The sequence below is a fragment of the Dinoponera quadriceps genome, unplaced genomic scaffold (genome assembly GCF_001313825.1).
Source record: "Dinoponera quadriceps isolate SergipeBrazil2010 unplaced genomic scaffold, ASM131382v1 scaffold2088, whole genome shotgun sequence".
NCBI classification, from domain to species: domain Eukaryota; kingdom Metazoa; phylum Arthropoda; class Insecta; order Hymenoptera; family Formicidae; genus Dinoponera; species Dinoponera quadriceps.
Window position 1 is genome coordinate 999,489 of NW_014556152.1, and position 144,179 is coordinate 1,143,667.

Sequence of the window (144,179 nt, forward strand, 5' to 3'; positions counted from 1 at the left end):
TTTTTCCGCGGAACGCGACAAAATATGTAATATATGTATGTCTCATGGGTTTTAGCGCAACGTTTAGGAATATAAATTTTATGCAGATTGTCGCGGGCGTTTGTTATTCCACCAACATTTTTCTGTTCGATGTTAAAAAAAAAAAAAATACAACTTTAAATTCAAACAACATAATCCGCGACGCTTGTTTGATTTCTCTCGCTCGATGAATAAATTCAAAATGTGATAAATACGATAAATTTTCTTCTCAGAGAAAATGTATAAGTGAAACAACAGTCGCACAGGACACACCTCACTGTACGAGCGCGCGGCGATGTACGACGATATCGCACTTAATAAATTTCGAATCTGACATGGCGATTTTCGCGCGGCACTTCCTGAATAAATTTCACATAATCGCATTCTTCAGCGGCCGATATCCCATCAAAATGCAAGACGGCCGCATCTATCGCTTTATATCCTGAACTTCAGTTTTCCGCGAACTGAAAGAAGATTAAAGTTCCGAAACGGAGTTAAAGCGATTTTCATGAAAGTTGGGAAGTGTGACGCGACGCTTTCTTTCGTAATTCTCTAAATCCTCTTATATTAATCTGGAAATAGCCTTTAATTATATGCCACGGGCAGTTATTTAAATATCTCCGAACGTTGCCGTGCTCGCGAAGGGAAGGCTCTCTCTCGTTCTGTCGACAAATTTTCAATATGGGCTTATTACGCAACACTTGCGACGATTGAATAATGTTTAGAGAAAGTATCCTTTCAGCACAGTGAAAACATTTAGTATTTGCGTTAAAATCGGTCCTTGTTCAAATTTGTGTATTAAATTTTTAGCATACTCGTGTGTTAATTTGACATATTGCGTTTATGTTATCTCAAATATTATCACATTTTGTATTGTGTCGACATTCAACATGTGTAAGTAAATTAAAATAACACATTTTATACTTAAGTGTCGATTGACGTTGATTAATTTTATGTTAATTTTCTACGTAATATTTGTGTTTACTTTTCAATACACTCATCTCGTGTTAAATTCATATTTGTTAAGTAAAAATCTGAACGGACCATTTGGGACCTGTGAAATATGTTAAATTTAACATAAAATTTTCTACTATGCGTGAAGCGCTTCGACTAAGTGAGTCATATTCGCGAGGCTGCAAAAGCGATTGTCGAGTGTCCCGGCAATGTCCTGCGGATAAAATGAAAGTTAAATAATCTGTTTGAAACTTTCCGGTGTCGATTATACAATTAATATTTTATCGGATATGTTGTTTTAATTTTCGCAGGATTATCAGAATGTTTGAGCACGCGATTCCATTTAAAATCGATGATTCGTTCTCGCGTGCATTGCGCTTTTGAAAGATGCCGCATATACGCGGGCGAACGTTCTCCGGCGATCCGCGCAGGCGCGCGCGAATTTCTATAAATTCATTACGGCCGCCATTGTGCCGGCGCTTTTAATCGGAAATTTGTTATTAATAGTCCGCCCGCCCGTGGACTATCGATCGATGCTCGCTCACATCGACATTTATTCGCGGAATTATCGTTTCTTTTAATTCGCCGCATAACGAAGTATCGTGTTTAGCATTCTTCAAACTAAATACGTTAAATTGTGAAAAGCGGCGCGGCGAGCCGGGCGTTTTAATTAAATAAATGAACGATGGCCGATTTTAAAGGGATTTAATGCGTCTCAATGTTAAAACCGGGGCCGCGCGCGCGTCCGCGTTTTATTAATTCCGATGGCCCCCGCGTATTATTACGCCGGATCAAATAAATAATTAAATTTTCGTACGGACACATTCGCCGCGCCTGCATTAAATTGAGACTCTCTCGCGCGCTGTCGATTATTACCGGGAAAGATTTATTGCGAAGTATCGCGCACGGTAATCATTTTCGACGTCGAATTTATATCGCGATCGCGTCCGAACGATGGCGCGGAATTGTTTTTCCGTGCGCGCGCGCCCTTCTCCGTTTGCATTAATTATTTATCGCAGTGTCGTTATGCGTCTCATCCTCCACACCACATCACAGCTGTACTGATCGGAAGAGTGACAGAAATGCGGAGAAATAAACATGTCGTAAATTCGAATCCGCTGCTTTACCCAGGTGAAACTCGGAACGCTCCTGCGGAAGGCAATCGACGATTCCGCCACACGATGTTAAACGGAACGCAAATATCCTTTCGTTAATTATTCGCCGTTCATTATGACGCAACGGCGGAATTGATGGAAAAACGATCGGTCCGCAAAGATCGCGGCTGACGCGATAACAGCGATGACGATGAAATGATTTATTTACCGGAGGACAGAAGCGGGTCTGTAAGATTAATTATCAAATCGACAACAGGCGGGATAACGGGGGCGGCGGATCGTCTTGTTTTTCCGTACTTCTTATTTGCGTACACACACGTCGTCCCTCATATCGTCGCCGTTAAACCGTGCGGCGGCCCCCGCGGCCAATCCTGCTCTATGAATCGCACGCGGGCGCTACCGTGCGTACCGAGCGAGCGACGCGCCGCTATGAATTATGTAACGGACAATTAATTAAAGTACTCGCTGATTAAAGTGGCGATAAAGCGCGCCGAGAGGTGTTTGCGCGCCGGCGCACCAAGCTAGAATAATTTCCATTACTAACGAACAGGCGGAATTAATAGAACACTCGACGAGAGGAGACGTATGCGAGGGAAGAGAGAAAAGTAGAATAGGACACAGAGAGGATCGTCCCTCTTGCACTTCCGGCCCGCCTCCGCTTCCTCGATCGATGCGATCTGTTTTAATCCAATCGTACCCGTAACCCTCGGGAGCCCCGAGGACGGGCCTTTCTCCCGCTTACCGTCTAACTCGTCGCGTGACAAACGTCCGGCACCTTGCGCGCACTTGTTTAGGAGGGATTAAGAAGTCCTTTCTCGGCGCCGCCGACAAAGGCCAGCGGAGGCGCCTTTCCGCCGATCGTGTCTCGAGCTAAACGCCGGCTTAATGGAATCGACTGGGTGAGCGGGGATTTACCGGATGGACGACGCGCCCTTGTCGAAATTTTCGATCGAGCAAAAGGAGGAGAGAGAGAGGAAGGATCGTTCACTTCGTGTTTCGAAATAAAACGAATGTCGCAATTAGTGGCAGTGTCCCAATTTTCTAGCTATTTTCCAAGCTGAAGCGATGGAAATTGTACTGTCAAAGTCGAGGGAAGATTAAAGAATATTTTACAGGCGAAAAATGTAACAACGTACGTATCTTTTGTAGTTAATACAGATATGTTACTAATCGGTGTTGGAATATTTCTTTGTTTCTATCATTGACTACTTAAATAAATGTTTTATAGAGAACATATCAGTTGTGAATTTTATTAATTACAGGAATAGTATCAAAACTATAACTTATTCCTCCCAAATTGAGCAAATAACACAAATATGAGTTCTTTTGATTTATAAACCGTCATGATTAAGTCAACAATAGGAACATTCATGATTCTAGACCAATTTGTGACGAATAATAATTATTGTTTGTCAGTAATAGGGCTGTCCGGGCGTTCATTACCTCTCAGTAATGTAGGCATGCATGCGTCACAAATTGGGACAAAATCGAAATTACATGTCACGATCGTTTTAAAAATCGAATAGAATGCACTGAATGTTGGTATAAAATGTTACTGAAATTCGTTACCAGGATTCTTGGATATTTTTTTCCTTCACTTTCTTGTGCTTTTTTCGAGACACATTGCGAATACATATGTAATTTGCGTTATCAAACGCTCGACGGAGCGGAGGTAATGTTGATGCTGTTAAAAAAGAACGATTCCATCGGAAGGGGAGGAAAATAGGCGAAGGAAGGAAACGGAGGAAGAAGCGACGAGGGGTGCTCGTAAAATTAGCGTATTCTTCGCTAGTCGTCGGTTGTCGGTGTTCGTTGTAGCGACGGAAGCAATCGCTATTCCATGAATAACAAAAATTTACGGCAACGGCCGCGCGCCTATCTACCACCCTCTTCGTCGTCGTTGCTCGCTCTCGATCTCCGCCCCCTTTCTCGTGGAGGAAAATCGTGCAGGACGAGGAGACGGCGGAGGAGAAGCGAAAAAGCATACTCCGCATATCCCCTTCGAGACACGGCAAATCGCCGAGCAGAAGAGATTTCCGACTAACAAATGCATCTCAAATGCATTAAAATGCACTCCTGTCATGCATGATTGCAGCGCGCTCGAGCTGTGATTTATTTGCGTGGGGCGAATGATGGCGAGAAAATTTCCGCGTCGTAATTTCCGAGAATACGAGAGCACGCGACATATAGGATACATATTTGTTTAAGTGGTATGAATAAGAAAACTTCTCAAACGAGAAACATGACAAACGTGATATCTACCGGAATAACTTACTTGGATATAATGAGAGTGTCACAGGTGTAATAAATACAATCATTGTGTGATACAATCTTTAATTCTGAAGACCGCCTCACATTTACGAAGAAGTGATCTTGATAGAGATCGAAAATATTAAATAATGAAAAAATAAAGAAAAAAGCGTTTTCATTGGCGATTGGAAACCTGTAATTTTTTTTCGTGATCTCCGTGAGGGACACATCATGAAACAGTTTAGATATTCATCATAAAATATTAAACAAAAGTCCAACTGTCTCGATCTTGTCATTTGCGGAAAGTTCGCGGAATCTTCGGGGGAGCACGAGAGGCCGAGAGAGAATTCCACGCGCGATCGAGGAAGCCGCGTTATTTTTAATCGCCGCGCAGTAAGCAGCAGCGCGTTCGCTCTGCCGCGCACGAGGCCGGCGAAACGCGCACGAGAGGGCCAATTATTTACCGAACGGCCGCTAATTCCGTCAAGCCTTTATTCCGCCGTCCCGCAATTCCTTATAATTAGCATTGCGAGTAATCTTGATCGGCGAGGCGGCATACCGGCTCGCGCGCGGAGGGCCCTCCACGTCCGGTTAATGTTGGCACTCCGCATGGCTAATAACTTAACGTCGTCCGAGAGGTCCTCGTAAATGAAAATGGCACTGCGGTGGCGAGGAAAGGGAGGAAGCGCAAGAGAGAGAGAGAGAGAGAGAGTCGGCTTATGGAGCCAGAGTTAGATGCCGCCGCGACACGTCGCTTCGCGTCCCTACGGATAATGCGCGTTCGCGTACAGCGCTGGAAAGCCACGCTGGAAAGCCACGCTGGAAAGCTACGCTGGAAAGCTCTACGGGGAAACTTTCCCTCGATTCTCATTAAAAGCCCACGCGCATTCCGTTCCGCAAAGCGGCGCCCTTCCGAGAAGTCGGATTTTCCCAATCCACCAAGACCACCGGGATAATATCGGGCGAGAGAAATACGACCAGAAGCGTCGTGTAAATAAAGTGCCGGCGGTGGGATTCTGCGCGAGAGAGTGAGAGAGAAAAAGGGGGAGAAGAGTGTCGTTGCAAGCGCTTTTAGATGTAAACAATATGAAATGAGCGCACACGGCATCGCGTGATCGCGAGCAATTATCGCGAGTAGGAATCCGCCCGTTCTCCAAACGGATGTCGTCGAGCGTCTGTTGCTAATTCAACGTAATATCATCCGTGTTTAAACGGACATTTTCAGTAAGTTATTAATTAACGCGCGTTTGTCGAAATACACGAAATTCCTCGGATGTCACCGACAGTTTCTATCGCGCGGTAGAATGCGCGCGGCTGGCGCGTCGCACCTTTTTCCTTCCCCTCTCTCTCTCTCTCTTTTTCGCTTCTCCTCTCTTCCCTTGCTCTTCTCGTCTGTTTGGAACAATTAAAAATATTGCCGCAACGAAAATGTAAATTTCGGCGTGTCGATGACAGCTCTCGCGTGTGTTCAAGTACGGAAAATTTTGAATTTTGCCCCCTCCACCTTTTGACGATATTTCATCGCGAAAATGAGCAGCGCGATGTTGAAGCGTATTGTTCGTTAAACATACTTCGGCACTCGTGATTTATTTTATACGAACGGAAGTGTCATGACGGAAGTGCGATGCATATTTTATCGCGACAGTCCGATACAGTGTGTGTGTGTGTGTGTGTGCGCCAGGCGTTATAAAATGAAAATGAAATTCGACTGGCGCATCTATTGATCGAGGCATACATTGTGCATATAATAAAGTGTCGAAAAATTATTTTCTATCGCAAAATGCGCCTGACGCGAATTGAACTATTTGAGCATCCGTCATCTGTGTATGCTTTTGCTGCGTACGTTACTTCGTATCTTTCGTTCAATTTGCACAAGATGGTTCCGCAAATGTGACCGCAGTGTGTTTATGCGAAACAACACACAATTCGGGAAAAATAATATCAATTTTTACAATATAATCTAACATTATTATATAATCTATCTAATATATTCTAAACTAAAAATAAAATTTAATAGAAAATTACTGGTATTGAAGTTTAATATGTGAATTTTATATGCAAATTTCGAAATTATTGATCATTTTGTTTTGAAAATACAGCGGTGTAAAGTTCATAACTTATAATAATATTCGAAATACATGTACATACGCGCATAATTGAATACTTACTGAGCAATACATCCTTCAACGATTCGAATCATGCCGCGGAAAAGGCGCACCTCCGACGCGCATCGCTTTTATCCACAGAAACGCTGAACCGCGCGCGTAATCGCGCACTGAAATTCATAACGACTCATCGCGGCCGCACGAAACGCTGTTGTTCGCGCCGACGCTACGGCCGTTCTCCGGCCGAGAAATAACTCGAGAAAGAAGTTCCATTACGAGTCTGGCAAGGTTTGTAAACAGCACATCGGGGTTCGGTGGAAGGTATCGTCGAAGGTGATTCGAAGGGTGGAAACGGCGGTGTGACGGGAGCAGGGTGGCGAGGAGGGAGCAGACGCGGCGCCCCGGAGAGTCCCTTTGGTAGCTCAACTTTTGAAAACAGTGAAAGTCATTTAAAGTTTGCCCCGCGCGTTCGCCGCGTCACCTCGCCCTCTCTTTCTTTCTCTCTCCCTCATTTTCCGTACCCTCGAACCACCCTCCACCACCGCGACATCCTTTTTCCGGGCTGCCATTCCCCCTTTGCCATCAGGATCAAGCGTGTGCGACCCGACCCCGACGCGCTCGATCGCTAAATCCTGCCCTCGTCTCCAGCAGGGGAAGAGAAAAAGAGAGAGCGAGCGAGTGTACCCCCGAAATTTCACATTCGACTTGGCTTTTTGCTCGAACGGGCTCTCTCACGCGATAGATCGAGTCCTCGTGTCCGGTGGCGTGAGGCTTGCGAAATACGAGGACGCGCGCGTCCGTGTAAGGACTCGGCCCCTTACAATTCGAATACATTTGCCGGCTTTATAGAGAAGAGCTTTGGCGTCGTGGGCCAGATCTGTGGGACGAGCTTCGACGAGATCTCCCACTGCGCAACGTTGCGCCGAGTAATTAAACGCAGAAGCCAGTGTAATTTCGGCGAGTTAAAATTTGAATACCGCAGACTCTTGCGGAACTGATATATCCACGGGCAACGACGTGTGACGTATTTGCATAAGCTGTAAATTCTTCGAGCGGATCATGGCGCGGAGAAAAATATCAACGCATCAATAACGGACGCATGGATATCACGAATTTCGAGACTGTAATGACGCTCGTTATTGTGGATGGAAAGCGTTCTCGAAAATTACGAGAGAGAGAGAGAGAGAGAGAGAGAAGTGCAGAACGTGCAATGAGAATGAATTCTCTGCAGTCAGCAACATGCATTTGCGCTCGAAGCGCGCACGAAACGCGTCACCTCTGCACCGCGAATCGATGAATATTCCGAGGGTGTCGGGAAACAGGGGTTGAAGAGACTACAAGCAAGGCCGCTGTTACCCACCCGGTTGCACTATCCGTCCCTCTCTCTCTCTTTTACAGCTTATGTTTGCGTTTACGCATCACGCCGTTAACACCGGCTGCCGAAATGCTAACATAAGTGGGACGTGCAATCGTTGCGCCCTCCTCAGCGACGATTCCGATCCTAACAGTCACCTCTCGTTTCTCGTGTCTATGGTTGACGATACTAAGCGATGCTAAACTGTTTCATGTCGATGCAACTTCGCCAAAACTGAAGTCAAGTGTAAGAATCGCCTAATGTAACAAAATTCAAAAAATTAGCATAGATAGTAATTTCGTGACTAAATACCGAATACGAATACATCGATCTCTCTTTATTCAGGGGGATGTCAAAATTGATGACGAACTTGATAAGCGTCGGTAAGTCGGTAGAAGCAATACTCAAAATGTTACGTTACATAAACACTGACACGATCGTGCTATTCTTTCGGTATTTCTGCACATACCGGTGTTGAGACGGGATATCGGTACCTTGGCCCAACAACGGTCTTGCCTCCCTCATCTTTGTCTTCCCGTCGACGACCACCGTCCGGGAGACGCGCCATTTGAATACGAAATTCGAATACGCTGACGAACCGCGCATACATCAGTCTACGTCTGTTTGGACTGGCCCCTGTATGGTAATGGGCCCCGGCGCGGCGTGCTGGAAACGCATCGACTCGACTCGATGCGTAAGCCGGATCGAAGTGACTCCGGTCGGCCGTTTCGCCTCGGGATGCTTCCGCTCGAAGGGTTTTAATATTAAACCGCTCCCCCGGACTCTCGCAGCGCCCGAGTCCCGATTACGTCCGAGCGGGAGATGGGAACGCGGCTGCGTCGGCGCCTCGCGTATTTGCGGAGAGCATTTCGTCGGTCTGTATTCGCCCCCGATTTTTTCTCTTCTTTTTTGCCCCGGGAAATGTAGGCGGGGACGCGTTCAATCTTCATAATAGCATAATTCTACTCTCATTCGGCATATTATATTCGGAGGAAAGTACGGCGCGGGTCGTTGGAGTCTGTTTACGTGATAAGAATAGTTACATGTTTAATATGAGCGAGAAGGGGGAAAGCTATTGTGATTTACAGCGCGGTGTACCTTGTGCCTAAATTTTCCTCTCTAGTTTGTACTCGGGACAAATTTAGACACCCGGTATATGTAGTAAACAAGGAATTTATGTTCGTATCGTAAATAACTTTTGCGATTTGTGCTGAGATATTTAGTTAGGTTCACTTTCCTCGGAAAGAAACTGCGGGAAAGTGGGAAAAACGTTTTTATTCTAAGTTCATCCATTCTGCGGGAAGAAACCAAAGAAAGCACGGAAGGATAAAAGAGACTGGACTATTTCCGAGGCTTTAAAACTAGAAATTGATTGAATCGAATGTTAGAAATTAGAATAGGCAAACTTATGAAATGAGTGATTTTGTAATATACTTCAGTGGGGAATTCGCAATCAGGGGAGAACGCACCGATGCGTGGAACAGACCGTCCAAATATACTTTGATCCGAGCGAAATGTTCAATTTACGGGACACCCCGGGACATCGCGCGTAAACCTCCGATATTCCGTCGGCTCTTGTCCGTTGTGAAACCTCCTCCTCACCCTTCGGCTCGGCGAGCTCAGTGCGCGTGATGTTCGTCGGAGGACAATTTCGGTGCGCGTCGGGCCGCGGCGCGCGTAAACTCCGGAAGTTACTTTTCGGAAGTCGTTCCGGTCCACATAACGAACGCCCTGCCGAGGTCAGCCGCGGTAACTAACAGAAAACTATCCCGCTGTCTCCTTCCTCTCTTTCGCGCCCGGGGTCCGAAGGAAGCCCACCGAACTTAGTTGAGAACTTGCCACCGCGTTCTTCAATCCCCTTGCAACCCCCCTCGCCTTACACCGGAGGCGGCACGAGCGAACGGTGGCTCGCGTTAAACTTTATCTCCGTACGAGCGAGAGTCTTAAAGTTCACTTTATTAAAGACTTCCACGACTACTCGAGGAGCCGGAAGGTCGGTCGATCGGTCGGATAGGGTAGCAGGACTAAGGGGGAAGGGACGTTTCCCCCTGCGGTTCTGCTACGACTCTCCTGACATATACGTTTGCCGCGGAATTAAAAGCTCGCGGAGTTACCGCACGCGTCCGTCTCGGGCTTTATTAATGGGCTCGATGTCGGTTCCCGTAAACAGAGAGAAATAGAGAGAGGGTAAGGAAGGAGAGAGTGGAATCTGTTGAGGGGATGGTGGGACGAGAGGTAGGGGAGTCTCCGCGGAAATGGAGTAGGTGCCTGCGGTATATCCGGACCGAGCCAAGTTGGATGGGACGCGTGGAAAGCACGGGGATATTGATGGAGACTGTTGGGCGCCGCGTGGAATTTGAATGACAGTTGATTAAAGGCCCCCGCCTAGCTCGCACGTCAGTGAGGCGTCAGTGTCGTGTCGGTTGCGGCGGTCCACCTGGTCCCGCCGATAGTCCTATTAATGCACAGTCGGGCCGTTCGTTAGTGCACTCGAAATGCGACGCACTTCGGTTGTTGGAAATACTACGATAAGATCGCGAAGTTGTATTATTAGGTCCGTTCTTTTCCGAAGAACCAGTGTACACAGTTGATTGTTAAATCCACAGTTCCCTGTCACAAGTGAGTTCTCACTTCGTTCGGCGAGCAACGCGTCTGATCCTTCCCGCGCAATGTCCTCACGGTAACTTCCCACAGACGTCACACGATGTATTTCATCGAGACGGTCTCCGGCGTGTCATCCTCCAGCGCGTCATCGATTGTCCGGCGACGAGCGTCGAAATACCGGAACTTTTACCGGACGAGATAACTCCATTCGAGACACGCGGGGATCAATCCGCCGATAACAGGATGCGCCCGATGGATAGACGAGCGGGAGTGGAGGCAGTGGCGGCTAAAAATCAGAGAGAGAGGGAGATACGCCGCGGAGAAGGGTGTAGGCGAGAGAGAGAGAGAGAGTCGGTTATCCGTATTTCGAATCACCGGACCGTGCCCGAGGGCGTCGCTAGAGCTCATTACGGTAATCTGCCCTTCCTGAGTAACGCATCGATGAAAATGTATAATCGTATCTGGTTCCGGCCGGAGGATGCCCGGGATGAGGACGACACAACCGAGCCGAGATAATTATCGTCGTCAAGACGATCGAGACTGTCGCGCATCAATGGCCCCGTTCTCCCCCGAGCGCCACCGTTTAACCCTTCGTATCCTTCCGACAGCAGGATCGCCTTCTTCGGCTCGTCGGGAGGTGGTTTATTTGAACATCAAGCGTGAACACCGTAATTGGTGCCCGTTAAGAGCGTCGACACCTGAGAATCTTAATGATGGAAACACGAAGATTTCATCTAAAGGCTCGGAACAGGCTATTTCAAGTGTCGCCTCATCTTCCGCAAGTGACACTTCGATCGCACGGAGGAATTTATATCAATTAAAAAAGAGAGGAAGAGAAGCCGGTAATAAAATCGACAATGAGGAGGAGGCTCGGAGGAGTGTGACCATTTTTATGGCATCCACTTGTCGGCTATATAAGTCGTATATTACGTGTTAAGCCTGATCCGGGCGACGGAATTCCACATCGCCGGCGAGTCGAAGGATGCGCCGAACGCGGATATCCTTCGCCGTGGCGCAGGTAGAAAACGGGGTGCTAATGCACACCGATGAAATATCGATGCGCGGCTATAAAGTGAGCGCATCCGCGCGCGAGGAAATAGCGTGACGGTCAGTTCCTCCAGAGGCTCGGAGTACGTACGTACACGTGCAGAAGCGGTACGTGGGATCCGACCGGATGCGCGCGAGGGCTCGCACGTGTTTCAGGAAGAGGTATGATTCGGCGTGCATGTCTGAATTCCGCGATAAGCGAGCGGCGTCGGATATAATCAAAGAGAGAGTGATCCGCTTTCGGTTATTTAACCATTTACGGCGAGAAGATTCTCCTCGAAATAGAAATATTACCCTGCTGAGAAAACTGCAACGATGACAGAGGAATAAGGTCGGATAAAATAAAACGCGTAAGAAAATAAAATCGAAGATGGACGAAGAGGAACGAAGTATCGAGGGAGGGAGGGAGAGAGGGAGGGAGGGAGAGAGAGAGAGAGAGAGAGAGGGCGCAATTATGCAGAATCGAGAAAGCGAAAATATCGCGTCGGCAAAAATATTGAAATATTTTCAGGCCGGCGGCTTTCGTGGAGCTTTTTCGATCGTGAAATAATAACGGCAGTAATACAATATATCATGGCGCCGGTATGCATTGAAAATTTCGATAAAAATGTTACAGAAACAATGGAGTAACCGAGGAAGAAAAACTGTCGCAGTATGGTTAATTAAAAGTTAACATCTGAAGTCTAGTTCGGTTTCCGTCTATGCGTAGATCTATATTTCCCCCGTCTATATTTCTTATGCGCCTTCTAGCATGATCGGCCTTTGTCTGTGTAATGCGGAAACGCTACCGATGAAGAGAAACTAGCTCACGGAACACAGCGTAAAAACTCATCTAAATCAGCTATAAGAACGGCAAGTCAACGTCTTGACTCAAGTATTGAAAGAGTTAGAATTTAAAACGTATCGCTCGTTGTCTCGCATCGATTTCGAGTTGTTGCCATTTCGGAATACCGAACCACTAGTCGTCGTCCACACTGTGTTAATCACTGATCAATAAAGTCAAAAGTGATCGCGTGAAAAATGCTTAATCAAATTTCTTTTCCCGAATCCTTTCGAACGGCGCGATAACCTGAATTTCCTTGTAGATTTTCATAAAAAAGAATAATTTTCAAATGGCATGCGTGAATATGTCCGTCTCTGGTAAACGTGAAGTGGCTGTCTTTGTTAACTTTCGAAATATCTATTAATATCTTATTACCGTGTATTTTACAGCAATGGTAATCTATAACGGTGGAATTTTACACGAAATGTATATCAATCGAGAGACTAGGTGCATCGGTACGAGCGTACCACGTTGCCAGCAAATAATAGCACGTATATTGCTTCCGTCTACAAGACGGATATTGAGTCGATTTTCTTTTCCCCTTCTTTTCCTTTTTTCGGCGGGAGAAAGCTTATTGCGCTTACCTGTGTGATACAGAATACGGTTTTCCCCGTCACGCCGGTGCGAGAGTTGCCTCAAACAAAAATCCGTTCCTCCGGCCGATATTATTCCTCGCTACGCTAAGAGAGGCGACGCGCTCGGGTAGCCGCGCTTTATGTCGCCTCCCTTTCTATTTTTATACCGCGGCTGTAACACCGACCGCCCTTTTTCCACCCTTTCCACGAACTTATCCGACTTACTTCCGCGTAGGCGTACGCGCTTTTATGGCTATCCATTTAAGTTTCGCAGTGAATAGCGCGCGAGCGCACAACGACCGCGCACACAACGATCAGTATAAAACAGCTCTTTATTGCGGACTTAATAAAATATTCGTGTGATCCCGGCGCGCGAGTACGGCTGGTATTACCCTTCGTCAATTCCGTTGGCGTTGCGCATCAACGATGGATTCGGTAAGAGCGAGAAAATTGGCTTACAAAGTCAGATTGCGACGAAAAAACACAGATATAGTAAAGGAAGGAGCATGACGTCGGCGCGTTCAAAAGTCAAGTTATTTATTATTCCATGTTTTGCGCGAGATGTCTGAGATTTTCCGATAAAATAAAAATGATCTGAATAAGGTGAAGACTGAAATGCATAAAAAAGGGGAGAACATTTGCAAGACAGAAACGATAAAGTGCAAATGAATTATTTATGAATTCGAGAAACCGTTTTCATCAAAAGTTAACTTGACGTATACAGAAATGGATCTACGATTAAAGGACGGAACGATCACGTGTCTGCGTCGTCCTATTTCAGTCCGTCTAATGCCGCTGTAGGAAGTCGCGTGGCGAAATCGATCGAAAACGCTGTGAGAAATGCGCTCAGACGCTCCGGCAGTCCTTAAAGTATAACTTTAGGGTCGGGGAACAATACTACATGATCCGCGCGGGCGCGCAAACGCGTCCGGGAACGAGAGAGAGAGAGAGAGATCTATCGCACGTAAATCATCCGGAAGGCCGCGTTTTCCTGAATTGGCCCGCGTACACCCGGTAGATCCCATCGTTTGAATATGTGTTTAATGTTCCTGTCTATTGTTAGCACAAACGAGCGTTACGGACAACACAATGGCTGGAACTTCACCCTGCGAACTTCGCGTTCCTAAAAGCGCGTCTATATACTCACGGACGTTATAATAATCGCAGTTATGCACTTCGGAGGAAGAAGGGGGAGGGAGAATTAACGACGTCGGAATGCAGGGACGCGATTACGTGGTATACGGCGGGAAATTTGGTCGAAATTCCTTTTTCTCTTTCGCCGGATTTCACACACGTGCGAAAAATCGTCTCGGGCGGTCAACGTCGAGGTGAAATTCCGGCGGGCGATAATGCGCGCGTATGCTTATGAGGTCGCACATATTGATACGACGAAATAATAATAAAGCATGCCGAGTTGCAGTGCTCGGTGGAGCGCCGCGGTATTTGCGATTCGTGGCTACGAATTTTCGCTCGTGCGTCACCGCGCGACACCCGATGCTGGGTGTTTGCGAATTTTTCGCGGATTTTTGCACACACCGCTCACCGACACAATGTCGCCGACGATGTCGGCGGCACCGGTCGCTGACTTTTCATTGTAGCCACTTTAGTGAAAAGGCTGCGCTGTGTGTATAGCGTGCGCGCGTGCACTAATAGTTGTTCGACTCCCTCTCTCTCTCTCTCTGTTGTGTGTGCGTGCGGCGATCGCGCGAATTGCATTTACAAACTTTCGTTCGCACGCCAGGCGGCATTTACGAATCGCGCTTCACGAATTTGCAGCGACGCGCGGGACGCCAGGAAAAATAATAAAACATGCACGCGCGATTACGAAGCGTTCGTGTACTTTCCGCCGTGCTCGCGACTTTTCGAGCATCCGGCGGTTCCCACGGTGTCACCGAATGTATGCTCACTTGAATCTATTGTCGGAAGCGGGGAAACGTACGACGTGCCACAGGCGGAACTTCGCAAAGCCGAAAGGATCTATGTATACCGGGGCTAAATGATTACCTATATCCCATTGATCCTTCTCCCCCATTCGATCGATTGATTGCCACCTTGCGCGCATGGGATGCGTGTGTCTACGTCCGTTCAACGTCCGAAGACTGAGTAAGCAAATTTATGCATAATAAAATATCGCTTTTTCGAAAATTCAACTCTGGTAACAATCGACGGAAGGCCAAGATATCGAAGGTCGAACGGCAACGCGAACGAAATTTTCGCCTAAGCGAGCGAAAGGGACACAGAGGTATAACATTTCGTCGCGTTGCATAATAAAATCGAGCTATAACACTTGTGAAAAATCGTTATTTTGAAAGATTATATTTCGATTCGCATTATTTATATTTAGCCAGAGGGACACATTTTTCTCGCGTGCACCTCCGCGATCATAACTTTACCCGCTATCTTCGTATATTTCAAGCGCGAGCAACATCTCTCCCGCGCATTTCTCCGCAACGCGAAGAACCTATCTCTGTATAAAAACAGTATGATAAAACGTCTCGCGGACGAAGAAACAGCCGGAGAGAAAAGCGCCGCGGAATTGCGTCGAAATCTCGGGTCGTCGCGAGGAAATATGGTAAAGCCGATCGGCGAGGAAACAAAATACGGCGGAATGATAACGGACGCGCAGCATCGATCGGTCGCGATCGAGCCATTTCGGACCGTCGTCGTCGTCGCCGCTAGAAAAAGAGAAAATATAAGCCGCCGGGTAAATTATTTTCTCGTCTAAATCGCGCCGAAGCGGAACTCGCTCGACGAATATTTCGGCGAGTGCCAGCTGTGACGTAATAATCGCTATTACGCTCGTATATCAAAGCGGCTAGGAGCAACCATAAATATATTTATCGACAGTCTTGCGCGCTGTCCGGCTAATTACTTATACACCACCGCAGGATGATTAATCCGCGCCGATGAAAGAAGACGCGACGTTTCCGGCAACTTTCATCTCTCTCTCTCTCTCTCTTTCGCTTTTACTGTGCTTTTATCCGATTCGTTGAAAAAAAAAAAACCTACGATTTTCTCAAATTTGCGATAAGTCGCCGAAAGAAAGAAAGGTGATACGTGTTTGCGCGACGTGCGTTCTGTAACTTTGGAATACATATAGATTGCGAAACAAATAGAAATATGAATATTATACTTGGGACACAGGAAACAAAATAACGAATAGCGAGAAGTGACTGTGTTTTGTTTTTCGCAGAGGGTAAATGCTTTCTCTTATTCATACGTTTCTATAGCACTCGTGCTATAATGTTAGGTGTATATACCCACAGAAACAAACTTTAACTTTCAACTCTTGCCGCGAGTGTAAGTACATATTCTAACGGTTCAGTGGAAATTTCGTTTATGTTTAATGCATATATGTCATAGAGATACCGCGGAAATGAGAAATTCACGAATGTGTCTGGAATTATACCGGATGGCAGTGAAGATGACACACTTTTCTCTCTTTCTTTCTTTCCCTCTCTCTCTCTCTCTCTCTCTCTCTCTCTCTCTCTCTCTCTGCTTTTAAACAAAAACTTGATTTACTCGAGACGCGATCATTAAGAGTGAATCACGTAAATTTAGTTCAAATACCGACATTTATTTCGTGACTGCTCCTTTAGCGGGCCGTTGTTAACTCCAGCACGAGTCTACCCTCTTATTTTCCTCGCGCTATTTCCAGAAAGCGAAATTCGGGATTTAGTGCTCGCTTTACGTGCAGCTTAATCCTTCCTTACATCCTGCTGGGTACGCAAATTCGGTCGGAAAATGCAAGCCGACACGAATGCCTCGGCGCAGTAATGGTAATAAGAATGTTTACGAGTGCCACGGTTTCTTAATCCTTTGTGGTAGATATTATTATGCAAAACGCTTTGCCGTGTAACACAATGACGTTCTTTTAATTCTAACATACGTGAGATGTAATCGCAGATGAAAGAAGCGCGGCAAATTTTTAATTTTCAGCTTTGCTCGGATGAAGAATTATCTAAAATTACCATTAAAAATAAATACATTTTGAATATCATTGTAATATAAATTCTAATATAAATTATTCTTCAAGAAATTATCGAGTAGCGAAATACCGAAATAAACGAGAAAGCGATAACAAGCAATTTGAGACTTCTACTTCCAAAAATGATCGTGAAACTTCGTATCGTCACTCACTCGCAGCTTCTCAACCGTGGTTTCCCAAAATTCTCGAACCCTTGGTATCCTAATTCATCACTGCCGCTTCCGAAGATGGTCTCACAAAGCGGCTTGGCCAGAAACGGCCATCCCAGAGAGAGAGAGAGAGAGAGAGAAAGAGAGAGGGGGCCATCCCGATAAAAATCCCCGCGGACCAATAAAACGAAATTAGCGAGGCGACGCGCACCGTCGCGCCGTCGTCATTCGCGGCCGGGCTATATTTTAATTTATCTCCGTTGTCCACCGTGTAGATTACAAGCGCAGGAAACCTCGCGGGCCGGTTAATGGCCCGGCGGTCTCGTGGGGCAGCGCGAGAGCCCGGGCCCGCGAGAGGAGAGCGCGACGGGGGTGGGACGAGGGGGCGAGAGAGAGAGAGAGAGAGAGAGAGAAGGGTGGGCGACCCCCGCGTGTGTGTGAAAGTATGCCCGGCTTTAACGATCAACAACGGGGACGTGGGTGTATATTAGCCGCGGTAGAGAAGCGAAAGGAGCGTAGAAGAGGAGGAGGCGGCTAAGGTGGAGGAGGAGGAAGAAAAAAAAAGAGGAGCGAGACAGGCAAATAACGCCGGGCGCAAAAAGGCAAGAGGCAAGAGAACCGCGTCTCGAGTGATCTCTCGGAGGGCCCCCAGAGGGAGCGAGCCACGGGAACCACCCATGGTGTCCGTTATTGGAGGACATTAAGTCATTATTGATTACCCCTTCGCGTACGGGCATCCACCGGCGTCCACCGTACACGGAAAAGCGAAGAAAAGGAACGGGAAGGAGTGTGAGAGAGAGAGAGAGAGCGAGAAAGAGAGGGAGAGAAAGAGAGAGAAGTTACCGGTGCAAGGCGGCCGTCTGCTTCTCTCTCTCTCTCTCGCAACCGTGGGTCGCTTTTCTGTCCCTCTCGTTCTCATTCTCTCGCTCGCTCGTGCCCGAGTCCGCCGACTCACCTGAAGGATATTGCAATAATTTGTTATTTTTCACTACCGGCCGTGCCTCTTCCGTCATAAGTCACTCTCGGAGAGCGAGCCCGTAATGAATCACCGAAAGTAAACATTCCTTACGGCCCACCGTGCTCAACGTCGCGTTGCTCGTCTTAGAGCACCCGGATGAGGACTACTCCGCGCAACGAGAATAAGCACGTGGGAACACCGGTGAGCTCGTCGAGTCAGGTCGACGATTTGAATCGGCGTTGCGCCATACATCCGCGTCTGAAATCAAATTTGTCCATGGATCGGAAGGGATCACGGCGGAGAGAAAGTTGTGACGTTTTGTAAAGCTAATTATTCACCGATCGAGAGGTGTCTCACTCGTTCGAACGTGAAAATTGTTGTGCAACGGAAACTTCGAACTTTCATATTCGTAATCTTACGCGTCGTAAGCTTGATTTCGAGTCAAAGTTGGATTGGAAATTCTCATCTTTCTTTACGTTACATCTAAGGAAGAGCGGAAAATCTCACAGCGGTATTGTCGAGCGCGATTTTTCAGGTCGCAGAAACGCGCACCTTGCGGCCGGCCGCTCGAGAGATCGTACGAGGTCGCACGTGCGAGTATACGCGTGCGCCGATAGGCGTACACGAGACGGGGAGTCGAGAACCGTGGAAGTGACACACCCCGGCTAAAACCCTCGTAAACCCGGCATTACGAAGTCGGTGCCGCGGCACTGGGCCGGCCGTATTAATTAAAGCCTATCAATTTGAGGCGTATTGCCGGCGCGCTATCCCGACACGTGGAATATCTCGCTAAGCCCGGTACACGCCCGTGGTGCGACGTCGACGACGTCGCGCGCTTTCCCGCATGTTACGCCCGAACGACGATTACACACCACCGCGTAAACGCGCAGATTTCTACGCTAATCCCGGCCAACGGATTGAGCAACTTCGATATAGTCGGGGATATACTCGGTCGTCGTGCGTAAAATCCCGAAATCGTCCCTACGCGAAAAGCGCCTCGCCGACCTCTCCGCGCGCGCATTGCCGACCCAACTGCGAAACGCAATTTTCCCCAGTTAACATATGTATAATAAATGGATTCGTCCCCGAGTACCGCGGATTCGGATTATCCGTCTTTGTTACGCGGTCACAGCTTTGTTTTTTTTTTTTCCGAGAGACGCAGTGTTTTATTATTTCGGAGTAAACATCATCCGCGCGTGTTTTAGCTCTCGCTCTCTCTCTCTCTCTCTCCCTCGGTTTCGCTCGCGCGAGAGAAAGAAGCCGAATATATTCGAGACAAATTTTACACGCGATCTCTGAATGTGTGTATTCACCGCGGTCGTTGCGTAAGGCGTTCAGGTTGTTCCGTCGCTGTAGCTACAACCCTGAGAACGATATTCGCCCGACACGGCGCCGCTTGTTCTTCCTGTTCTACCGCTCCTCTCTCTCTCTCTGTCTTCGCGCCCGGTTCTCGAAGGGCCCCGTAACCTCGAGGCTATTAGGGCGGTCCAAGTATTTGAACCTCACACCTCGATCCCGCGGCCGGGAGAGAGGCACCTGCTCTTTTGGGACTGGGCGGTCCGTAATTACCTACCCTATGCTTCGGCCCCGCGCGCGTAGATGTAATCAAAACGAATGATTTGAAAACTCAATTACCCTCATTACGTCTATTAAAGTGTCTATCCGGCGCGGTCGTTCTTTCCTCCACTCTTCGTCCTCTTTCTCCCACTCGCTCCGAGACACGAAGGTTGCACGTTTACGGGACGGCTCGCCGCCGATCGGTTTCGTGAAACCCACGTTATTTTCTCACACACGTCCTCCTCGGCCGCGACCGCCCTCTTCGCGGCACTCGAGTTTTCCGGCCGTGCGAAAATCATTACGTGATCGGCCGATGATGAGCATTTCGTCACGAGTTAGTACCACTATGTGGTAAGAGAGAACGCGTAATATCTCTCGGCGCGCGAACCTTTTATTCACCACGATGTAATCTTGAATTCGCGTTGCCAAACGGCGCATAAAATCTGCCGACTTAATCTCGCTCTGTATGATAATAACCCGTTGGAAGAACTTAGTCGCAAACTGCGAGATAAATATTTCTCCCTCTTTTTCTCTTTCGGCTGTCTTATTCTCCGTTTTCTCTCGCGCGTGAGAAGTCTGTGTGGGAAGAAGGAAGGAAGCGAGCGCGCGCGCAAGGTGGGCGCAAGGGTGCATTCCGCCCCGCTGTGCACCGCTAATTGTCACGTGCACTTCGCTCGTCATCTGTATCTGTCTACCGAGAGAATCAAACGCACGCCCGTAAACACAGCTCTCGCTCTCGAGGGCACGATTTTGATTGATTCGCGCGTTGCGCCTCTCGCGCTGCCGAGCTCTTAATCGTTATTGTAATTCTCGCATTTGCATCTTCGGCGCGACCCGGCGCAGGTAACGGCGATTATAATCGAATTTGTCGCTCGTCGGATGGCCCAGGGAGGCTCGTTCGCAATTATTATTACGGCCCAGCCGGATTTCGTCGTTTCATTGGGGTGGGGGAGGCTCGGAAGCTACCAATATTAAAACATCGGATAAAAGGATAAAAATCGTTTTCTCGGAACAAACCCTCGCGCTGCGGATAAACTGCTGCTCCCGTAAATACGGAAGGGGGTACGGGAGAACCGTTTATTTTCGCGATTATCGTGGGAAATAACAGATTTCTTATTTAAATCCGGGACGAAAATATTTACGGAGGGATGACGGAGGTGAGATTGTTATTCATTCACGGCCTTTTAATTCGCGATATTTTCGGTGAGTTTTGGCCTCAGATTAGGTAAAGTATGCACGGCTGGTTGTGCCAAATTGCGCTGTACACACGTTGAAGGTATCGCGTCGTGCGACTCTTCTCACTCTATTGCCGGCAATAAGACAACGACCGCCACGGTTGTATTATGTTAATCCGAACTCGCTCTCGGCTGTTTCGGGAAATGCCGCGCGGGCACGCGTGCTTTTTACGACGAGTTAGGCGAGCCAAACGAGCCCGCCGCTTTTTTCCGCCTCCCTCGATTTCCTCCCAACACGACATTGTCGGCCCCGGCATTATGTGAGCACGCTGATATCTCTATTTGCGATTGCACGCGAGCCCCAGGCTCGAAGAATTAATAATATCGCCTAAAAAAGTTCTTTTTTCTCGTATCTTCCTACTTCCACGGTGTTCCTTTTGCTTTGGCTCGAGGGATCGCTTCGATCTTTGGGCCCCTTATGTTCGAGAGAGAGAGAGAGAGAGAGAACGGAAGGATTTCGTAATATAATTCACCTCGTCCATACAAAGAGTAAAAAATAAAGAAAGAGGAGGCTATTTCGAAGCCCTCCACTTCGACATTCAGTTAAACGCGGCCTCCATCAATGTGGAATCTGGCGAGCAACTCTGCGATGTAATTTCGCGCGAACTTGTCACTCGAGTCTCACGCCCCGGAGACGCGTTTATTCACGAACGGTCGTTGGATTTATAATGAGAGACCCGGTGCGATTGCAGTGAAGTGCATCCTCTCTCTCTATCGCTCTAGACGGCAGCCTTCGGCTAACAGATCCCGCAATCGACTTCAACTCGGCGCAAGAAACAGGAAATCGTAATTAGCCGTCTGGTTATTACGGCACGTCGCGGTAGATATTAAGACATTTCTATCGCGATTATCCCTCAGCGGCATTCCCGTCCGGAGCGATCTCTCGCGCGCCGGCATAGAACTAATTAGCCCCTCGCTAATTAGAGCCGACGTTTTTTTTGGCGTTTGTCCGGCTTTTTGCTGATGTCGCATCGCGGAAGGAGTTCGTGCAGCTTCGCGAGACAACAACGACAACGACAACGTGCCGCGTCGAGCTTGTGAAATTTTGTCATACATGTCCTTACGTGTCTCTTTCTCTCATTTTAAACACACTATTACTAACATCATCTCTCCCTTTATACACTTATTTACTCGTCACGTATTGTCGTTATTTTGAATCGGGCTTTCCGATAATTGGAATATATTCGAAACTTTGTAAATATCCTTGCAGCGTTTCATTTAAAAGCCGTTTGAATTATTGAAACATCGTCAGAAAAAATATCACATGTCATAAGTTTAAAATAGGACGTTACTTTTAACCGAGCTCGTTTTGACGCGCAAATTCGGATCGATATTTGTATAATTTCCTCCAATTCTGCATGTGCGAAGCTGTGCCAACAAAAGAGAAAGTAAAATAACGGAAGGAAAATAACGGAACTGTACACTTTGTAGAATTCTAACGAGTTATACGGAAATATAATTTGGCTGCAAGGGTTTCGAAAGAATTTCGCTGTGAGAGAATCGTCGGGACGCGCTTCGGAAACGCGTCTCGCGCGGATATTTGTACGCGGACGTACGTTGCTCTTCTTTCTTCTTCTTCTTTTCTTCTTTCTTTACGCGGGATTGCCGGCTGCCGCGGCTGTACGAGGATCGACCGGAGCCAGGCAGAAATATCGTTTAGTTTTTATTGTCCTCGTAAAATTCCTCATACGGAATATGCGCGCATGAGCGCGAGCGCGAATTTCCGCGTACCTATATACGCGCACGTGCGATGCTTTATGACGCTACACTGCGAAACTTGCAAAATCGCTTTCGGAACTGGGACGGATCGCGTAACCGCGATTCGCGCCATAGTCGTCTCCGGCGTTCCTTCCACACGGGTCGCGGTCGAATAAGATTCTTAAGTTCCTCGAGATTTGTACTGCCAATTTCTTCCGAGCGTTCCGAGGAGTCTCTCCCCCCCCCCCATTTCTCCTCTATTCCGGCGTCGCGAGTAAAAGTTAATCTTTCCTATGCAACTTCGCTCCCGGTCTTTCCGGCACTTTACTTTTTAATTCATTCGGTTTCTCAGTTCTTCCCGTAATTCCGATAAATTATGTATATATCACTCTCAGGTTTTCCAGTCAGATGAAAATATTCCAACGGAGACATTGTTCGCATCAACTGAGAATGTTCCTCTCGGGAAACAACAATTGAAAAGGGCATCCTTACACAGAGAGAAATATTACTTGCGAAGAAGTGCAGTGTATTCAGTGTAAAGAGAGAACAAATTCTCCTCTCGAGTAAATGATAGTGAACTTTTACACTAATATTTGTGATGAGAATACTTTAATACTATTATCTCAAGAGAAAGCGTTCTTCGTTCAAGATAACCGTTGCTTAAAAGAAGAAAAATAAATCGATTAATTATTTCGCAGCACAAGTAATATTTTTCTGTGTATACGATATATATCGGGGAACGTTTCCCAGAAGAAGGCGCTGAAGACACTCCTCCGCCATTCCGTCTGGCCGTCCGGAGTGACCTCTAAATTTCAGACCCGGCGTAATCAAGTTTTCAAGTTTCCGCATTTATCGCGGTGATAAAGAAGGTGTTCGCGCCGGAATTTCGGGCCGCCGCGACCATAGTGGAGGACTCCGTGATAAAGAAGCGAGCGGAAGGTGGAACGCGAAAATCGACAGCGCCCTTACTCACGCGAGCCCTTACGATCTCGCGATCTTTTACGCCGTCTCGATGCCTTTGCCCCTCGTAATTCGTTCGGCGCGCTCGTTCGGCCGTATCGCGCTCGCGCCCGCGCACTCGTTAAAACCCTCGAAAATGCTCTTAACACCTGCAGCACGTCACACATTACGGAGCCGCATTAAATCCAGCTTGCCGCGACGTTAATGCCTCGGCAGCCCCGAGGAGCCCGATCGAATCCAGAGGGATCGTTCAGGCGAGACGCGCGTGCATCGCCTCACGTGCATCGGGATATCCACGTCAGGTGAGACAATGAATTGTGGCCGTTTTTAATGCTCAGCTGAGCCGCGCTTTTTACGCGCGCCTAACCCCGCCGGTGGACGCGTGGCGCTGTCGCGTTTATCACTCTACGGCGTCACGCGCGGTTATGAGGGGTGGATTAAGAGCGAGCCGAACTCTCGACGGCCGGCTCGAATAATTCGATGGTAATCTCGAAGGCTGTAGCACCTTCCTGTTCTTTAGCCGATCATGACGTCGCAAATATCGCCGCGTCTTTTCTAAGATACACGGCAATTGTCTCCTGCATAATGCAGTGTGTGAAAGTTGAAGCGAATCAATGTTGTAACTATGGGTATAAATAGACAATATCACGGTGATATTCGGTTCCTCGGAGATTGAAGGAATGTTCAGGGCGCTTTGATGAAGATTGAGATACGCGTAATAAACGAGAACGTATTTCTGCAATTTCGTCGTAAACACGCGGTGGATGCTCAGTAGATACATTATAAACGCAGAACGCGGCTTATCGGTTATGCACTCGATTCTGAATGCAGACGCTTTGGCGGGCGCGCTCGTCGTTGCTTTTTTGATTCCGCCGTTGCGGCATCGGTATTTCATGAAGGGACTTGTTTCGGTCGTGGCCCCGCTTTTTCTCCGATTTCGCGTTTCGGCATTTATTCTCGGTTACCGGATGCGCGCGCGTTTTTGCCGCTCCCGGGATTTATCATTTCTCGCCGCGCGGGAATATATCTCGCGCGAGCGGAGGCGCGCGTGTTACGTCCGTGATTTGTGGCGTATTCGGCCGTTCCGGATGCGGGCTATCGCGGGGATATCTCCGTGTAATAATTATGAATTTTTCAAGCGAGCGCCTTCGCGCGCCGCCGGACCCGCTAAGGATAAAGTCGTTGTAGCCGCAAAAATCACACACACACATACGCGTTTGGGATTTATAGAGAATACATGAATGAATTATCGAGTGACAAATTTATTCTATATATACCGAGAGGGGAGGGGGAAAAAATTTCAGAAATACATCTCCCGTCGGGGGTGCGTTTACGTGTTAATACGGTGATTTAGAGCTGGGACGAAGTCGCGCTGGCATGCGTGAGCGACCGGACGCGAGATGCGTAGTAAGACAGCGGGGTGACAAAGCATTAATTAAGTCGTACACGTTTATCGGGTATACCAGCGACGGCTTATAGCCTGCCTGCCGGTGAGCAGGTATACCGACCGACCGGAGAAAATCGCCCGGTATAACGCGATGCCGACGATGAAATATGTCGGGCGTCCTAGCTCGGCGCTGTCTCGTAAACCTCGGCGAGATTAACCCGTGAGTGTTCGCGTGATATGAGCGAACCGCCGCCGCTCTCGGCTGAAAACCCCCGTCTTCTTCTCGCGACGTGCGCGATTATGCGAAATATCGTCTCGTACACTCTCGACGCGCGCGCACGAGAAAGCGTCTCTTTCTTCTTCCGGCCGTACACGCGCACACACGACGAAACGATTTCGCCTCGGCGGATTCAATTCGCCGCGCGGGGAGATCCAATTCTCCGTCCAAGAAAAAAATTCACTCGAAATTGGTCAAAGAATCCGTGGATGCAGTTTCCGGAGGAGGGGGGGGGGGGGGGGGAAAANACTATCCGGTTACGCGCGCGCGCGCGCGACGGTACGAATTAAGTTTCGAAGAAAAAGAGTTACGGGGGTGGGAAGGAAAGGGTGGCTCGGTAGGAAAACGCCCGCAGACGCAAGAGTGTAAAGGGTTTTCGATACGTGTGTGTGTGTGTGTGTGTGTGTGTGTGCGAGTGACTGCAGCAGCGGCGATATTACGTGGAGCCTTTCGGAAACTCGCGCCGCGGCCGGAGACGAGGGGAGGAGAGAAAGAGAGTTGGCGTCAGGCTTAGCGCGACAGAGATCCGAGTATATTAATGAACGCGCCTCTCAATTAACGACGAACTTCGTGGCTTTGTGTCCCCGTTCGCGTGATTGGCCGTTTCCTTCTTGGCATTTCGCAGCGTCGCTCCTCGCGCCGCGCTTTTGCCTCTCGTGTGAACTCATTTCGCAAAGGGTTCTCTTGTGCACGCACGCACGCATGCAACACGCACGCACACTTCGCTTCGAGAGGACGCACGCGGATGACGTTCGGCGAAACTGACGTGTACGCGAACGACCTCGCGACACCTCACTGATTCCGGGTAATTGCATTCTACAAGTTTGACATGTATGTGAGTAGCCACATCGAGATGCTTCCTTCTTGAATGCTCTTGCGCGCACAAATTTGCGGACATGTAATATCGATCAAATCCATCAATCACGTTTGTTACATTTCTCCATCGAGTTGTTATTTTCGTACTGTGATTGTCATCTTCTGACGGCGGATAAATGATACGTCACTCGCTACTATGCAGCGACCGAGCCAACGTTTCGGCGTGAAACCGCTGGCTTTTAAGAGAGAGAGAGAGGGGCGGAGGGTTTATTCGTTTACATCAAATTTGCATATTTCCTGAAACCGGTAGTTATTATTACAGTCGAAACGGCACCGTAATGACGTCGTTAAAACAAACACCGGGAGATCACGGAAGATAAATTCGACCGGGGCGCAGGTTCCATTCTTTTCCGAAATGGCTACCGGCTTTCCCAGTCTCGCCGTAATTCAATTCTTAAGGGTATCAAACACACAACCCTTTCATTAGGCGGACCCCTTCATCAACGTAAAGAGTCGCAAGGGGGGCTAGAAACGGGGAGGGGGTGAGACGGGTGGCAGCGGATGGAGGATGAAGCAACGGGAAGGGAGCTTGATGTCGGGCGGACAACGAAGTTACGTTGCAGAAGTACTTAAAGCGAAAATTCCACGGATCGATAGGGACGTCGTCGACGTTGTCCTTGAAAATGGACGCCGGCAGTTATTCGCAGCCCGCGGAGGATAAATTGTGTATCGCGTAGGAAAGTTGAAAGCGAGAGATGGGAGGTCGTCAAAAATTAATTCGACGTAGAGACGAGAAATCAAGTCAGAATTGCAGTGGAATGAAGAACTCACATTTTCGAGAAAGCAACGTCATTTCATACAAATATTAAAGATAGACAGATAGATGTCTATTCGTGGTGCGAAGACTTTCCCTCAAGCGTAATAATATTAATATAAAAAGTTATTAAGCGAAAACAATCGAGGCGCAAAAGTACAAAAAAATATGAAGTACGTGAATGAAAATGAATGTGAGTCAAAATGTAAAATAAAAATAACATGATAAGAGAAAGAAAAGTAAGAATTAGAATTGATTCGAAGCAAAAAGACAGTCATCAAGTTAACCCTGAAGAAACGGATTGAGAGCCACCTTCTTGGAAAACCCACCTTGCCATTAGAAGGTTAATCAAGTTCTCCGTCGTCAAGCAACATCATATCTCCGCTCTGCTCGCGCGATTTTTCCGCGTTTGAAATTTACGCGCAAACAAACGAGACCTTTCGCGCGGCGGCTCGCAAAAAGCCGCTCGTGTGAAACGAATGTAACAGCTACTACGGCGTCACTGCAGCAGACCGCGCAATAATACGTCTCCGCGGGCGCTCTTCGAACGAACAGGAGAAACAATCCGGCGTGTCCGAAAAACGGGCGTCCGGCCAATCGCGCGAATAATTCATTGTAATGTATTCCGCGCGCTCGATGGAGAATGAAGGAGAGGGAGAGTGTGTGTGTGTGTGTGTATCTCTCGCAGGCGTATCATTAATGCCTTTTCCCGGTGCAACAAAAAGGCGGCGGTCGTGACACGCCGCAATATTCAGGCGGAGCGATACTTCGCGACCGGCGCTCACTCGGAGAATCACGCGATCGACGACGGCGGCGGTGGCGGCGGTGGCGAGCTCGCTGCTCCACCACCGACTCGCAGATGCCGACGCGCGCTGGGTGGCGGCGGTAATTGCATGTAATTTTCACTATAGATTAAGAGAATCGGGCTTTTTTTCCCGCGGGCGCAAAAATTGAACACCGCGTTTACACGAAACGCAGGAAAGGCGTGAGCGCCGACACCTTCCTGCCCGTTGTTGTTTCGCCGCAGATCATGGGCGGTCTTTCTTTCCTAGGGGTAGCGAGACGCCCGTGCTGGAGTGAGTAAGTCGCGGATAGTCCCAACCGACAAGACCCCTTTCTTTTGTCGCCACCTTTCTCGAAACGCTCGAGAAGCCCGCAGGTAGTTTGCGAAGAAGGAAAGAAAGGGGAAAAGAACGATGGACATGCGGATCGGGAGAAAGAAAATAATTAGCTTACAGTTTACTCCCCGCAATAACGTTTCGCGTCGCTAAAGTCGAGTGTTCTCGGTAGCGGGAAGTATCATGGGATAAAAAGTATGATAATTTTTCAAACTATCCAATGCATTGTTAAATTACAGTTCCTTTTCTTGCTAACGCGTCCCCTAATTCCCGAGCTCCGATAAAAAGTTCGATAAGTACTAATGTTTTATCCTCGATCTTGAGAGAAAGTGAGCTCCAATAGCACGATGCAACAAGATGAGCGAAAAAAGGAACGAACGTATTTAGCTGTTCGTCACACGCGTTTGCCCACACTCTCGTTCATCGTTTACACCATAAGAAATATTTGCATATCGCGTCGGGATTTTATTACCGCGTGCGTAGCTGCACGCCACGCCGGTTTCGCGCGGCGGGCGCAACCGAAAGGCTAATTCCGCGAAATGAATATAAAATGTCCCAATGGTGTCCTCATTAGCGTTTCATGATATTGCACCGTTTTTATGATTTACGATGGCCGCGCGCACGCACGCGGCCGCTTGTTCCCGGCTCGTGTAGCCCCCGCAATTTTTTAAACCTGCGCTTCGCCGCGGCTTCGCCCGCGATGCGTACACGCTTATATCGCGGCCGTGAATATTTAAATATTCCGACGTGAGGAATAATTAATGCCGTGCTAATAAAGCGCGCGATGCGGCGACGCAAAGCGGCACGCAAAACGTCGCATGATCGCGCGCGAGAAGCGATTACGGCGCTGCGTGAGCGCTCATTTCCGGTTACGCCGATCGCCATTTTCGGAAATTCGCTTTGAAACTTACCGCTCGCATAGAGATTCCTGTGTAAATTGCAAAATGACAAAACGTTGCACATTCAGATGTTGAATATGCTTTCAAGTGAACCGAACTTTGATTTTCATTTAAATTTAGAAAAATCCACCGCGTTATTCGTCACTAATTACTTATAGAATAAGCGATACTTACATTTAAATCGACGCGAAACGCCCGGCATTTATATTATTTCAAGGGAGAAATCAAGAAAACATCGAGGAGAAATTTAAAATGTCGTTCCGCTTATTTTTTTAGATGAAGCGACTCACGGTGCCAATTCGCGTAGGAGCGGAAGGGAAAACAAGAAACGTTAAACAATCCATTCGAAAATTTCAGCGAGAAGACTCCTCTATATTTCCTCGTGCGAAATCTCACAACGTCCAATCATCAGAGCGGGCAGCCCGGTAATAGACCGTGTTTTGTAACAGCCGTGTTTGCGCGCTTCGGGAGGGGTGGAAAGTCGTGGAGGCGCCGCGACACCCGCACGGAAGTGAAAAAATTCACGGAATCGCGAAATTTCGTAGGCGTGTTTAGGGACCATCAAGTTGCACGCTCGCTCGTCGCTCGCGGAGAACCGGGCTCTCTCATTTGCTGGCGGATTGTGCCCGGGCGCGTTAATGCACCGCTCGCACGCCATCGCTGATGGAGGCCGTGAACGAGACATTGTGTGTCGAACTCGGCGCGAAAAGCACACGCTGATTGAATGTCGGATTCGCTTTTCGAGATCCGACGCTCGCATCAGCGTTGTTAACACTGTGCGTGTTCGTCGCGATTTTTTCTATTCTGATGTTCGATCGTCGCGAATACGCTCGAAACGATCGCCAAACTGGCGGCCATGAAATCACGTGTAAAGAAGTTACCAGTAAATATTCAGTGACTTTCGACAAAGTGTACATCTTTACGTAGTTTCAATACATCAATACTTCCAGTCCCACAAGTGCATACACAACACGTCTCTTCGAGAGATATTGCGTAAAATGAATTTCTGAAAGGACGAGTCCGAGAATCCAGATTTGTTCATTGAGAGAAAAATCTGGAATATTCGTGAAATGTCCATAAATGAAGTGATTATAGTCGAGAGAATCATTTTTCTAATAAGTAACATAATAACTTTACGTGGTATATTGTCACTACTATTTTCTGGGTCCAATTTGTAAAATTATTTTATATATTATAAGAGCCTAATACAATCTAATCTTCGAAGGAAGCGAGCGGGACATCATCCACGTGTTCTAAGCGTCGAAAGGAAGGAAGGAGGAGAGAAAAGAAGAAGCATGAAAAGTGCGGTTAACACCGTAGCAAAAGGGTTCTTACATGCTGATAGAACGGCGATCAGCGCCTCGAGTTCGTTCGGATTACAAACTCGAGGACGCACGTGACGGCCTCACGACCCGGACAGATTTAGACTTACAATGGATTTACACCGGTGACTTCGATGATTCCGGGCTGTGTAATCCTACGGCGAGTCACTGCGGTTCATCTAGGCGGCGGGCTCTTTCTTACGCGCTAGGTCGCCGCATGCCATAACCAGATTAATCCCGCGCACGCCCTTCGCCTAGCAATCAGCCGTCCTTTGCATCTGCCACTTTCAAACGACGTCTACGCGATCGCCACGAGCACTCGTCGGTCCCCTCCCATAGGGATTCCCGCGTTTACCCTCGGGAAGTTCTCCCGTGCGGATTGAACGAACACAACGTATTGCGAGGATCCACTGCGTTTTCGTGGTTTGTCCGCTCGGTAGAGACGAGTGAACGGATTAGAAAAAGTCGGATAATTCAAAGGAAGCCAATGCGATTAACGGCCGAGAGAGATAATTCCGTTAGCCGGCGCGAAGTTGGCACAGACGAAATATTTCGACGCACCTCCGTTTCGAGGAAAATATGCCACAAAGACACCACAAAGATGCCACCAAGCCGCGGTTTCGAGGCACTGTGAGAGAGCACGTCGTTCATATATTTTTGGTCCAGGAATTTCGCCCTGCGTACAAGGAATCCCTGCGTTAATCGCACGCGGCGAGAACGAAAAAACTCGAAAAAAGCAAGAGAGTAAAATTCCGGCAGACGTCCATCGAGCACGAACATCGATCGCGTCGCTGTCTTATTTCGCTGCAAATTTTATGAAGCTATTAGGGACGGAACTACAATCACAATTGATGGCCAGCCGACTTTTACGTAACGGCAATCAAATATAAATCTCACATTGTCCGAATTGCTAAAAGCATTTCTTGAAAATATTTTTGCCAAATTTACCAGACAACTACGTATCGCGTATTTCAATACTACGAGATAATCAAACGATTTATTATGAAGTGAGATAAAATCTGGGAACATAATTGAATGAACCAAAAAAGAAAAATTCACATTAACACGTATCATTCTTTCCTTTCGGGAAGTCTAAAGTTGATTAGGAAATATAGCTGTCTGCAAAAAGAAAAAAGGGAAGAAGAGAAGATCGTAAAATGAAGAGATAACATCGCGAATAAAAAGAATCGGGAGAGGATCCTTTCGTGTAAGCTGTCGGATCCGCGGGTCTCTTTGGTGCCACACGTACCACACGTTCGTAATTCTTCTTTTACATGGGCTATATTATTATTGTAAATGCAGCTTCACCGTGTGTCTTTATCAGTGCGCCGTGATCGCGATTGTTCTCTTCATCGGCCGCGCTCGCTCTCGCGCGCGCGCGCGCGGCCTTCGATTTTTCTTACAGCGGGCGTGTATTATTCTTCCTTTTTTCGCTCCGTCGCGAATAAAATACCGTTGGTACTACTTACAAAGTAAGTAATGGCCTGCCTTATAAATGAATACCTTCGGCGCGGGCAAAAGTCGCCGCTCGCGCCGAGAGGTACCGAGGAAATTAATGTGTATTTCGTCGAAGACGGTTATGCCGGAGATTAATACGCGAGGAAAGGATTAAATTATGTTTTAAGCGGGCGCGCGACTAATTTGCATAACGCTTAATAATTTTACGCGACCGCTCTCTCCCCCTCCCCTCTCTCCACCTTAACATTTGATGTCATTCTTAATCTCCGCCGTCCCTCGCGAACGTTTCGGTAATAATATGTAATTAAACTTTGCAACTACGTAATTTGCGCGCGATTCAAGTATTCGGATACTCGGCGATTACTATACCATGCGATCTCTGGTAGCCACTTTGTGCGTTGCTGTTCAACGGATATTCATAAGAAAAACCTATGAAACTGTGTTGTCCCTTCTTTTTAAAAATAATTGCAAGTCCATCGTTCTGAATTTATATTGTTTCGTACTTTCCTTGCAGAAGCAAGTGACAGCACACGAAATATTCGTCGGTTTCGTAAAAATTCATACTTTCCATTATTATTACTAATTGATATTAAATTACAAACTTGCGTCTTCCGATTCGCGACAATTTTTTCGGCGCTCTTCGTCGCCGAAACGACGTGTTTCCATTGCCCGCGCGCTGCGTTAACAACAAAGGCACACACGCGTCTAAATTGATTTACGCTCCGGCGTCACGGGAACTTCGCGCTTTCTCGCAATTAGTATCAGACACCGTTTGTGTGCCGTTTCACTAAGCCATGAATAATAAAGCGCGAAACTTTCGCGTCGCGACGGCGACAAAGGACGAAGCGCGAAATTAAAACACATTCGACGGCAATATGGGGGCCCAAACGGAGCATTCGTGCCGTTCACGGGCAACTTCGTGCGACCATAAAACGCTATCCTGCGATTTGCCCGACGTTGTTTGCTTTGTTCTCGGCGAAAAATCGACGTTTCTTTGATGTTTTCTGTTATCAAAGAAAATAATAAAGTTAGCTCATAATACTTTCGTGCTGCACTTCAATTTCGAGTAAATAATTTCTCTTAAAGAGAAGAACATTGATTATACTCGACTTCTCGAACGACACTGTGAAGGATTTCAGTGCTATCCATACTTTTTAAATCACGTGTCAAATGTTCACCATGTTTTTCGAAACGTACTCTATCCATGTAGGTTTGATCATTCTTGCAGAACTACGCTACTTGTATAAAAAAACAAAAATTCCAGACAAATGCCAGATGTCGGTGTATCTTCTCTTCGCTTTGTGCTCATCGCACCTGATTACTCTGTGATGATCTATTACCCGAACGATTCTGAATACCATTCAGAGAAATAGCACATTATTCACAGGCCGTCTTCGTCGAAATTCAAGCATCACCGACAATGCGCGTAACAAGTACGAACAATGCGGCGCTTGATAATTGTCGGAGGCTTGTTATCGATGCACACGAAAACCACGGCGCCGCGGATGATTTTTTACTCGCGACCTCCTCGAGTAAGGACAACGCGCAAACTCTCCTGTGTCCTCCGCTACTTTCATCGAAGCCTCTTTCTCAACAATAGTCGATAGATTGAAGCCGACCGAGTCGATATTAATATTTGGTCGTCGGCGTCGCGAGTTCTCTCAACACAGCCGAAAAATGAATCGCTATCGATCGCGTAATTTTTTCCATAGGGGCCATAATAACGGTGACAATTGTCAGACGAATTAATCGCGTGTGCATGCGACGTGTAACAATAGTGCGTTAGCGTGAATAATGTGGCGCGGAATCGAGTGACTTCTCGAATGGGCATGACTGTCAGATTAGATCGAAACACGGTTTGAAGATTACGAAGTTGAGAAGTGCTAAAGTTCGACCGTTTGATAGGTATAAGGTTAGTAAATTTCAAACTCCAAAGTTTTAGACACCTCGAACTGCGAAGATCCGAGGCTACAAAGTTCATAAGTCTCTATCCGAGAAAGATTACGATATAAACATTTCTTCACGAGTCTTTTCTTCTACAATGTACTAATTTGTAAAAGAAATTCGGAAGAAAAAAAGGTCTACATTCAAGCAAATACTTGTCAAGAAATATCGGAACAATCATTCTACTTGGACCAAGTCAATATTAACTGAATATAGTTTTTTTTTTCTTACAGTGTGTTACATTCAGGTAACATTTACTTGATCCAAATAAAATAACTATTCCGATACTCCTTAGCAAATACCTACTTGAATCCAACCTTTTTTTTTTCTTTCAGTGTCCATTTTTCCAAGGAATCTACAAAGGTATTTCAAATATTTCGAAGATTGAATATATTCCGAATACATTCAGACGATGAAAGAATTTCGGATCAACCACGAACGATAGTTGATATTTATGAGCGAAACATGTCCGAATGGGCCTTATGAGCCCATTATGCGAGGAAGGCTCTGATCGACAAAGGAAGAAAACGAGAAAGAAGAGGCAGGATAAGAGAAGAAAGAGGAGGAGAAGAAGGAGCAGGAAGGAGAAGGACAAAGGGGGAGCGTGACGAGAAGCACGAAGGACCTCGCATACGGTCGCGTGAGATAGCCGCATCATTTCTTGGCAGACAATTAATTACTGACATTATGTTTTAGAATGCTTACTTGCGCCGCGGCTACCAACCACCGAACCGTAGATTTGTGGCTGTACGCTCTATCTTCCGATGTGTTCGTTCGCTCGCGCGTGTATACGCGTTCACCGTCGCAGCGGGACGGCGAGCCGCGCTCGCTTTCCCCCGCCCTTGAAAAGTGACGATCAATCACGGATTTCTGATACCATACGCTAGATCATTGAACTAGCGAAAGCGAACGAGACAGCTGGCGAATTGTAACATTGCTTCACCGCAGCACAATAAAGGAGGTGGAAATTACAAATCTCGACACTTCGATTACAGTGAAACAAAGTATAAATATTATCTATGTATAGTATAATGTATAAATAAATTTTTTTTTATAAATATATATTATTTTTATACAACATATGTATATAATATATATTATTTTTATAATTATACGTTATAAAAATTTGAATAATCAATGTGGGTGGAGCATGAGACGTGTTGAATGCGAACGGATTTTCTTTTTCACTTATGTTACAGCGGCAGTTCTATGATTTTCGTCGCTTTTCGAAGTTCTTTCGCGTTTAAACTTTCGAAATTTCGACGACACGCGAGAACGAAAAGAAAAAACTTCGACTCGGATTCAAGGAAGCGAGCCGAAAAACGCGATAACGTTTTCAACGCGAGGTAGCGCGGCGCATTGGCCGATTAAACGGTGGAATTGTAATTAAGATTGATGACGCGAGACGCGCGGTGATTAGAATTATTGATGGGTCCGACGGGTGTTATTAATGACTTACGTGGAATTTTAATTCCCAGCTTAATTTCGTAATTATGGTAATTAATTGATACCATTCTGAGTGACGGTCGACGTTGCACAGTCGGTACTTCGATGATCAATAATATATAATAAGAATATTCCGTGGATCGTTGGAATGTATTATTCAGTCTCGCCGACGTTACCGGCCGATTATTTGTTACGTTGAATTAGCGCACGCAAGATTTCAGCTTAGTCTCATAGCATTTTATCTCCGAACCCTTCGCTCGGTCGAGGGGAAAAATGCACGCGCCGTCATTTGAGCACCGTCAAAAACCTCGCAATTATCCGGTAATCAAGTCACACAATGACGATCACACGACGGTCTATCCCGATAAACCCGCTCTGGCGTAAATTTAAGATGCGGAATTCGCGATGCGAGACACACGACGGCCAAGCCGTGTCGTCCTCCCCTCATTAATTATGCAGCCCCGAGGAGTCGCAAAAGTCAAAACGCACTCACACGTTTTCGGACGGATGCCAGTCGCGCCGTCGCGATAATTCACGCCGGGCCATTGTGCAATTTGATAATCATTTTGCCGTCGAAGTCGCCCGCCCCATTAGCATATTTAATTATGAATATTTAAGATTTTTGGCACAGCGGGACGCGGCGGCCCGAAAAGAACGAGAGAGAGAGGGGGAGAGAGAGAAAGGCAGAGGGGGGAGGTCCTGTCCGGCGTATTAAAATAAAGCCCACGTGGTGCGCGAGGCTCCGTCGTAAATTTCGCCGGACACACGGGGGACTGGTTGTTGCTCCGATCATGCAGCGAAGGACGCGAGCAAAAAGGAGATCGGGAGGAAGAAGACAGGCATGTACGATACGTATTGCCACTACAGTTCTGTGTGCATCGGGAGGATGCGTTTCTCCCGATTTCGACGCTTTGTCGTTTGCCGATGCACGTGAAGCGTAAAGCGGAGAGTAAGAAGGGGGGAAGAGATCGGGTCTACGCGAGCGAGTATCTCGGTCTATTTCCGCCGGCGTTTTGCCTCAATCAGTTGCTTCTATCGGGACGTTTACCAAGTAATTTCATGCGAAGCAAGTGTCGTATTCAGTTTCACCGCGACAGAATCCCAGCTCAGAGTGGTAAATCAGCATGCTCGCGATTATCCCAAGGATTTTGCTAGACGTTTGTATAATTCCGACGTGTTAGAAATTCAAACTCAAAGAGAATTGTTCGAACGTTTCCATGATAGTAGGAGACCTCCAAGTTTCTCTTGCGAAAAAGTTTGAAATCCGATCGCTCACGAGAAAGAATTAAGGAGCGAGAGAGAGAGAAACAATGAGAAAGTCACTCCGTCGGAGTTTATACGAAATATTTATTGCTCATTACGTATGAATAGGTCGTTCCTGGAACTCGCAATTTCGCGGTGCCGCCTGTCGCCGAGGGTCGTTAAGAAATCGAGCCGCGCGTATCGAGCCTTTTTCCCGGACCGTTTACGCGTTTCGTTCGTCGCCCATTGTTGGCGCGACGGCACAAAGAGTGTTTTTTCTCGCCAGCGTGCATTGTTGCCTCGCGTCGACATTAGCGGAAGAGACGAGCAACGGTGTGCCACGGGGCCTTTTCTGCCGGATTCCCGGGGCCCCGTTGTTCCTTTTGCGCGCGTCTCTCTCTCTTTCTCTACCCATCCACCACCTCCCCCTCTTATCCGCACTGGCCGTTCGCACAACCCACGCATTATAATAGCGGCACTTTCCGAGGCGAGCGCGAGGGATGAATACGGCATCGTACAGTGGGTCCTAGCACCTGCAGCCCATTATAATGAGAGGGCCCCTTCTCTTTTAAATAATACGTAATGGGCCCTAATAATTAGTCGGTGGAGTGTGTAAACCTAATGCGGCCCCGCGAAAGGCCCGAAATCATTTACATGACCGGCCAGTTGTTCCCTTCTGTTCCTTTTAATTGCCCGTCACTCTTCGCACCCCCTCGGTCGTCCCCCTCGATCGCTCTCGATCGCTCTTGATCCGCGCGGTTATTATCGCCCGTCGATTTAATAATGACTGACAAGTCATAAGTACGTGTCGGAAATTAAAATAAGTTCGAAATACGTTACGAAACCTCGTATAACGAGCGGCTCTTTCAACGACGACCGATGAACTTTTTCAACCATCGGCGGATCGGTATTTGTGGCTTTAATAATCGGAGATCGCGAATAATAATCGTAACAAGGCCATTTCGATTTTCTTACAAACGCTACGAGATTTTCTTACGATACTACAAATCTGATTTCTGCACATTTTCACGCATTTTTTACGAAAATTTACATTTACATTATATTCGGAGGTCCGTATTCATAGTTGTAAATTATTTCGGATCTTTGATCGAGAACTTAATTAACACGTTGGACAGTTTTTACGCGACATTCTGTTATTCAGTTGTTTGAATCAATATTTCTTATTGTGAAATAATAAGCAGTACTTAATATAATATACCGATGAGAGCCCGATCAAATAATTCGAGAACCAATGATATACTTTCAATCGACGGGAATGATAAATAACGCACCGATACGCATGCTCCGTGTATATATACGTACATACCTCTAGCGCACTCGAGGCGTAACGAAAACACTTGGAAAAGCGCGCGACGCGCAAGGATATGCTCGACCTCCTTGAAGGTCCGGCATGTTTTGATCGTTATGATCACAGAGTTACGAGCGACGATGTTTGAGCCAATTCTGGAACGAAGACACGGATCTCAGAAACCTCCTTAATTCGCCGTAAAGAAACTTCTTTTGGGAACGATAAAGTATATCAATTTCGGCGTAAAGAGCGCTCGTCGGCGAAATAATTTCTCAGAGATATTTCACGGCCTGCAAAGTCACGGGGTTGCAATGTATCCACGGATGGACAGACGTTTATGCCGATAGCAATTACACATTTATTATACGGCGCGCGATAAAAAGGTTCGCGGTGGTCCCGCGCGATTAACAACGCGGGTCCGGAGAGATACTTCGATATTAAAGAGGACCCCGCGTTATCCCCGTGTCACACTCCGGGATATTAGGGCGAAGGTGCACGACGACGACGGTTCGCGAGGAAATAAAAAGTCCGCGCGCACGGTGGATTTTAACGGGCGAAGTCTTTTTATTTCGCGAAGGGCCCGCGCGGAGGAGCCTGTCCCCGTCGTGTCGTCGCCACTCGCGCGAACGGACGCGCCGCTCCACGAGTCCCGAAATGAAAGGTCGCTTTTTACTACAATTACGGCGGAATCGCGTCCTCGAAGTATACCGCCGCGGGGCGCCGACTTAGTGCGGCAGTTAAATAAATATCACCGTAGGCGCCCCATTCGTTTCGTCGGGGGAGGTCGCGGGCGAGAACGTGCCTTTTCCGCCCCTCTGGTCGCGTGTGGCGATCGTCCTCACGTTGGCGGGCGACCACGTCTCTTCGAGCTAATACGGCCCGATCTAAAGATCACCAACTATATTTTCCTCTTTTATCTCATAGATTGAATCTCTCGCACGGAAAACACACGCATGCGCGAAGAAGACCGAGCGCACGCGTCCGCAAAATTCGTTCGCCGACGATATTAATCAAAACTTGCAAATACGAGGAGCACTTCGGGACGTAATGGGCCCGGCGGCGGCGATTCGGCCGGCCATTCTTGATAATGCGTGGGCACGCCGCGGGCGGAATGACCATAACGGAAGACACGAATTACATGATGTAAACGCGCCACCTACAGCGAGACGGCCGGGATTGAATTTAATACTAATTAAAAGTAATAAATCGGCGGGCGAATCATCTCGGCCGCGAGCGGCGCGGCCAACGCGGCGGTCCTATTTCGTGCGGGCTCAGCTCACGTCTCTTGCGGCAACTCTCTCTCTCTCTCTCTCTCTTCTTACCGTTGCCAAGCGTATGTGCCGAATTAAGTCGGACGGTATCTTTTTCTGACTTTAGCACGAGAGAAATGCAATTAAAGGCGGACATCGGAAGGGGGCCACCTTGCGTTCGTCTGAATTATGACGGCGGCGCGAAAATGTTGCGTGGCCGGGCGGACAGAGAGGAAGCTTCCAAGCTTTATACGCGGTGTCGCGGATTGAATAAATCGTAGAGGAGCCGAAGGGTAGGGGGGGGGGGCGCGCTTTTCAAACCCGTTCGCTCTCAATAGGGCATAAACATGTCGCGAACAGTTTTGCGCCGCTTGATCACGTCGGACTTCGGCTGGCGGCGACGACGTTGATTTCTTTCCTTTAGACACCTGAGATGTCTCTCCGATAAGTTGCCCAATTGACGGTCTCATCGGTTCAAACGTCTTTCTCTACGCGTCTTCCGGTTGTATGTAGCGACAACGTCGGCCGACTTGTTTTCTTTAACAATTTAGAGCAGAAGTTTCATTTCGCTCTTTAACTCTTTCGTTCCCTGCGGCGTGAGGAAAATTCGATAATGTTTGATACACACATATATATATATATATATATATATATGTGTATATATATATTTTTTATAATATAGATATTTTAATATGTAACGAAAGCTATATAGAGAGAGAAAGAGAGTGCTGTTAGTGACGAATGCAATAATGTATGATACAACGGAATTACTTTACGAGTTCTACAAGAGTTTTGTCGATGTGAACGGATCACTACTATCTTTACATTTTGTCTCCTAACTTAGATAAATTTTACGTGGGAAAGCATTTTGCGCTCACAATAGTTTAGCCGAAGCCGTTTAATTCAATATATATTTATCATATGCTGTATCTCTCTTTTAGAAGATAAGAAAGAATGGCCACTTAGCGGAACATCCTGTACATGCGCGTATATCCGCCCAACACTTAATATTTTAATAAGGACTCATCCTGTTTTGTACAGTTCTTCAATATTTCGCGTGCTTCAACGCTCGGCACATACTTCAGTGCGGCCGCGCGCACTTCATGAATAAGAGGAAGAGCGTTCGCGGGAGTGGAGAAAGAATAGGTGCGCAAAATTAGTACTCCGAAAAAAAATGTTCCTTTCACGAAAGCCGATAATAATTGAGAGCAGCAACGCGAATGTAACACGCTGACTCGACGCCAGCGGTCAATTACGGAAAGTATCGCCGACGCCACCTTCGCAGCATTATAAAAATGAGATGCATTCACGGCGCGATGCACATTCTTGCACGACGCCGGTAGCACGGTAACCTTCTCTCGTCGCTCCCACGTGACTAATTTATTAGGTGCATACCGGCGTCGGTGAAATTCACCGCACCGTGGGACGAGACGGGGCAACGCTGCTGCAGTCTGGGTAGCAGGCCGACGCAACTTCCTCATTTTAAATTGTAACCTTGACGTATCAGTCCTGATAATCGGTGATTACGCCTGCACTTTCATTATTCTCACGAATTTCTCACACCTCGTAAACATTTCGCGCGCGCGAGCGAGCTCTGTGCAATAGCGGGCGATTTATCGCAACATTCAATGCCGGAAGCAGATAACTATAATTATACGGTTTGAGCGATTATATTCGCAGTTCTGAAGGACGGCGTGTAATTATTATTCGAAAGCCGCTTTAACCGAGTATTTAAGAAAGATCAAGCCGGGTTACCGAGAATATGAGTAATCGACGTTATCGTTGCAAACGCGAGATCAAGCCTATTACTCCGCGCAAAAGAGCGACCATTATTAATTAATATTTACAGGATGATGTGAGAAATGGAAAATGTGACCTTTTAATGAGACATTTTCAATTCTATCGAGATACGCGTGCACGTGTAATATTACCTCTTTGACGTCGTCAAATTTCATTAAAAGCGTAAGATACGGGAACACATCATCGGTATTGTCATCCGTGGCAAAGAGAAGCAATTAATTTCACGGTACACGGGCCGGCATCGAGATTAATCGTCGATCGGATCGCAAAGCGTGGCATTAAATCTCACAACTCAGGATTCAATTCGACGACACTGCCTGCCTATAGTTGTGCGCGACTCTCTTCAGGTAGGCACTCAATGATCCTTGCGTAAAATAATAATTTATTACCGAAGATCGCACACATAGGAGCGGAGCGATTAAATTAAACTCCTTAAATCCCTTAAGAAGATATCGCAACGCGACACAAGAGAATACAGTTTCCAAAATATAAGTAAGTAAGCCGGCGAGAATTATCGCTCGTAAATTGCAGATTGAAAGTTCAAGACACGACGCAAGCCCGATTAACAAATTTTTATATTTGTTTCTCTCCTCTTTTTGTACTTTTCGTGCTTCTTGTGCTCGCTACACGCATGAACTTTATCGCACCGTTAACCGTTAACTATTCCTGCGCTCATAGTTGTAACATTTATTCGATTACATATCTGAATTTATTTCACGACGTCCAAGATTACCAGGTACGGCAGTCGGAACGTAAACTTTCGTACCGCTACTTTGTGTTTAATTGAAAGAACGAAAAAGGAGTCACATCGAAATCAAGCATCTCGATGGTGAGCGTCACATTAAACTCTACGTTTTAGGATCTGATCCGGTGACACTGTATCTGGCCCATCACGCCCATCCGACTCCCTAGAGATTCTCAATGATCATCGCGTAAAAAAATAATTTATTACCGAAGATCTGCCGCCGAGGATCGAGCAGCCTTGTCGGGAGTTTAACTCCCGTTTTATTTCAGGCCGGGCTTAGGCCGAGCGTAGCGATTGTTTGTGGAAACATTTTGTCGGCCGCTTGTTTATGCGCCTATCAAAATGTCCTAGAGATGATCAGAGAAGTGGTCGCAGAAGCCGGTTCGTTCTCGCGTTCCTCGTGTCTTCCACGGAGAGAAAGTGAGAAGAGAGAGCAGAGGGATTACGCATTTTCACATATTGCGAAACGCACACGCGAGACCCGGAAAAGTCCTCACGCAGAAGCGATTTTCCTGGAAAGAGGGTTTCCCTTTCTTTCCCTCATCAAACCGGTTTTTGCGGGCGAACACCTCGAGGTTTCTCTCGAGTTCAGATGATGAGTCAGATTGAATTATTTCTTACACGATCATTTCTTCTGCTTTCAGAGTAGAAAAAAGTTTTAATTTGTCATATTTAAATTTATTATATTATTTAGATTTTTTTTAACGGTACACACACACACACATGAAGTAATTATACGGAAAAAAATTTAGTCGAATCCATCCGACAATGAACAAAACCAAACCGCGTTTGAACTTACTTTATCATCCTTAGCTCCTACTGTGTTGCGAAATTAAAGATTTAACGTAGGGCGAAAATTTCGATTCGTGTTCTATCAAATAGCGTTTGGTTCTTTCATTGTCAGGGTAAATTCGACCAAACTTGCCTTTCCGTGCAATTTTATTTCTCCTCCGAGGTGCGGAATAATGTCGATGTAGTAAACGGAATGAATTCGGGACGTCTACGTAGCCTCCCGTCGACTCGAAACGAAGGAGGCATTTGAACGAGCGCATTTCCTAATCAGTAAGCGGCGCTCCGATTGCGAAAGGGAGCGTCGCCTTTATGCGACGTCTGTACGTTTTAAGGCGGGCACGTGTGCAGTAATTGCGAAGGTGAAATACGGCCGATGGGTAACCCGACACTGAAACTCCATTATTAATTTAGTCAATCATAACGTAGGACCGAATTGCGCGCGCGGCGAGTTATCGGATTAAAGAGAGTACGGTTTGCTATAAATTTCAAGCAGCCCTCACACCGGCGGCACCTCTTTTTTCGACGATCGCGGGTGAGACGTGATACACGTGACTTAAATCAGGCTTAAGCCCCTATCGTAGGATAAATACTTGTCGCGCTTTCTCCGAAGAATCCAAGGCTGAACGCTTTAGGAATACCACCGTTTAATCTTTAAATATGTCGATTTGTTCGGTCATCACACCAACGCGCGAGAGAGAAAGAGAGAAATGGAAATTTATCGCGCGGAGTCGCGTTGTTTTAAATTTCAACGGCGTGACAAACGGTCAATTGATCTGACATAAAAGCTTTATTATGTTAGGAAAAAAGAACTCTCTCTCGTTGCGGCAATAATCAAGCTTTAATTGAAACGATTCTCGTTTTTATTCAATTCGGAGGCATTCGTACGTGGTTTCCAGTTAGATCGACACGATATTATCGTTACTGTTTCAGCCGGGTGAATCAATCGGCGGTGCGTAATTACGCGCGACGGTTAAATTGCTGCGCGATACATCATGCGTAACTCGCGCGTCCGCCGATGCGCGGTTAAATCTATTCGCGGAAGTTTTACGACTTTTACACTCAACTCGTCCAACGCGTATTATTCCGCGCGCGGCCGCCAAATCCCGCGACATTGTAAAAATTAAGCACAAAAGCGACGACTCGTTCGCGTCGCGCGCGCGGAGGCGGGAGAGCAAAAAAGCGGCGCGCATCTACGACGCGCCGGGGGCTTAAATCTGATTTAAGTCATATACCGCGTCGCGATGTTTCTGCCGGGGGAAAAAAGATGAAGAAAGAAACGGAGGATCCCTCCCGTGAGCTACCTTAAATTTACATCAAACTATACGCGCTTTAATCCGGGGAATGCGGTCCCGCTCGAACGCACGTCGCGCCGCGCCGCGCGAGAGCCTACAACGCATCTCGCCTCTTAATCTTATTACGGCACCGAAGAGATACGCCCGAGAGAGAAATATCATTTTCGCCTTCGCTAATTTATCATTTTCCGCGATGAATCCACATCACGACGACCCGTAACGCAACTTTCCACGCCACGGCGAAAAAAATGTGACGTCAAGCACATCGGAGAGGTTTTTCGTTACGGGAAAAAATCACGTTTCGCGAAACGATCATCGCGATGATCTTCGGAATGGGCTAATTGTCCGTCTAATTTTTCATTCGACACACACACCTTAGGAGGAACATGAGCATCCAGGCGTTATAAAATCCCGAAGCGCAACACGCGCTTCGTTCACGCGAGTAATCGGATGTTTCTGTCGCGTGACGTTGCCACGCTCGATATCGCGATGAAACGGGGTCCATCTCGGACTGATCCCGTGGGGTAAGAAGAGGCGAAAGAGCGTGCACCTATGGCGACGTGTATCCCGAAGCAGCAGCCGAAGGCACATCACGGGCTTAAAGCCTTAAAGCTCGCGCAAAAAGATCGTAAAACAAGGGAAGGCCCTATTTAATAAGATTACCGCGTCTCGAGGAGATTGTGTTGCCCGACTCATCGAGTATCGGATAACGTAAGCTTGCCGGAGAGGGAGACAAAGGGGGTTGTTGGGTCGTCACCGTTAAGTAACGGCGAAACGCTCTCGTTGCCCGCCGAATTTTTCAGTGCGCTCGGGAGTTACGTCGCGATTAACTTCCACAGGTCTCTCTCTCTCTCTCTCTCCTCTTTTATCCTTTACCTACCAAGCTACCTAGCTACTTACCGCGGAGGAATTCCGTCGTCTTACGGACGACGCCGAGCGCGTCGCGACGACGCGACGGTGCGATAAAGCGTCCTGGCGGAAATAATAAAAAAAAAACAAGACTCGAAGAGAATAAGAGCACGCGGGGGCGTTCGTGTGGAGACGAATGATTAGATAAGAGGAGGAAAAAAGTAGAGAGAGAGAAAGTAGGAAAAAAGTAGGAAAAAAGTAGGAGAGAGAGAGAAAACACGCGCGAGCTTCGCCGTATTTAGCGAACTTTAAAGAGGCGCGTTTACGATACTTCTCATGGGGCGTAATTCTCTTTTAATTGCTACCGATAAGAGGTGAAACGCCAAGATATATCTCGGCGTAAGTGCGAGAACGCGCGCTTCGCAGTGAAATTGAATGAAGATCCGCGAGACCCGCGAGACTGGATTATGTATAATCGTCTCGCGCAGAACACGATAAGACTGTACGAGCCGTTTCGCTAGTTCGACGACGCGAATCTCGCGTTTGGCCAATTCCTCGGTGTTATCGCGCACTGAGAGAGAAATTATTAGTTATTTTCTGTCTCAATTATACCCTTTACATGAGTTCAATCAGAAAAATAATGCACAGTAAAAAAATGGTTAAATTTAAACACATTTCACATGTCCCAGAGGGTCTATACAAATTTGTTATTTAACGTTAATTTGATACAAGAAAAACACGTTGAAAAGTTACATAAATACAGCAGACATAAGTTTCACCGTTGAACGCGTGTGTGACGTTTCGCGGGAGTCGTCGCGACGATCCGTCAAAATCGGTACACCGCGAGCTCCGATCTTCATTAAGATCCGCAGAAATTGCCGCGAGCGGTGCGTTCGCGATCAAATTGCTCGCGTCACGAAAGTCGCACGAAACAGAGAGAGAGACAGAGAGCATGTCGCCGGGGTTCCGCGAAGGATCGTTCGAAAGCGGCACGTAATATACGAAGGACGTGTTGCACAATGCAGTTCCGCACTTAAGCGCGATGAGATCAGACGCGAGAAGGGCGAGGCAGGCGGAAGAGAACGAAGAGGAGGGGGAGAGCAAGCTCTGCCGAAACCGCTCTATCGCGGGAGCTTAACTGACTGGTTTCGGTCAACAGGTTTGACACGGCGGGCCCGCCGTGTGCGGATAAAGATGATTCCCGCGGACAAAAACGAACAGCGGCCGCCCGCCGTTGCGCGACGGTCGTTGCGCCGCAACCTTGTTGCAAGCGGCAGGGGAATGCGGCCTTTTTTGTGTTGCCGGACTCTCGCCGGGGCCAGTCGTCGAAGACGTTAATGGACACGTTGAGCCACGCCGGGCGGACAGCAACATTTCCGGGCAATGTTTTATCACTTAAGGCCCGATCCGTCCGGGGCTTCACGCTTTAACTGCGCCGAGATCGATAACAACGTCGGATATCGATGCGAAGCATCGTTGCGAGCGAGGACCCCCTCCCCCTCCTCTGTTCTTCGCTTTTCTTTTTTCTTCTCCCTTCCTCGCTCTCTTTGCTTCCTTTTTTTTTCTCTTCTCTGCGGGCACCCGCAAGCCGGAATGGATGTTAATGGACGCGCGAGCGCGATAACAAGCGGCAGGCAGCCGCGCGCGACTTAAGAGTGGGCAACCGGGCGCAATTTGTTGCCGATCTGCGATCTCGGTTTTCGACCTCGAGACGACGCCGTCCTCATGGGACGTCTTCATAGGGAAAGAAGCGAGCGCGAAAGCCCTGCGATTGCTTTCCACCTTTAATGGCCCGATTGTGTGTATTTAACCGTGAACGGGGGGCACCGCCGTAGGTAGGTGGTGCGCGCGCGCTCCGGCGGAAATGATTCCCGGCATACCTTCGCTCACCGCGTTTACACGGCCGGGGGGGAGGGTTTCCTCCGGAGAACATCCACGATTACGAACTGACCGTTTGCCGCCGCCGCCGCCGGTTATCCGGTTATTCGCGCGCACGCTCGATTTACGCTACGTACGATATACACCGCGCGCCGACGGCTTCATTTCTCGCCGCGATCGATGAATTATTAATGAACGAAGTAATCGCCGTTCTCTACGGTTAGCGCGATGAATCCGTTGAGAGCGGCGGCCGCCGCTCCATCGGAATCGTGGAAGATCGCGGCCGCGACTGCGGGATTAACGACGATCGCGAGCGACGGTCGAATAATCTCGCTCACGGAAGCTCGAAGCTGAATTAGAGCTTCCGCGAGGCCATCGGACGGTATGCGCTTCTAGCCGAACCCCATCCGTTACACTTCGGAACTCGAGAGAAAGAGGGTCCCCGTCCACGTATTCGGCAGGAAGAAGCAGTCCGTCGCTCCGTTTACACGAGAGGATTCTTATCCCGGATTAATCGGTCGACGCTCCCGCGACAGGTACGACAAGCTTAATGCATACACCGTGCGTTGCAACAACGTGTCGACGTCTCCTACCGTCCTACGCTCTCTATCTCTTACTCTCTGGTCGGCGAGAGAGCCGCATGCGAAATGAGTTAAAGCGCGAAGAAGGACCGAGATCGGCCAGAAACGATAAAACATTGGCGAAAAAGCTCGTTTCGCCGTGCGGCTATTATTAACGTTTCCTCTCGACGATCGGCTACCCCGTGCCGAAATTGCATCGTACGGTTGCAACGACACGGTCGTCATTCAGCGAGATAACTCGCGGCTGTTCGCTCCGCCGACCCCATTAGCGACGACGTAACGGGGAATGACGTAAACATCGTGGCTCTCCGAAAGATTCAGCGGGATATAAACGGAAGTCCGACGGCTATCCGTCTGCCGTCTACCTGCGGTCGAACACGGCAGCTGTGCCCCTTATTGGCCCTTTGCGATACCGTTGACCCAGCCTTGCGAGGAATTTCATCCTCTTATCGCGAGGAGTTTCTCGAAGGGGAGCTCCCCCTGTCCAACGCGTCGGACCGATGGGTAAACTATTCGGTTTTTGCTCACTTGAGAAATGTCCGATATAGTCGTTGCAACGAGAAAAGTGAAGCGGTGACTGCTTCTTGGCAGAGAAGGTGATCTCTCTCAGGCACGAAATATAATTAAAAAGGATACAAAATTAATGCCAGTTAGTTATCATTTTCGCGGATTTGCGCGGGCACACTGAGCGCAAACCGTTCGTGAGGTGGAAGCGTCATAATTTTTAAGATAGTTTAGTGGTCCAGGATGAAATAACTGGACGGTAGCACTGCACGAAACCGGAATTACGTTTCGCGTGGTCAATAATTCAATAACGCCCGAAACGAGACGCGTGAAATATGTCTATTTGCGTTACGAGAAACAGCGATTTTTATGTGGAAAAAAACTGCGCACCGTATGTGTGTGCGTGCGCTAGACGGACAAGTTTTACATGAGCAGTTCGCAATTACAGATATGAGAAAGGCTCTCGGACGGATACATGACGTGGCGAGTAATGGCGTGAACCAAAATACGGCGCGCGCGAGCGCGTGCACGTGGTCATTATTTTTCGCATGTAATCATTGGCCGCGCCGGCCGTGCAGCGCTTTCACTCGCGAACGCTTTTGAAACTCAAATTGAAATACGAGAAGAAGCAAAAAAGATTTTCTTGTTTCTCACGGGGCCGGCAGCCCCGGGATAATTAAACCGGGAGCGCGCGAGAGATCGCGAGTCCCATTATATTTCGGCGTTCGCCATACTTTTCACCGTGGGCTCTTTTTTCGCGTTATTATCGCACGAGAAAACAGCCGTCGAACAAAAAATACATTCGTCGGGAGGAGAGGCCCTTTTTGATCTAAAAATTACACAATGGCGCCGACACCGCGACGTTATCGATAATAATACGAGCAAGTCAAAGAGAGAACGCTCTGTCGCTCTGCGTCCTCCCGTCTGAAAACGGCGCAAATTCGCCCGATTTTATCGCGAATTCCCGTCTGAAGAGACACGCGACGTGTGTGAAAACTGGAAAGCGTTATTCCCCGTTACTCCCGCGAGTGAATTCATAAAATTTCAACATCGACTTTGTTCGTTCAGCCGGTGATCCGAATTTTCACGGCGCGCGACGCGACATTGAAGAAACGGAAAGCACCATAGGCGGACGGTTCGTCGCGCGCGCGTCTATTCGAACGGAGAGAGCTGGAGGAGAGGAGAGGGAGATGAAGGGCGCGAACGACCTTAAATACGTCGTATTCACGGCGCGCTGATGAACCGCTCGCCGCGCGTGTACGCGCCCGTACGTGTGAATCACGCGGGATGAAAATTTATCATACGGTATTTATCACACCGTGCGGGCGCGCAGAGGTTCGAATTACGTTTGACGCGAGCGTACGCTCGATTTTCCACCGGCGGCGGCGATTTATGCGTCCGCCGAAAGATCGAAGAGTCGCGGCGCGATGATCAAAGACGAGTATTAAGATCGACAGTCGCGCTTTCGGCGTCGAGACGCCGTCGTCGACGTAGATGAAGGGTTGCTATTAATGTCGGCCGCGCGTTCCTTGCTTTTCACGCCAGGCGAAACGTGTGTCCCTTACGTTATTGCATTTTACTCCTTCGCTTTATATCCGCGTTCGTAACTTCAGGTCTTAGCTAGCAGGGAGAGACGAGAGTAATCAAATTTCGAGCGACACGAGTCGTCTGCAGGTCGAGAATTATGTAAAACGACGGGATGATCTTTTCTACGGTTTAAATTTTCAAGACTTTTCAATCGCGTAATATATCAATTCAATACGTCTGTCTGGAATTCTCATATATTTAAGGGAGCATTGGAAAAGTGTATTCGGGCAGCGGATATCATCACGATAAACCGCGTCGCGGCCAAATAGCTTCGACAGTAATAGCATAAACGATTACTGGTAAAGAATTCGGCTAGATAAAAACAATAATTCTTCCACCTCCGGTCGCGTCTCTATACGATCTTCTTTCGGCGAGACTTGTTATTGGGAGAAATTCGCGGGACGACGAAAGTTCGCCCTCTGCGGAGTCCCCATCATTCCCTTTTACGCGAGTGCGGGGCGCTTTCTGAAATAAATCTCATCTCTCGGAGCGTCGCGTGGGCGACGCGTCGGCTGCTTCGATTCCTTCTGACGATGTTACCGAGAGACAGGGTGGGGGTCTGTGTCGTCTGAAGCTATCGATCATCGATACCGGATTCAATTACCTTATTGTGTCTCCGAAGGTGCACGCGTGTGTGTCTTACTCGGAAGAGAGAGGGAGAGAGATCGCGACAGTTCCCTGCCTTATACCGGACCGCCGTCGTTGCCTCCGTTAAACGAAGGCCCACCTACCGAGATCATCGCCGACGAATAATATTTTTATCGGGATACACAGTCATTAAAACGTCGAGCTACAGTCCTGTCTAATTCTTAATTCCTACACTAAGAAAAAAAAAATACTTAACATTTTATCTATATGGGATATAAGGTTATTTCTGTAAGATTTACTTTCTGTGAAAGAAACTTTATATCCCACAAATAATCCTTTGAGTACTTTTTTCTCAGTGTATTTTTAACAAATTCTTTTGCTGTCCACATAGCAAATGACAGATTTTACTGCGGCGATATAAAATTTGCTGTCAGCAAATTATTTTTCTCAGTGTACGTCGAGATCTAATTATGTTTTTTATTAATTACGAATATTATATAATTAAAAAAAAATATATATATATATAATATTACTTAACATTTGCAATATTCTCTCGAAAATATCGCGCGACATTGTCGCAACGTGCCGCGTTGTCGTTTAAACAGATCAGGGGGTTTCCAGGGAAAGAAGAAAGGAAAGGGAAAAACAAGTCTGCCGGAAAGTGTATCCTCGGCTCTGACCGTCACGAATCCTCCCTTGCTCTCTGGCATTTTTCTAACATTTGCGGCCGGCAATTACACTTCGTTCCGGGTCAGCGCGAAGTCGTCGGTGCGCATCCCCCCGTGCATTCTGCCTGCGATGAGGGACGATGAAAAAAGAAGGGCGGGAGGGTGCGTCCGCGCAAAGATTACCCGCCGAGGAGGCACAGACGTGTGGCAGGAATTACCGGGATTTAATCACGTAATACCGCAAACGCGCGGGTATGCGTGCGCACATGTGCAACGATCTCTCGGGCCGTGTTGAATGGACCTCAAACCTCGGTATGTTCATCTAGATATGCATGCACTACGACGGCGAATTGCTTGTTAATCGGGCCACGATTACAGGCCGATTCAACGCGGCTCGCTCCCGCTGGCTGAGAAAGTTCGCTCTCTCATTGCAATGATTTCACGACGAACTCCCGGTAGGATTATATATTAATCGCCGCGAGCGGTAATGTTTCAGTCGTGTGTGTGTGTGTGTATGCACGCGATTATCGTTCAGCACGGAGTAGACATGTGTCGTTGGAATATATTAATACGAAAGTCGCTACATGTTAGAAGGGACGCGCGACAAACCAAGAATATCGAACAACGAATATGGAACGAAGAGCGCATCTTGAATAGATGCCATGCATTCCACACGCTTATCGAAATCCGATAGGGAATTATTAACGCGGCGCGGGGGAAGAAGGTAGCTTGGCTGATCAATTTTAGGGAACTGTTTCAGCGCCCGCATTTGTCACTCGCGCGTGAGTGTTTCATTATCTATTTATTCGTAATCGAAAGCGGCTCGACTAAAGTTAGATCGAAAATGACGGAAGTTGGAGATATTACGAGCGAAACTGTCAACTCGAGTCGAATCTTCCGCAAACCGGCGTGTTTGCGTAACAACACTCGATGTGGTTGCTACGCACGATGCGATTGGATCCTGCCTCCGACATTCAATAAACTCCACACGTTGCCATTAACCGTTTTCGCCTATCCGCAATTGTTATATTCCGTGATGTACGTATCTATTATTTCGGTCTTGCGTTTATTTCGTCAAATATCTCGTTGTAATACTGCGATCAGTGTTCTGTTGGGAACATCAATCGGTTAATTGATACGAGTCTAAACATACGGTTTGCATATTAGTGCAGGCTAAACGCAAAAGCGTCAAGTTGAAGGTAAAATTGCAAAAAGCAACGCGAGCTTTTGTTTATGACACTTTCGTCACTTGTTTCTTCACATTTTATCTCTCTCTCTCTCTCTCTGCCTCCCGCCATGGAGGCTACGCACTTTGGAAGGACGTGTAACCATGCGCGAGTAAACCGTCGTCGACGCACCTTAGATGAACCGCCGCTGCTCATTTCGCGCGGCACCGTATATACTATGCTCGGGGATGGCTAGTTGTAGACACACTCGAGATTCCTAGATCGCTATCTACGGGACCGTCGGTGCACACCGCATCACTCGGATTACATCGCGTCATTGGGACTGTGCGCCGACTACGATCAGATGATAACACCTTGCGAGGCCGTCGTTATCCGACGAATTAGATGCCGAGCCGTGCCGAAATTTCCAGCTTGAAAACATTAATTACGCGGGCACACGAGGAGAGAGAGAGAGAGAGAAAAATACTGTCTGTCAATTTTTTTTCTCATAATGTATACTAAAGGATTTTTTCTTGAACGTTACCATTGTTATTAAAAATTCAGGTCAAAATGTGTTAAAATTGCAGATAAAATCTCTTGAATTGACTTATGGGAATGATTAGCTCTCGAAATTTAACGCGTGAAATGTCATTCTGAGCGAATTAACGGAATCTTAGGAAGTTGCGGACGCAACGAAGGCGAAGTAACGAAGATCGACGTTCCGTAATTCTCGCGTGAAAATTGCGTTTCGTCGATGCTGAAGAACGCCGGTGATGTGGCTTTCAGTGCCCCGCAGGTCAGCGAAGCACTCCGCATTGTGATCGACGTCTGTCGGGACGCTCGAAAGAAGGTCTAACGCACGGACGCAACAACGGAAGAATAGCTTCTCACCGAGGCGTGCCCGAACTCGCTTTCGCGTCGCGCGATTAACGCGTAACGAAACGAAGGACTAAATGTTTAATTAACTTGGCGATCGAGCGTGCTGAATGAAAGGCCCGATATTTACCGAGGCTGGCCCAACTATGCGGTAAGAACAAACTGCGTGCGTGGTCGGCGCGATAAACAATGACTGCGAGAAACCCCCGCAGAAATTGCGGCGCGCCGCAAAAAATCCCATCAGCGCCGATGATCGTGCCGCTTCTATACATAAATGTCGATCTATCGATCTCTTTCTCTCCCTCCCTCTCTGCCCCCTTTACTCTCGCTTTATCTCGCTCGCGACTGATAATCGTGCCGGCGCGATTCGCGCCGAGTCGCATCGTCATGCCGGTAACGCCGATGTACCACTTTGTAACAGATCGCTGATTGTATCCTGACTCATTGCGCCGCATCGCGATGGCATTTGCATTGTGCAGAGTGTCCGGGAAGAGCTGTATGATAATAGCGCCCTAAGAGCAATGCTCGCGGAGCGGTGTGTACCGCGATTGACCGACCAAACGGCGGTTCGCTCGCCGCTTCGAACACTCCGTCTCATTTATTTGCTACGTTGAGAGAGAAGCTACGGAGACAAAAATGTGTTACGATTCGAACGATGAAATATATACCTCCCCCGAGCATTGAAAATCAATCAGCGAAGGAAGCGAGATCAATTATAGCGCGATAAACCTCTGCAAGATGTCCTCAAATTTCATGACACATACCTTTAAATAACGGACACCGATATCACCGAGATATATAGGATGGGTCCAGTTAATTTTTTATGGGAAGATGGGAGGAGACTCTTTTTTTCTCAAATTTAGCTGCGGTACAACATTAATTGTTCCCATCTTAGCTCCCATTCCCTTTCTAAGTGTATACGGTATAATTAACAAAACGCATATATCGCTGAAAATCCCGCGTGAGAAGTACTTTATCTCTCGTAATCCGGCAATTCGGTCGCAATCTCGTCTCGATCGCGCGTACGGTTCGAATCAATGAACGAGAGAATCATCGGTTGGCGTGCTCCGTTGGTATAGCTCGCGGACTATACTTAAACGACAATTTGGCCGGGCCGGCGTTTAATCGACACGTATTTTAATTCCATCGGTTCCGCGCGCGCTAAATCGCCACTTACATTAGCCGGCGGAGTGGGCCGATTACCTTCATCGTTCGGCCCTTTAAGCTATCCGCACGCCGCTCGATTAGCGGCGCAACTTTCGACGGAGTTGCGCTCGATTAGTCCGTTCCAATTTTCGCAGCGAGTCCCGTCGGCACCTGCGCTAGATATTTCGCCAATTCGCAGCAGCACGCAGTCCCACGATCAACAAAGAGCGCATTAATCGCCGATAATTAACGGTGACTTACGAGTGAGACAAATGATTAAAGTAACGAGGCGTGTAGTAAGAACCAAATTTAAATCATAAGAACACCAGAAATTCTGTCATTTCCTTCAATCAAGATGCGTTTGGTTTCTTCACTATTTGGTAAATTCAATCAAACATTTTTTTCTGTGTATTTGTGCGCACGTGAACAAGAGTCTCTTGTGAGCGTAAAGTTCAGGCAATGATCGCGACGGCATTTTCCTTTTTTCTACAAGATTCCGAAAAGACATGGAATATATAATAATATAAGTACATATGTGTGTGTAGCTGTATGTGCGCTTTCTTTTGTTAGCCACCATGAATCGCGAAATATCCTATTTCTCTTGAAATAGGACGCGAACGACGCAACGAGAAACGAACTTAATATCCTTTACATACCGTGACAATTCACCTTGTCGAAGGATCTACGTTCCTCAAAGACGAGCCTCTCGTACTAACGAAAAGACTCCGTTAGCTTTGACGGAACGATGTGTCTCGCGCGACAGTGAGATACAATATTCCAGTTGTCCGGCGAGGTCGTACGAACTATTTATCATTAACCGCTTAACAAGAGAGGTAATAGCCCCGGCTCAATCCAGCCCTGGTTTCCCCAACCTTAGTTAGTTAACTAACCCTAACCGTAGTTTAATTGGTTCCGTGTCTTCTTCTGGATAGCAACACGGGCTACGATGCCGACGAAGAAAGAAGATTATATACCGAGGTGTTTCGCTGGGGTTAAAGTTCAACACACACCGACGTTAGTACCGAAGCTCCCAGTCTCCCTTATAACAAGATATATTTCACATCAATAATTAATATTCCTTACCGGGTGGTTCGTTTAAGCGATGTTAAGCCGACGTTGAGTTTTCTAACAGTATCTCGCGCTGAAAATCGACGGGAAAGTCCGGGACGGGATCTTCCGGGTGGCGATCATTAAAAGCGACACCGAAAGCGTCGATAGGTAAAATCACCCTTCTCCCCAGGCGTGTTTCGACCGTTTCGTTAATCCTGGAGCGGTAACGTACCTAAATGCGACGCGAAAGGTCGCGTGACAAATGTCCTCCATTTATAATTGATATTTTCAATTTAAAAAAATCGCTTTAGAAAGTAATAATATTTATTAATATAGAAATAATGATCATAAAAGATCATAAAATACGAACGAGAGCACAGTGTCTAATCGACAAACCCAACCGAAGACGCAAGATGGATGTTTGTTGGTATTTTTTGGAAAATTTTAGCGCATATGGAGGACATTTCACTGATAGAAAATTATAGTTATTTTCAGCGCCAAACCCTTTTTTATTTTAACCATAAAAACAATCTGGAGAACCGGTTTCTCTGGTAAGTCTCTACTATAGTGCCAATGATAATAATCTTTCATGTATGTTGCTACTACTATGGAAATACGTTTGGTGCCGAAAATAACTATAATTTTCTATTGCAGGGTTAACGGCTTGATTGTTACCCTGAAAAAAAGTATTCAAAAATTTACCTGCAGAAGAGACATTAGGTTCATTTCACAGAAATAAGGTTTATTTCTGGGACTTGAGATTTACTTCCGCGAAGCAAACCTTATGTCCCACAAATAAATTTTCGAGCATCTTTTCTCTCAGTGCATGGCAACTATCCGCTGTAATCTCACGGATTGCCCCGAATCGGCCGCGAGGCGCCGAAAGGGAAGAGAAACTTCCTTAATTGTCCCGTTCGAGCGAGACTGCTTGTTTCCGCTCACATCGGACTCGCGGCTGGCGGCGCGACCGATGAATTACGAGGCCGCGGTAATTGCTTTTCACGTGGATGCGCGCAGCCGAACGGTGTGTCGTTTCGCGGTCTTACACGACTTGGCCTTCGCCTCTTTCTCCCGTTAAAATAAGCCTGGGCGCGATCGAGGACGCCGGCCGATTCCCAGGGATTTATCGAATTTGTGGCGATAAGAGGAGCAACCGGTTCGCCGACTCGCCGCCGCCGCGGGACGTGGGGAACGGAGGAGAACCGGAATGCCCATCCTGCTGCCTGTCGTAGCTACAAAGTTGCGGCGTGTGGCTCGACTCGTTTGTAAGGACGCCGGGCGCGCTAATACGTAATCCTCGGAACGGAAGGCGCATTCCCGAGGTACGAGCGACGGCAGATGGTGAACACGTCCCGATGTTCGGACACCCGAACGACAGCACCTGTAGCAACGCGATCGATATCTCGGCTCGAAGGATATCGATATATTTTTGCTCATTCGAGCTCATCACACCGGCATATGTACGTCGCGATGATTAAACGAGCGAAAGCGTGACTGAGGCTTCCGCTGAATTTAATTCGATTTCCATATCATTTCCATTAAACATACGCGCGCGCAGATATTCTTCGAACGGAAGCGACGAGACACGCGTCGAGATACGCGTAACGCGATTTCTCAAAGCGAGGAGACTCGAGTCATTGGAACTCTCGTTCGAACGAATTAACGCAACATTTCCGACGCGAAGATCGACTTCGCCACGTCTCTGATTCATACGCGTCCTCGGGTAAATATTCCCGCTGAGAGGAAAAGTAACGGGTTCCTCCGAAAGTGCATCGCGTACGGAGAGCATCCGCGAGAGCGAACTTAGACCTCGAATCGGAATTTTCCGGGAAACGCTTACTCTCCCGCATCTCACCGAATTAATTAAACACGTGAAATCCACCGCCTGGAACACGGCGGCGGCAGGTATCGGGCGAGCTTCCAAAACCGGCGAGAAGTGACTTCGCGAGGACGTAAAACGCTCTTTCCCTTTCTCTCCTAAGTCTCGCGCCTTAAGCCGTAAAATCGGCAGCGTTCCATAGGCATACTCACGCACGGCTTCTTATTATTAACCCCGCGGCTCGCGTAATTACGAGCGGCGCTCTAATAAACCGCTCGGGCCAATCGGGCGGGATCGAGCGGGCGACGTCGTTTTCAGCGGCGAGAAGCATAATTTTCCCATTTCTCAACGCGGTGACGCGATAATCGCTTTCCCCGCTTCGTCTCCGCGCGAAACGCACACAGTGGTGCAACGAATTAACGCCATGTGCCGCGTGTGCCACGCGACAGAAAGAGAGAGCCTACCCCCGATCGCGCGATTTTTACGGCTCATCGGGGGTTACCGTGTACGGAAACACGGGATAGAGACATTTGTTAACGCGGATCGAGACCCGCATATTGCATCTTCCGCGAACCTCTCCCCTTCGCTCCCATGTGTGTCCCCTAGGCGCCGCTCTCTTTCCCGTCTTTTCCGACACCCCTGCTGCTCTCTCGAACCCTCGTGATTTATTATCTCGATTGTGATCATTACGGCGAAGCCGGCTGTCGAGAGTTGTGCATGTTGCCACGTACGCATCGACGGCTACCGGACGAACGCGTTTACGTTAGGATTAAGCTCGCGAGATAACGTACGACTTAATTTGCGAAAAGCCGTAAGCAAACAACACCCGAATCAATGATGGTTGAAATAAACGCAACGCGTTCACAGCGACGGCTAATTACTTCGTAAAAATATCGGTCGGATAAGAATAGATTTGACACCGATATATTTAGCCTCGTATATTGGTTTTGTCTCCTATAATCAAACGATGATGGCCTGTAGCGAATATTCAAAGAAACGGAAAGTTGCAAATCTATTCTCAAAAAAGATAAAGGAGAGACGTAGAGGGGGGAGAAGCAGAAACACTCTTGAGACTGTTCTGAATTAATAATACTTGGGAAAATGGCGAGTCCCGTCTGTATTCATCCTCTCGAACGGAATAGCAGGATCCGTGTTGTAATATCCGTACTTCGTTTAGTTCGCCAGAAGAGGATTTCCTCATTCTCGTTTGTTGTGCACGAGGAAAAGTTGATCCTCAAGCAAAAAGAAATCGCGTTCCTCCGGCCTGTTTCTGAAATAGTTGTAAATTGATATCCGGACCCTGGCGAACGTCGAGAACGTCTAAAACCAGCGAAACTTCAAGCGCGTTCGATACATTTTTCTCCTCTCGCACAAGTTCTGTCTCGATGTTCCTGCGGAAATCGCAGCACACAGTTCTCCGTCTTCATAACATTTTATGCTTTATTTTTCGCATGCACACGGACGTGATACAATTTTTAACCCTCTCTTCGCGATACTTTTTCCTCATGCGATGTCAATTCCCTCACTTTGCATATTAAGAGTCACAATTTTCGTGGGTAAATTATTCCTCCGTTTCATCAAGATTGTTACAATAGCGCCGCGTCAAAAATGCATTTTAGAAATGCATGTATCTGTAATATCGTAAACAATCTCCAATCAAGTGAAACCGTTAGAATCGAAGAGAAGGCGAACCACCTCGGATTAAAATTGGAAATTGATTTTGTTCGACAATACGCGAAATCAAAGTAAAAGAACTGAAATAATACGATTAAATCGCTCTCGCTAAAATTCTAAGAGAGATATTGTAGAATTGTATTTTATTATTAATACCCGCAATACATATATATATATATTTAAATACTGATATATCATTTTCTCTCATGTGTGCATCCCTATTAACTCAACTGATATATAAATAAAGCATTAATAAGAAAAATAAAAAAAAATTTCTCCGCATTTATAATATTGTGTGTACATTTTTCTTCATTTCGCTCAAAATTAACATTTATTATTTAGATAATTAAATAAAGTTATAGGAAAGTTCTTTCAGTAAGTAATAAACTTACGCAGAGGTCCCTTAATAGCGCTACTAAAAATCCGACGCTCTACGATAAGAAACTACTTTAATACTGTCAGTTTTTTCTTAATTTAACTACGAAGTTGCATGATATTGTAAAAAGTGAACGCATAGTTACGAATAGCTATTAAAATTACAAGTTTCCGCGAGTCCTAATGAATCCCTAAAATGATATCTCTCACGATAACCTCTCGTTTCGTTCCTGCCGGATTGTCGTACGTTATTCGTCATTAAGTCGAACTGCGCTCTCCTTTTCCCATTGCCGCGAGATGACTTTGTGACACTCTTACCCTTATAAGTACGCGCGAATACGATGGGAGAGCACTAAGGGGGAGAAAACGTCCCTCGGCGGCAATAAAGTGATGTCTTGTTGCGCGCAGTTGGTAACAACGCTCGGCACGACAATAAACGCGCGTTTTCATAGCCGCCTTTACACGCATAACGCGCGTGCACCGATACACGCGTGATGAGTAATGCGAGAAGAGTCTGTCTATTTAGGTAACAAACCGAGAGAACGCTCGAGAAAGTGGGCGACGCTAAATAGCAAGCTGACAACTGAAAAGTAGCTCGCGAGTGCATCGCTGCGCGGTGACTCGATTTTTAAATATTTCTACTTGGGCTTTCAGACAAACGACGCCAAGCGCGACTTGAGATAAGCGCAACTGTTTGCACCCACTCTTCTTTTATCCAAGAGGAGAAACTTATCTCGCTTATTCTGTCAAAAGAGTCGTTCCGACTATCCCCCGGCCAGCCGATAGCCTTAATTGCACCTAACGTACAAATTAGACGCAATCGACGTCAAAGGGAACAAAAGTTTCGACAACGAGACGCTGGGGTATATCGCGCGAGTCCGAGATAGGTCGTAGCCGCGACTGGCCTTTAATGTTTTTAGTATTCGAGCGAGAAAGAGAGAGAGAGGGTCCTCTCGTTTTCCGCGAGTTACAGCGAGCGGAACGGCGCAATTACGAGACGCGGCCTCTCAATAAAATCCTCTCGTCATAAAGCCCGAAATTCACTTTTAGCGCCTTTCTTGCATCGACGAACGGGCGAGTGGGTGGATGGGCGCAGCTATTGCTGCACGACGACGAGGCATCGATGGCCAAGTTAGTTCGCTAATCAGCGCCAAGTTCCGCGCAGCAATGCAAACTTCCTTACGATCGGCGTAAAGCGCGCTACCAGCGACGATTACACGCTCGAGTGTAATCGCTCGCTCCCGAGCGGAGCCAAGTGTACTCGTTCACGACCGTCTTCATAATCCTCGCTCGCGAGCACGTGAGGCGCATAAAAAAAGAACACTGTATAACCAGCGTAATTGAAATATCAGCGCATTCCAGGCATTTAACGCTAATCTTGGAGTATTAACATTAACATCGAAGTAATAGCGGAGTAATAATCCACACACACGCAGACACGACCGTACAGACTAGTCCATAACTATTGGCAAAGTTTCTAAAAGTTCCTTTTTATCTTGAAGACGTAAAAGAAAAGTTGATTGAAGATCTCTTTTCTCCTATTTGAGTTCAAGAGGAAAAGGATTTCTCGACGCGTTCAAGAGGGTAATATCAGGCGAAATTAAATGGAACGGGATATGATATGATTGGAAATGTATGCACGTTCAAAGATTTACATGCAACGACAATTAACGAGAGCCATGAATTTCTCGGCAATGAGCCTCGTAATAATTCAGTAATAACGGTAATAAGCAGAGAATTAGAACGTCGGTGGAATTCGTACATTAATAACAACCGGTACCGTAACAAGATTCTAATTTCGTTCCCCACGATAACGCATTCAAATGATACACTGGGAAAATTTATCCGGGCCGATGCATAGCGCGCGAGAAGCTCTCTTTTTTGAGAGACAGAGAGAGTATATTTTCCGTATAATAATATCCTTCCCCCGAATGTCCTGGAAGATTTATCCGCGCGATTAAAAGTTTTCTTTTTCGGCCCAGGTATCGCTGTAAATTCGACGAAATGAAAAATTCCCTAAGCTCCGTCGAATGTTCGCGACGCGCGAGAATGGCCTGGCGCTCGTCGCCGCGCTTACGGCTTTTAACGCGTAAACGAAAGTATCGTTAAGAGGCTTCCGCTTTTTGCACCGCCGCTCCGATACCGCGTTATGCCGCAACATTTGCATCCGGCTAACACGTGCCAAGTGGTTTTGTGATACGACGCGCCGGCATTCCGAAGAAAGCTGTTAAATCGATGGAATCCTCGTTTCCTTGTTTCTTGCCGCGTGCCGGGAGCACCGACGAGCCGTAATGAAAATTTCACTACCCTGTCGAAACGCATAAAACGCCGGCCGTGTCGAAATGCAACTTCGTGAATGGAACGCGAAACGGAACTTATTGACCTCTCCGTGTTTATTTACGCTCGGGATATTTTCACTCGCGATATTTTCACTACCCCACTGTCCATCGTATCCCGGTGGTTCGCAATTTTTGGGGGATTTTCAAACTATTTTTTTTTTCTACAAAATTTGAAATTCTCGCCGTATGAACGTGTCCTCCCAAAAATTATAAACAGCCAGCATTGATATTAATGGTGATTTCAACAATGCGTATTAAATGTTTCGCCTATTTATCTGGCACTCTTGCTGTGCAACAACATTTTCATTAATACAAATAAGAAAGTGAGAGGGCACACCCTGCGATTATTTGTTCAGTACTGCTGCTAAAAAAAAAACGTACGTTCGTCTGTACAACGCTTCTCGCGTATACAGATATTTTCTACAGAATTAGTAATTTTGGAAAAATTTCTGCTCGAAACGACAAATAAAAAATAATAACAGAGAACAGAGATTTATTACTTAATACGAGTGCAATTTCGCGCGACGATCAATCGTGGGAACCGCGACGCGGTTTCCACGAAATTTCGCTTTCGCGAATCTATCGGCGTGTCTCGGCGAACCGGGGAATGAATTCCGCCGCGTCCCCGGGTCTTACGCGCGGACACGCATTCTTCCCCCTGACCCCCTGCGCACCACAGTCCGACGGTACCCGCGGCGGAATCGGCAAATGGTAAAACGTTGAATTGCGACTTCATTAGCCGCACGACTTTGCGTTCGCCGTAATTCCAGCGCGCTCTCTTCCTCTCCTCGTCACGCCGCGCCGCCCCCACGTCCAGAAGAGCGCGGCAACGAAAGGAGGAACGGGGAAAGATTCGACAAAAGAATGGCCTGGTACACGAAGCGGGGAGAGCCGGATGGGTAAAAGGCGGCGGAGGGGACTGGACGCGTTGGGTGGACGAAGTCGGCGCGGAAAAAGAACGCAGGAAGGAAGATGAAGAGCATGCACACGGCGACTTTCGACGGAGAGGGGCACGGGGGGCAGGAATGAAAAAGGAGGGAAAAAAATCGGGCGTTCTGTAGATCGCACGCCATGGGACGACGCGCGACTGCCCTCAGTCTCTCCTTTCTCCTCTCTTTTCTCCTTCTTCTTCGTCTTCTTCCGCTCCTTCTTCTTCTCTTCTTCTTCTTCCTCTTTATCTTCTTTGTCTTCTTCCACTTCTTCTTCTTGACTGTCGTTCCCCCTTTATTTCACCGACGAGGTGTACAGTGCGCGTCGCAAACACAAAACACGACGCGGTTCCTCGCGGATCCTGTCGGTGTCGTCGTCCACTTCCTCGTTCCAGTGTACGTCACGCGGAAAGCGTCGGAGTAAAATTTCTACGTAATGTTAGTGCGGAATCAACATCGATGTAGTTTTAGCCTCGGGTGTGCCAAATCTTTCTTTCTCTCTTTTTCTATCAATTATAATTTGTACGAAAACAACCCCGCAATGTTAATTGTCGACGATCATGTTCTCCTTTTCATCTTCACACTATTCATATTCACAATAAAAAATTGTGTGCTACAAACGATCCAGTCGAATATTTTTGTTTACTTTAACAAAGTGAATATGCGAAAAAGTGATGTCATGTGTCAAGGTAACGGTGTCAAGGATGTGATATGTCAAGATAAATATGTTAATTTGACATATATTTGTGTACTTTTTAACATATTCTCCATCTCGAAGTAACGAAAAACTGTTTTCAGTGACTCGAAATTTTTAACACAAAATTTTCACTGTATATGGGAATCAGGTAGATGAAAAGTATCAATGAATCGGAAATATCCAAACGCGAAAGCGTACCTAAAAACTTGACTAGCGAAATATTTTCTTTCTTACTGCAAACTGGAGGAGTACGTCCGCGATAAGTGCTCAATGCGTATCTCCTTACAACAAACATAAGCGCGAGAAAACTTCCGTGTTTTCAAACGAATCTGCAAACTCATCTGTGAAAACTCGTATCGCAACTGGCGAATACAACGTATCATAAGCAGAGTGTCCGCATTATTGCACTTCAACGTTACTCTGCTCTTCAATATGCAATGTACATCGTTCGACGTCGATGTTTAATTCATCGCGCGAGAACGAGAAACGCAATTAAAGAAACCCCCCCCCCCCCANCCGTCGCTCAACCTCGCGCGGTCCGATTGAAATACGCGACCCTTCGCGAACGACCGAGTTTGTCTAAGTACCGGAGCGTCTCGGAAATCGCCGCCAGTCGTCCGTCCCGAGAGAGGCACTCATTATTTACATAGCGTCTCGCGAGCGAGATCTCGAGAGCGCGAGGCACGAAAAACGCGAGATCCAATCGTCTCCGCTGTTTCGAAGTTTCCGCGGGCGGGATAATGGCGGTCGGCACAATGCACCGGCACGGATTCCACAAGTTCTTCCGAATGCGAGGAGAGAGAGAGAGAGAAAGAGAGAGAGAGAGAGAAAGCGCACCTTTTCATTACCTCGACTGTACAGTTTGTATCGAAGAAGTCCGCGGAGACGAGAGGGATAGATGGATTGCCATCGGCCGATTCGGGCGAGAGGGCCAGCGGGGGGTGCGGCGAGTGGGATGAGAAACTCGAAGGGATCCCGAGGAGAGGAGAGCGCGCACTGCGGGACGGTCCGATCGGGCCGCGGGTCTGGCTCATTATAACTTTTATGACTGGTCATTTGGTCCGCCCGGAGCCGTAACGCGCGAATGCCGACATGCAAAGAGCGCATCACCCGTCGCGACCGTCGCGAGACGGGTCTATCGGCGCGAGAACGTCCGACCGCGTTTAAATCCGCGCGGAATCTTCTCGCGAGCTCATCCCGGCGACGCGATATTTTGCGAGAGACCGTCAGAGGTTTCACGAGGGAGTGCGTCCTCCGAGCCGGCGGAGCTGGCGCGCGTCTTATCTCGCGAGCGAGTCGAGACGCGCTAATCATCCTCTATTTTAACTCCTTCCAGCTAATGTTCTTATCTCGACTTTCCGCTGTAACGATTCCGGCGGGAACGTCGGACGATCTGACAAGCTTTCCGATTTTTATGTAGCATATGTTATAGTAAATAGGGAATTTTAATCACCACATTAGTTTCGGGAAGAGTTTCGGAGAAAATGAAAAGTCGGTCTCTGTCGAATATTAATATGTTAGTCGACAATGAAGTATGAAATGTATTATTTTAACATTTGCATATGTTGAATATCGATACAACATAAAATGTATTGAGATGACACAATATATGTATAAACGATCGCAAACACAATACGTTAATTGAACACGCGGATATGTTAAACTGAAATTTAACATAAAAATTTTAACAAGGACCGGTTTTAACAAAAAGTACAAAATTTTTTTTACTACGTACGTTTAACTTCCAGACGAATTAGTTTCGAGGATATTTTCGAAGCGATGAGAGACCGGGAGTATCCCCGGCACGTTGGAAAATTTGCCGGAAAATACGCATCAAGATGGCTTAAGATTCGCATATGCACAACTACACGATCCTTCGTTTAACTTTCAGACACATCGGAAGTTCCGCGAGTCAGTCCGACGTAATGAGAATTTCTCGAGAATCAGTGCGAAAGCGACGATTTTCAACGGGGTCGTCGGAGATTACGAGCGCGGGAGGACGCGTCAGCTGATCTCTTCGGGGTACAACGACCCTCCCATCGTGCCCTTCTTCCACTTCCGCCACTGACCGACGCTTCTTCCTCATGCTTCGCCGGATCGCCCACCCGTAATAAGCGTCTAATTTAATAACCGTAACCGAGAGAAACACCACCCCCCGCGCACGTTCGCATTTGCTCGCGGAAAATTTCATTCCGATTTGCGTGATAGGTAGTAGTAGACATGCCGCGTATGAGGAATGAAGCTGCCCCGCCCGCCCCCGCGATCTCTACGCGCGCCGTGCCGAGAGCTCTGTTCTCCTTTGCCACCGCCGTGGAATCCGAGGCTAAATTAACCACTACCTTAGACGAAACAATTTCACGTAGCTACTTTCCACCGTAAATTGACTTGCACGTACAACGCGTATGTAATAGAACCGAGCAGCGGGGCCTGAGAGATGCTCAGGGCCGCACGCAGTCCTCGCGGTCGAAAAAAGAGCGAACCGCCGTAATTATGTGCGCACCGTAATCTTGGAAAGAATAAAGAAGACTGCCATATCGCGACGGGATCTGAGGAGAGACTCCGTCGTTCGGCGGAATGCAACTGTAAAAATTATTCCTCCTCCGGACATTCCCGGAACGAACTGTTTCGCATCGTTGGATACCGCGCTTCCGAAGGAACGCTCTCGATTAATTGCATTTTCACTCGACGCAAACTCATATGCGGTTAATTGGAAGATGAAATCCTTCCACTCACATGCTAAACATCGTAATTTATTATAATCCCATCTCCCCCTCGTTTTCCTCGGACTTTATTGAGGCTCTTCCATTTTTAACGTCGAGTAATTAGCGCAGTCTGAGTTTTCGCGACAGATTTCCAGCGGCAGGAAATTGGCTCCGATTTCACCCGAGAATCCATCACTGATTCATTCATTCCAGAGAACTTGATTATCTACATATGTTGTATTAATATTTCCGGATTTGTTGAATTTAAAACTCTGACGCACTCGCTGAGAAGAATCTGACTTAAAATCGATACTGTCGCGTTGACGTCGGATCTTCTCACACGAAGCGCTGCCACGGACTTCTCTCACGATCCTTCGAGGACGCGGCCCTGCGCGCGAAGGACGCATCTCCCTCGGCCAATCGCGCCGCGGCAGATTACTCGATCTTTTATGCCTCAATTATCATACCGAGCCGTTATTAAACTCGCGTCGAGCGTACCCACTGCGCCCCCGTTGTGTTCGTTCCGCTTAACAACATTCGGTAGCGACCGCGCGCGCGGGTGGAGCACCGAGCGGCAGGAACGTTTCGTGCGCGCGCGTGAATTATCGGCGCGTTCGATCGCGATCGCCGGCTTGAAGGGTTAAGTGGCAGTCGCGAAATTCTGCTCGACGAAAGATAAGAAGAGCGCGAGATCAAAATATTTAAATCTGTCGGCATGTATGTGCGTGTATGTGTCAGAGAGCGTTTACCCGAGTCGAAATTTCAGTTCTACGTTAATCCTGCGAATCCCAGTTGAATTTGAAGGAACAATGAAGACCTCGAGATTTAATACCACACTGAGAGAAAAATAGACTTATTTTTGGGGACAGCAATATCCTTTTTTTATTTTGACCACTAAAATAATCGAGAGAACTATATATATATATAGTTCGAATATCAATAAAAAATAAATAATGAGATTACCCAACATAGCTTGTTGTTTTATTTATCCATTAATTACATTATACAATACATTTATTTACAATGGAGAAAATATTTTAGTAAAAATTATCATAAAATTTTGTAACGCAGGACCATACCGGAATTATGACCAAAATTATGATGTGTATTGTAATCTTTAGTAATGCACATCATGCGTATATATCATTAAAAATTACAACATATATTATAATTTTGATAATAATTCCAGTATAATTCAGCATTACAAATTTCTGCAGTAATTTTTACTGCAATATCTTCTCCGCGTACATATTCTGTCAACAGTTAAGTAAGTTATTACCATTAATATATTGCATATTGAAATGAAAAACAAAGACTAAATGCAGGTAAAATATTGAAATAATTCTGAAGTTATTCCTTAAAGATAAGTCAATAAGCGTTTTCCGTTAATGTTTAAATGACATGTTTTTAAAGACGTTGTATTTTTCAAGCGCTATTTCGAAAAGTGGAGAATTTGTGAATTTTGTATCTTCTCATACACGTCACTCTATATATCCCCATTATTATTCGACTTAAAACACTTTTAAACTCCTCGATTTTCCGCGATGTTTCACCCTCGTAAAACCAAGGTAGTGATCTCCTTCTCTTTCATCCGCCGCGGGCGACGTATTTATTTTGCATGCGTTGTCGCGCTATAAATTCGAATGTGTTTTTCCGCTGGAAAATAAAATCCACCGCTAAAAGCCGTTTATAATCGAATAAACGCGATCGGTGGTCGCTCGATAAACAGAACAAATCTTTCGCGAGAACAACCGGAACGTGGTCACAAGCCGGACGCTGTTTTCAGCTCCCGTCGGCCTGCCGGGAAAAAATCCTCGCCGAGGATCGACGGCGCACGCGAGAGATAGAAAAAAAGCTCTCGCGGGGGCTGACAGCTTTTTTCGCGGTCGATCGATTAGAACATTGTTCATTTGCTCCCTTCGTCTTCGTGCAACACTCCTTTCTCGGATATTTATAGAACGAGCTTTGCTACCTGTCCGAGTTTGCGCGCGCATAATAAAGGAGCAAAAAACGGACGCGGAAATGATAGGGTCGCTTCTCGCGGACGGACCTGACTGGTCGGCGTTATCGATTCAGCCGCGCAGTGGAAAAGTAACATTTCAACGTTATTTGATCTTGCGTGTCTCTGATTTTCGGCGAGACAGATACTGAAAAGCGATATTCTTGTAAAAGAAGTACGAAAAGTTCTATTTTCCCTGTGTGCTTAAAATTTTAAATTCTATACCCCACATTTACATTTCATTCCGCACGATTTTACGATTGTTGTAAAACTGATTTTTCGAACGATCTTTCCTACGTAGAATCGCAAACTGCGCTGTCAATTGACGGGTGACGTACTTTTTTCAGTTAATCTATTCACGCGTGAAATGATTGTGAATTCCTAAGACTTCACGCTATCGCAAGGGTTGCTTACGTAGAAGCGCCATGTGGAACGCGCGAGAGAGCGGAAAACTTTTAATTTGCCAGCGAGTTTATCACCGCGTGTAAAATTGCTACCGAGATTGGAGCGAAGCGTCATCGCGCGCGCGCTCGTGGCGTGTATTCCGCGCGCGTGAACTTATCGCGGACTATAAAACTTCGAGAAGCGCACAAAGATGCACGTAGCCGCGTAACGTTGCGATCGATTGGCCGTATAAAGGGCTCCTCGTTCCCTTCAACGAACTCATCCGCCGACCGAGTTCCCTTCGCGCGCGAGGAGGGAGCTAAAAAAAAGAACGGATAGCGTCGCTCACTGTCCATCTTAGCTCTCTCTCTTTCTTTCTCGTTCGTGTGGAGTCATCGAACGGGGAATTGGACGGAGGATCTCAAATAAAGTTTTTTCAACGCACGATACATACTCTTAAAAATTACACGGAACGGGGCATTCAACTTTATGACCTGGTTTATCCTCGTTCCACGCGCAGTTGTGGAGAAATTTTTCAAACAAAAGGGTTTCGTAGTTTCATAGTTTCACTGTGGGGTATCTGATACGCGTGCAGCAGATTTTTCTGGCACGCGTTTTTTTTCCGCGAAATATCGATGGACGCTGCGTCGGTTGTTAAGCGGACACAGCGAACTTTTCAACTGGAATTTTGCCTCCTCTCCTCTGAGAGATTTCGAGAGACGCGTCAATATCGCGAAAAATACCACGAGTTAATGTGATTCTGATACGACCAACACGTCACGCGCTCAAGGCGAAGGTCAAACTGCAAAGATCGTCAAATTGGATTGGAGAGCCTGTTTTACAGCTGCATCGTCAGATGTAACAGCGGTAAGCATATTTTTCAGGGGATGGTGGAGAGCAAAGGACACGGTTTTCCGAGAAGTGCTTACCGACTTTTTCCTGTCATTTGGATTTTTTGTTGCAAACCCTCGCCACCCTCACACTGAGGCGCACGCACGCTCGCTCTGGATCGAACGATCCGGCCTCGTTGTTTCTTTTTTGCTCGCCTTCTTCACCTGTCCGACCTTTTTCCCCGGCATAGAAAAATCGAGATCGTTACCGCGGCGTATCAGGAACGAATCGATCTCGGCTCCTTTTTTGCTCCTTACGTTAGCCATTTAACCCTTTCCTTCGCGAGGAATTGACGTGTTTGAGAGTTTCGGAGGGAAGAGAGAGAAGAAGAAGAAGAGCTTACTATGCACGGCGAATACAAAGTAGCGAGGATCCGCTCCGCATTTATCCCGGGGTCTTGCGCTGATTGAAACGGAGCGGACAAAATGCATGGAAAATTCGAGCGATTTATATCGGATGAATCGCGGTTAAAAGCAAAAATGTCTCAACACGTTCGCTATTAGCGTCGCAATGTGTAACCTGTTTTACACAATCAAAAACAAAAAGAGGAGTTATGTGAGTTGAGAGTCTCCCAAATAAATCCTGATATAACGAACGTATTAAATCCGCATAAAATAATTCGTTTCATACCGAGGGTAGAATGAACGATCGATTCGAGACCGAATAAAGCATAGTCTTCATTGGCGCTTCGATTGAACTGGATGAAGAATTGACGTTGTTTAATAGCGCATTCAATTGCGCGATTGTGCTCTTCTCTATGCATACCTTATCCTGCTATATTTCTCCGTAAGTTGCGCAACAATTAAATTCGCTCTGAAACTATAATCAATTTACTACTACTGAATGCAATTTATTAATTACGATGTAGTCGTAACCTATCTCGTTAATCAATTCGTTTCACGCTGGCCTCGCTCACCCAAACGCATCTCCCGCTGCACACACAGCAGTGATACCGCGATTTTTCGTAAGAATAATTAAAATTAAATTAAACTCTAATTAAAATTCTTAATTGTATTAATAAGAAACGTCGCAGGATACGCTATATCGCGGCCCGGATAGACGCTACGTGATTAATTAACGACGATGTTTGCACTGACGAACGCGCTGAGTCGTCGATTTCGCGCGGCGGCCATCGCGAGCCGCCGTCGTGATTTTTCTTTCAGCATGAGAAAGCAAACACGTAAACCCGCGGTATCATAACACCTGCGCGGCGGCGGCGACGTCCAAGCGCAGGTAGGATAGCGACGTTCCACCCGGTGTATCTTCCTTTCATATTCGAGTGGCTCCCGACGTGGCCCGAGACGTGCCAGTAACGTCGTGCTTTCAGAAAAGTCTGTTATTTTTAAGGCCGAGCCGCGACTCGATATTTGCCGAGAGTGTTTACCGGCCGCCCTTAATCTGTCGCGCGCTGCCTCGGAGCATCGACGAAAGTTTACCGACGCGAGATACCATCGTACGACCGACCAATCGACGGCCGTTCTGCACCAGCGGTGACCTTTTGGGAAAATTCCCCTTTTCCGAGGATGAGTTTGAAGGAGGGAGAGAGAGGGAGAGAGAAAACGATTGTACCGTCGAAGAGCTTAAGGCAATAATATGCCGAGTCAATGACACGCTGATGTAAGGAAGGACCAAATACAAAACAGCGACGCTTCGTATGTGTGTGATTTTATATCTTGATGTATGTCAAATGGAATAGGGTTGCCCGACCTTTTTTATTTATCATGAAAAATAAATTTTAACAACGGAAGCTTGGCTTTTACATTTATGTACGTGTGTACTAAATAATAAAATTATGTAAAATATGTGTGTGTTATAAATATAAATTTTAATTTAACTTATTCTATTATATACTGATGATGATATAATAGAATTAAAAAATTATAATAAAAGGTAATTAGTCTGTATTATGTTTATTATTTAGTCAAATTAAGACAAATATACACACAATTTTTTATTAAAATCCTAAATGTGATTTAGAAAAAATTGAAAACGAAAGTTAAAAATAAACTTCAAGGAATATGTACAGAAATGTCATCCTTAGTTGTGAATATCTCAGCATCCGAATGGTTGATCGTTTTCTAACCGTATACAGATGTGTAGCATTTCCGTCAATATGTAGTTATAATTTAAAAGGATTTCTTAGAAAATGGTTTGATAGACCAACCATCTTAAAAATCGACCGAAAATAATTTTATTTTAGTAGTTCCATATTTGCTTTAGTAGTTCCATATTTGCTGTAAAAATTGCACATTTGACAAATTTCTGGCTAGTTTCATTCCGCTGTTTTTGACTTCCTCTAATTTCATCGACTATGTCTTCGATTAAAACTTTCTGATTCGACCGTGCGACTACTGTCGTTGGAGGGAGGGGAGGAGTCAGAAATAATCTTCCGGAATTCTTTTCCCCGACGAAAGTACACGTGACAGCAATCAGAAATAACGCGGAGCGAGTAAATTCGAAAAATTACTCCTCGCCCGCGCCTCGCGACGAAGTTGTAACGAAGTTGTAAGTGGCCCGTCGTAGAAAACTTTGGGGTGACGCACGTCTACGACGCCGTAACGAATGCAATTTCGCTTTAGTCAGCCGGAGTGCGTTGTAAGTCACGAAATTGCTTATCACGAGGAAGACAGAAGAGCGCGGTCCCCCCTGTCTCCCCCCTTCAGCCCCGGCTGCTACTTTGCGACGCTGAGCGTCGATTAAACGCTCGGCTTTTTAACGGATGTTCCGAATAATTTAGGTCCGTTAAAATAGTTAATAATAAATTACGACAGTCCGGAGCAGCGTTTCGCTACCGCTGCCGTGTCGCCGAAAATTTCATCAATTAATACAAATTCAATAACGTATCGTAGCACTGTCATGCAGAGCGAAGGGAAGTGAAGGAAGAAAGCGGGAAAATATCATTCATCAACACGATATTAATTATAATTACCATAAAAGTTGATCACACTTTTGTTGAAAACGCAGATAAACAATTGTATTTACAGGATAAACGCGCGGTACTGCAGTTTCACGAGAATTACTCGCGCTTAAGATTGAAACTCTGAAAACCAATTTGCTCGTCGCAGCTTGAAATTATTCGCACGTTAATTGGCGGGCTAATGAATGCCATGCATTTACAGACCGATTCGTTTTCGACCTATTTCATTGGGATGCGGATCAATATTAATTTGTCATTTTTGGCGTGGCGCGAATCACGAAAAGCGGTCTCTCGGCCACGAATAAATAAATGGCCAATTATAAATATTACGACGAAACACGTGTTCGGTAAGATCCGCATTTAAACGTTCACTGTCGACATACTCCTAATATTGAAGTTCTGAATTTAAATGGAAATATTTATACATTAGGATTTCTAAAATGTACAGCTCATTTGTTTCGATCTGCCACCCTCCGTTTGATTTTACACCGACGACATGACTGGCGAAATCCAATCAATGTTTGCCCGAAAGACGCGTAATTGACGGGAATGCGAAAGCGAATGACGCAAGAGAGAAAGAAAGAGAGAGAGAGAGAGAGAGAGAGAGAGAGAGAGAGAGAGACAGCAAAGCAGATTTTTCGCAACTTCCGTTCGAAATCCCTTCGGAAAAAATGTTTTCTCGTTCTTTTCACCGTCGCGCCACTCGCTAATTAATGCGTGAAATTGTTGCGTCGCGCTGTGTGGACGACGGTCTTATCGCGGAGGGGTAAAAGCGCCCGGTCGGTATACACTCGATGCCATGCATGCACGCACTCACGCATGCACGCACGCATATACGCACGACGATTCGGAATTGAGTGCTCGTCGTAATTACGCTCGTATCTTCGGCCGCCAGGCGCCGGCCATTCAATTTTTATTATCGTGGAATATCCAGTTCCGGCTGCGCTACATAATCGCGTTTGGCGCCTCGGCGCACTCGGGAATTACCCGGTTCGGGGCCCCCTGAAATTATTACGAAACGCTTATTCGGTGGCCATCAGGAGAGGAGATCCACCGCGTTGCAGATAAAAAGTTCCTTCGTGCTCCGAGAGAGAGCTCGCGTCTCTTATTTCGGCAGTGCGATTTTCGGACGTTATCGCGTAAGAGCAGTTCGCGAGAGGGGCTAACGTAGTTTTAATCTCGCTGTAAGTTCGCCGTATTCTTTAAAATTGCTTTACCGTTGCGCGAAGGACGCGCCGATACAGCGTTGTAAAAAGTTGTATCGTTTGTGTATAACTTCATTTAGGGGAATCATTCTCAGAGCTTTAACGCATTTCAAGTAGAGAATAGAAAAAAAAATCATATTCCAATTTTAAATTAATTGTACAATTACTTTTACACGAGTATCTATTATTCCTTTATATTACCATTGCCAACAAATTAAATTTGTATAATCCATATATATTTCGCGCAAATGTGTTGTTCGGGAAATGTACGCGTAAAGGTTAGGAAGGTATCGGTTGTCTCCAACGGCAATCGCGACTCTCGCTCAATCCTTTTTCAATTTGTGTAAATCCGCGGTGCCGAGAAAAAAAAAGAATCAGTCGCGAGACGCGATTCTCCTTCCCGCTCTGAATCACAAAGGAAGCCGAGAATCCTCTTAGACGGAAAGATTTCTCGATCTCTCGATCCAAGTCGTCGAGGATTAATTCGATCCATCCGGCGGCGGCTGACCGCTTAACAATGATGAATAATGTTTGCGAAAGAAATTGCGGCGAATTTCGGAATAAGTTTAATTAGCTTGCGGCAGCTTTCGCGGCGGGATAATTGAAAAAAATTTCAGGATTAAGGGGCCATTGTTCCGATGCCGATCCTGAATGGCGGCCGTCGCTGTCGCTCTCTCTCTCTCTCTCTCTCTATCTCTCTTACTCTCTACCGTCGGGATATTATACAGTCTTCTGTAAGGAGGACCAAACTGGCTCCTCCACAAAGGATTATTAATTGACTTCTGTCTCGTATCAGAGGGTCGCAGGCGCTCGGAAGATCCTTAATTATCCTTGAAAACGGCAGATCTCCGCCGTCTGAGATTACCTGCCGCCCGTAGTCTCGGCGTAGTTTAACGTTTTAATATTGAAACGAAAGTCGTGCGAAGGCCAAACTGATAGCCGCGGTGCCCTCCAATCTCCGCGGGACAGATAAGGGAAAACATAACACAAAAGCGCCTCTCCCGAGTTGATAAAGATACAACTACTGATCGATCCGGATATACGATAACTGTCGTATCGATCGCAGATTCTTGCGGCTGATTACTGTTGAAAGCTGAAGATGCGGGCGCGCACGAAGGGGAGGATTCATTCGCTCGCCACCCCGGTCGAGATATTCTTCGGCGGGGTGGGAAACAACGGCGGCGGGTATCGTGGCGATAAATTGGCAAGGGAGCGTCTTGCTTTTCGCCGGAGATGACGACGTGCAGCGCGGCACAATGAGAGAGCATAATATTCAGTGGCTGTGCGAATTGTCTTCCACCCCAGGAGCCACCCTCGGCCCCCATGATTGACTGTTTGCGCTGGCTGCCTCTTAAACAACGGAAACGGACCGGTCTGGTCGCGACAATGAGACGCGGCTTTGTGAAGAAATACGAGAGGGAGTTTTGTATAATATGAAACACGGAGAATATGCATTATAAACTCTTGCGTCCGGGGAATTTTGGAAAACCGCGCGGGAGGTTTCGAGTTCAAGGATAATTAAGGATCCTCCGAACGCGCTCAGAGACCGTAGAGACTCTAACATGAGTGGGAGATAAGAAATGGAATCATCATAATTATTGTCGAGATCGATATCGTCGGATATACATGTATATTTCCGGTGCGTCGTCATCTCTCAGTTTCGCTTGAACGAGTGTGCTGTCGTATGCCTTCATTCTGGACGAATTCTACCTCATCACGAGATCGTAAAATCGCGGGGACACCGATATACGCGCAATAGCCAATGGCAGCCGAGCTATCCACCGATGTAAAAGGACCCCGAGAGGAGCGTGATCCTGCAACTGTTCTCGATATTAAAAGATGCCATTTACCGGCGGAGCCATCAAATCGCGCCTGAGGGTAAAAATTTGCATCGAAAGCGAAAGCGGAACGTTACAGAGAGGTGTAAGAGCGTCGAGATGAACATGAAAAAACGAGGCGCGATCCAGAACATTTTTACGCGTAGAAAAATTTCCATTTCCCCGTCTCTCTCGCCCCTTCCGCGACGTGACGTCTCTTGTCCGACGTTTATTCGACGCTTTCGCGCCGAAACGAAACGAAATATTACATTCTCCAGGAAGAAATCTATTTTGTCCGGGAGGAGAAAGTTGAAGAGAGGGCGAAAGAGGTTGCGTTAAATCGAAGTTACGGCAAACCTACCGAATGTCCACCTCTGACGTCTCTTTCGTTTCTTCTTTTTTTTTATCCGAAGAGAGACGCCGCGCATCAGAGAGATAAGCGAGGTGAGGATAAAACGCGACGAAATGCAATTTGAAAAGCTCGGTTAACAATTAACGCGCGTCGGCTCTCTCCGGCTGTTCCTCCTCTCGTAAAAGCCGGTAACGTACGTGCGAAATATTTATCGTCCGGATTAGGGATCGCACGAAGCTTTTTCAGTCTTATCTCGTCGAGTTCTTACGGCATTGTGCCGCCTGCGAACTCATCAGCGTGATGGACGAGTAAGTGTAGAAAATCGTGCCGCGCCACTTCGAAATAGGTTCCTGATGTCTCTCTCACTGCGCCACGCACACACACAGAGAGGCGCGCGCGCGCACACACACTCTCAGCCCTTCCGCCTTTCTTCCCACGCTTTCCTCCCGTTAATGCTCCCTTCGCGATAGTTCGTTCGCTCGAAATCGCTATCATCTACGGAAAGGCGTTTATTTCGTGCCGCACTAACGCTTATCTCGCGCGAAACAAGCTGCCTTTCTTTTCCACCTCGTCGGCTTCCGCCGTTAATCATTTCCTCTCTCTCTCTCTCTTTCACACTCTTTCTTACGAGCGATCTCGGGATCGTTCACAGTTTCGCCGGCGAGTTTAATTTGACGTCCGAGGATCTTCCCGCGATGTATTTTACCGTGCGCGCGCGCGTGGTTTGCAACGCGGGTAGCAGAGAGGAATAATAGAAATTAATTAATTCGCGTCTATTTCCGCGAAGGAACAATGCATATTAACGATGCGCCCCCTCGCTCACATTTGTTTCTTTCAAGCTCTCTCGCGGCGTTTCAGCGCGCGTTCGCTAAACTGCGCGCCGGTATTACGCTCGCGGTATGCCTAATTATGTTGGAATGATTGTCAGGGACGACGGGAACGTATAAGAGAACGCTGAACGGATAATTTCACCGAGCCGCGGTACGAAAAGAATATCGGCGTTTCCGATTGCGCGTGGTTTACAGCGCGAGATGGCTAGCCCGCGAGCTCCGACATAATCCCGTCTGGAAAGTATCGTGTCAATAATCGTCTGATTAGAATTTTATGATTACCGATATACGGGAGGGAGGGAGGATCGCAAACGCGGACACGAAATGTACGCCATGCGTGTGTCCGCTGTAAATAATCGCCGGCCCCAACATTCAAACTGTAATTTATCGTTAATTTGACACTGCGCCTCGCGCACTGATGGCTAATAACTGGGACTAATGGCCGGCCTGTTAAAACCGCGGCGTCGAAAGCCGGGCAAAATTCGATGGCGCGATCGCGATCGACGCGTCATTACTCCACGGAAGGGGAGATTAATTCCCATCGGCGGACCCAACTTGACTTGAATCCAACTGAAGATTTGCTAAAGAATACCGGATTAATTACCCGAGGCAAAATTTTAGTTCCGCGTCAAGTCTTCAAGTGGAAAAAACGGCAATAACCTCCCATTTTTAGCGTCAAAGGAGCACAACAGATTTTGAAAAATTTAATACAGAATCAAACTTCGACTCGGCTATTTACTTAAATCTAGAACTTTTCTTCTATGCATATTTTTATTGCTACTTTCTTAAAAAAATATCAGCATCTCACCAAACTGAATGCATAATGTGTAATAACAACTCGTTTTAGAATATTTGCAGTCGGTAATAACGCTAAAACTTGACAACAATAGAAAGACGATCGTGCACAGGCTGGTTATAAATCGAGCATAATTATACATCCGAACGTGAATATCAATGAACGAAAGCGGTAACTAAGTGATCAACAATTAATTCGTGGCCCTTTTGTCCGACACTTAAATTATGCACGCTACGTAACCGGTTATTCTCCGCGAAATTACCGTTAACCGAAACAATCGAAGAAATAAAGCACTTACGCGCAGGACCGACGTATTGGACCAACTATTTAATAATTCCACTCGGTATCACGAATCGCACGTAATGCCACCATATTGCTTGCGTAACAACGTTAATAACACTCGACGTCGATGGAATCTATAATTGAATTACAACACTGCCATCCTACCACGTCGAATCAGCCATTGTTGCATAATTTTGAAGTATAGATGCGAATCTGGCGTCTGTGACTTGAACGAGAAAAAAGAAATCCTTGATACAATGTCCGTTTTCACCTCGTTTCTTCTGTATCGCGGATCATAAAAGATACAAAATTAAAAAATAGTCAGCAGTCGTATAAAAGGTGTATAGAGAATATGACACTGTCAAATTTGCAACATTTACTCGATCACTGAACACTTTGTAACTCCGTCGTACTGTTTTATTCTTTGAAATACAAATGAAGCGAGAAGTGATGAAAATCGATAAAAATGGAACAAATAAAGCATATTCAGATATTTTTCTTGTTTAAATCGAGCACCAATTCAGGCCGACAGTCGAAGTATCTTAGTTGAGAGAAAACTGCGAGTTTCGCACACGAGCTGTCCACTTGCGGAAATTATTTCGCTCTATTGATATACATGTTTACCGTCGCTTCGACGGACGTCGTATTGTGAATTTGTGTCTGTACATCGCCGATATTTACATCGACGAATATAGCAGCACGTGTCACTTAAGCCTTTCAATGCCTAAGCTTCATTTATTATTATGAGCGACAGTATTCAATATTTGTGAAATCCATTTAATATCATTCAGCTGATAATGCTCTTATAACATGCAAATTTTGTTACTGCTTAATTTCGCATCACGTACCGACATATATTGTTGCGTTCACGCTCGCATCCAGGTAATAAATAAGAAACACGTTTACAAAAACTGAGAACGTTTAATTTTACTATATACAAACTTTCACGCTATCGATCGTAGCATCGCAATTTCGCGCTACACGTTCGCTCCCGTTGACAGCCCTCGTGCGACTATCAGCTGTTGTTTATGACGACTTGTTATCAGTTACTCTTCTTTTGTCAACCCGATCAATATCGATCTCCAGCGAGACACGATCGCAACAATATATACAGAGTGTCCTAGACCAACAGGGACAAACTTCGTGAGGACGTAGAACGGATTGAACAAAAACGTCTTCCACTATTTTGTGGACAATAGGCAAAATTTCGAATTATTAATGATTGAAAATAGCCATAGAGGGTATAGAGGCTTCTTGAATTAATAACTCAAAATTTGCGTGTTACTTGCAAAATGGTGAAGGACTTTTAACTTGGAAACTTTTTTGTTCAGGGTGACCTAATTTGCAAGTATATGACAGTTGTACCCAGCGACACCCTGTATATTAAAAAAACTTAGCTTTATTTCATACATATATATTAAAAGTTCCAATTTTATCTTTTCACACGCGCGTGTATATTTGAATTAATAAACGTAAAAAAAACGTATATCTACATATAACGTATCTTTTTTATTAACTTTGAGTTATGAAGAGACATTAATTAGTCTCGCTGGTACATTGAAATAACGGTCAGAAACAAATGTTGGTCGTTATCTGAGGGATATTAGTTGTGATTAAGAACGCGTGGCTTAGTAAAGAAGATGAGAGATTAAATCGCAATACAATGCGATTATTTACACGGAAAAAGAAGATTAACTTTAGTAGCGAATTTTAATTGCTTACACTGCTGAAGTTTTAGGTGTCCATATGTTACAATTAATTTAGCTATTGCAGCTAATCTTCTTTTTTCATGTATGTTTCTAAATATGTAAACACATGGATAATACTTCGACGCGGTGACGCCGAGCGTAATGGTTTCTAGCATGGCATAATAGGCGCCGTCAGTGAGCACGGTTCGTTAATGAGAATATTATAATTGCAAAAGTTCCATTTGCTGAATCGACGCTGGAACGAATTATTGATGACCGGGGAACACTAACTGCATTCTATGACGCGTGCTTGACAATACGATGCAGCATTAATTGGCTGCAACCGCATTCACACGAGTCGGAAGAGGAAAATATTTCCCTCATAATACTATTTTTTTATTATTGACTGCGGCTTATGCTTCACATCGCCGGATGGTTTTATAACGTATTTTATATATGTTTCTGATATTACAATATCGCGCTTAAATTTTTTATTAAATCCATTAAGTTTCCATTTTTCAAATATACAGCTCAGTTTGATCGATTTCACTTAGTTTTATACCATGTTGACAATATGTCTAATGATTCTGTAATTCTTTACTGTTTATACAGAGACACGTAATGCAAACTTATACAATTAAATCTCCCTCCGGCAATTTAATCCCCGATATACCACATCATGGTTTTAATTGGATTAAAGGATTAATTTAGTCTGTTTAAAGAAAGATAAATAAGTTTTCTCTTTGTTATTTGAGAAACTTCTAAAAAAGAATAAAAATCATGAGATATCAATCCTTGCAAATAGTTCAAACTACGCAAAGAAGAAATTCAAAAACTAAAATTCAATTTAAGAAACTTTGTATACCGGGCTTACCGCGGGTTAAAAAAATCATGTAGAAATAACTAAAACTAATTCAATCAAGGCTCGCCCATCGTTCGATCAACAAACTTTCAGCGAATCTTGTATCACGGGTATAATGTGGCAAAATTGCGGTGGATATTCCGCTGCAGGATGCGTATATTTCTCGCAGACGCACATCGATCGCGTCGCCGGTACGTGCCGAAGCGTTTAGCTGCGCGCATGCTGGATACCCCGTCTTTCTAATGCAGTCGAAATTAGAGCCGTAATGCGGAAAGATACAAGTTGTAGATCCGGCAGAAATTGCTGTGTATCTTACGCGGAGTCCCGCAGGACGAGTCTGAGGAGGGAAACGTGCATGCATATAAAGTGCGGCGAGGATACACGAGGGCTGGTGGCGAGCCTTGCTTGCCAGAAATTGTGTTTATACCGGCGCATAAAGAACGTTACGAAACGCACGGGTAGAGGCGGTCGCGTCGCGAAAATTTAAAGTAACAAAAAGGTACGGTGGAGTAACGAGAAATAGAAATGCCGAGACGAACGGGCGCATGTTTTTACCCTCCGTCGCAGATAAAGAGAGAAGGAAAAGAGGAAGGGCATACAAGGCGTTTCCGTATGCCGTGCGCTTCCTCCTGCGAATTCTCCGCTTGCTCCTTAACAAAACTATCCGAGCCTGTGGTAGCAACCAACAGTTTCTGGATTAGAAATATCGAGGTGCGAACATTGAGCAGAGATTCGTTCGATTTCGTGAACTCTCTCTCTCTCTTTCTCTCTCTCTTCGATAAAATTTCTTTTAATGTAATTTTAATCTGAAGGGAAAGTAAAATAAAATTTGATGCTACGAAAGTGCGAATCAAATAGCCGCCCAAAGAGAATCGATTTCGGACTTCGCAAAGGATACGTAATTATGAGGATTTCGAGGGTCTCGCGATATGTTGTACACGTGTTCCTTCGCACTTAACTCAGGGTTCATTAAGAAAATGAATTCTTCTGGGGTAATTAAGTTTGCAACGCGTATGTACGCGATTCCTTTATTTTCTTTGAATCATTATATCCGTGTACAGATACTACGCGCGATATTACGGAACGCGCAACGCTGCGTTACCCGGTGTGATATACGCACTGTGCGTGCTAGGGTTAAACAGGTAGGAAAAGCTGAATACTAAATCGACGGGGCGTGTGTCGCGAATTTATCGAACGAACAGCGCGCGAACGCTCGCGTGGTGGGCCGCGCTAATGGCGCGAGACTTCCTAATGAGAGAGAGAGAGAGAGAGGGGGGGGGGGGGGGGCAGAGAACGCGCGCGTCTTAATAAAACAGCAGTACAGTGCGCCACATGCGCTAGAAATATCGGCGTTACGCCCGATAGAAGCTCTTCGGACTTATGCGAGCGCTAATGGTGTAGTAATCCGACGTCGGGTTCCCGGGATGAAGCGCCGAGAACTTCGCTGCTGGGCGGCGAGCGGGCGCATTAAAATCTCTCGTTTATTCATGCGATTTCGGCACCCGAAATCGGCGCGATAATATTCGCGCTCCGCGCTTCAAAAATTCAAATAGCAATCTACGTACAAGATAACAAATTGGACGCGCGAAACACCGATGCCCTCTTTCGTGTCGGTGCCGAGCGTGTCCGAACATCGCGCCTTTGTGCATCGATCGCTTTATATTGCAATATCAAACTCTGAATATCGAAAATTGAGGAAAAAATTCTTACGCGACGCCTCTCCCCTCCTCCGTATACTACTGTTCTCACAATTAGAGCGGCGATGCGATCTTACTTTCGATTTCCCACGCAGTGCGTGCATATTTGATTTTTACTACATACAGGAATCGCATACATTCGCTTTACCTTACCCGCGCCGAGTCCGATCGGGACACTGCGCTAATATACAAATCGATAATCGCGTCTACGTTTTATCGCGCGTATTACATCTCGCTGATTAGCCCGGCCCGGGCCATTAGTCGTCGCGGGTCAGCTGTTTTCGTCGGAAACGGCGGACGGCGCGTGAAATAAAGCACAGGAGGCATAACTGCGAAAATATCGTCCGATACGTCGGCGGTGATATACGGCCCGACCAGCGCGTGACGCGCGTTCTTACGTGAGCGAGCGCGAGCGTGATTAAGCTTCCGCGAGCACGCATCCCACGGCGGAATAAAAGATTCAGCGATCGGAAGGGAGGACGAGAGCGAGTCGTTTCGGAGCGCGCACAACAATTTCATTACGACCGCGCTTTTAAACTTTTAATATCGCCCGGCGGTCGCCGGCTTTATTGTACGGCGCCCCGGCGGCTCCTTCCGACGCATCGCGCGCTCATCCTTCTTCCCGGCCGGTGCTCGATCTAAGACCCCGAGACGGAATTAATGCGCGACTTTTATGAACGCTCCGAGTAATCAGCGTATTTCAAGTCGCGCGCGTGTTTATTCGCGGGCCGATCGCCGGCTCTCTTCGCTCTAAACGGTGTTTAATTGTCATCGCGCGCTTTCGGCGCACGAATTCGCTCACCTTTGAACACGGTGGAAAGCGGAAGGTAATTTCGTTAACTCTCGGAGTCGCCAAGTGAAGAGAGACAGTAGCCGGCGGTCTCCGCTTCTCGTTCCTGATTCTACGACTCAACGTCTCCGGCTCGTTCTCTTTCAGAGGCATCACCTTCTTTCGGACCACCTGTCATTTCACGAGTAATGCTCCCAGAACGGCGGACCAGTTGAACTTCTCCGCTTTAAGCCCCCGAAATATGTAGATTCCGGTTTCTGCCTGGCGGCTCTGAGATCACCATTTACCGCGGCAGTGTTTTACAACGAAATTCCCGTGTCGCTCTCTCGGTGGAGTTTCGAGAACCGCGGCACGGGAAGGCGGTGTTACGAAATCGCGTGTGTTCAACCGTCGAGGCAAATTAGCGTGCTGCAAAAATGTAGGCCGTGGGTAAGTATCTCTTACGATTCGTGTGCGTGCGAGATATATCGTTCGGAAGCGAGGAGCTTGAAACTCGATGACTCGATCTATGATTCTCTGCTTGATTGTATCGAAGCGTGGGGATCCGAAGTATAATGCGAGATCTACTTTATAATTAATGCAAGTTTTTAATTTTTAAAGAAAATTAAAATATATGTATGTGAGAAGCACAGTGATCTTATTTTAATTTGAATTGCACAGCTTCGACGTTACGGGGCATCACGTTATACGGAATGCGGGACTGACATAACGAACCTTTTTCCTCGAAACAAAAAATTTCTCTCTTACGTGTGCACTTTTTAATATTAATGAAATGAGTTTCGACATTTTCACTCGCGTCACACGAAGCAACTTTTAAACGTCAAAGATATAGTGACATTTTTAGAAGAGATTTTTTTATAAAAAACGTTTAGTAGGTATCTCTCAAGAAAGAAGAGAAAACGCTTTTCAAACCGTTCCAATTTTTAGTTTCATTTTACGATATATTAGGTTGGTGCGTATGAAATGTCGGATTCTCTTTACATGCGGACGTTTTCCTCCCTGTTTTCGTTATACTTTTGTTTTTGGCATAACCTCATTCATACTCGTATTGTCCATTGCCAGAGACTCATTTCAACAAAATAGGTTTTCTCGAAGGTCTTCCCTTTTTTATTTCTTTTGAGTTTATTACCGATATGAATTCTGCCGACATTCGCGTCATTTTCTTATATGAGTACAAACTTGGTAATAGTGCTGCAAAAGCTGCACGCAACATAAACCAAGCGTTTGGGGAGAATACGGTTAACAATCGGAAAGTGCAGCGTTGGTTCGAAAAATTTCGGACTGGCGATTTTTCACTGCAAAATGAGCCGCGCGGAAGACCCAAAACGTCTGTGAATAATGATGACCTGAAGGCTCTAGTGGAAGCGGATCCAGCCGTATCCACGAGGGAACTTGCTATCAGGATGAAAGTTGACCATACAACGATATTGAGACACCAAATTGTACTCCCATCGCTTGTGAATCGGCATGGCCCGCTACTGCTCCATGACAACGCTCGGCCGCACACATCGCACAAAACAATTGCGAAACTGAACGAACTGGAATATGAAGTTTTGCAGCATCCACCATATTCACCGGATCTCTCGCCGACCGATTTTCATTTTTTCAAGCATTTAGAGCTGTTTTTAAGAGGCAAACACCATGAAAATGAAGACAGTCTAAAAAACTCGATATCAGAGTTTATTAATTCTAAAGACCAAAATTTTTTTAAGACAGGCATCTACGCTTTAAAATCTCGTTGGGAGAAGTGTATTGAAGCGAATGGAGCATACTTTGATTGAATAAACAGCTTTTGAAGAAAGATATACAGTTTTATACAATCACTTAAGAATCCGACATTTCATATGCACCAACCTAATACATTTCTCTTTCTCTCTCTTTCTCTGCAGCGAATTCTTTGTGTTATCGAATAATATGAAGCTCCTTGGAAATTAACTGAAATTACTGACGATGTCAGGGGTCTTCTAAAAAAAAAAAAAAAAATTTCGTCGAGTATATTTTGGTCGGTCGGTCGTAGAATCATGAAATATTATATATTCGGCGCGAACGAGGAGAACCCTGTGCGCGTCCCGGGAGTAACGCGTCGTAAACGTTTAATTAAGAGTGGGATAGTTTCTACAACGTAGTAAATACAGAGTGATAACCCCCCAGCACGCGGGTTATTAAACGCGAAACGTTATGATCGCCCTTTAACAGTTTACTGTCAGCGCAGCCTCGCGAAGCGTATTGTTCCCGCATCAACGGTACGCGCTCTAATTACCCTCGTATCAACCCGTTCATAAGTCGTTATGAAATGCAATTACTCGGCGCCGGATTGCACCCGCCATTTGTAACACTGTCGTACCGAATACACAATAATGCACGCGCGGGTTAATATGGATGTCGGCGGAGAAATAATTACTCGCTGTTTGCAAAATCCTTGTAATTGCCGGATTAAGGGCCCGGCTCGCTATATTGACGCTAATTAATGACGCGATGAGCAAGAAATAATCTCGCAAACACGAGAGAGAGAGAGAGAGAGGGAGAGAGAAAGTTACTTAAAAATTGCAAAGCCGATCCGGATAGTGAAATCAATTTTCATTAGAACACCACACGCGCCAGTTTCTGTAATTACTTGAAGCTTGAATATCGTAAATCTTTTCACATCGACATCAATATGATTCCTAATAAATCATTCTCTTAAATCGAATCAGTGAAAATATCACTGATTGAATGAGTAAAACTGTGCCGATAATCAAAGTACAGTATTATAAAGACGATTTTTAATCAAACCCATTTAAATGTTGGAATTTAGTCGTTTTATAATCGTGTAATTGTAAAACGGTAAAAACACATGTTTGTTAAACTTTCGTAGCATTGATAAATTTTAATGTCCTAACGATTTAACAATATATTTAATTATTTGTGAGGCTCTAGCTTCTTTGTCTTATACTTCATTAATTTCGACCGGCAAAAGATTCATTGCAAATTGCTGTTACATGTTTCTCAAATACGATATAAATTAAACGAATTAAACACAATTAAGAATATTTCCGGTAAAATCATCGGCAACACCTCAAAAATGTGATTGAGATAGTAAAAAGGAAGTAACAAGTAATATCTTTTTTCGCCGTTTCTCCGTTTCGTTTTGCAATTAGATTTCTCTGATCATAAATTCCTAATGGATCATCTGAAGATTCAGACAGCGATCTTACGCGTTATCACACATAACGCAAGCTGGGAAGACGTATTTTTAGAATCTATTCCGCGTCGTGTTGAGTGAAAGGGATTAACCGCGCGCACACAAGCCGTTTCGCACCCCGACCTCTCTCCTTCTCGCTCTTCTGTCCGTAAGGTTAAATAAGTTAGCCACGCTTATGAGTGTTAACGTAGCCGACTTGGCCGATACTTCGTTGCTTCTTTGATCACTTTATCACGGAGTCAGGCCAGTCTATTGTAGAGCCCGTCTGCCATCGCCGACGCGCGCACAATATTCTCATCTCGCCCCGACGCTCTATTACCAGACCGTCAAAGTATTTCCTCACACGTGTTACAAAGAAAATTCTACGCACATAGAGCGGCTTCAGTGAAATTTTACCCCTGTCCAGGCCACACGCGAAGCGAAATTATACACCGGGCGTGAAAATTGTGTGAAATAAGTAACTTAATTCTCTATGTACAGTCGACCCCGCGCGCGTGCGACTTATGCACACACATTGCTGAACGGGCATTTCAGAAATGAGTCGCTGAAGGTATATCGCGGGTACTACCAATTAATTTCAAATACTACAAATTAATTTATAGAAATTTTAATTTAGATAAAATTAAAACATATCCACTGCGTGAAGAGCAGATTGATCTTACTTTAATTTGGACCAACCTACACAGCTTCGAAGTTACGCGGAGAAAGCAGAATCTACACAGCGGACTATTTTCCCCCGAAAAAATTCTCCCTTTACGTAAGCATTTTTCTCTTTCTCTTTTTTTCCTGGTGCATAATCAAGAGGCGAAGAGAAATACGCGCACCGTCCGGGTGCCGGGTGAATTTTCTCGCGCGACGTTTATTCGGACTAGCGCGAAACTTCCGTTTCGCACGGGTGAGACGGGGGGNATTAATTCCGCGATCGTTAGGAGACCGGTCGGCATCGTCGTGAAAATGGCCCGCCGCGTAACGTCCGGTCTGAACGTGTCACTTTCATCCCGCCTTGTGTCGCCGACCAGAGGCCAGGGTCCCGTAATTAAAGCGGGCAAACAGAATTACTCCGAAATTCGGGTACGAGCGCCGTGGCCCGAGGCCAGGTCGTCTAATTGACCCATTTTCGCGGTAATAGATCATCAGCTACCCGAGAACCGGGATATACCCATTACGCGACGCTACGAAACGGAAAGAAGAGCGAAACCGTCGACGGGCTCTCGTTATCGGTACACAGGTATAACCTCGAGAGCCTGCCAAGGCGAGACGCCCTTTAATTCCGCCAACGTTAATCGCTATCACGCGATTAAAGTCATCCGCGCGGATCACCTTTTTTTCGAGATTTTTACGTAAACCTGACACACGTACGGGTCTCTGCTTCGCAGAATCAAACATTTGAAAAATTGCGACGAATATCACGACAGAATGCGAGAATCCAAAAATGTGAATACAGATGGGAATACAGAAGGGAATGTAGTTGGTGTCGTATATGCTGTGCCATTCCCCAGATTGGAATTTTTCACTATTACACGATTTTTAACTTTTCACACGCACATATAAGTTTGGTGTGTATAATCTCGCAAAATCAAAATCCTGAAAATCCAGAAGTGGAACAACGTCCCACAAAGTTACAATTCCGAGAACTGAATACCGGAACAATCCTCCGAAATAATGGAAAATAAAATTATAACTTTGGGAAACGATTTCAATGCTTCGGAAGAATGCTCCGACATTCAACACTCGGGATTACGACTTTTCGAGATAATTGCATACTTTCGATATTTCGGGAAATTGTCCCGGTGTTCAGTTTACTGCCGTCTAACGCCGGAACAGCCGAATCGCTCGGAGATTCACACGAGATTGGCGACGACGGTTCAGCCGCAACGGATTTTTGTCTTCTCAGACGATTGCGACGGAAAATCGAACGATTTCTTCCCGCTTGCCTTTTCGGCGATATCGTTGAGTCACATTTCTTCTTTTAACAGATCGATAAAGAACAACCGTCCATCCGTGGAAGGTACAATAACGAGAATTCAGAAAGGTTCGCGTCTTTCGCATAAAACATCCCGGATATCTCCGCGTGAATATTTCGGACGGATATAGTCGAATCGCATGTGGAATCCGCATCGTCCGCCTCGCACGCAATTTTAATAAATTTCGACAATTTTCGCGGGCCGAAATCCTAATGCTGCACGATAATCTACGAGTGTGCGAAGGTGCGTCGCCTTTATTCTCCGTTCATTAAATATCATTAGAGCCGGTTCTCTCGGCGCGATGTTCCGCGAACCATTTTCTGGCCCGGGCCACGATTTATTTGAGGGAGGCGTCCGCCACTCAGAATGCGCTCTTCGGCACATCTCGTACAAACCGGGAGTACTTACACGCTCCGGCTGATCCCAGGATTACATCGCGATAATGCGCGCGTAACTCATTCAGATTTAATATTATTTCTTCGAGCCGCACGATTGTTCCCGGAGTAGCGGGAATTGCGGGTCTCGGCTTGAACTATGGTACGACGCGTACGAAGCGTTCTGCGAAACAAGGACGAGTCAGCCATTCGTCACGTGTAAGAATTTTTCATTTAAAATTGTTAATTTATCAGGTAATATCAATATCCTGACTTCACTTCCGAAATTCCTCACTTCTCCACGGTTGTCTTGCACGTATATGCCATCTTCAAACATAATCAGTGTTGAGTAGCGTATACGTCGTTGAAATTGCGTTTGCAATTACATATGCAGCGCTATGAAAACGTCACGGATAAGCGACATTTGAACGCGGTAGATATCAATTTTCATTCATATTAAACAGTTTCGGTGTTAACACGAGCGGGAAAACGTATCGGTGTTGTATTGCGCGTATCCGGAAACTTAAAAAAATTTATTTTTATTCCATTCATTTCGATAAATAACGTCCGCGTTTTCGAAAGAAATAAAATTTATTCGTTTATCCCCGTATAAACGCACAATTTATTTCAGGAATCGCGCGCGCTCACATTACGTTCTGTTGCACGTTTTTGCGAAAATGTTTTTTACTCGTCCCGCACACGAAAACAGCTGTGTGATATTTTTTCTAACGCGCGCGCGGATGTCGAGGAGGAGACGGAAAGCGGCGTCGGCCGATGATAAGAATCGGGGAAACCTGATACTCTGAGATCTTAACTGCGGAGGCAGCTACTTCCACGGAGCAGGAATCCCGACACGCACACACGCGTACACGCACAGGCCGCCGCCGCCACGATTCGCGATTCGCGATCCGCACCACGATTATCCGCGCAACGGCAGGTTTCCTTTCGCGAGGATGCCTTTGTTCCCGACCTGCGGACGCTGCCGCCGGCGCGACAATTTCGTGGAAGGATTCGCGCGCGGGTTTTTGCTCATCCTCGGGGGGATATCGGGTGTCCTAGGACGTCGGGTTGCTAGGTCCGCATGATTTTTTTGTCTTTCGCGCGCGTAAACGTCATGCCGCGATGATGCACCTCTCACAACGCCTCTCTGTGCAACATAAGGAAAGATTCATTTAGCGCACGACTAAGCATATCTTTTCTCACAACAATATCAATCAACTATATTAATATTCAAATGTAACCAGGACATCCGTGTTTTGGCCTTTACTAGCTTAAAATAAGTCAGTTTACTCTTTTGTCTCATCACAAGTCTGGTCGTCAACACTGATAAACGGAGCCGTTGAAAGGCTATAAAGAGGTAGGCAGAGGTAAAAGATAGAGATAGAGAGGATCATTATTTGCAATTCGGATGATTGATTAGTCGCCTTGAGTCGGTGCGCGCGAAACTGCACATCCCGTACGAAGGCCGCGCTTTTCCTGGGGGCGAGTAAATTAGAGCGAAATTCGCGCGAGTATGCGGGACAGAAATTAAAAAATAATCAGACGGAAAGCAGTGATGGAGGCGCGCCGGGATGCTTAATTACTCCTAAAAACACGCACGCACGCGCGCTCGAGCAGCAAGGAGGAGAGAAAGACAAGGATATCTTCAAATGCTCAAATTTTAGAATTCTCTTCTACTCAACGCGTCTCGTTTCCTCCTCCGGTAGCAGGAAGCAAGAAGGAGGACAGACGGTTGAGTGAACAAATTAGAGCAAAATTCACGAGCGAACGTGAGCGGAGCGCAAATTAAAAAAGAATCAGACTAAGAGAATGGCAGGGGAGAAGAGAGAAAGAGAGGAGAGACCTCTCCTAATTACCGGCGAGGCACGCACGCAGGCCCGCGAGGAGCAAGGTAGGAAAAAAAAAAACGGAAAGGAGGAAACGCACGTAGTGACCCCGCGGGGGTGGCCAGCCCTGCGATATTCATGTTTTCAGATTATTTATGACCCGCGGAACGAGCGGCCGCAACGCAACTCGTGCGCCTAACGCGTACATTATAAGAAGTGAAGGATTGCACGCGAAGACGACTGTAGAAGAAAGGAAGATAGGAAAGCAGCCTTTCGCGCAGAAATCGTACCAATATATGATTCTATTATTAACCCTTTGCACTCCGGAGCGGAGCCAATTAAAATTTGTCTTCAAACTCAAATGCAAATAGCAAGATCGGAATATCCTATACACAATAGTTTTTACGATTTGTCTTTGTCCTTATGTTATGAACTGAAAGTTATTTGCATTGTCTCCATAGCGGAGCCCTCGAGTTTGAAGACAAATTTTAAATGGCTCCGCTTCGGAGCCCTCGAGTGCAAAGGGTTAAAACGAATATTAAAACGGAGAGAGTCTCTCACGTGCATATTTACTTTTATCAGTAACTTTAAATTTAAACATTTAATAATCGTATACGTAGTCTCTCTTTCCATCCATCTATCTCTACCTCTCATTTTATCGATTATTAAGATTTTATTAAATCATCAAGAGAGAAAAAAGAGCATATTTTCTAGCTGACAGTAGATAATCCCTTCTTTCTGTCATGCGCAGCATGCAGCTCATGTAATATCTTTCTCCTATGAAAATCTCTGAGGTTTTAGCGTGCCCCGGTTTACCTCGCGCAAATTTATTCAGATATTTATATAATCTTTACGTTATTACATCGTTCAACAATAATGATTAAAGAGAATAACGTTAAAAAATGCGGAAAACTCTTCATTGTAATATTATTAACGCGTAATATTTATTGAAAAATTCATTGCGCGCGTATTATCTTTTTTTATAGCAACTATTGTGTGTATGTATGCGTGTATGTATGTGTTCGCGGAAGCATGAAATAATTATCCACTCTAATTAGAGCAGGTGCAACGCATGGGAATTTCGATGGAAAAGTTATTTTCATATTTCCGCGTCTCGCGAATTTTATAGAAAGAACGCGTTATCGCAAATCGACTACGCTGAAATAATCGCGGACGCGATACAATGCGTAATCATATAATGATAATACCGATTTCATTATTTTATTATTTTCGATCAGCGTTTCGAATCTTGACTGCCGCAAGCGCAATATTCGAAATCTTCAACAAACGATCGAATCTATTGGAGATCTAAATCATGCAAGTCTACGCTGTTGTCATCAAGAGAATACTACTACTCTACGCAATAACAAATTTCGTGTTGAATTTAACTCATTTCATACGTTCTACACGTTCCACTCAAATTTTTGTATTAATTTAACACAAGGTAAACATGCTAAAAAGTAACACAAATATTATGTCAAAAATTAGCGTGAAATTAATATGTCAATCGACAGTGAAATATATAATGTGTTATTTTAACACTTACACGAGTGGAATATCAACACAAGTTCAACGCAAAAATATTAAATTTTCGCACAAATATTAAATATTAAATTTCAAATATTAAATATTGGCACGAGTACAAAATGTTTTTTACCGTACCACGCTAGTTCATAAAACGCAGTTTGCCACGTGCTTTCGATTATTCATCAGAGACATTACGTGTCCTTTTCACAGTTTTTACGCAGTAATTACACAGTCCCGACGCAGCCTGATATCGTATGTCCCGTCGCGCGTTTTACCCAAACGTGCGATTTGACATCGTTGGCGGGGTTGAAAGCGATGCACGTTGGATAGGACACCGGATATAAGAGGGAACTGGTGAGAAAGAGAGGGAGGGAGAGGCGCGGCACGCTTTACGCGCATAATTCATCCGGCCCGCGAGACATACACGTGTACGAATGTACGTTTTATCGTCGCGATTCCGATAAGGAAGACGCGGCCGTATGCACGATACGCGCGCTCGCACCCGAGAATCGATATTTAATGAAGCTCTGGCTCGCGCTCGTGCCGGCGGATAATAAAGCTCGCGTTCGCGCGGGAGGAAGCTTATCGCCCGGCAGAACGCGATTTGACGAGTTTATCCTGAAAGCGTTAGTGGTGCTCCTCCGCGAGGCTCATTTATTACAGAAAGCAGACGGCGCGCGCTTCTTTCAACCGGAACGTCGATCTGGAGAGAAAGCGATGCTCTATACCGCTCTTCGTGACGTTTGTCTTAAGGGAATACGTCGTTTATCTTAGGGGAGAATATTTCAAGTGTATTTATATAGTCTATTTTCGCGAATTTTCTTCTTTTAAGTGTAAATTGAAATACAGATAGCAAATGCAGAATCTTAGAATGTGGTTATCCAGAAGGAACTTGTTTGTATTCTACGTAATTTTTCGAAGGAAAGAAACACCCGACACGTAAATACAGACCGCGCATATACACAAATGTAATTAAATACTGCGGTTGAAGAAAAAAAGTGATAAATTATGGACGTTATAAATGAGAAAGATGGATCGTAGTATGAAAATCTAGTTAACTGAATTCCCACCGCCCCAAGTTGCATTAGCAGAAAAATGACTAAATGTAAATTAATGCAAGAAGATGCACGGGGCAGCGCTTTCGCGGTGTCGAAATATTGTGATTGATTAACTGCTCGGAAATTCACTCGGGGCCGCATCGCAGAGACGTAAGAGAGCGGTTTATCAATTATTTTCCGCGGCCGATAAATCGTAACTTTCAATAACGGTTCCTGACAGGAAAGGAATAGAGCGGGTTTCGATGAGAATTTTTTGTAATCGGCAATTTAATGCTCCTCGCTATCGATCAATCTGATCCGATTCTCTATTAAACTTCGTTAGATGTTTTGGCGTTCAATCGGCACACGTCGCAATCGAGATACGCGCGCCATACTTTGCATAAATGTCTCTAAAACCTTCGGCGAACAGGGAATGTCGGAAAAATTAATTAGCAAGCACCGGAAATTTCGCGCACATCGAAACTGAAATTAACGGGTTCCCTTCTTGGACGTTAAATTTATTTTACATTAAATATTATTATCGATAATTAGATAATGTGAAAATTATATTATTAATGAATCGAGTCGTAAATAACTTTCGACGAAGATAGGGGATATTTATTATTTTCTGGATTCGCGGACTCGTGGGAAGAGTTGATAAACTGCTTATTATTCGAAAACACCATTAAATCTAGACTCCATATTGTAAAATATTCCACACACGTATATGTATAATATGTATAATAAAAAAAATACACGTGAATGAACGTATAAAGAAGAAAAAACGAGAGTTGCTTGTGACTCAGTCCGATAAATATAATCATCAGATTGTAGATAATTATGAAATTAAAGCGGAACTTTCGATCATCGCGACATGAGGAATCAGAGACTGTCGGATCTAACCACGTTCATACAGCGCTCGAAATTCCAGCTGCGCTTCGCGATCAAAGCTACGTCATAAAAGTCCACCGTGTATTAGCCGCGCCGGTCATTATTGGTGCTATTTGTAAGCGGCGCGTGTAAACAGCGAGAACGGACGCGTTATTAATTTATTTACGGGCGCGGGCGTGCCCCGGGAATCAATTAATATCGCCGCGCATTTTCCGTCTCCACGGAAGGCTCAAACAAAATCACGGACGGCGATCGGGCAAACGCGCAAACCGCACCCCGGCCATGGGAAATGTATGCAAACAGATGGCTTAAATATTCTGCTCCGAAATGGTCATCGCGCGTCCGACCCGCTCGGATATCGAGCGAGAAAATATATACGCGGTGCGGCTTTCTCTACGAGCGCCAGCGACGCACCCTCGCGATATTTGTGAAACGTGAAGGCACGAAGGTATAAGGATTTAATAGACGATCCGATTTTTTTCGGACTTAAACGACTAAATCGAAAATCCGTCGGGACGATTTTTCCTGGCGAGAAAAATATTCAAAAACAATCATTTCTAAACAATGATAGGTATTACTATATATATTATGTAATTATTATTATGATGTATAATATAAATAAAATATAATCTTTAGTATCATTATTATTATTGTCGTTAGAAAGGTGGCGATACTAACTGTCAGGATCAAGAATCTTTCGCGCAGCGTAAATGACAAATGCTGATTCCTCATTTGCACTCGTGCGAATTTGACTTTGACAGAATTGCTACCCCACGTTAAGGTTATCAAGATATCTTCCCTTCAAGAAGATATCTCTGTATCATCTTGAAGGTGCGAAGGATGGCATGAAAAAGGGACCAAGCTGAGGCTGAGTTCTCCCACGAAAAGAACACTCTTCACGGAGTGATCCGAGTGATCCCCGCGCGTTACGTCGCGTAATGCGCTCCGCGAGCGCGCAAAACGCGCCTCTCGGTAAACGCGTTTATAACCGGAGGAAAAAAAAAAAGAAAACGAGAAGAAAAACTCAGGAGAACACATATTCCTAGAATTAAGCGGCTGAATTATGGTATCGGAGGCGAAACGCTTTGGCGGCGTCGCGCCGTCGGTGAGCGCCGGTCTGCGCCCGCGGAAAGTGCATCGCGCGGTGCATTAAGCATGCCGCGCGCTCGCTCGCTCGCGCGCCGTGCACCTTCATCATGCGCGCGATGCGAAGCGACGTGGACGATGCATTGACGCGAACACTTCGCCGACACGGCCGACGGCTTGTGAGAGCGCGTGAACGGGAGAGAGAAAGAGAGAGAGGGGGGGGGGGGAAGGCCCACGAGGCCTGGAGGGTCGGCTTGGTTAGCTAGATAATTTCGCCGACACGGTGGAAATATCCGCGTAGCGAGACAATTTCGCAGACACGTTCCGGAATATCCAGAACGAACGGGAAGGATTCTGGCCGCATCCTTCTCGCCCTTATATCGCCGCTTTCCCATGCCGCGGGCTGCTCGTCTCGCCCTCCTCCTTTTCGTTTACTTATCTTCTCGGGTATGCCCTCGCCCTTTCTGTCCGTCTGAGCTTATCTTTCTTTATCTCCCGGCTTGGCTTCTTCCTCCTCTCTCTCTCTCTCTCTCTCTCTTTCTCCTTGGTATTCTGTGTTTAATCGTTCTACGATTTTCACGATGTGCTTTGCTCTTTCGCGGTTTGCGTCGTTAATGGCGTGTGTGTGTGTGTGTGTGTGTGTGTCTCCTGCATTAAGGCCGGGCGTAATCTTTAAACGTTATTTGTTCGGCTACCGTGTCGTTTTCTAATTTTAATTCGTAAATGTAATAATCAATTCGCGTCTCGTATATGTGTTCTCTTTCTCCATGAGTTTCTTACAACGTGCACCCTCGTTCAGTAACATTTTATTAAGACACCTTTCAACGGTGCTTCGCACACCGTGTATAATTGTAATATTTACAAGATAAATTTGCATAAAAAAGCACGCGTCGCAAATCCTTGCCCCCCTCCCGGCTCTTTTTTTTATCGCATATATACTCGCCTACCGCGTAACTGCGCGGAACTTGAGCTAAATTTAATTAACATAACGTCGAAGCTGAAGCTACATAAACGCGCGCGCGTTTCCTTCGTGCGTAATTTTTCTAACGGCGACGTAATTTCGCGTACGTCGGGGTATGCACCAGGACGACCAGGACGCTAAAGATTACTCACCTCTCTTAATTAACCGCGAGTACGCGAACGTAACGCAACCGCGAGATAAGGTAACTTTACAGTGGGCATTCTTTCGCACGCGCTCGCTCGCGCCTTTATGCAACGCACGAAAGCGATACTTTTTTTCGTCCAAGCTGCGCATCCCCCGCAATAATCTTAAATCCTACGCACGCTCGGCTACACTAAATAAATTCCGCCTAATTACCTTGTCCTCCCTGCTTTATTCGCTCTACGTGAACGCAAAGTTTACGATAATGCTTAGGGACGAACCAGTCCCTACTTAAGGACGCGGGAGCGAAGGCCCCATATCTCAAGAAGAAGGAAAAGAACGGAAGGAGATTTTTCTCTTCCTCTTTTCCCATTTTTTTATTATCCTTCGTTTGTCTTACGTTAACGCGATTATTGACTAGATTACACAAGAACTTTTAAGGTAGTAGTAGTAGCGCTGAGTGCCGTATTTTCGAGACGTCGTTATATCGCTGTTCAATGAAAAATTACTTAACGCACGAATGCAATGGATTCACAACGGATAACGGGTGTTTCTTTTCGGAATTTTTCACCGAGAAAGATCGACCCTCGCTGAGAGATCGCTGATCTGTTAAAGTATTTCAAGTGAATCATGTCAGCGGCGAAACACCCGGTATAACAAAGGAATATTAATGGCCGTGGCGCGCGCGAGTTGATTAAAAATTTGCGAAATAATTACCGTACTGGGATAATGCGCCTGTCTCTTTATAAAGCGCGCGCAAAGTTACAAGCGGGAGGAGAGATGCAGGGGCTTTCACATGTGCTGATTTAATTATAATTTCGTAACGCGCCTGGCGCGCGAGAGCGAACGCGAAAAGCGTTCGCGCCGAACAGCGCCGAGCAGGAGGAGAGGGCGGTTCGGTATAAAGCCGGTAATAAAAGTGCTCTCTCACACACCGAACGCGTGGATATCTTACCCTGATATTATACGAGGATAGGTACGAGGATCAGTCCGCGACGTTAAGTTCTCCGGCCGGTCCGCGCAATCACCAGCCCGAAAATTTACTCCCGTTTCTTCATGCCTCCTCTCCGCGTCCGTCCGCACGATTCCGCAATTTAAATCAATCGCGTCGCGGTTTTTGCGCACTGCGGTAGTGCTCGAGTAATCTTTCACTTTGGCGCGTTAACCTCCGAGGATATCCTCACACGGTGAGGTGCGAATGCATAAAATTCCTGAAGCCGAATAATTTCAAGATAAGCATTACGAAACACCGCGAATATTAACGCAAACACGAAACTCGCGGGGCACTCGTGCGACTTTTTAATTTTGCGAGAGAGAGAGTTACGGAATTTAATTGCGTAACGCGCTTCCCGGGGACGAATCCCGCGGCATATGAAACCGCGGGGAACGCCGAATTCGCTCGTCCGCGAAACAGGTACCCCAGGTAGCCGACGGTCTCGAGAGTATACATTCGTATTAGAGACCGAAACAAATTGCGTTCCCGACAATCTTCGCGGACGATCTATCCTTGGGTCCGAGCGGGATAGGCGAGAATTATGTTTCCTCGATGGACGAGGGGGGCGCCCCGTATCGAAACTGGGTCGGTCTCTCAATGATACTTGTTAATCGCCACCGGAAGATGCAGCTCGAACGCTGCGAATCATTTTGTACAAATCCATTGTGCTATTTCAGATTCTACTTCCTCCGTCATCGCCGGAGATTTCTCCACAACGAGAATTTCTCTCACTCTTCTTCTGCAATAATTTTCCTCGATGTTTAAAATATCCGCTACGGTTCTCCCATCGGATAACGTCGAGCCCCAGTCACATCGGCCGCGCGGATAACAACGCACGATTCGAGCAATCTTCCCGACGATTTTTCTCGCGTCGACGAGGAAAATTGGCGGATCGGAAATTCGCGATAAAGCGCACGTTAAAGGCGCCGCGTATCGGATACGTGCGAATAAAAGCGACGGTATGCGCTCCGTTCGCAACGATACTTTTACGCCGATATTTTTATCGTCTCGTTATACACAGACACACGTTCTTTACATGCGCACGCATGAGGCGACCGACGTGAATACACACATTTCCTTCACGCGCTTGTATTCGACCGCTCACTTCGTCCGAATCCGAGCCCCTAAATTCGATTTCGCGCCGCTCGTCTTTGCGAACCCTTCACGGGAAAAAGGACGCCGTAAACGACGTGAGTTGGCACTTAGGCTTTATTGCCGGAACTTAGGCTTTCATTGCGAGTAGAACACGCGTCAGCGCTCTCTCGCGAGTGTGCGCACCACTCCGACCGGCCGGTATGAAACGTGTCGGTTTATGTTCATTTTTATGGCCGCTGATTACCAGGTACGCTAAATAACCATCGCGCCCGATCAGTTCTGTCGTAACCGGATCGGGACGATCGGCCACAATGCAATACATCCGCACACGCAAGCGTCACGTGTGTGTCGATTTAAAGGATCGCGCGCGCGTGCGTGCGGAAAATTTCAGAAACAGCAGAAAGTTGCACGCAAAATTTCTCGTCAGCAAAGTATCGTCACTTCTGATTGGGTGACAAAGTCTGCTTTGCACCACTCGATATTATGCAAGTATGATTAAACGCGTTAATTTTGGAATCTGTTCGCACTCTCGAACCGGACGTACGCTGGCATTGACGAATCATCGCTAATTATGAAATCCCCGTCCGCGCCCTCATCGCCGCCTGCGTCCGCCCGTAAAACGGGGGCGCTATTAGTTTCGATCGGATCGCGCGCGGTTTTATCTAAAATATCTGCGATTCGCATACAGGAAGGAGAACGTCGTCGCGGCGGCGATGCATCGGGCCGCGAGCGCAAGACGAGGCGGTCCAGCCGCCGCAACTGCACTGCAATTAAATGAGTACCCGCACGCGCAGATTTATGCGTCACTGCCGGCTACGCGCCTCCTCCACCTTCTTCTTCTCGTGCTGGGCCCTTCCGGCCCTCCGCGACGCAGCTTGTCCGCCCTCCCTTTTCGTGCCCAGGAGAAGAGGAGGGAAGAGAACCGATCGTCGCGTATCTCAATCCCGCAGGAGGTGGACGCGCCTGTGTGCTTTGATTAAGTATTACGCGCGATTAACCAAGTACCGTGCCCGGAAGCGGTGCCCGCTCTTCCTGCGATCGATCCGCGATAGACACCCTTCAAACCGCGTCGCGTCTTTGTCTCGCATCTCGCAGGGTCCACTTGTTCCGCCGGACCCGCTTCTGCACCGCACGCGGTAGTAGTAATCGCGATACGAGAGAGGAGAGCATATGTGTACAAGTTATCCGACGTATCCATCATGAATATAGAATTTTTTTCCGTTTTTTGGAAACAATTTCTGTTGCGATTTATTGGTTATAGTTAATCGGCGAACTAAAATTCAAGAGAGGTAGAAAATGTACCAAAATAATAAAAAAAAAAAAAAAAAAAAAAAAAAAAATTTACGCAACAAAAGGTTGAATTTAAATGTGTTTAAGTTACGAGAAAGACAACAAACTACGTTAACAAAGATAATTCTCTTACATTATACAGAGTTATCTGTGATTACGGTTATTTACATTTGCTCGCTTCATATTATATTAATATGTTATAATCGTCATATATTATACAATTTTGCTGAAGCGGAGACGTTGAAATGTAAGATGTGTAGTCAAACAAAGAAATATCGCGTTTTATTCAAATTATTAACAACGCATTCGTGATTATTCGATCGTTCGCAAATCGTAGGAATATTAATCGACGTAATTAATTAACAAAAGCAAAATTTTAACGGTACTTACAGTATTATTTACAGACAATATGAGATGTGAATGAGCAATACGACAATGAATGCAATCACATTTCAGTCGCATAATAACAAAACGAGAGACAGATCGCCGTAAGGATTTTCCTTCCTTCCACAGAAAAAAAAAAAAAAAGGAGAGGAACTCAGTTCAGAATCAGAAGTCCCTCTCCGCATCCAATTACAATTTTAACTTCATATCTCCAGCTAGTAGTTTTTCAATATAAAACTTCCGGACTGCCGCGGCTTTGATTGCATTCCGCAGCAACCTTAATACTCAACGGCGGCGCTTAGCATATAATTTCCGAGCGGGCGGAAGCGGCGAACTCGCCGGGGCGGACCCGTCGCTTCGGCGGAGATGACGCGAAAAAACATCAATCGAGGGTGCGACAATCACGACGACATCCGACCGCGAGGAGAGTCCCGCTCGGTTTTTGTCGCACGGTAGCATTCGGGAGACTTCATATCACGAGGTTGGATAAGAAATCGACGCGGCACCGCTCCTTCAACTTCTCCAATAATACTTTCGTCCGGGGCGCCTTTCCTCCGCTCCGAAAAAGATCCCCTTTCACGAACCGCGAGTTCACGTCGATGTGGTTATCGCAGGTGGACACACGCGCTCTGGGGAAACGAATCGCTGACTCGTTTCCCCGCGAATCTCGGTCCCCCGTTTTGGGCCGTCGTCGGCTAGATGAGAAAATAACGCCGCAGATACCTCGAGCGATCTATCGCCGTTTAGAGCGAAATAAAAAGTTTCTTCGTTTACCGAGAACCGACTGCATCTGCATATCTGAAATAAAAACGGACTGCGAACACGGTGCTCCTCTCTTTCTCTCTCTCTCTTTTCCTCATCCTTTTCTCTTTCATTATCTCGCTTTCTGCGAGCGATCACGTTTGCGGCCTCGCTGAATAAATCGTTCGCGAATTGAAGACGCGAGGAATAAAAAAAAAAAAATAAAACTCCGTGTGTAATTTTTTCAATATTTTCCGAACGCGGAAACAACGCTGGAGCTGATTGTTGGTGGTTGATTTCGAAGCGTCGGATATTTCCGGACACGTCTGATATACCCGGCGAATTAATTCCGCGCGAGCTTTTCGCGTTGCGGAAAAATAACTCGAGTTACTACGGACGGTTGTGCGTTTTAACGCGCGTCTAATTACTTTTAATTTCGTCGAGATGAATTTTTCAAGCTTCGGCGAATTATGAATATGCGCAGTTGAATTTATCCCGTAACGATACCTTCCGCAGGAAGGAACTCCGCGTAGCTCGAGAAATTTTACAAATGTAATTCTCAACGGGCCGACAATGATAATGCACCGACGGACGCGCGCGTACGGTAGCGCGTGGCTGCACCGCGAGAGCGGCGGCGTTGCAGCCCGCGCGCGATCGCACGTGGAAGCGGGTCCATAAATACGTGACGCTTTTAAATCCCTTTTAAATTCCATTTAAACGCGGCGGATGTATGCCGCATTTAAAATTCCATTTTAAAGGGCCGCTTATATTGTCTTTGACATATGGTTTAAACACGGACGCGTCAGTAAGCATCGTGTGTCGTTTTTGGAGTATCTCAGTCACACACACATATTTCGCGAACCGCTCCGCAATATAATAAATGTTAATTAAATACATACAGGCAATTCTCGGCCAGACGCGTAACTCGTCGTTACACCGCAACATTTTTTACCGAAGCCCACCGATCACTGCACGAGACATCCCGAGTTGAAGTTTCACTTCTAAAGTCTATTTATTTTTAGTTCTACATTAAATTTTCCAAAATCTTCTATTTTACTCCCTTTGATACTACGAATGGGAAGTTATTTCCGTTTTCTTCACTTGAAGACTTAATGTCGAATTTAACCCTTTTAGTGCCGGGCGAAAAAGAGGTGCTTATGCGAAGATAACCGGCCGATTTTACTAGGATTTGGTAAAAGGCTCATAAAAACCAAACGAAAAGCAATATTTAAAAATTATTTATTTTAATTCTCTCGTAATGAAATTAGACTATTTATAACGTATTTTAAATTTATTTTGATAGAGATCTCTCGCAATGCGAATAGTAAAGCGCTACAAGGTGCGGGCCGATATATCGGCTCTGGCACTTCTCGCCGGTGTAGCAGGAGCCGATATATCGGCTCCCGGCACTAAAAGGGTTAAAATCCCTCCCTGTGAGGTCTAAATTCACTCTCTGTAACATCGAAGCACTAATAGTGCTATTTTCGTTTTCTCCATTTGAAGGCTCAATGTGGAACTAAGTAGACTTAATACAAAACTAAAATTTCGACTCAAGATATGAAAACGAGCGTGGTCGGAAATTCGTCCTTGAAATAAATACAGATTTAAAATATAAATATTTCGTGATGTCTTTGTATAAGAATTTTTTTTTTGCCGAATGCACGTTGTTTGGAACGTGTGGAATCTACGTTGTCCCGAGTGCAAAAATGCACGGTTCGTCACGGGTGTCGGAGAGAAACAAAAAAAAAATGAGATGCAAAATCACAAGCTTGGTGTTATATAACAAATTATGAGTCTCAAGACGAGAAATTGTACTCCCGTAACTTTCTCGCCCGGCGTACAACGCACAATAAAAGGCATTTCGCAGGAAGAGCAGCCAGGATTGCATCTACCAGGACAAACGTCACGTACTAAGGGACTCGCGCAAAATGTCTAAGAGCAAGGAATTCGCGAGCTCGATCGTTCTACGCAAACGACTTTAACCCACTCGGAGAGATAATTCTCTTCCGACGCCGTCGGTTCTTCCGCTAATGAAGCGCGCTTCTTTCGATGATTTAAAGTCAATTTACTGAGAACGTTATCACGCTCCGGCAGTTACCATTTAGCGCCATTTAAGTGCGAATTTTCGCGAAAATTTATGGTGTTTTACGAGAGCGTTATATTATTTAATAAACGTAATGCGAGGCGAAGTCGCTTCCGCGCGGAATTATACTTACTACAAGCAAACACCCGTTGGAGACGTGCGACACCGAAATTAAGGGTAATTATGTATATATGGAAGAAGTACCGAGATTTCATAACTGGCGATTGAAAAAGGAAAAAGAAAGATGAAGGCACGATGAGGTAAGTTTATAAATCGACAACGTTGAATTCCATTATCGCGTTTGAGGTCGAAACTACCCTCGTTTTCGACACCTCTCGCCAAAATCTATCCCTCGAACGTTTTTCTTTCTCGTTTTTTCTCTTTCTTTCTTCCTTTTATTTGGCCTTTTCAAATGCGCTGCGCTAGGGTAAAAAAAAAAGCACTCTTCCTTAGGTGGTCCAATTTAGGCGCGTACATCCATGACCACCCTTATACGTTAGGTGCATTGGGCGGGGCGGCACTAAATCCCGCTAGAGCGAGACGCGATACGCTTTCGAGGGGATCGATATTATCGGCGATTTGAGGACGGGGGTTTCGGAGAGCGAGGTAGGGCATGAATTACCGGGACGTCGTTCGCGACTCGAATCGAGCTCACGTGCGGCGCGCGAAAACGAGTCGGACGAGCGCGATGCATACGATTTCGACCGGTCCATTACTTCTGCGGCGATGCACCGGAAGACGCGCAGCCTGGCTCGTTTCCCCCTGCTACCCTCCCCAACCTGCCCTTGCAGCCGATCCCTTCCGAAACGACGCACGTCTCTTTCTCGGCCTATCGGATGGTGGCTTCGTATTCGCTGGTGATAAACATCGGCTACGTGCCAAATGTGCACGCTCGCGGCTTCTCGAGATAGCGCGAGTTGCATATCCCCGCCATTCCTCTTCTCTCTCTCCCTCTGTCTTGAATCCCGTTTGTGTGCAACGTCGATTGTTCGGATCGATTCCCGCATTCGTTTCCCCGTCGCCGATCGGGCCGATCTAACAGCAAAGTACCGCGTCAATATCGCCATAATTTTGAGCCGTTAACCCGTTAAAGTCCTCGTTATCTCGGTTCACAAGATGTACTCCAAACTAGCACACGTTATCGCGGATCGATCATTTTAGAGAGACGTTGAAAAGAAAGAGATATGTCGGATGTATCGAATAATACAACTGCTTCCTGCACACATCACGAGAAGTACAAGAAAAGAGTAGAGGATTTAAATTTGCACGGATGTTACTCGGAAAACATTCTATGTTAAAAACGGTCCACTGAAATTCTTGTGTTATTTCAACATGAGGAACGGATGTTAAGAAATACATAAATATAATATTAAATTGACATATTCACTTTGTTAACGTATTATTTTTTAACATATTCATTTTGTTGAAGTAACACAAAATTTCAGTGGGTTCAGTTTTTTTAACACAAAATTTTTTACTGTGCAACTCAATCCTGTATTTTAATAACAAATGCGTTTTATTTCTAACAGAAATAACGAAAAGGAAAGATATAAGAAAGAACGCCAGAAGGATGCTTTCATAAGCAAGTCTCAGCTAGCGATACGTATAATCGAAGAAGCACGTGGAAAATCGAGCAGCCTTAAGAAACGTCGTTTCACGGACGAAGCGAGGAAACGACGACAGAAATTAAAGCGTTATTCGAAGGAGCCGCTCGTCGTCGATCCCACGACTGCGCATCGGCATCGACGATGCGCGGCGAGATGCGTTAGAGAAATACAGTTCTGGGAAAATACCGATTCAAATAAAAGAAGCGTTTACAGCGACCCACTTCTTGCTCGTATCTCCATTTCTCGTGTGCAGAGCGCCGCCACCCTCTTACGCCTCGCCTCTTCCCCCTGTTATGCCCCCCACCCCTCGCAAATCCCGTATCCTATCTTATCCTGACTTTCTCTCAAAAGAAATAACTGCAGTCGTACAATGCATCTCCTCGAGGCGCTACACGTTCGCCAACAACACGACGCAAATAGAAATAAAAATGCGGCTAAACGCGCGCCAGAAAGAGAGAGAGGAAAGAGGAAAACTCTCGCGCGTCTTCGACAAACATTTGCGCGCTTTCTGATACGGGAGTTTTTCTCAGAAGCTCTCGAAATCGCGCTGCAGCGAGAAGTTTTCTCTGATTGACGTACAATGTCTTTCTCGAAATATCCGTTACAAACGATAGTTCTCCATACGCGACCGACATTTATTTCGAAAGCGTGATCATTTTCCTTGCGAATATCGCTACGACTCACCGCGCATTAGAATATAGAATTAATCTACTGTTCTCATTCGTATATTAATAATTAATCTACTGTACATTCGTATATTATACTCGGTTTCTTGATTTTTTTATAAGACTCTCAGTTCGAGGGAGAATACTTTCGAAGAGATATCGTCTCCGATCGATATTCGTCGGGAAGATAAATAATCGACAAAATTATTAGCGACACGTGTGAACTTTTATGCCTGACCTGATTCCCCGCACTGTGATTTCATCGTGTTGTGCAAAATTAACGATGAATTGATGTGCTTAATATTTAAATGAATCGATAAGTACGCACGCGCGACGTTGATAGTGTACTATGTACTAATTCAATGAGAACTATCATATTCAACTGTTATCATTTATATAAAAAATTAATTATCAGAGCAAATCTCCCGTTTGATCCGTTCTCTTTGCCCCTCCAAACGGGTATTATCATTTGAAACCAACCGGTCCATTTTCCATAACTATTGTCATCTTGTCATTTTTCCCTACCCTGTCAAGTCTGCGAAATGAAACTGGCAAATTAAAAAGGTTCGTGCCGCTATTGAACTTCTCAAGCTACTGGAGGAGATCCGAGGGATATCGGAAATATATACATATAAACGCACTACGTTTGATCATCCGCCGTGTATTCTCTCTTTATTCTCTGTATTTCTCTTTCGCGTACGAGACCTTCGCCCTTTGACATGAACTTTTTCAATCTATGAATTGGCGATATGAGAGAGAGAGAGAGAGAGAGAGAGATAGAAAGAGAAAGAGATGAAGAGAGAACGTAGAAATAAGAATACCTGTGAACTTACACACTCGCGCGATCTCACATGATACTCGCGTCGCGCGCGTGTATGATTTCTATTCTTCGCGATGTCTATTCCTCTTGCTTTTGTATGTGCGACCTAATATTTTCTTCTTCATTATATTCTCTTATTCCAGTATAATGCGATCCGATATTTTTTTCATTTCTAATTGTATGACTTGATTGAGAATTTTTCTCAATCTAACGAGTGCAAATTCAGGCTACCCGTCAATTTTTATTGAATTAAGAAAACTCTTATAATGACGATTTTTGTATCCTCGGATTCTCGTATCGACAAGTTGAGTCATAACATTTTCTGACTCTAGAATTCATGTGTTGCGCATCTAGCCTCGGCGCTCTTTTCAAGGAACCACCTCCTCCAAAGTATATAATAAATACTTTCTTCCCTCTCGGTTCGCTTTTTTCTCTCCCGCCGCGGTAATCGCCTCGCGGATCTTCGTGCCGCACAGAAGAGTCAGCAACAAATATCTCTCCGACCTGTGTTCAAGACTTCTCTTCGAGACTCTCTCGCTTTATCTGGATCGTGTTTCAGACTCCCGTGATTCAGTGAGCCCTTAAACGCTCCGCTAATCGTTGTCTCGCATGCGCGTTGATATAACGCGCGACGACGCCTCTCTTCCTCGCCGGTATCTTCCACCGTGGCGTCGTTCTCTTCATCGACTGGCTTCTCTTTCCCCTCTCCTCTAGCGTCCCTCCCGAATCTTCATTGTCTTTGTCGGGTGTCCGACGTTATTATCAAACGCCACGTTGAACCGTACGTCGGGATCGCACCGATCGATCCGAGTCGGCGGCGTGCTTGATCCAACGAATCGACCGCTTTACAAGTGTTAGATTTTATCGCCCGGCATTTTGTACTTTTGGCCCACGGTTGGTTGGCCGAATTCTCGGGCTGTGAAATCCCCCCCCCCCCCCNNCCCCCCCGCCGTTGGTTGCTCGCGATCTCCGGAATTTCGCACAGATACTCGCGCGATACGTATATTTCCTCTCTCTCCCTTTTTCTCGCTCGCTCGACGTATTTTCCGACAGGAGCCGCGAATTGCCCGGGGAACGTTCGATCGGGAAGCTTGCGCTGCGCGGTCGAGTAACGCGAGAATGTACGTAACAACCGGCTCATAATGACCTTGCCGCGGCATAATTATTACATACGACCGGAAGCGCTCGCGGCCGGTGTCGTATTTCATTTAATTTCTGCGTTTCTCTTATCGTCGTGATCGCGCCGCGAGCACCGCGTGCCCCGCGCGCGCGCGGGCGGGATGCGTTTCACGGGGGGTGCGTAATTGAATTGGTTTATCTTGCCGAAGCCCCCTTCTCCGCGAGCGAGAGAGAGAGAGAGAGAGAGAGGAGAGCGCGACCGTGCCGCCGGGGCTTTGGCTGCGATTCATCAGCGTCACGTCAATGCGTTTCGATGCTGATTTGCGGCCGGCGTAATCACTCTCTTTATTAAATTCCATCATCCCCGGGCGAACGCGGCTCGCTCCGCGCACTCGCGACTTGCCCCGGCGCCAATCACGAAAACGTCCGGAACTGCGGTTTGCCCCGGAGCGCCGTTTGATTCGCCGTTATCAGAGGTACCCCGCTGCAATCCCGCGCACGATCATGCACTCGGTTCATCGTTTACTTGCGAGTCGCGCGGTTATCAATTACGGTCTCGCGTTCCGGCATCCATACGCGGCTTCCGCAAATTATCGTGCGGTATCGGGGCCGTGAATACGGAAACTTGTGAAGCGGGACCTGCGCTCGGGCCTCGTTCCCGTTACTATGTCAATAAAGTATCGACGGGGAGCACGCACGGGAGCAGATAATATCGACCGCTCGCATTCCTATGAACGTTCTCCTCCTCTGGCTAGATTTATTTATTATTTTCCGTTATACGTCGAATGCATGTGATAGTCGCATGATGTGCGTTACTGCACTGACAGAAATTACAGTTGTTTTCGGCCCCAATATTTCTATTTTTCTATTCTATTTTTCTCTTGGTTTTAATTATAAAAATATATAATAGTATCAAATTTAATATCGGCAATATTATTGCATAATTAGAGCTGCTTCTAGAAGGACGTGTTTGCGCAAATGGATGCAGATTCAAGGGAAACTTTTCACTTGTATCGGTAAACGTTAAACTCCTTCCTCGACTGCTTATTCACGTACACAGACTAAACCGTGAGAGTTATTACACATCTATAATTACCTTTGAGGACCGAGGACACACAAATTAATGTCCCTGTGTAAGCAAAGCTGTGCGAACGTCGCTTCTCAAAGTGCTAATATATCTGAATATTAATGTTCTAAATATACTGCGACTCGTGAGAATTGTTAAATAATCAACACGATTCTTTAAACAATTCATTTCTTGAATATATGCGGAAAATAGCATTCGCAGCGACGTAAAACCAATTGGCAAATGTTTCCAAAATAATGGATCATTTCGCGCTCACCGTACAACCTCACCCTCCTCGTCACGCTCGTTAATCCCGTCCCTGTAAATTTCACAGATACGTCGATGCACACTCATCCTGGCCGAATTAAACGCGACCTAGTGCGCGCCGATCATCGCAGGGACTTCTTCGTGCCTTGCAGGTGACAGGCGATTACTCCACGGCAGCTGATGGTCATTCATTGCGCAAAGAGGGTCATTGTCGTTTAGGCATTAGTGCAATCCAGACGGCTGCTCGACAAGCCTCTCGCCTGTAATCATCCGCCAAGCCCCGTTGTTCGGTCACAAAGGGACCCGTTGCTTAGGCGATCCATTGGCGTTAAGATAACAATCTCCATCGCGCATTACAGCCGAGATTTCGCGCGGATCGCGTGTGTACACGCCTGTCGGCCGAGGACAAATTTATCCGTCGAAAAAGTACCTCACCATACCAGCTACCAGCACGCTACCATTTCTCACGATGTAAGAAAGGGTGACCGTTAATGCAGCTTGCCATTTGTAGCATATCGCGCACGAGCAAAGATGTATAATAACACAAATACAGCAGCCGAGGATGCATGACGATACGGACGGAAAGCTTTTGATTCCACGTCGACCTGCGAAGATCCCGTTATCCCGAAAACGGCTCCAGTTACGATCACCGGGGAAGACGGTGGAAAGGACCTTCCCTTAAATTGTTCGTTTTGGGACCGCAATAGATATTGCCGTTACTGTAGCGATTGTCGATCGCGTTGGTCCCATTGGAACTTCGCATCGAATGGAACCGAAAGAGAGAGGGAGAGAGTCGGGCGAACTCTAAATACGTTGCAACGCGGGCGAACAGAATAGAAACGCACCCCTAGGAGAGCGTAAGGGCGAGTTATCGTCGCCGTAACGTCCGCGGTGGAGCGTGTAACGCTCCTCTCGCGAGTGCGCCCGAGAGAGAGGACGGTCTCCTCCCGCCTCCGTTATTATTTTTCCCCGAAAGCCCCTTCGACCGGCCTGCGACCGTGGCTCGGAGCCACGGAGTAAGATGATACGTCCCGTCGCGGCCGCGGGCACCGGGCCATAAGGGACCAGATAAGACAAGATGGGACCGCGGGATACGAGGATCCGTATTAACTTCCTTCTTTCTTCGAAAGTGAGAAAAAACCGAGCGCGAGAGAGGGAGGGCCATTATATAGGACACTAATCGCCATGCCCTGTCGCCGCGGGTTATCGCGACCGGGAGGTGGCCGCGACTACTCCGCCGCTTCGGTCGTGTATCCTCGGATACCCGCACCGGACGCGCCACGTCGAGCCAAATGAGTCCGCTTTCCGTGAAGGGACGCGAAACTCTCGGCTCGAAGTGACGACGACGCGAGCGCGTAGATCCTCGGCTAAGCCGGGTGAGCCAGCCACCGCCACATTTGGATCCCCGGGACATCGCCGGATAAACCGAAAATCTCCGACTTCTATTTCGGTTTCTATTTAAAAACAAAAAAAAAATTAAATTAACATTACTTATTTATTATAAAATTATCAAACTTACATGTATCTTTCGTGATATTTTAGAAATGTCGATCCATGTATAACTGCGGTTGTTATTATATATTAGTATGTTATAAGAGTGTATATATATGTATAACTTTACAGGTTTTGTAATAAAAGTCTCGCTTTCTCCGCGAGATTTATTAACTGCGCTCTGTTGCGAGAACATGCTCGTCGACGTAAAAGGGCTTAATGCACATCGACTATTCTAAACTATTCATTGTATACAGCATAACATCACAATGAGATAACCTATTACAATGAAATACCACTGAACCTTGAATTCCACAAGAGTCTTGGGATCGGGGGGGGGGGGGGGAAAANGGGGGGGGGGGGGAAATCACAGCGTCGTTTTCGGACAAAGGGACGCGGAAGATTCCGCTTTGTACCACTGAAGGTCCTTAAATCATCGATCAAACTGTCGTTAATTACGCGACGAACGCCGACGACGATCTCCGTGACTCCGAATACTCTGGCTAATTCCCTCTCGAGAGCGGGCGGCTGAGATCAGGATCATTACAGGCCGATTAGACCTTAAGGAATTAATTCGACTATTGTCTGCGGGAGAGTCTCCGTCCGCGCCATAAACCCTTTTCATCAAATGTATGTCGGAGAGGTCCCGCTGCCTATCTCTATTGCCTCCTCAACCCCTTCCCGGTATCGGTTCATTTATTTCCGACTCGCTGGCAAAGAGGGAGGGAGAGAGAGAGAGCCCAGATCTCCGCTTGCGTGACCGATTACCTACCCCCCTTCTTCGTCCTCCCACCGTCTCGATCGCCGCGAGAATACCGCGAATTAATCTTTAAACGTCTATCACGCAATAAAGCTATCACGGCGAAGCTCCCACCTCGCTGTCTTTTGTTACACCTCCCGTAATCCGGGAACGACCGCTACTTCGTGGTAACGAGAACGGGGGTATTAATTGCTTCATCCGGCATGCCAGATACAAGCACGGAATAAAAAAGGACCGAGGGAGGAAGGAGAGCTGGGAAAAGAAACGGTAAAAATGTCTGCGATCTCCAGTCCGCGTCCTGAGATCGAATGAGTTCTTGTTGCATCAAAATAAATACTTTTTTGCATCTCACAGTGAAAAAATGCTTCTACGATTACTTTAGTATCTTAGTATCCTAAAGATACTGCTGTCCTGTATACGCTAGAAGAACATGAAATAGAAGGACGAGCACTAGATACTTTGTACGTATCCGAGCAGACGATATTTGTTACTCCGCCTAAGAAATATTTTCTCCTAGCAGAAAAACTTGCCCGTTTTAAGCCACAATAGGCACTAAGCTACAGAATGTCATTCGAACTCAAAATGCAAGAGTATAATTTAATGTTAAAAAAAAAAAAAAAAAAAAAANGATTGGGACTGAGGAAAACTATAATCTGCGAGGAAGGAAAGGGAAGAAGTTTCTCGAAGCTGTTAAGTCGGATGGATCGTTCCTTCTCTCTTCCGAGCGTTTGCCAGAGTCATGAAAAGTTGAGACCTTGAATTATTTGATGACAGGGCGGATCCAGGAAATCCCGAATGCAGGACGCGCGCGTGACTCCCCGAAAAGGCGTAAGCAGAAGTATCGGCCGCGACCCTTAACGCACGCGGGGAAATGTAAAATCGTGGGGTTACCCTTAAACCACGAAGAGAGCCAGAAACTGAGAAAGAAAGGTCCGGTCTCCGGAGAACGATGAAAGAACCGTATTCCGCATAAGCGAAAAACCTCCACGACTGCTTGGAGACACGGAATGGGAAACCCTTAAGGCGAGGAGCGACGAGCTATCCTCTCGGAGTGAGACCCTTCGAGATTCTATAAGAATCAACCGCCTAATCAGTATTGTCGTCTAACATCACCGAATCATCGAGGAGGATTTAATCGCGTTCCTCCAACGTTCCTTACGGTTTCGCGTCTTGCAATATTGAGTATCTTTGTTACACGCAACTGATGATGAAAAAGAGCAAGAAAGATAAAAATATTATATTATCAAATTTACAGTATATACATTGTCCTAAGATAAATATTTTATAATATCTCATGCACGTGCACACGCAACGAAATCAAATATTTCTTAAGTTGACAATAATGGTATAATTTCTCTTCGTGCAAAAACAAACATCTTTCCGATGCCCTGAAGGTTTTATTATTTTATAATATCAATTTCGAGTTGATGGGAGATTCCGCAGGCGACAGCTCAGTAACAGTGACATCGACAATATGGCAGCTCGGGAGGCCAAGAGAGGTGATGTTTAATCCTACCAAAGTATCGCATAAACTTTATATTTCAGTACTCGGCGAAGAGGGTTCGACGCTTTTGTCGCGTAGTGCGCCAACGGGCGGGAAGGGGTTCGCTCACGGGGTGGTATTGTCACGTCGGAACCGCGTTATCCTGGCCGCGTGTAAGGGTGGCCTCGGTGACGAAAATCACGACTGGTTGCAGTCACCATCACCACCACCGCCACAGCTATCAGCACCCCCGAGGGATTCGGTCGGCCGCGAACCCGGACACCGGGCCTTCAAAAAGGAATCGCGCGCGACCCTTCAAATTAGGTTTATCCTACTCCCACGCTCGAAGGGTTGATACGACGGCGCGAGTTTGTACAGCCATTCATTGCCGCGCGAGCGAGCGCGCGAACAAACTTTCCCGCACCCTCGCACCTTCTCAATGCCGCCTCCGAAATGTTCCCTCTGAAAGCGACCCGTCGTCAGAAAGAGAGAGAGAGTTCGGCATGGATATTAAATTTATATTTTATCGCTTAATGAAAAAGTACACGGGGTTTGCGAATTGGCTCGGGTTTCTTTATTTTAAGGATTTAAAGACTACTTATCAGCAACGGGATCTCCACTGGACGTTTTCGATTGTTTCAACTCACGCGAGGTTCATATTTTATCGCTCATGATTACTCACACCCACCTCGATGTGTCCCGAGGTAATAAATGTAACGGTTATTTCCAAGGTGACATAATTTAAACTCGGAATTGGTCGAAAAAGGGTAGGTATATTACATCGCTTTGTGCCGTGACGCTGCTTAAATTCAGTTTCAAAATTTGACTAACGCCACTTTCAAAATAAAATGACTCGATTAAGTGCTTTTAACATGTAAATTGTGAATCGTAACACGATTATGACTAAATATGCTAATGTATTAGGGTATCTTATTCACCGTATGTGTCCTTTTATGCGAAAATGGGATGTAAAATACAGATAAAAACGCTCTATGGTACACACATTGATAATTAACATACATGTGTACATAATTTAATCCAGTCTACAAAATGCAGAATCGCGTTATGACAAAAAGTTGCCGAAACGCAATTTTTGTTGGACGGCAATTCGGAAGACGATCTATAACTGCGTGTATCAAGATAAAATAAATTCAACTCAAACTGAATTACCAATCTCGCGTATACGTATTAAACGTCAAAAATGAGAGAGATGGGTGCAAATAAATAAATATACACGATGAAACGTGTACATCGAGGAAATAATGTCTGTGATTCGACATACGAGAATATATAACTGACAGATGATCGATCTGTAAGCAAGACTCTCTCACGAAAGTCGAACTAAAAATTAACAAGCTCCCACGGCTGTTACAAGTAGTACATCGCGTTAGGTGGATTACTACACGAATGCGCACAACTCGATGCTCGAAACAACGTAGCGCCGGACGGTGAAACTCGTTGCAGCGCGCGATTCGGTTCCTTCGATTTTCGTTATCGAGGATGGCGAAAGAGGCGAAGAGGGCAAGGAGACAGGCAGAGAGGACAATGCCGTCCCTTTCCTCCTAGTGCGCACGTCGCGACAATGGCGTATCCTATCCTGTCTCGGGCCGCAAAGTGCACACACAAAAGTTGCGTCGCGAACGAAGCCAGCCGGTGCAGCCGCATCCCAGTAACGACTTCGTCGTATGACAAACGGCCCCTTGTGCGCCACGGCGCGACTTAGCATCGCGACGCAATAACCCAACCTAACGCACCATCCCCGGAACGCGTCGGATGCCGGCTGCCGCAAGTAATTGATTGCTTTCCGATGTGACGATTGTTTAACGAAAGTGCGCGACTCGCGAGAGCGATGAAAGTGTTCTTCTACTTCACGTCGCATAGCCGTCGCGTCGATTAACTTTACGGCTGTGCGCGAGTACATTTATAGAATCAATAATATCTATAACATAGATAAATAGTAATAATAATATTATAATAATTTATAAATATATATCTATAGAGGAAATATCGATCATTCGTGAGAGATTAAGCGATGAAAAAAAAGTCATTTTGTAAAGAAGCGATGGGATATCCTCGAAGCAAGGACAAATCTGAACAAGACCGATCATTGCAAATTAGTAGTCGTGGATGCGAAGTAATTCGCGGGAATTACTCCCAGCGCACGCATGCCGTAAAATTTGGACCCCTTCGTGGGCGGTTTCTCTCGGCCGCGACAACACACACTACGCGACCTGTACTTATGTAGCGGTCCACTTACGTGTAATCTATTACACGTCGTCCCCCCTACCGCCGTCATAGCGCCGAGCCGAAAGTTATACGCCGGGCAATGTCGCCAAATTGGTGAAAGGGTTGGTTGCAAACTGAAATGGAGAGGACTCCGCCTCCTCTCCCTCTCTCTCTCTCCATCTCTTACCCTTGTCGTCGTCGTCATCGTCGTGAGGGTGGAAGGGCACACGACGTTTCTGCCGTGAGCCCTCGGCCGGGGCCACCGGTGTACTTGGCAGAGAGTGCTTTTCATCTCCGTAAATGGACCGGCGGTAAAGCAATTTTGGTACATTACCTATACCTGCTCCGTCTCTCCACCCTTCCCTCTCTCTCTCTCTCTCTCTCTCATCACCTCTGTCTTTCCATCTTGCGTCGGTATACCCCACCCTCGTCTTTCATCTTGCGGGACGGCCGCTACTCGATCGTGGCAAGCGCTTGATTTCGATAGGAAGCGCTGGATGCCAGACACAGAGACCGGGGACTGATTTTGACGTCTCGAAAGATAATGCTAGTATTCGCTTTGATCGCGAACGAAGCGCAGCAGAGCTGGCCGGGAATTGTCTCTATCGCCTTTGGAGCGTCGAATCCCCGAAAGACGCGCCCGAAGCTTTGGATACTTAGGCATTCAGGTTTCTTAGATCCTTACATGTCAGTACTCTTGTATTTTGTTACCCTCGAATCACTAGAGTTCTAAGGATCATTAGAACCTCGGGATTCTTGAAATTTTTGAGCTGCTCTTTAAATTTCCTTTAATCTTCACACTTTCGGATCGCTGAATGAGTTAATTGGAAACTAAGCGCATTTACTTGCAAATCTCGAGATCGATTCTTTAATTTGATCAACGAACCGAGATATTATGTAAAAAGAAAAATGGAAAGAGTAAAATACGTACGATTAAATTTTCACGGAGAAGACTCACGAGATTGCTCGGAGAATCTCTGGATGAAAGAAACGGCGACAGTCTCGGAAAAAATATCGTTTCTAGGAAACGATCGACTTCAGTCGATCAAAGAATAGGGAGTCGTGTAAACGCGACGAAACACGCTCATACGGTGCTTCATGGCGCGGAAGAATTCGATGGAAATGTTAAGTGGAACATGCTTGCTCGAACGCACCGGGGAAACGTCGAACGGGGGGATGGTGGAGGAAAATGACCGAGGAGCAACGGAGATGCTCGGTAAATCGAGATAGACAGGGCGACGTCTCTCCACTTGCTCGAGAAATCTCTCGCATCTCCCGTTTGGCTTCACCCTAATCGACCCTCTGGAATTCGATCCAATCCATTTCTGGGAGGTAGTTTCGCCCTCGATGCACCTGATCTCCACCGACGAATCACCCCCGATCGCGAGACGCGGCGATCATTATTTAAACGCCGCTGTGTCATTGTTTAAGGGCATCTACGAGAGCTCCATGAGAGAACTCTCTGCTTCCCGGACGAATCGCTCGGATCGGATGTCGCGTGTTATTCTTATTAGAGTGTCGTTATGAGAACGCGTATCATGGATCTCTCGTTGGTCGTTGTGTGTGTGTAAACTACTTATCTAGTATGTAACATAATAAGTATAGTAGAGATCTCTCAGATTACACACACACTATCGAAAGAGTTATATATCAGCGACTCGTTTTAACCCTTATCCTCAATATAGCATTGTAATATGAATTAAATTAAAAAACAAATATATTCTATTAAAGAAAAGTAAAATTTCACTTTATTTTGTATATATCTCTAAGATGAAATAAAGCGTATAACGTGAATTCTAACAAAAAATAGAACCGCAAAGAAAAGAAGCTCAACGGCGTTACAACCACTTTCGTAGATGTACCAAGCGTATGAATATGTAAGAAAAGTATTCTCTTCTCAACAAGAGCGACGCGCGCTCGCTCGCCTCCCCCTGCATAAATCGCTTTTGAAATGTATTTCCCGCGTGACGAGGGATTTCTCTCCGCGCGCTCCGCAATAAGTAACAAACAATTCCCTGAGTCATTCGCGTCCGCTATCTAATCAATGACTCGGCGCGTTTATGATCTGGGAATGATGCATGCGTCTGTATTCGGATGATTCAACGGGGTATCGGCGACTCTCCTGGGTGTTCTATCGCGTCGACGCCTTGCGTTGCTTTCGCAGCGCCACTATAACTGATGGACCTTTTATTTAATTACGCGCGGCACACGCATCTGCGTTGTATTTCCTCGTCTCTTCTCCACCCATGGATATTCATTCACCCTCCTATGTACATATCTCTTTCTCTATATCTCTCTATCTATCTATCTGCACACAACGTCGCACGATCATGCACGACAAGACCGACCACATACTGCGTAATGCCGTCCCTGCATCGTAGAAATAAAAACCTGTCGGTCGCGTACGAGATTCTCGATAGATCCCAAACGCCCTTTTGACAGGGTTTCCCTTTAATTAGAATAAAAACGAACAATATAGAAAATCCCCCAACGGTGAAGCATGCACACACATACGAGAGTGTTCCCCCCGTTGAAAAACAATGGGACGCGAAGTTTACGATCGACACACAATCCGATGTTCGATTGATGCGGCACGTGGATCAGCGATCATCGATTTGCACGCAACACCGATCGCGGGTCTCATCGAACAGAATGGGATGGGAAGGGTAGGTCCATCGACCGGCTAGATTCAACAAACCAGACACAGACCGGTATACCACAGACCATGAAATTTAATTTCATAAATGGCAATTTGGAATATATATATATATACGCACACACAGAATAGCGCAAGTTTGTTCATATCTTTGCACGCACAAACATCGACGACAACGTAATACGTATTTACGCATCCTCGCTCGACTGTGCAACATGTCCTGTTCTCTCCCCTTCTTCCCTTCTTTAAAACTCTTTCCGCCATGAATCCGATCATTGATCGGCGCCGAGCGATCGTGTTTTGCGATATCGTCATGATAGAACATGCGGAACTCTTTCGCGATAATTCCTCACGTGCGCGCGGCAATCATCTAATGGACGCGAATTTACGCGGGCCGACCGCGATCAATGGCGATCGGCGGCGGAATTTTTTTTTCTCTGTCGCCGCCGCCACCGCCACCATCGTCGACGCGAACGAACGAGGGATGATCGGCCATGCGTGCTATCGAATGAAGCGGATTCTTTTACGTTCGAACGGCTTTCAGAGATGAAGTCAGATTTGGTCGCGATTTGCCCGGGGAGACGGTGACGCGAGGCGCGATGCTCGAAGAGGTGGGAATCGATAGGCAGGCAGGAAGCGATATATTTCTTGCGATATACACTTGTATTTTTATGCTGTTAAAAAGTAAATTATTGATGAACAAGAGTTGGTTGTATCATGACTATAAACACGTGCTTTATATATATATAGAATGTTATTAAGTAGAGGTAAAATATTTGAAAATAAATATCGAAATATTGTGAGATAGACAGTAATGTTGTGTGACATTCGTATTAATCAATAATATGAAAATAGATCTTCGCGATCTTTCAATGATTATTCTCGGGAATGAGACGCGATCGTTCGATCCGTCACGCCGGTGCGTCAATTTTAATATCGCAATCGCGCAGCGATAGAGAATCAACAATTACGAGTCCCTCGTAATTTTTCCAACAGCGACGAGAAGCCACGAAACGAGATTTGTGGCGATTTTTCTGACACGAGGCGAAGCGGAATCCAAACTCGACACAAAGCTCGCGCGCGAGTACTCGTTTGATTTATGGATAAAATATGATAGCGCGCGTAGCTTTTTCGGCATGCGCGTAACCTTTTTTTTTCTCTCCCTCTCTCCTTTTTTTTGCAACGCAAAACCGATTGATGCGGGGAAACGCGGCGCGTAATTCGCGCGCGATCGGATTTATTTACGCGCCGGGCGACGTTGTAATTTCGTTGCCGGCGCGATTCGTAATGACGAATAATTGAAACGCGCGCACGTCCCGCGTTTATTCGCGCGGCAACGAAGCGATTTCGCGATTGACCGGCGGAAAGTACCACGCGTAATGGTATCGACGGATTACCGCTTTCTCACCGGAGCCATCAGTGGCGCTTTAGGGGCTGTTGTAATGCGTCACTAAAAATGGAGCGCTGAATATAAGCCGTCGTCGTTGACGGAAGCCTCGACGTCGCGAAGATTACTTTCAACGGTGTCATTCGTCGTCGCGTGTTACGCGTCCTCGCGTAGAGAGATCAACTTTTATATACCGACACTTTATTACTACTTCGGAAATTTGATCCTTTTCATAAACGATTATCTATAACTTCTTACAAAGATATTCCACCGTTTTTACTGTTTCACCGTCCGCGAAAACTGTTTGTTTTGGAGTAGTGGAAGCATGCATTCGGCTGAATGAATATGACTCCGTTTTTAGATCGGAAAGAGGCATTTATCCGTAATATCGAGTGATGATAGTGGATTGCATGCGAGTATATCCGAATGGTATTAACGTACTATTTTTCAGTAGTAAACACGTACGGTGCTGTGTAAATTAGAGATGTGTGTAAACGTACATTCAGCTACGAGTACAAAATACTTGTTTAACATTCACAAGCATTCATTCGCATTGCACATTTTGAAATAGCACGAGTAAATGCATGACTCTTTAATTATACTTCTTTCCATATTGAAACGAAACTGAGTAAAAAATGAACGTATCAATATGCTGTCACTATCAACTGAAAAAGGCTAAATCGCGGTCATACAAAGTTATTGATTCGGGATCGTAAAAAATTATTTATTTTTATATTTCTTTATTTATCTACATAAATGTGTAACATAAAAAAATATTGAACAAAAACACTACACATTTTTAAGAATATAGATATTTTTCATTTCAGGTGACTATTATCAGGTTAACAGACTGCGCGTTCTTGAGAATGCAAGAAACGAACGATAAAAATGACAGAAGATGTTAAAAATGGACTACAAAACGGGCCATGACACCGTAAAAACGGTGAAATAATGTAAGAGACTAGAGCAGAAAATTTTCCACAAGGATATTGAGACAGACTATTATCGTTTTGACCGAGTTTCTCGGCTTTCTCATTCGCTCGTTACGGCGATGCACACTCCAGACGCTAAAACGACTCGCTAACGTGAGTCGTATCTAACGATAATAATTAAATATCTGTCAGTTTACCTTTTCACGTAAAAAGCGCGAGAGGATTAAACCTCACGGCAATATAAATTCGCTTTGTAAACTCGCATTCCCGCAGCGTCGCGCCTTCACGAGGCCATATTAAGCATCATAATTCGTGCACGCTCATCTACGAAATCCCAGCACATTTGAGAAGCCCTTCACACGGTCGGTAAGGCCCTGACGTAAGGCTCTCGGCGACACTATCGTGCGTATCTATCTGGTCGCGCCGGTCATTTCCAGTTCGTCGCGGCTGCAAAACCAGTTCGGGGCCCGCTCGCCGGCGACCGCGAAATTTCACGCTCGTTATAAACAATCTGGAGCCGCGACGAAAAAAGCTCGCCTCGCTCTCGGGTGAACGGAGAATCGCGACTTCGCGACGGCTCGAGGCCAGTCCGAGTGAGAAATTGAAAGTAAAAGTGGCGCAAGTCCAAATTTTTCATCGATTTCACGCGCGTCTCCCTTGCGCTCCTCGCATCATAATGGAAATTACGTCTTGCGACATTTTTTCATGCAAAAGATTTTCGCTCTTCTTCAATTTATTACAACGCAAATTTAATCGAAGCATCTTATTACCGAGATTTTGTCATCTTTGGTATCTGTTTTAATACTAAAGGAAGTTCCAAAAATAAAAAAAAATAAAAATAAAGATAGATATTTATTTTATTTCATTTTAAACGGAATAAAACTCTTGGTGATAAAATCTTCATACTACAGTTATCGCATCCATTTCTGCAACCTTGTGTGGATATTAAAAACCCATAATAATTTACAACGCTGCAATTTCGCAGACCTACAACTATAAAATTGGCAAAGATACGACGTGTTTTAAAAGTCTAAAAATTTTAAAGTGACATAAAATTTTCACTTTAAATATTTTCCCGTACGCTCTACGCGCGGGTTTTGCTCATAGAATAAAATGCATCGAATATAGACTCTAAAACCAGCAATGAAACATCCACGGACACGTAAAAGTGTTTCCCTCGTTTCGTATTTCGGAATATCTTAGAATGTACCAGAGATAAAAGTCGGAGGGGAAGGTTCCCTTATTATTACGACGCAAACGTGCGTCTGTATCGATAAAACGGCTCCTTGCGTGTCTCTGAAAGTCGAGACGGTAATTTCAATCTGCAAGGATTATCCGGATAAACGGGGTAATCGATATTTATATCGGTTGGGAGGAGGGGGAAGGGAGGGTGAGCGAAAAAAAATTAGAACCTCCTTAATCCGAGTATATTGTCAGGACATTGTTGTCGTTGCTTCATAGTCGTGAGTTTAGTATCCGCGGATCATCGAGAGAGCGACGACGGGGTTTTCGAAGTAAATCGGGGATTAAGTTAGCGATGACGAAGCTACCGGTTAGGTCGAGGCTTACTCGACGAGCCGGCGAAAAATTAATTTGATAAAGCCGCGACGACTGTCGATGGCGCGCAATTGTAATATTTACCGCGTAAAATGCCGACGATGCACCGTGTAATTTTCCGTTCTTTTTTACAACACCTGAAATTAAAACAGGCAGGAAAATCAGTAATTCAGTGGTTCTTGCAAATTTAACTTTCGGTTTTATCAATTAAGATTCTTTTATTTTATAAAAAATGTAAAAACATGCGTGGATTAACGATTGACAGAAAGAGGCGGGAGGCAGGCTGTTTTCGGTTCTATGTTTCTCTTAATTTAACGAGTTTCATTTTTGACTAATTACGAACAGTTATTTAATAAAATAAATTTCCGTTCAGTTCTCGCGCGGCCGTATTTTTGCATTTTACTTCCTCTCTTTTTTGCCCGAAATATTGGGAATCGTTGCTCCTTTCCATTATACGCTCGCAGGTGCGCTCCGTCAGTGTAAAAAAAAATTGACCTTTTTATTTTTCGAACCGACATTTTTGTCGTTGGACTAACGGGCGCGCCGTTCGACCGAAAAGAATCGCACAGTTGAGTTAATTACGGGCAACATGGGTTTCCAATTAACTCTTCTTACGGAATGTACATGTATTTTTTGTTTTTCGATTTGGAATTTTATTAGCCTTCCCCTCGTGTTAGATCGACAGTTACGATACGCTCGAGCTGCAATATTAAATTATTTACAAAATGTTTATTACACGCTCGTGCATCCGCGATTATTTGCACATCGTAATAATTGACACGCAAGTTGCGGTAAAAATACGACGAAGTTTCGCACTGTGCAGGCACGCGGCGAATTAATTCAATTGAGTTCCGTTTGTTAATTATTCTCGGAATCCCCGTTTCCTACGTTTATTAATATACCTTAATATTTGAACAGCGCGAATAAAAATTTCGCAATTTGCTCGCTCGCGTGTTTTTACGTGAATTGTAACTTTTATCCCCGTGCGCGCTTCGCCTAGATGTATCGATCATACGTTCTTCATCACAGTATTGTATCATGAGGATGCTGTTTGGTTTGTTACCGTCATATTTGTACAGAATCATGGAGTCCAATTATCTAAGGGAGCCGGAGGAAGAATAGAAGATCTCGGGTAGGGGTCCGAGATAGCCGCGGGGTTATTATTTTACTGGAAAGGCATCGTATCTTCGAGATCATCTAGGGCGTCATGGCAACCCTTAGAGTTGCCCGAAAGTTTGCAATAATATTTATGAGCAAGGACCTACGTATCAGAACGCGAATAAATCGTTTTCCTTCCCGGATACACATTGTTTTGCTGCGGATGTCAGAAATCCGTCCGTGTAAACAAAAACTGACCTTATGTTGCCTCTTATATCCGAAAACTTGGAGGGGAGATCAAGTGTTTCAGTGAAATGACTGGAGAAAAATTAAGCGGATGATGAAAGTGATCATAACATATCGTATAATTGTGATACATAAATATTATGTACTTAGATTTAAATTGGAAGTTACATGGAGCAACACGCGGTCAGTCGTTATTAATGTAACGCCTTTTATTCTTAGTTTCAACGGAAACAAAAATAATAGTCTATGGAAGCTGGAAAATCCACGAGCATTTTATTAAACCGTGGCATCGTTGTGAAATTGCAGTGTATGTGTGTGTGTTATTTATATCCTATTACGGTCCAAGTAACGTTTCGCGTCGAGCGATAATTCTTCAATATCTGTACGATCTCTTTTTCAATATATAGCTACTTGTATGGCAATATTAATTACTATCCGGATAGGAACTGCAATGTAAGGATGTAAGTGGATTCGATATAAAAGCGCGGAAGGGAGAAACGAAGGGATCGATGCTGCAGCACGTATATAAAAATCTATCATCGGACCCTCTTCTCCGGAAGAACACAGAAGGGATAAAGTACCGAAGAGCGCGAAGGGCGATCTTTACGAGAAATCACTAAAGGAAGAAAAAAAAAGTGGAAAAAAGATTCCCCTTCCGAATCATTCTCGAAATTCCCGCGATTGCTTCGGAAATATCCCCACCGTTGTATCAAAGAGAAATATCTGTTTGCAAGGGACAAAAATTAAAGAGACGGGTCTACATTTTACATCGTTCGCATTCTCCACCTTGCCCGTAGAAGGATCAAGGAGAAACAAATTTCGCACGTATCGGAATACGAAGGAGACAGGAGAGGAGTGCGAAGGACAAAGAAATTAATAATAAAATTTACGGAATCTCGGCGATTAATAACAAAGTTTAGGGCTCTTGCAGTCTGCAGCGACACGCACCTCTCTATCATCCTCGACCACCTCTTTCAACCCCCTCTGCCGACCTCTCCGGATCATATCGCCCCGACGCTACTTACATAATACTTTTAATCAAAACTCGAGCGAGAGGCGGAAACAAAGGGTCTCGGTGACTTTGGTGTCGCGCCGTCGCTCGAACGTAAAAATCCATCAACAGCCCCTTTCGTGGAGTGACGGAGTGCGAGGAGGGCGAGAGGTAGCCGCGGGCGAGACGGCGACCCTCTTTTCATCCTCGTCCGCCCCCGTCCGCAACAAGCGGTATTGACGAAATTGATTGCGGAGGGTGTATAAGCAAGCGCAGCCCCACGTGGTATAGCGGAGCGCGGGAGTGGGGATGGCTCGCCCCCGCTCTTCCTCTTACCGCTAAAACGCAAAGGGGTGAGAAAACATTGTTACTAGCAGTTACTCTTGCGCGGGACCCGACCACCTTTTCAACCACCCGCGCCCCCCCCCCCCCGATCCCACGGNGCCCCCCCCCCCTCGATCCCACGGCCGTCGCCTTCGAACCCACCCTAGCGATCCACTCGCACGTGTTACGCAGCCCCGGGGGATGAACGGGAGAATCGAACGGATGTGGAGAGAGAAGGAGAGTGTGGGGGGGGGGAGAAGAGGGAGAACGTGGCTGAGGCCTCGAGGGTTCCGCGTCGCGAGGCAGACAGCTTCGTTCTTTAGCGTTCGTCTCTCCCACTTCCGAGCGGGGATGCACTCCCCCGCCGATGTGGTTTAACTTTTCGACGCGAAATATCGACGAGTGCCTTGAGGGACGCGACGTGCTTGTTACTTTTCGAAAATGTACTTTTTCTCGCTCGCGAGGCATTTGCTTTTCGATATTTATCGTCGAGCGGCTCCACCCGCGGCAAGATTTTCGTTGTTGTTCGTCGCTCGCGATACGTCGCGATCGCCGCTGTCGCGTCACATTTCGCAATTCCCCTTTTATTAATCGCTTCTTTGACTTCGAGCTGCCGCCCCGAAGTGTGTGTACGTGCGTTCTCTTTTTCCCGCGACGAGCGATCGCGCCGCGCCGTCGAAACGAATGGATATTCATAAAACGATATCAACAACGAGATGCTTCGCGGTGGCCCCCTCGAGGTATTCTCCGCGAGTTCGACGAACTTCACGTGTTCGTTTAAAGGGTCAACCTCCGGGGCCGAACCGAATTTCAACGGTGTCGAGCGGTCGCGGGAAAACGACGCGACGAGCAGTCTTCGAGTTCCATCTGTCGCGGAAAGAGACACGTCTCGAGGGGGATATTTTCGAATCCGACGGATGTCACCTCATTACGCTTTAATCGTTCTTCGGAGAGCAGCGGCGTAACGACAGAGACGAATTCGCGTTGCTTTCTGTAATTGCAATCTGCATTATTTAATCCTACCGGGCAAGAGACGGAAGTTCCTGAAATATTGTCGCACCGCGCGAGAGTACGTTTCCTCTCTCTCTCTGTCCGTCTTTTCCAGTCTCTTTTACTCTCTCCTTGCAATTGCCATCGTCTGCCAACCCATAAATCCGCCTTCGCCGTTTGTCCTCAAAACAGAGTGGCAAAACTATGGTGAGCGCGAATCCGGTTTGACAGTAACGCGGAAGCTGCCAGACTAAAACCCTGGTCGCGGATATTGACATTTCATTAAACAGGATTCCTGGGGCGCGTGCATACACGCGTTCCGTTTTCGAGCGACTCACCAAGTAGAGAGAAAAAGAGAGAGAGAGAGAGAGAGATTCGGGGCTTGCCAAAATTTAAGCCATCAGCGATTCGAGAACGGTAGTCTTCGCGCGGAATTTTCCATCACGAGAAGATCTGCCCGATACCGGCTGTGTTATTAATTATTACGAAATATTAGGTGAACAAAAGAGAGCGATGTTCTGCCTCGGTGGAACGACGAAAGCGTATTTGGACGGAACACGATTAGGTTGCTTTATACTTTATACAATCGCACATTTTTGTACCGTATGAATTCTTTAACAATGCTGGTCTCAATGTTTAACGAATCGAATAGACTTTCAATTTAGAGGCTTATGGAGAATTCCTTCTCGAAAGTTCGTTTGCAACGAAGTATAATAATAATAATAATAATAATATTAATAATAATATATAAAGATTCAATTTATCATATTATCGATATAAAATTATTGAACTGTATGAAGTCGTAAATAACATTAAATCAAGGAAATATCGATTATGTTGCGCTAGAGTTATAAAGTGGTTACGATAATATAAAAATATTTGTATACTAAATTATGAAAAACCTATATACTAAATTACAAGAGATTAACCCCGAACACCAAATAACGAAATCGCCAAACCATGTATTTGAAAATAACGAGACATCAAAATAACATCGAATGAACAAAATATGATAATAATTTAGCGCGGAAACGCGAACAGAGCGATATTCATTCACAGACACGAGAACGTATATTACAATAGCAATTTACGAAAGTACTCGTTAATTAATTCAGTTTCCAAATGTCGTCACTCGAGCGTGTCGAAAGGGCTTTCAATGTTTGACGAGTTCCGCTTGTGATCTGTATTTTTACGTGCACCTACGGCACCCGAACGTTCACCCGAATCGCCGTAGACAGTCTTCAATCCCGCAGTCGTGAGCGATCAATAAAGGAAGGTATTTCCACAACGCAGAGATGTTCGTGTCCAACTTTTCTCGCGCTAAGTTAGTTTCGAGAGCTACTTAGCATCCGCTTATCCGTTAGATTTTTCATGACGGCCGTGGGCGGACCCATAGATCACTAGCCATAAATATAGGAACGACTAAAAGAGAAGAGGGGGAAGAAGAGAGAGAGAGAGAGCAGCCCTTCTTTAATGTAGTGCCCACTTCCGAAACCCATAACGTCCGATCCCTCCGCAGAAATATTGCGAGAAAAATGCACGCTGGGGGCGGCCGGTTTCGCTTCGCACGGCGCGCGAAGCCTCGGGAATATCATATGTAACGGGGTATAACGGGCAATACGTTATCTCGCGAAACACGCGATAATAAAAGAAACGGATACGCCATGTCGCACGAATAAATTCGTCGTTCCCGATCAGGCGGAGAGTCGCGCGTAACTGCTTTTAGCTGCCGAATAATTTCGAAATATCAGGGAGAAAGAGCGGAAACGATTAAATATATCGAGACGCTATGTATCTCGAACGGGAATACGTAAAATCATGCGCGACGTTTCGCAGATCCGTCACTCGTCAAGGGGGCGACAGTGAAGAGTTCAGATAGCAAAATACCAAATCGTGTTTCGAGACAGCGAAAGTAGTTGGGAACCCACGTCGGATTTCGCGCTCTTTTTGCCCCGTTTGTTACCGCGTCTCTCCGAGTAAAATTAATTTTCCACGAACGTAACATTTTCAGATCCCGTCCTTTAGACTGTGAAATATTAACGCAATCAGTAACCGAGGTAAGATTCTGTCATACGTTATCACACAGAGATATTTGCAACTAGGTATACTTATGTGTTAATGGGATGCTAAAGTTGATGACGAATTTGATAAGTATCGATAATGTAGATCCTCAAAATGTTATTTTACATAAACACTGAAACGATCAGGCTGCTTTTTGTATTTTTCATGCATATAGATCGTATGTATAGGTAAAAAGTAGATCGTATGTATAAGAGAATAACGCGCATTTATCGCACTCACATTTATATCACCCTTACATACATCTATATGTATGTAAGAGAATAGCGCGCATTTATCGCACTCACATTTATATCACACTTACATACATATAGATGTATGTAAGGGTGATATAAATGTGAGTGCGATAAATGTGCGCTATTCTCTTTTACCATATCTATAACGGAAAATCGAACCAAAATATATAAATATTTTTCTGCAAACTTTTCGTCTCTTTCAGGCCTCTGAATTTCATTGAAAAAGTATGAAAATGTTCTTTGAAATTTTCCTGATTAAAGTACTGATATATTCGATACGTACAAGCCGCAGGATTTCTATATCAAGTAAATATTTACGTTAAATGACAGCTAGAAATGTCACTTTGAAATTTCTAGTCATCTTCGCGTGTATTTTTACTGTGTAATAATATTTATAATTTTGTATGACTAATAAGAAAAAAATCAATATCTTGTCGTTCAACTTTCAAATATAACATCCCTTTAAACACGCGGGACGACAGTGTTTTCGGTAAAATTCGCCTATTTTTCATGGCGCGAAACATCGACCTGACCGATCAGGAATAACTGTCAAATTACGGTGCATTGGCACGGAAATAAATCCGAATAACAAAAATACCGGCCACGCGCGTTAAATAGGAGTTGAGAGGGAAAGAGAGAGGAGGGGAGGGGGATGAATCGGGGCTGGGCGTAATCAGTCGAGAGTTTCAGCCGGCTTGTGCTCGTGTATTAATTTGGGCCGGGAGATCCATTTTTCAAAAGTTGTCTGCCACGACGCGGCCGAATTAACCGGTCGTTTTCCGCCCCGGCCGCGCGTATATATCGGAAATTGTATATCGGAAATTTAATGGATCATTGGTACTCGTGACCTGATTGTGCGAATCCGGACGATTAAGCGGCGGAAAAATGTGATTTTACGGTAATTGAGGGCGCATTCGCGAACACACGCGCGTGAATATCCGACGCGTATTTCAGCGTTTTTCGGCGGACCACGCATCGTTGCGCGCCTGGTATTAGCGCTCCGCTAATTCCGCAATAACGAAATATCTTGGTCGAGACGAGCGGGGCGTAGTGGTGCATTACCGCCGGCGACGTACTCCGAAGTATAAACCGGTCGGCGACGTTGATAAATGTGTTTGACTAGCCCAATGAGCTTTGCAGCTTGCTCGCGCGGACAAAAGCTCTCGGAATACGCGTAGCATAAATACCGAAAGGAGGACAACGGGAAACTTTCAGCGCGGTGCGGTGGCGGCAGGAGGCGGAAGCTTAAAGCTCCTTCTCCCTCTCTCTCTTCCTCTCGCCGGTGGCGGCACCGGACGAGTTTCAAGTTTTAATACTGTACAAACACACGCGCGCACAACAACGATGAATCCCGGGGTATCGGTGGAGAAACGGTCGCCTTCCGAGGCGAATCCTCGAGGGCTTCCTCGGCGGCACGGCGACAACAACTTAAGCATCGAAACTGCCGTTCTCCTTCTTTCGAACACCCGCTACCGCCGTCGCATTATCGTTACTCGCCCTCGGAAAAGTTCCTCGGACCGAAGAGCCGCTTATAAACCGGGAGGGAGAGGGGGGAGCGCCGATACTCGCGTTATGGCGAATTGCACGATTCAAATGATGCTCAATAAGAGGAGTTCGGAAGTACTTAAGGAGAGTCGGAAGTCGCGCCGGTCGATTGATAAGGAAAAGAAAGGAGAGACGTCTGTTCTTTTGTGCGTTTTGCGAGAGAAGGGGAGGACGTTTCTTGAAAGTGGTGCGCCGTACATATTGTAGGAGTAATAAACAAATATATATATATAGGAGCAACCGAGGAAGCGGATTTCAGCAACGATTCTGTTGGTTAAAAAGTAAATCGAACGTATCCTATAATTCCATCAAACGAAGAATCTTCTTTGCGTAACGTACTAATATCTTATAGTGTATTAATGATAAAACTGTAAAACGAGGGAATTTTGCGTTAAAATTAATTACCTTTCCAAACGTTTGGAGAATCACGAGGCTACGACGAGGGTCTTAAAACTGAAATACGTACAAGTTCGTGAATAAAGAATACATCTGATCCACTATTTCAACTCATTAACATTCGAAAACACAGCGCAACGACCCCACCGTCTTCTTCTCTTCCCCGACGCGACCGTTGCCTCGTGAACGGCGATCGTTCGGGGTTAAAGCGAGACCGGGAAAGAGACGCGGATCCGCCGGGTTGCCGAAAAAGAGGGGGCCATAAGCGTCGTCCGAAAGGAGAAAAGTTCGTCGAGCTCGTCCGCTTCTCTCTCGCTCTCTCCCCGGCCCGAGTCCATAAATTCTGGCAATTTCAGGAGTGCTCCGGCCTTCGCGACGGTGGCGGGAATAATAACGTGACGACGGAGGGCCCAATTGTCCCCTAATGCCGCGAAGTTTCCATTCAGAGCGTCTTTTTGTGCGTTACCGGAGCGGCGGGAGCCGTATCTTGCCGCGACGACGACGGCGGCCGAGAAGCCAACCTCACAATTCAGCCGCGGAGCAACGTGGGAGGATTGCCAACTCCGCCATATGATAATGGGCCCGCGATGGAATGCCTGCTCGATGTTACGTACTCTGTCTATGTATTAGATATACATGTAATTCCCCGTCGCAGCGACTGAAATCAATTCCGTTTTCGGGGCGGCGGTTGGACTGAGCGGTTACTTGCGCGATGACATTTGATTTTCTTTACCAACGACTCGATTATTAGGAAACGAATGTTCGTGAAATTGTGTTTTATGAGTGAATAATTTTGACGATGAAATCTAAAACACTTGTTTTTCAACGTGTGAGAGCGGAGATGTATGAGAAAAATCTTTTTCTGTTTGTAACTCATTGGACTTGGGGAAAATATTTATAAAAGACAATTTTATTAGTTTCCTAATCAATCGGCCGAGAGAATAGATTCACGCATTGTTTGTGGATAATTATGTTATTACTTTTTCTATTCACGCTATTTCTCATTCGATTTAATCGCAACAATTCTTTATAAAAAGATTATTTCTATTTATTTCTCTTGATAATTGAAAAGATTTTCTGCTCTGAGGACGATCTTCTCTGTCTTTATCTATTTATATATATCGAATTTTACTTAGCATAATATGATCGGCATTATCGATTATCAATTCGAGACACTTATATTTTTAAGACGCGTAACATTGTTACTAATTTTATTCATTTTTGTGCGGTATCTTCACTTCTTTTTCGCTTTGGTCGGGAATATTGTTGTTTTCACGATAACAAACCCCGATGAAATAACAATATTTGATTGAAATATAATTAATTTGTATATCCCCCTCTTGCTAAATATATAATGGTGTAATAATCAAGTGGGCAAAAATATACTTGCGGCGTTACGGCCAATACCGAGTTGCGCGGTGAAATTGACAAGGCAATTAAAATTCTATTAAGCCATTAGAGATTATTGTTTAAATATGCAGCAGGTACACACATATCATATAGATATGACAAAATTAATATAGCTAATAAATTTCTAAACATCCCGGTTAAGTGCCGTGCCGAGTATTCAGCAACACAATGCCACACACTGTGGTTATCGGAAACTGTAAATTGCAGCTTCGAGCAAGAACAATAGGTGCATGTATTTTCTTCATCCTCCGGTCAGTTGACTTAATTTATTTTTATTATTCATAAAACAGTATTCCGATCGAAATATTCAGTCGAATAGGGACGATTAATTATAGACCTTCAGATTGATCCAGTCGAGGCGTGGCAAAGCCGCATCCCCGTCTCCGCGGAAGCGGGAACGAGGGTTACGGCATTTCGAACGATATCGATTCCCGTCGGGATTACGCGTATATATAACGTCTCACCCCGGAGACACTTAATTAGAAAAGCGTTAGCCGCGGGACGGTGACGGCGCGGGCGATTGTTAGTCGGCCAATAAAGTCGCGCGATCTCTTCCAGGCTGACAGCGGCTAACAATGGGAAGATCCCGCGGGCGTCGAACGAGCCCGGAATAATGTATTTGATTTTGGTTTTCAAAGGGCGGCGCGCGCGCAAACACACACAAACGAGCGCTCCCGCGCGCACCCTTCGGCCACGTAAACGGGGCCACGTGTCTAGTTTAAACAGAGAACGGCACCGAAATCCGCGCGCTGTTCGAGCCTCGGAGTCGATTCCGAAGAGAGGGCCGCACCGAACCGTAAGGTATTGTCGTCGGCTAGCGGGGGTTGGCGGTGAACCCTTGGCAACATCCCCGAGAGGGCGGCGGATTATTTCGCCCAGTTTTCGAGCGGCCCATTAAAAGCCGGCTTGTTGGGGCGATAATTCGGCTCCGTCCGCCGCTGTTGTTCACAGTCGTCCCGCGACGTCATATCCCCGTTGACTCGGATCCTCTGCTCAACGAGAGAATACCTTCTTCCCGCAGCACACAGGTTATATTTTTCAAAAATAAATCAACGTCTTGCTGGGGTCGCCTCTATCTTTCTTCGCGAAGGTTAACAAATTTTGAATATTGATTTGCTTCGCAGAATTATATCTCAAAAATAAACGTTTGTACTAATAATACTAAAAAATAATCGATTATACTAATCTATATATGTGAGATAACGCTTGGGGTATCTAAAAGTAGGTACTTCTTTTAAGTTACACGGACAACAAGGCAATCTCTTTGGCACACCATCGTTCGGTAGTCTACCACAATTGACGATCGTTTCCGCTCTCGGCAAGTATCCGGGGGATCTCGTTCCCTTATTTTATCGAGTGCCCCTATCTTTCCGAACTGCGAGCGAGAACTACCCGCCGTGATATACCGCCATCGTCGATTCCGACTTTGGAAAACAAATACCGCGAAGAACGGCGATGCTAGGCGCGAGCGGCCGCGCGAAAATTTATTTCGGCTATCCAATTGTATTTTCCTAAGTGGAGGATCGCGCGCCGCCGATAGCTCATCCAGCGCAGCGGCTCCTCTTATCTCCGGTTAACCGGGTGATGGATGTCGATCTTCTCTTTCTCGCGATTTCCGCGCCCATCCTTCCGCGAAAAGTAACGGCGAATAAATCCGCCTCACGGGCGAGCCCGCGAGGTCCGTCTTCGCCGCCCTTCACGCAGATCAGGAAGGATGCGTGTAAAAGCGAATGGCACCCCCTCCCCATTGAATCACCCCGGAATACTCGCGATAGAAGCTCCTTCTTCCTCTCCTCTGTCTTATCCCGGTGAGATCGATACTTTCGAAGCGTCGGCGATGCTATATCGGTTTTACAGTTACTCCAATAGCTTTCGTAGCCGCTATTGATATTTCATTACTTCCGAGAGTCTTTCGTCACTCTAAATCCTCGATATTCGTCGCTCTCGGAAATCGGATCACGTCGCATTAACGCACCACTTACCGATGAAATATTATACTTTGTCGTCGCGAGATTTCATTTCTCGACGTTCCTCGACAATCAATTAAACGTTGTATAAATTCGCCGATTATTATTTGCCTTTACGTATTTCCTTTTTCTTCTTTTTCTGCGTTACGCTCTTTGCGTCACGACACGCTGTGCTGTATATTCTGTTGACGTACAATTTCGCGACTCCTGAACGTTGTTCCCTCGTTTTATAATAATAATTCACTATTATTTCGCGATTGTTTTCGCAAAATATTCGAGATCACTTCGTGAACTTCCGGAGAATCGAAAACAGTCGCAAGAAGTAGAATGAACGTCAGAATAATCGGACAGGAACCAAGTATAATCCTCCTTGGCTACCGCGATAAGCTTGACAAGAGGGAGTTTTGGAACTATCATTCTAAACCAGGTCATGATAGCAGTCTATTACCGCGCAGCTGAGACAGTTCTGGCACACTCTAGTTGTTTGCCACTATAAAGCCGCCATCCACTATGAATACAGTAGCCGACTGCCACGCAGATGTGGATAATACATCATGGATATTTGCGCCATAATTTTTCCGGAGAGTTTGCAACAAACATACATCTCGCCTGCCGCGTCGGGCAATTTAAAATATTAAAGGTTATAATGTTGTAAGCGCTCCTATCTTGTGAATGAAAAATAAGCTTCGGAGGTCTCCAGTATCTTTCACGCTCACAATAGAGTCGATTTCAAAATAACCGTAACCTCATTAGAAGAAAGAGGGCGGCAACGGGGCGACTTGGTTCTTCGCCAAAAGTGGAGAACTGGCTGAAATTCGTGCTTTAAGAGAGATCAAATATATCTTTAACTTTAGCATTTAGGGCATCAATCTTCATTTAATCTCTCAACCTCTCAAGCGAGAATTAGAAAAGTAAGAAGTATCTATAGATAAGATATTTATAGATAAGAATATAATAGATGAGAAAAGTATTTATAGATATCGAAGCCAGTGTTTCATTTCAAATATTATCAGCTCGACTTCATGTCAAGGATACGACGTTTTTCCACTAATTCCTTTTACAAATTAATTTTTGCAAATTTTCTCCCAAGATATTATATCCGACGAGTTCGTTAGAGCTCTATATGTTGAGTATCTTCGTAAATCTATTTTGACTTAATCGATTTACTTACCGGTGAAGCTCTCCTCACGTATATTTTCGTTTCGTTATACATTATGTACTCTTAAAACACACAGGCTGGTGTTCGGGCACCGCGAGATGAAACGCACGGGAGAAAATAAAAATCTGATTTATGCCGTAATTCGGTTATATTCACTCGTACGGGATCACGGCAAGGAGAGAATCCCTTTTGATGCTCTTCTGGATCAGCACGATAGATAGAGGACGCGCTCTCCCAGTGGGCCTTCAGAAGAATTCCTGAAAAGGGGGCTCTCTCCCTCCCTTTCCCGATACCGCTGCGCATCACAGCGCCCTTCTTTCTATTCCCTATTTTGCCCTACATCCAACGAGGGATGCTCGCGAGAAGCGTATTGAAAACACTGAACCCCCATGACTCCGTGGATTTTCCATTTGATCCGAGGATGCAATTAATGTATACTTCAGTGATTGAACCTCGTGACCAAATTTAAAGAAGAAATATGAAGGGAGGATTACAAATTTCTCACTCAGGATATAAATATCATTCTTAACACACTGCTAAATTTTACTCGTAAAGAATAGATAATATTGTGACGGTGTGTAGAACAGACGTCTCTTCGAGAAAATATTCGATACCGTCGAAGGAAGCGGACATAGCAGGCGGTTTAACTGTCAAAAATCATGAAAAAACTTATTGAACATGACTTCTTGTGATCGAGTTTTTTTTAAGTTCAAATCAAGTAAAAAAAAGTGAGAAAAGTGAATTTTTCTCTCTTAAAAGTAAGGAAAGATGAAGCGTTTCTAAGTAAATGAGGAGAAGTGAAAAAAAATATGAGTCGCTCTCATGTCTAAGGAAGTTGTACTCCCTCAAAAAAACGCGAATATCGCATAACGATATTACGTAAAGAACTCTTCTTAAAGACGCAAGTACTGCTTGTGACTGTTAAGAGGTTGTTACCTTCAAGCAGGCAGGCCCGCGTTGCACTCAAAACGACCATAACCCAGTTTATTACCAAATACAACACTCCAGCCTTTCTTCCTTCCGAAACAATAAAGCAACCTATGGGCGCATCAAGTTAGCGCTACAAGCAGACGAATTCCGACGTGTATTTGACACTGATTGGCGCGTATGTAATCGAGCAAGGAAAAGGGGCTGCGGACGAAACGGAAGACTTCTTAACAATTCGTCACAGTTCTCCGAGGAGGGCGTAAAGGGGAACGTACGTTCCGGTACACGCTCGGCAAATCCCTACGCTAGGGCTGCACTTGATCAAGCGGATCTCCAGGGAGTATCGACTGTCTGACAAAGGGGAGGACATCCCACTCTGCCGGCTGTGGGCGCTTCTGCAGGACGATGCGCGTGCCGTCCTCTGGCTGTGTGCCGGCCCGCCGTTTCCTTTATTGCGTCTTTCTACTATCCGCGGCTCGATCGGTGGCTCGTTTGCATCGATCGCTCGAGAGCAAACCGCGGGTCCATTCCACCGCGAATCGAGTTGCTACTGCGAACGATTGCTCCTCAAAGGCCGCTCGCCCCTTCCGTTCGGATCTCTATTCCACAATCTTGGCGAATCACCTTGCAAAAGAACAAAATCGCGACAGAGTCTTTCCTCCTTTCTCCCCCCAATTCTCTCTCACTCTCTTTCGACGTGTTTTTTTCTACGAATGACACACTCCCACTCCTTAATGGCTCACTCCAGTATATTATAGAGCTCAACGGGTCATATAATCGTAGAGAAAAACGGCTGAACTATATTCTAATAAATTTCTCATAAATAGTTAATACGCTAATAAATAATTTAATTTATATTTTTAATTTCCCAAAATCATTATATATAAAGCGTTATAACAAATTTATTATTATATAATAACCGAAATATGACTTACCAAGAGAATTGAATTAAACTAAATTGTCAAATAAAAATACTCGGTTGCAGAATATATACTTGAGCTTCGACTAGATTATATTTCCGAGATGATACTCAGAATTATCTACGTCAGATTGATATCGTGAGCGCGATCTCCCGTCGGTGCACCGGTTTCGACAAGAGCGGAAATATTTCCTCCCGTGTCAGCAGCCGAAGAAGGCGCCAAGACGGCGGACGGTGTGTTCGCAAGGACGAAAAAGTGCTGCTAAGTACCGACTAAAAGATTGTCAATACCCTTCACCCTTTCCTCTCTACATCGCCGTCTCTTTCTCTCTCCATCTCCGCGAGAATGTAACTTCTTCCGGAGGAAGAAAAAGGGAAACGAGACAGAGATCGGAGAGGAGCGGATTCCTCGCCTTTTTTTTCCTTCCGTCGTGTCACCCCTACTCCTCTACCCCGTCCTCCTACGTCGTCCTTTCTCTCCTCTCGAGATTAATTATTCGACCTTCTTCTCGCGTCATTACGCGCGCCGGCTGCAAATAATCAAGGGACCCGAATCGGATCCCTTTTTTCGAAAAGCGACCGTCACTTAGCGCTTCGCCTGTGCGATCCTCGAGGTGAGTCGTCCTCGTTAAAACCGGCAGGAGGAGCCGAAAGACGGGCCAAGGGCCGGATTGAGACTGTCACGGCTCTCTCGATTTTATAAACGAACGAACGAACGGCTCTCTGTCGATCTGTTCGTTCGTTCGCGCTCAAAATACCGCTCAAACGATATTGTATTACGTCGGTGCGACAAGCCGGACGAATTGAACGCCCGCGAATCGTACCGATAATCTTTGCTTCGCGCGTGAAGAAAAAAAACTCTTTCGAGAATCATCTCACGTACTATACATTCGATATATCGATCGACGTACCAAGTAGCGGAAATTAATTCCCCACGTGTCCATCTTCTTATCCCCGAAGCGAACGGCACATCGAAGACACTCGCCACGAGTCGAATGTGTCGACTACCCGGTCGGATGATCCATCCCTGATCAGAGGAATGGGAGAAAGGGGGATGTGAGCGCAGGCAGTGCCGTATGAATAATACATTGAGCCTCGCGCGTATCGGCGCCTACCGGGGGAAGCTCGCGTATACACGAGCCGGTTCTTGGCCTATTTTACAATTCCTTTGATACCGGGCGCTCCGGTCTCCCTATATATAATCGAATCGAATGCCGAGACGACCAGCGACGGAGGCACGGAGCGCTCGCCTTTCGGCGAGCAATTTGCCGCGCGGCCCGTCTTCGATTAGTCACCGCGGATTTCTTAACTAGCAACCGCGAGGACCGATCGCAAGTGAATTTCATATATGCGGCGTGAATTTTATTATCTGACGCATTTACTCAGATTCGTTTCTAATGTTCTGATATCATCCAAAATCGATCGAGTCGAGTAATTACAGCGTTAAGATTTTACAAGGGAAGTGATTTGTTTTTATTTTCAAGCTGGTTGCAAGCGAACAAACGCTTCAATTTCATAAGACGAGTTACAGGATTATTATAACAGACACGAGAAAATTTCACAAAGCTAATTTACCAAACTGGAAGGTTCTCTGATCGCGAATAATTTTGCAGCATCGACAGACGTCTTCTAACGTATGAAGACACGGGCCAAACAAGTTCGCCAGTGGATACAACGGAAGGCGAAAGGGTTGGCGAGGATTCTCGAGTGCCGCATTACTGTAACTCCGCAGCGCTCGTCGCATCATATCGCCCGGAATGAAGACAAATCCGAAGTGTTCTATTTAAATGTGCCCGCTAATTGCGCGTACACGCGCGCGCATGGAGTAAACGGCCATTCACGGCGGGATTACGCGCCAAGCGGCACTCGAGGCCGTTGATTATGCGCACTTGTTTCACGACGTCGTTAATTAGATGCTCCGCGTGGAGAAGACGAGTACCACGATGACGGCCAGTTATCCTGAGCATAAATTCATCCGTGTCTCCTCGAGGAGCGATTGACGCGGAGGCATTGAGATGTCTTTAAGCTACGTATTGAGATAAATAGTATGTCTTTGCATAAGAAAACTATAGATAAATATCAATTTTATCGATTGTCATTATTATATCGTTTGACTAAAAAAAAATATTACTTCGTATATTTGTAGTTTAGATCCATGAAGAAAAAAGTTCTCTATTATTTCGCAAACTAAGCAAAACTTTGAGTTATCAATTATTGAAAATAGTCATATATAGAAATAGAATGTAAAAATCACAGTAAGGACGAAATAATAGCAAGCAAAATGATAATTCCGAAATAATTCTCAATATTGAACTGAGAAATGAGAATACGTCGACACGTAAATTGATGAAATTTATCGAGCGGACACGTCCGTTTAATTAAATTTAATTGAATACGTACAAGAATCATCTTACACCGAAAAAAGCGTCAATCACTACGGTCCTCGAGACGGGCGCGTGGACCGAGCACCCTTCGAGCCGTTTGCGAAATCTGTCAACTCGTCTTCACCTTCAATCGCTCAAAAACAACGAGGCGGCCCTCACGCCTCGACGAGCGTATTAAGGGCGGTAAGAGTGCAGCGCGCCTGGTGATGCACAATGACGAACGTTACGCGTAGGGGTGAATCGGTAAACACGGATGCACACGACAAACTTTCACTCTCCGGGAATCCTTCTCTCTCTCTCTTTCTCCCCAGTGGCTCATTTCGACGCCATATGTCCACGCTTTTAACAATACGCCTTTTCTTTCCTCCGTATGTATCGTCACCGTTCTTCGCTCTCTACCGGCGTGTCTACTTTTTTTTCCTTTTTTTTCCCTTGCTCGTCCATTACTTCGTCTCGTCCCGTCACACCTCACCGATGCGCGAAGAATCGATCTTCGAAATTTTCGCGCCGCATGGAAATTTTGACTAATGATGATTAATGGTTAATTCCTTTGCGTTTTATTCGGCCTATAGCGATTGATGATTAATGGCGAAGAACGCAACGATCGATGAACCTGTACGAGCTAATTAGGATGTAACTGTGTCGCGCCGATATCAGCGAACTTTATATATAATCGATTATATATTAGACGCTTGAAAAAGTTCGTATAATATTAAAGCCACTTTATTTATTAATAACAATGAAATGACATGTGATATTTTAATCAAAGCATTGGCCGTTATTATGAATAACCTTCTGCCCTCTTTCAGGCAATCGTTTGACCCCGAGTTGGGCATTGATTCTATCGCGACTTCGGCATCGTGCAACATACATTTTAACGATTTCATATTTTTCCGCGCTCGAATCGATAAGATACATGCACGTAGAGACGAGTATACGTTCTCTTTCAGTTGGCTATAAAAATAGATTCTCATCTCGAGCTGGGTCAAGCCTCACGAGTCCCACGAAACAACACCGGATCTCTTTCTTTCCATGCCCCATGTCGACATTTAAGGACGGGGAATCTCAATCAATATCTACATCACGGGATACCCATAAAATAAAGCTGCAGCGCGGCGACTTGGCGACGCATCGTCATCAAAGAGCAGTTCGAACTTCCTCCTACCGCGAATAGACAAGGGAGAGCGCGGGGGTGGCGGGAAAAGCGATATCATAAAGGGTAGGGCAGGGAATTGAACCAGTCCCAACGAGAGAAAAAAGGGCCGGTTCGTTATAGTCCGCTCGATGTAATCTTTAAGATGAGATCGCGCTGAGTCCATGAATCGTCGACGAGAGAGCGAGCGTTCGCTGCAAAACTTTGCTTTCTCCCAACCCCTCCCCTACTACGATCTCTCACGATCCTTCTTCATCGTCGTCCTCTTAGACTCGTCCTACTCGCGGCAGAGAAAAGAGGGAAACCGCGACGGGCCGTTCCGGAAAGTTGAGGGGATACCGTGTGCCACGTAAAATCGATTTCTCGCTCGCTCGCGAAATAAACTCGACGATATGCGTCGTTTAACCTCTCGATGGAGGCTGCGCCGCTTTATTTCTTGCCATCACGGTCGTAGGAATCGATCCGTCGAGCGAGAGAGAGAGAAAGAGGGAGACGAAGAAACGATATTTCATATTTCGCACACGTATCTCTCTTTCTCTCTTCTTGTTTCATGAATTTGCCGCGGTTACTTGATCTCGTAGTCCATTTGTATTTCCGTAAACGCGCGCGACGGGAATTCCATTATAGAGTGCTTTCGGAACGGATGCTCTATACACGTGAAATTTTCACTACGGGCCGTCGCTTCAAAGTTGATTTTTATCCGAATATTCAACGGAAGCCTCGATTATAACAACGTTCAAGATTCGGTATTTTCAGCTGTACGTATAAATAACGCGAAACTTCGTTTATCCGTCGATTTCGCGTGATTTTTATATCAACGGACGTTTCCATCGGAAAAATTTGATCACCGAATTTATTCGGATATCACATGTTTGAGGAAAAATCAGATTGTAAATCAGAATCGCAAGTGGAGATGTGTGTATATATGTGTCACCGAAAATAAACGTGTCTCGATATCGTGACAACGACGACGAATGATGAACGAAGTTTTCCAACGGCACGACAATAATTAAACAGCATTAAATAAATCAAATTAAGCGGCGAAATTATAATTAAATGTAACGACACGAAGATGCAATTACGTATCGTGAAATCGTATCGCGAAATGCGTGCGCGCGATTTAAATAAATAAAGTATTCGCTTGTGTTTACAACTTAGTCACGATTATGATAATAGGAGGCAATGCGTACCGTACCGGCCGTCCAAACACGAATGATATCAATTCTGGAAGGGAAATGCAATGTCGCGTTACATCATCCGGTGTTATGGCGTGCTGATTGTTGCTGCACATTATTGCATTACAATTGCAAATGCATCGCAATTTAATTACAACGCAACACGACGTGATGTATCGAACCGCAGGCGTCGAAGGAGCCGACAACAAACGCGTCGATATCCAAGTGAATACGAACGTGTCTCGAGCGACGCACCGTAAATCGCGCTCCTAAATACCACCGATTGATATTTAAGTGATATTTAAGCGTGATTTAAGCATTGTTTGGCGCCCACGGCGTTACAAACGACTCTGTCGAATCGATTAACGATGACGTACATCATAGTTTCGCCAACGCGGTGCGTGACGACACCGATTAGCGTGACCGCTAATTAAAAGAACGAACCTGTGTGTACTTCGTCCGTTCGATTTTCGCATCGATATCTCCGTTCGGGGAAACGACGCGCATTAAGTCGCGGCCGAACGGGATAACGGAGATTAACGCTACCGTTTGTATCTCACCAGTGTGTACACGACAACTATTACACGCTCATTTTGCGCTCAGGCCGCATAAACAATAATCAAAATGCACTCATCCGGAGTCTCGATGCAATCAAAACGTCGCTCTTCGCAACGATGTTACCGACGATTAATATAAATAATAGCCATCCAATCACAGAACATGCATGCCAGCAATTAGCCGTGAAAACGCGGGGAAAATAGCATTCGTGGATTCACCGAAGGGAACGAGACTGGATGTTTGCTGCGGTTCATCCGACGCACTAAACCAAGCGGCGCGATTGGCAGCCGCGGAAAGGGTGGATCGCCCTTCTCCTCTTCCTCCTCGGTTAAAGCTCTATATATAGAGCCGCTCTGGCGAGCGCGAGATAGAGGAGAGCGAAGGAAACAGAGAGATAAAGAGCACGCGGCGTCTGGCGTAGGTGATTTTATTAAAAATTCATGCGTTTGGGAACTGCTGTCGGAAGCAAGCTTGCCAGATCAGGGTTTATGCTGTCAACCCTCTTCGTAGTCTACGAGCGCGGCGGGATGGCAGGGAACTGGAGGGAGAGTGGACGAGGATGGTTCCCGAGGTGGAGGGCGTAAGGACGTCGACGACGATGAGGACGACGACGAGGACTGGAAAGGGGTAGTGAAGAGACATCGCTCTCTCCCTCTTGGATTCACTTCGTGGACGAGGATGTACCGCGATGTTTATTGATAATGTTGTAATCGATGCTCAGGATTATACGTAAGCGATGCGCATAATATATAAACATTTCTCCGTTCCCGTTCGTTTGGGATCATCTTCTTGGAATGTTTTCTAATAAGAAATCATTGATTTAAGAAATTGATAATATCGATAATTAACGATTGAAATAATATGAAAATATTGTTCTGTCGTGCGACCCAAATCACAGTATATCTAATCGATCGATGAAGAGAAATTAAGTTAACGCTCTTCAAAATTCAGCCTAATTTCATCACTTTCGTTTCGGCAAAGAGTGTGTGACATCGAAAGCCTTCTACGTAGAAACCATTCTTGTTCGTACAACGTTAGCGTTTCAAGTTGAAGCATTAAAATTGAAGGAATTGAATTGGTGTGTCAAGGATTCACTTAAATTGACTCGATGCATGCGTTAAGTAATTGAATAATAACGCGATTTATAACGTCATTACTAATGCTGCGAGACGTGCGCGCGTATTATTGTAAAATATGTTACCACTGTGAGCTCGGCGTGTTCGTTATGCTAACGAGTAGTGCTCGCTGTCTGCAGGATGTGCAGTTTAATAATTAGACAACTTAGTATTGCCCCAATTAAACCGAGCAATGACAAGATCTAGCGTTACGATATCAGGTAACTTTATTCGCATTGAACGTTGGAAATAACGAGCGGAATGCAACTCGCAGATGATGTGATAAAATTAACCTCTGTCCACTTCCCTACGCGCGCGCGCGCGCGCATATGTATATATATTATTCCCAAAGTATTTACTGCGCACAAATACGTTTCGACGCACACCATTATTAACGTTCTCGGATTTAACTGTCCGCTCTATAGAGAAAGCGTGAGCGTTAGCGTTTTAGCGTTGCACCGTGAAAAAAAAATCTAAGAGATGGGATCGCAGCTGACCGTTCGGGTTCAAAGATCCCGGGGAAAAACAAAAACTGTTTCGCGCAATAACGACGTAAATCGACTCGCGTTGTTATTGCACCCGAGCTGCTCGATCGCGGCACGACGGTCGGCGACGACGACGGTGCTTTGAGGCGAAGTCGAGGCGGCGTAATGAGCGCCGAGACGCGCCACAGCTGACGACAAAAGCGATACACTCGTCGTCGTAAAACGAGCCCCGCATTAACTAACTCAGGCGCGCAACGAAAGATACGACGACGACGACGACGAGGAGGAGGAGGGAAATGTCGAGAGAGGGTGGCGCGCGCGAAATCTTGGGTAACTCTTCTGCCCCGGCGATCCCCGGGGCGCTTCAATTAACAGGACCAGCAATTATCTGTTATTTAAATGAGGCCCCCGCGTCTCTCTCTCTCCGTCTTTGTGCCCGGATGTAGTCGCAGCAGACTGTCGGGGGTGCGAAATCCCGGACACCTCGCGAGAGACGGCCGCCGTCGACGATTAGAAGGGTTATTTCGCAGCCGAGGATTTTCGCTCTTGATATAAAACCGGACGTGTTTTAAGTCGCAAGTGTTCGCGCCGCGAGAGCACTATAAATTCAGGTGGAAAATTGTCGCTACGTTTTATGCCACGGTTCTGCGCGCTCTATCGTATCATCTCGCGAATTTCAATTTCTTGCATTTTTTTTTTTCTTTTCGGACGAGGGAATGATTTGAAAGTTCAGACAGACGGACGTTACACCCGGAATTTTGAACAGTAGCAGGTTTTAGTTAACGGGATAAAATAATATATCAGAGAATAAAATAAATGTTATTTAGGAAAAATGAGGAGAACCGTCAAATCGAGGAAGGATTTGTATTGAAACTTCGTAAATTGCACTGAAAAGTTTGGTTGGATCCATCTGACAACCTAGACTACCGGACGCATCAAATTCATTTTTCAGTATAATACGCGTTAAATATGTACACGACGTAATCAATCGTAATTTATTCGTTAGAAAATAATCGTGTTGTCCCGCTTACTCGACAGTCCAAATTAACCTACTATATGCAAAATAAATTCTTATTCCAAAGTCTTACTAGCTTTTTGCGCTGTAATTAGAGCATTAAAACACACTCGTTTCTGAAAGGTCCGGAGGTCTCATTTAAATAACGGATAATTGCCAGCCCCGTTAATTGAAGCGCCGCAGGGCTCGTTGAAGAGAGTCGCTACGATTTCGTGGGAGATTCTCCTCCTGTCTCCGACAGTTAGCCCGGCTAACTGGCTGATCTTTCCTCGTTCGTGAAAATATAAGAAGTCCTCGCCTTTGACGTTATTCGCAGTCATACTTCAAAGAATGACGACGCGCGATGCGTCGCTCTTTATTTCGCTCAAACGGACGAAGCGATAAGCAAATTTGTCAAAATTGCCGATCGCCATTGTTGACTAAATTCGATCGATTTAAGTCACAAGTGCTCCGATATCTCGTGACGATTTTCCAAACGGTCTCCCGTCCCGATTTCTACCTTCTCGTCCATCTTAACACACGCGTAAGACTATCGAACGGTGCACAGACGGAGGGCTCGTGCCAGAAGTAAAATCCCGGTAGGGTGTCGCGTGTTCTCTCTCTCTCTCTCTCTCTCAAAGGAAGCAAAGCCCGGATCAACTTTTCCCAGCGATCGATGAGGGTTGTCGGATCGCCTTTGAGCGGCGCTCTCGATTCTCCTGGAGGAAACGGATTTCGGATGGGGTCGGGCGGGAGAATGGTGGGTTGAATCGGGAACCTCCTGGAGCGCCAGGAGGAGCAGGGGAGAGCGAAATTCGAAACCGGGGTGAATTGCCTCGGGTCGCGCGAGGTTCCCTTTAAACCGCACAAAGAGCGCCAGACGAAAGTGTCGCGATGAAAAGCCCCGAAAGAGTCTCGAATCAACGTACGTCGCAATTGACGTTCGCGAGCGACCGACGACGAACTCGTTCGACGTGTCTCGGCGGAATGCCTCCGGGCGATTCGCTTCGTTTCCCGAACATCCTGCGCGAGGTCGCAGTCGAACGAAAGCGGACGCCTCGTTACCGCGTCCCGCGGGACGCGGTCGTCATATACCTCCTCCGAAAGTTCGCGCGTAAAATCCCGAGTGATGAGAGGAATTCGAAAGTATTCGGCGGTTAACGCGAGAGGGAATTGTCGCAGTAACGACGAGCGTATTCGATCAAGCGTCTACGTGCAGAATCGTGAGCGAGTTATTAATCGATCAAGCGAAAAGTAGGATTACCGGCACTGACGTAATCACGCCGGTGTTGCGAATCTATCCGAGTTACTTCGTTACCTCGCTTATTTAAAATAACCGATCGGTGTTCCCGGCCATAAAGGTTCAAACAGGACGCGCTTAATCCCCATCACGAATCGTATTCGATCGTATTTCCGCGTACGCACACGAGCGCAACGACCTAAAAAACATGGGAGGAAAAAAATAAAAATAAAAAAGCGTAGTATCACGGCGAATCTCCAGTACGTAAAGCAGCGCGCGCGTCTGCTTTTGATCCGCGCTAAAGCCGGAAGTCACGCGGCCTAACCAGCGATCTGCGTTTGAAGCGAAACGTCGACGTTGAAGAACGCGTTTCAACAGTGACGTGTATCCTCGAGCGACCGCAATTTTTGTCTCGTCCAATCAAAATGCCAATTTCAACTGCGGTGACATGATTGCCGTCGCCCAGTGTGTGTGTGTGTGTGTGTATGTGTGTACTCGCTCGCTCGCGATCAAGCGCGCGGATTTTCGCGCTGGTTTTACGCTTTTCCGCCGACCGCGTGTCACTGTCAGGGCCACCTCTTGAACACTGCGGTGATACGGTACTGGCTGAGTCGTCGTTTGCCCGTGACGCACCGAATATGAAATTCGCCGCCGAAATTAACCGACTCGTCCGCGAACGCGCGAGAAGTTTCCCGCAGTTTTATATTACTCGCGTCGCGGGGCCACGCGAGGTGTCGCGCATGCCTTCAATTTCGCACAAAGATGAACATACGATCCGCGAAAATTAAAATCTGCAAACTGTGCGCGAACGGGAACGCTTAATAGGGATATCATTTCAGGCTTGAAATTTCCGATTATTATTTTCAATGCCCGAAATACATCAGCCGGAGTATAGCAATCGATAATGTTTGGCATTGCCGTTCGCAATTTTCGCAAAGTGAATAATTCCTCCGTCCTGGAGGGAGAGAAGCGATATCAATAAATTCCTGGCCCGCGAGCTTACCTCGTGAAAATAACATTAATGTCGTAATTGCAGCGCGGAGCGTGTATAACGTTGTTTAAGCGATTTCCGACCGATTTGGCGGGGAAACACTTCGATCGCGCTGAATTATTGAGTATTTAGTCACGTTACCGCGGAGAAAATCATCGACCGAGAGACCTGTGCGCTGCTTGTGATTGTATCGACCGTTATGGATTTTATGAGAGAGCGACTCGAGAAAAGGGTCGGAAAACCAAGGAAAAACGCGCGGGAATTCAATCTCGGGATCTTCAGTCGCGTTATACGAGCGCGTTTCCACGACGGGACACCCGATTTCAACTCTGCTAGAGAAGCAAAGAGAGAGAGAGAGAGATAGAGAGAGGAGCGAGCCGGGGTCCCGAATCAATCCCGTAGAGTCGTACGACTCGGGTTTTATTCATGCGGGCGCGCTCGTACACGCGCCGGAGTAATAAACCTGTCGCTCACGAAGTAAATCAATGTACCCTGTCGGAACGACGCGGCGACTGAGAAAGAGAGAGAGAGAGAGCGCATCGATTTTGGCGCGAGATTAAAGTTGCTAGACCCGGAGACGGAGGAACCAATTTCCACTTACAGCAAGGTGCAAAGCGCGCGATTTCGTTCGCGCCCGATGGCAGGACGCGTGGCAAGGCGGCGAGGCAAAGCGAACGGAATGGCATTCTGTAATGGAATCCGGAAGGATTCGGTAGGGCCCTTTACAAGAATCCGCGGCGCATTCGATAATCCGCGGCGCCGCGAATTTCGCAGGTTTGGAAAACGCGACCAATTCCGTCGGGAATTATATACGTGACGCTTCGACAAAGCTCCACCATGGCCGCGATGGTGTGTGTGTATGTGTGTGTGTGTGTGTGTAGTAAATTTGAAATAATCATAAAGTACATTAAATAATGTAAAATGTGTGCGATATAATTAATTAAGGC